Below are 123,826 nucleotides of genomic sequence, written 5' to 3' on the forward strand. Positions count from 1 at the left end.
TTTGAGTCACTAGAGAAAAGCGCTATATAAATATAATTCACTTCACTTCAGTCGGCCTTTAAATCACCAAAATGATTTCCGAGCGCGGCCACCGTTGCTGCTCACTGCTCCCCTCACCTCCCAGGGGGTGGAACACAGGGGATGGGTCAAACCAGAAGGTAATAGCATGTGTGAGACTATCAGTGGTACTTAACTTGAACTTGACTAATCTGGCCAGGCTGCATGTTGATGATAATCCTAATGTCGGAGGGTATGGAAGGCGGGCCTTGGACGAAGGAAGACGCCACGCAAACAAGTCATCCTCTACACAAGTTATCACACACACACTTCGCGGCCATTTCCAAGGCGGACTTAAGTCACCTAATATCGGCTGTAAAGCAGGACTTGGGTGTGATTAGCCGCAGGACCGTTAGTTTACCTTGTTGAAGGCGAAAAGCTCCTGTTTGATTTTCTCCCTCTGCGGGTCGGCGCCCTGTCGACGAAAGCGGAACTTCATCATCCTGGAGCCGGACTGAGGAGGCAGAAGAGGCGGGTTAGTGGCGGCTATCTGCAAGCTAGACTAGCTCACCGGCTAGCCCATGCAGGCGAGGACGCGACTGGCTGCTTTGTGTATCCCTGATGACTCGGCTGGACTCGGCTTCAGTCGGCTGGAGTCGGGGATGCATCGGGGCTGCGGCCCGCCTTCCGCTCGGTGCACGCCCACCCCCATTGTTGTCAGCCAATGGCAGCAAGGAAGTCTGTGAGCAATTTCTCAGACACGCCCACACGGCCGACGACTCTGCGGAGGGGTGTTGGGTTTGTTGCACGGCGCGCGCCGGAGGGAAGTCTCGTCCGCACCCACGTCTGCAGGGGCGGGAAAACGGCAAATCCTGGAAAATTAAAGACGTTTATTGGAGGCCAGGGCGAGGGAGGGAAACATTTCAAAATAGACCACATATACATATATATCAATTTTAATATCCCGCGACCCCGAAAGGGAATAAGCGGTAGCAATGGATGGATGGATATATATATATATATATATATATATATATATACACACATATATATGAATATACATATTTATGTATCTATATTTATATATTTATTTATATATATATAAATAAATAGAGATATATAAATATATAGGGCTTCACGGTGGCAGAGGGGTTAGTGCGTCTGCCTCACAATACGAAGGTCCTGCAGTCCTGGGTTCAAATCCAGGCTCGGGATCTTTCTGTGTGGAGTTTGCATGTTCTCCCCGTGACAGCGTGGGTTGCCTGCGGGTACTCCGGCTTCCTCCCACCTCCAAAGACATGCACCTGGGGATAGGCCCCTCCCACCTCCAAAGACATGCACCTGGGGATAGGCCCCTCCCACCTCCAAAGACATGCACCTGGGGATAGGCCCCTCCCACCTCCAAAGACATGCACCTGGGGATAGCCCCTCCCACTTCCAAAGACATGCACCTGGGGATAGGCCCCTCCCACCTCCAAAGACATGCACCTGGGGATAGGCCCCTCCCACCTCCAAAGACATGCACCTGGGGATAGCCCCTCCCACTTCCAAAGACATGCACCAGGGGATAGGCCCCTCCCACCTCCAAAGACAGGCACCAGGGGATAGGCCCCTCCCACCTCCAAAGACATGCACCTGGGGATAGGCCCCTCCCACCTCCAAAGACATGCACCTGGGGATAGGCCCCTCCCACCTCCAAAGACATGCACCTGGGGATAGGCCCCTCCCACCTCCAAAGACATGCACCAGGGGATAGGCCCCTCCCACCTCCAAAGACATGCACCTGGGGATAGGCCCCTCCCACTTCCAAAGACATGCACCTGGGGATAGGCCCCTCCCACCTCCAAAGACATGCACCTGGGGATAGGCCCCTCCCACCTCCAAAGACATGCACCTGGGGATAGGCCCCTCCCACCTCCAAAGACATGCACCAGGGGATAGGCCCCTCCCACCTCCAAAGGCATGCACCTGGGGATAGGCCCCTCCCACCTCCAAAGACATGCACCTGAGGATAGGTTGATTGGCAACATTAAAATTGGCCCTAGTCTGTGAATGTGAGTGTGAATGTGGTCTGTCTGTCTGTGCTGGCCCTGTGATGAGGTGTCAACTTGTCCAGGGTGTACGCTGCCTTCCCTGCGATCCCGAAGGAAAATGGATGAAGCCTAACTTTTTTATGCAGTTGTATAATGAATAAATTCCTTACTACGCTTGCTAAAATCTAGCGCTGTTGCCATTTCTAATACAAAGTTGTGTAGTTCTGACTTATATCTGTAAGGAAGATTCAATATAGAAGCCCTAAAACCTGCAACATGTGTGGGTGGACACGCCATCTAAGGACGGAGAGTGTTTTAAATTAAAAAAAACAATCATATGTGATTTTAAATGCATTAAAAGAACCTGAGGAGTATAAGACAAAATAAAATAGTTGATCAATGTATGACAAAACATGACTTGATTTCAGTGAAGATGTTCACATTTTAAGACTATGAGACTCAACTTTAGATAAGCTGATAAACAGCCTGCTTAAATTAAGTGAAATTAATTACGTTCAAATGCAGTTTTCAATCAGTTTGGACAATGTTGGTCTTTCAAACATGCTTGTTATTGTTGCATTTTAATCTTCTACTTAAAATCTGCAAGAAATGTTAATACCGGTCATTTTCCCCTGGTTTTGAGAGTCTATTTACCTGATTTGTGTCCATCAGTGAAGATGCACTGAAACTGGTGCTGAAATGATGCTACAAATTGTAATCAATTCACAATTATTTAATACAAACAACAGCAATTAGTCACATTTTGGACATACATAGTCAATTCTACTCAGTGCAAAATAGTCAAATATTGACAAAATATGAATCCTGATAAGTCTTCAATTCATGGCAGGGGGTAAAAAAAAAATATCCACTCAGTGTCTTTTTACAATCTTAACTTGAACAGCAAAGCAACTGAAAGTAAATGTTTTATACCAAACATATAAAAAAAAAAAAGCCAAAGTTAATCTATAATATACTTGTAATTAGAGATGTCCGATAATATCGGACTTGCAGATATTATCTGCCGATAAATGCTTTAAAATGTGATATTGGAAATGACAAGTATCGGATTCAAAAAGTAAAATCGATGACGCTGTACGGAGTGGTGCACGGCTGTAGGGAGAAGTACAGAGCGCCAATAAACCTTAAAGTGAAGTGAATTATATTTATATAGCGCTTTTCTCTAGTGACTCAAAGCGCTTTACATAGTGAAACCCAATATCTAAGTTACATTTAAAGCAGTGTGGGTGGCACTGGGAGCAGGTGGGTAAGTGTCTTGCCCAAGGACACAACGGCAGTGACTAGGATGGCGGAAGCGGGAATCGAACCTGCAACCCTCAAGTTGCTGGCACGGCCGCTCTACTAACCGAGCTATGCCGCCCCACTGCCTTTGCGTGCTGGCCCGATCACATAATATCTGCGGCTTTTCACACACACACAAGTGAATGCAAGGCATACTTGTTCAACAACCATACAGGTCACACTGAGGGTGGCCGTATAAAGAACTTTAACACTGTTGCAAATATGCTCCACACCAAACAAGAATGACAAACACATTTCGGGAGAATATCTGCACCGTAACACAACAGAACAAATACCCAGAAACCCTTGCAGCACTAACTCTTCCGGGACGCTACAATATACACCCCCCACAACCCCCTACCCGAGAACCTCGCCGCCCCAACCCCGCCCACCTCAACTTCCTCATGCTCTCTCAGGGAGAGCGTGTCCAAAATTCCAAGCTGCTGTTTTGAGGCATGTTAAAAAAAAATAATGCACTTTGTGACTTCAATAATAAATATGGCAGTGCCATGTTGGCATTTTTTTTCCTTAACTTGAGTTGATTTATTTTGGAAAACCTTGTTACATTGTTTAATGCAGGGGTGCCCATTACGTCGATCGCGAGCTACCAGTCGACCGCGGGGGGTGTGTCAGACGATCTCCAGCCAGGCTTTTAAAAAAAATAGACCTAAAAATGAGTGATCATCAATCTTCACCAAGACGTCACTTAAATGACATTCACGGTACCGGAGGGTCTTGTGAGATGACGCTGGCTGCTGCAAGATCATTATTATGAAAATATGACCGAGAGGAAGGCGAGAAACACTTTTTATTTCAACAGACTCTCGCGCCGTACCTTCCGTCAAAACTCTAAAGGCCGACTGCACATTTCCTATCTTCACAATAAAAGCCCTGCTTCATGCTGCCTGCGCTAACTAAATACAGAGTCTGGGAAAACTGGCGTGCACAAGCGATCCCTCAGAAAGCTGGCGTGCACATCACTTGTGCACGCCAGCTTTCCGAGACTCTTATTTTGTTAGCGCAGGCAGCATGAAGCAGGGCTTTTATTGTGAAGATAGGAAATGTGCAGTCGGCCTTTAGAGTTTTGACGGAAGGGACGGCGCGAAAGTCTGTTGAAATAAAAAGTGTTTCTCGCCTTCCTCTCTGTCATTTTTTCATAATAATGAACTGGCAGCAGCCAGCGTCATCTCACAAGACCCTCGGGTGCCGTGAATGTCAATCAAGCAAGCTACGGAATTTGCCGCCAATGTTTTTCTTGTAAAGTGTATGGAAGCTGGATGAATTAGATGCCAAAAAACAACCACTTTCATGTGGTATTGTACAGAAAGGACAACTTTTTTTCTCCTCCATTTGAAAATGTGGGCGTTATCATCATTACTGTCTGATTCCAATCAATGCAAGTCATCAGAATCAGGTAATACACCAACTTATATTCTTGTCTTTGTGAAAGAAAGACATCTATATGTGTTACACATGCTTGTATTATCATTAAACACATTTAACTTGTTTACAAAAATGTCACTTTCATAAATAAATAAATATAAATGATATATATAAATGAGGTAGATCCCCTCGAGTTGGTCAATTGAAAAGTAGCTCGCCTGCAGAAAAAGTGTGGGCACCCCTGGTTCAATGCATCCAGCAGGGCATCACAACAAAATTAGGCATAATAATGTGTTCATTCCACCACTGTATATATCGGTTGATATCGGAATCGGTAATTAAGAGTTGGACAATATCGGAATATCTGTAAAAAAGCCATTATCGGACATCTCTACTTGTAATGCATTCTATACATTTCCTGCTCCTTTGCAAGGACAAACCGCAGGAACAGATGTTGGCCGTTCAGATGTAAGATCAGAGCTGCCTCAGTTTGAAGTTAGTCAGTAAAAACAGCAAGTAAAACCTTTGTATTCTGAAGACAAAGAAGCCCTACTCATCCTCATCAATGGAAGAACAGGAAGTGGCTGAAAGAATGTGTTACAATTTGTGACAAGAACATTCATTCACAACCTGACAAAGTTTCACTTCCACTTCTGACTCAACACATTGGACTCACTGGTGTGTGACCTTTAGACGCGGAACAGACTCCTTTCTTCTACAGCAGGGGTCACCAACACGGTGCCCGCGGGCACCAGGAAGCCCATAAGGACCAGATGAGTCGCCCGCTGGCCTGTTCTAAAAATAGCTCAAATAGCAGCACTTACCAGTGAGCTGCCTCTGTTTTTTAAATTTGGGTTCAAATCCAGGCTCGGGATCTTTCTGTGTGGAGTTTGCATGTTCTCCCCGTGAATGCGTGGGTTCCCTCCGGGTACTCCGGCTTCCTCCCACTTCCAAAGACATGCACCTGGGGATAGGCCCCTCCCACTTCCAAAGACATGCACCTGGGGATAGGTTGATTGGCAACACTAAATTGGCCCTAGTGTGTGAATGTTGTCTGTCTATCTGTGTTGGCCCTGCGATGAGGTGGCAACTTGTCCAGGGTGTACCACGCCTTCCGCCCGATTGTAGCTGAGATAGGCGCCAGCGCACCCCGCGACCCCAAAAGGGAATAAGCGGTAGAAAATGGATGAATGGATGGATGGTATTTATTTACTAGCAAGCTGGTCTCGCTTTGCTCGACATTTTTAATTCTAAGAGAGACAAAACTCAAATAGAATTTGAAAATCCAAGAAAATATTTTAAAGACTTGGTCTTCACTTGTTTAAATAAATTATTTTATTTTTTTTACTTTGCTTCTTATAACTTTCAGAAAGACAATTTTAGAGAAAAAATACAACCTTAAAAATGATTATAGTTTTTTTAAACACATATACCTTTTTACCTTTTAAATTCCTTCCTGACAATTTAAATCAATGTTCAAGTATTTTTTTTTGTAAAAAATAATAAATACATTTTAATTTAATTCTTCATTTCAGCTTCTGTTTTTTCGATGAAGAATATTTGTGAAATATTTCTTCAAACTTATTATGATTAAAATTCAAAAAAATTATTCTGGCAAATCTAGAAAATCTGTAAATCAAATTAAAATCTTATTTCAAAATCTTTTGAATTTCATTCAAAATTTTTGTTCTGGAAAATCCAGAAGAAATAATGATTTGTCTTTGTTAGAAATATAGCTTGGTCCAATTTGTTATATATTCTAACAAAGTGCAGATTGGATTTTAACCTATTTAAAACATGTCATCAAAATTCTAAAATTAATCTTAATCAGGAAAAAATACTAATGATGTTCCATAAATTATGTTTTTAATTTTTTCAAAAAGATTCGAATTAGCTATTTTTTCTCTTCTTTTTTTTCGGTTGAATTTTGAATTTTAAAGAGTGGAAATTGAAGATAAACTATGTTTGAAAATTTAATTTTCATTTTTTTCATGTTTTCGCCTCTTTTAAACCGTTCAATTAAGTGTTTTTTTCATCATTTATTCTCTACAAAAAAACTTCCGTAAAAGGAAAAAAAATGTACGACAGAATGACAGACAGAAATACCCATTTTTTTAATAAATATACGTAGATTTATTTATTGAAGGTAAATTGAGCAATTTGGCTATTTCTGGCAATTTATGTAAGTGTGTATCAAACTGGTAGCCCTTAATCAGTACCCAAGAAGTAGCTCTTGCTTTCAAAAAGGTTGGTGACCCCTGTTCTACAGTCTGTCTTCTTGAGGGACAGTACTACACAAGTGAAACGTGGACACACTTTAGAGTAGTCAGTGTGCAGCTTGTGCAGCTTGTACAGCGTGAGATTGACGAGCCAGTTAAAATGACGAGTATACTCACTTGTGTTGCCAGATATGAGTGTAAAAATATATTAAAGCTGCAAGCAGCGTTGGTCGGGTCCGCCTTTGGCCGCTGCCGCCGCTACTTAAGCCCTGGTCTAAGTCAGACCAACATAGAGGTTTGTATTTCATGTCTCTACGACATTTCTAACAGAAGTTACATGCAGTTTTGTCTGGGTTTTTTCCTAGGGGGCGCTAGAGCGCAATTTTGATTTTTAGGATTTGGTTTTTTATCAGATGGCAATTTTTGCCAGTCCTGGTGTGTGTGTAAAATTTGGTGAGTTTTAAAGGGGGTAAGGGGGTCAAATTACAGATCGGCGTTTCTGGATGTTGTTGATAAATGGCTTTCGCTTTGTATAGTAGAGCTTTAACTTGCACTTTGAAGCATTTTAAAGGGGTCAAATTACAGCTCAAAGAGGCAAAAATGACATTTTTTAGGTAATTTTGCACAGGGGTTCTTTGAAGGCGCGTAAAATCAAAACCGGAGCACTAATCAAAACTCTGTTCTATACTTTTAATCAGAAGGGTTCAATCTCTCTTCTGTGTGAGTTTGAAGCCGAAACGACAAACGAGCTCAGAGGAGATAATGTTTGAAAAAAGGTGACGGGTGTTTGCAAAACTTTTATTTTGAAGGGGTAACTTTGAACTTCCTGTTGATTTTTGCTGAAGGATGTCAATTTTAAAATGTAGGTCTAAGTGAGACCTACATAGAAGTTTTTGTTTCGTGTCTTTCCGGCATTCCTACCGGAAGTTACAAGCAGTTTTGTCTGTGTTTTCTTCCTAGAAGCAGTTTTTTCTGTGTTTTATTCAAAAATTGCGCTGGAGCGCAATTTTGAGTTTTTTTTTTTTTTTTTTTTCATTAGATCGCAATTTCTGCCAGTCCTGATGTGTGTGCCAAGTTTGGTGAGTTTTGAAGCATTTTAAGGGGGTCAAATTTCAGCTCAAAGAGGCAAAAATAGCATTTTTTGCAAAAATTTTGCTATGAACGAGTTTTTGCAAAATTTCTGTTGATTTTTGCTATAGAAGGTTCTAAGTGGAAATGTAGGTCTAAGTCAGACCTACATAGAGGTTTTTGTTTCATGTTTCTACAACATTCCTAATGGAAGTTACAAGCAGTCTGTTTTTGTTTTTTTCCTAGGGGGCGCTAGCGCACAATTTTCATTTTTGGTGTTTGGTTGCTTAATATGTTGGGAAGGTTTGCCATACCGATGTGTGTGTCAAATTTGGTGAAATTCGAAGCATGTTAAGGGGGTCAAATTACAGCGCGTAGGTGCGGAATAAAGAAAGAAAGAAAGAAAGAATAATAAAACGCACCAGATTCAATAGGGTCCTTGTCCCATTGCAAAAGGACTCCTGCGGAGTCCTTTTGCAATGGGCCTGCGGACCCTTACAAGCAGTGTATGTGTGTGTAGGTTCCAATCACGTCTGCTATAGTAGAGTTATTTCACTGGGTGGCAACGTGAGTCTCTTCTCTCGGGCCGACAGCATGTTCTCCATGTGCATGGCAACCGCTCGACACAGCTCCAGACCCTGAAGACACACAACAACATCGGTGAGGACACAAGCTGCAGTTGTAGGTGCTGCTACACACACCTGCTCCAGTTGAAGCTGTGTGACGCGCTGGCTGAGCAGGTCTCCGATGGTGATCTCCACATATGGGTAACTGGAGCCTGAAGTGGGTCTCTGGGTGCGAGTTGACTGGACTTCTTTTAAAGGGAAACGCATCATGGCCTCCTGATCAGAGACAAAAACGATGTGCTTTAAAAACAGACATAATAGTAATAGACTGCCTGAACTAATACTTGTGCTGTCAATACTATGATCCATCCATCCATCTTCCACCGCTTATTCGAGGTCGGGTCGCGGGGGCAGCAGCCTAAGCAGGGAAGCCCAGACTTTCCTCTCCCCAGCCACTTCGTCTAGCTCTTCCCGGGGGATCCCGAGGCGTTCCCAGGCCAGCCAGGAGAGACATAGTCTTCCCAACGTGTCCTGGGTCTTCCCCGTGGCCTCCTACCGGTCGGACGTGCCCTAAACACGTTCGGGTGGCATCCTGACCAGATGCCCGAACCACCTCATCTGGCTCCTCTCCATGTGGAGGAGCAGCGGCTTTTCTTTGAGTTCCTCCCGGATGGCAGAGCTTCTCACCCTATCTCTAAGGGAGAGACCCAAACTCATTTGGGCCGCTTGTACCCGTGATCTTGTCCTTTCCGTCATGACCCAAAGCTCAGGACCACAGGTGAGGATGGGAACGTAGATCGAGCGGTAAATTGTACGTGGGAAACAGGGTGTGTCGCAGACCACCTCCTCTGTTCAGGGATGTTTTTTCAAACTTAAAAAAGATGTCTCCCCTCACTCCTCTTTTGGACCTCTGAGCACAAACCTGCACAAATGTATGGGAGAAGTTTGAAGAGATATGGACAGTTTCTGATGCCACTGATCAGAAAATGCTTAAAGGCGAACTGAAATGAGATGTTCTTATTTAAACGGGGACAGCAGGTCCATTCTATGTGTCATACTTGATCATTTCGTGATATTGCCATATTTTTGCTGAAAGGATTTAGTAGAGAACATCCACGATAATGTTTGCAACTTTTGGTCGCTAATAAAAAAGCCTTGCCTGTACCGGAAGTAGCAGACGATGTGCACGTGATGTCACGGGTTGTGGAGCTCCTCACATCTGAACATTGTTTACAATCATGACCACCAGCAGCGAGAGCGAGTTGGACCGAGAAAGTGACGATTTTCCCATTAGAAAGATTCGTGGATGAGGAAAGTGAGAGTGAAGGACTAGAAAAAAAAAAAGACGAGTACAGTGGGAGCGATTCAGATGTTATTAGACACATTTACTAGGATAATTCTGTAAAATCCCTTATCTGCTTATTGTGTTGCTAGTGTTTTAGTGAGATTATATGGTACCTGAAAGTCGGAGGGGTGTGGCCACGGGTGTGGTGACCGCCAGTGTCTGTGAGGTAAGCCACGTTTCTCGACGAGGCGAAGCGAAGGCAGCCGTTCGGGCCAGTCTGAGCTTTTTCCCCCCCTCCTTCACGGTGGAAGCATCCCACGTTCGGGGGAGGCCGGTCGGAGGAGGCAAGAGAGTCCACAGCTGCCTCTTTGACAGGTGCACGAGGAACGACGCAAGCTATCCGCTGATGTCTACGGTAAGAGCCGACTTATTACAACAATTTTCTCACTGAAACCTGCTGTTTGACATGTGGTAGGGAACCATGTTCGCTTGACCGCTCTGTTCCATAGTAAAACTTCATGGTCATCTTTAGGGAATGTAAACAAAGAAACACCAGCTGTGTTTGTGTTGCTAAAGGCGGCCGCAATACACCGCTTCCCACCTACAGCTTTCTTCTTTGACGTCTCCATTATTCATTGAACAAATTGCAAAAGATTCAGCAACACAGATGTCCAGAATACTTCGTAATTATGTGATTAAAGCGGATGACTTATAGCCGTGATCGATGCGGGGAGAAAATGTCCGCTACAATCCGTGACGTAATGCGCACGCGTCATCATACCGCGTCGTTTTAACAAGATACTTTGCGCGAAATTTAAAATTGTAATTTAGTAAACTAAAAAGGCCGTTTTGGCATGTGTTGCAAAGTTAATATTTCATCATTGATATATAAACTATCAGACTGTGTGGTCGCTAGTAGTGGCTTTCAGTAGGCCTTTAAACGAACAAATATAAGACCTCCTGGAGGAAAGTTCTGTGGTCAGATGAAACAAAAATTAAACTGTTTGGCCACAATACCCTATGCTCTGGGCCTGTTTTGCTTTCAATGGAACTGGTGCTTTACGGAGAATAAATGGGACAATGAAAAGAAAAATTCTACAGGAAAAGCTAAAACGATCAGTCCGGAGGTTGGGTCTTAAGGGCAGTTGGGTGTTCCAATCAATCAATCAATCAATGTTTATTTATATAGCCCTAAATCACAAATGTCTCAAAGGACTGCACAAATCATTACGACAACAACATCCTCGGAAGAACCCACAAAAGGGCAAGGAAAACTCACACCCAGTGGGCAGGGAGAATTCACATCCAGTGGGACGCCAGTGACAATGCTGACTATGAGAAATCTTGGAGAGGACCTCAGATGTGGGCAACCCCCCCCCTCTAGGGGACCGAGAGCAATGGATGTCGAGCGGGTCTAACATGATACTGTGAAAGTTCAATCCATAATGGATCCAACACAGCCGCGAGAGTTCAGTTCAAGCGGATCCAAGACAGCAGCGAGAGTCCCGTCCACAGGAAACCATCTCAAGCGGAGGCGGATCAGCAGCGTAGAGATGTCCCCAACCGATACACAGGCGAGCGGTCCATCCTGGGTCCCGACGAGCGGTCCATCCTGGGTCTCGACTCTGGACAGCCAGTACTTCATCCATGGTCATCGGACCGGACCCCCTCCACAAGGGAGGGGGTGACAGAGGAGAAAAAGAAAAGAAGCGGCAGATCAACTGGTCTAAAAAGGAGGTCTATTTAAAGGCTAGAGTATACAGATGAGTTTTAAGGTGAGACTTAAATGCTTCTACTGAGGTCCAACTGGACAATGACCCCAAACACACGTCAAAAGTGGTAAAGGAATGGCTAAATCAGGCTAGAATGAAGGTTTTAGAATGGCCTTCTCAAAGTCCTGACTTAAATGTGTGGACAATGCTGAAGAAACAAGTCCATGTCAGAAAAAGAACTCATTTAGCTGAACTGCACCAATTCCCTCAAGAAGAGTGGTCAAAAATCCAAGCAAAAGCTTGTGGATGGCTACCAAAAGCGCCTTATTGCAGTCAAACCAAATATTAACATTGCTTTATGTATACTTTTGACCTATAGAAGAGCCTTAATAAATTCATTAAAAAAAAACAAAAAAAACATCATGAATGTTTTTTGTGACCAACAAGTATATTTTCCAATCACTCTATCACAAAAAAATAAGAGTGGAAGAACTGGTTGTAAACTGAAGACAGCCATGACATTATGTCCTTCACAAGTGTATGTAAACTTTTGACCACGACTGTAAGATCACCAAAAGAAACTGCAAAATCCAGCAGCATTTTTTTACACCACTAAAATTAACTGGAAGAATCCTAAAGTCCATCCATCCATCCATCCATTTTCTACCGCTTATTCCCTTTCGGGGTCGCGGGGGGCGCTGGCGCCTATCTCAGCTACAATCGGGCGGAAGGCGGGGTACACCCTGGACAAGTCGCCACCTCATCGCAGGGCCAACACAGATAGACAGACAACATTCACACTCACATTCACACACTAGGGCCAATTTAGTGTTGCCAATCAACCTATCCCCAGGTGCATGTCTTTGGAAGTGGGAGGAAGCCGGAGTACCCGGAGGGAACCCACGCATTCACGGGGAGAACATGCAAACTCCACACAGAAAGATCCCGAGCCTGGATTTGAACCCAGGACAGCAAGACCTTCGTATTGTGAGGCAGACGCACTAACCCCTCTGCCACCGTGAAGCCAATGTCGTCTAATTATAAACAAATGTGCCTTATTGGGGATGAGAAAATCTGGCTATTGGCGTACACGGAATACACCAAGCAGCCACAACACTATGACTATTTGTGAAGTGAAGTGAATTATATTTATATAGCGCTTTTCTCTTGTGACTCAAAGCGCTTTACATAGTGAATCCCAATATCTAAGTTACATTTAAACCAGTGTGGGTGGCACTGGGAGCAGGTGGGTAAAGTGTCTTGCCCAAGGACACAACGGCAGTAACTTGGATGGCACAAGCGGGTATCGAACCTGCAACCCTCAAGTTGCTGGCACGGCCACTCTACCAACCGGGCTACGCCACCCCATTTGTACAATTGAAATATCTCCTAGGATAACAACTCTCAGTTTGTATTGATGTGTCTGAGCTGTGTCTAATATGGCTACATTATCTACGTACCTAAATGAAGTACCGTATTCGAGGAACGAGGGAGGCAGTCGAAATCCAGGGCAACGGAAGGAAACACTGGGTTCACTATATGAGAAGTAAGTTCCCGCGAGGATCCCTTGGTCCAATGATCTTTTAAGCAGCTCGCCCTCATCAATTCCAGGTGTGTAGAAAGGCAATCGTCTGCAGGCTTATAGCTGCATGGGCGTGCTGCTCTCAGCGCGAGCAGGGGCGTGTCCGAGCGTGCTGTCAGCTGAGATAGCGCATGTGGGCGTGGCCCGCGGTGCGCTCGTCATGAGGCACAGATGAGGACGCATTGGCCCTTGCCGTGACAGTTTATTGTTAAAAAAAAAAAAAAAAAAAAAGCAGAAAAAAACCTTTAAAGTTCTGCTTGTTGAAAGTTTACTGTGCAAGGTGACATGTGGGCCAATAGTTGACCATGCTGGCAGCTTACACCTTCATCTCAGGTACAGAAAGGAAGATACACATACACCGTCTTTTTACCATGAATTGATTAACGTAGACCCCGACTCAAACAAGTTAAAACACTTATTCGGGTGTTACCATTTAGTGGTCAATTGTACGGAATATGTACTGTATATGGGGCGGTATAGCTCGGTTGGTAGAGCAGCCGTGCCAGCAACTTGAGGGTTGTAGGTTCGATCCCCGCTTCCGCCATCCTAGTCACTGCCGTCGTGTCCTTGGGCAAGACACTTGACCCACCTGCTCCCAGTGCCACCCACACTAGTTTGAATGTAAAAATTAGATATTGGGTTTCACTATGTAAAGCGCTTTGAGTCACTAGAGAAAAAGCGCTATATAAATATAATTCACTTCACTTCACTTCACTGTACTGTGCAATCTACTAATAAAAGTATCAATCAATCAATCAAAGCCCTCTTTTCAACAGCATATATTATTTCACCTTCTACTACCACTAAGTTTCATTTCACCAAGCGTCGCCAGCTTGTCTTCGGAGCAAGCAGGGGAATTCTTAAGCAAACTGCTGGTCGACAAGGTTGGACCAACGAGCGTGAGGGCAGAAGCGATGGTGTGATGGTGTGATTGGCAGGGCAGCGGCGAACGTGACCTGTCCGAGCCATCAAACGTGGCGCTAGGATCTGGCAAAAGATGTCAGATCGGTTGGTTCTCTGACAAAGCTCCCTGTTGGAGATGTGGTCAAACTACCGAACACCGTTTGTGGTTCTGAGGGTTACAGGACTTACAGCCATGCATGGACCCTGAAGTTGTGGTCTTGCAGAGAGGCCAGGTATCAACACCTTGTGGGACCACTGACAGGACGGCAATATTATCGCGGCGTCTCAGGTGTAAACAAACTGAGAAACAAACTGATCTCAGAGAAGAAGACAGTCTCATGAATTTGTATTGCACCATATGTCCCGGCAAGAAATCTGCGTTCAAAGGACTCCGGCTTATTAGTGATCCCCAAAGCCCAAAAAAAGTCTGCGGGCTGTAGAGCTTTTTCATTTCGGGCTCCAGTACTCTGGAATGCCCTCCCGGTAACAGTTCGAGATGCTACCTCAGTAGAAGCATTTAAGTCTCACCTTAAAACTCATTTGTATACTCTAGCCTTTAAATAGACTCCCTTTTTAGACCAGTTGATCCGCCGTTTCTTTTCTTTTTCTTCTATGTCCCACTCTCCCTTGTGGAGGGGGTCCGGTCCGATCCGGTGGCCATGTACTGCTCGCCTGTGTATCGGCTGGGGACATCTCTGCACTGCTGATCAGCCTCCGCTTGGGATGGTTTCCTGCTGGCTCCGCTGTGAACGGGACTCTCGCTGCTGTGTTGGATCCGCTTTGGACTAGACTCTCGCGACTGTGTTGGATCCATTATGGATTGATCTTTCACAGTATCATGTTCTCATATGTTCTCATAGTCATCAGTATCATCAGTATCACAGTATCACGTTCTCATAGTCATTATTGTCACCGATGTCCCACTGGGTGTGAGTTTTCCTTGCCCGAGGATGTCGTAGTGGTTTGTGCAGCCCTTTGAGACACTAGTGATTTAGGGCTATATAAGTAAACATTGATTGATTGATTGATGGATTTGGGCTTCAGACTAGTTGACATGCAGTCAACACACAAAGGAGCCCCTCCAGTTCACACACGCAGGTTGATGTTGTTGGCGTAGTCCAGGTCGGTTACAGGGTCTCAGCATCTTGTGGGACCACTGACAGGACGGCAATATCGCAGCATCTCAGCTGTAAACAAACTGAACGATCTCAGAGAAGATGACCGTTTCATGAATTTTGTCTTCAGACCAGTTGACATGTAGGGGACACACAAAGGACCCCCAGAACGGGTTGATGTTGTTGGCATAGTGCAGCTCGGTTACAGCAGGTTGTGGTTACCGATCTTGAATCCAGGAAAGCAGGGGCACACTCTGTCATCAGATATTCGACAATACCGTAAACAGGTCTGGCACCCCCATTGTCTAGCCAGCCTGTAGCAGGGAAGTCTCCCTTTGTCACGACCCCCATAAAGACTTTGTAAGCAAAAAATATTGAATATTTACACCTTAATCTTTATGACTGAGGAGATACAAAAGTGCTCTGAAAAGTACAGACCTTTTTAAGACAGTTTGAACCCGCAGCACGATGCTCCTGTGGCCTGCGTATCAATTGTCCGTGGTGTAAGTCTGGTCCTGAGACTGTTGTTTTAGGATTCTGTCCAAAGAAATTATGTTATTGTTGCAAGAAACCATTTTGCCAACGTTTTGGTTTCAAGTTTGGGTCAGTCTTGTTGACTGGATGAATAGTGCCTCTCAACAGGGAAATAAAATCCAGCACCTTCTCCTGTGCTTCCCCTCTGTTGAAGCGGACTCTTTTTGTCCAAGTTCTGAAGTGGGTGCATCTGCGCCACTGCTGCTCTCTTCACTTGATAGGATTTGTTCAGTGATGTCTCCACTTTGTATGATCTGGGAAGCAACAGTCTTCCCATCCATGTTCTGTATGTCCTGCAGCTTGTCGTAGAGACCAATGCATGTTTGTACAGCATGGAGCTTCTCTCCCGTCTCTGGTTCCTCCATGGAAAGAATGCTACAGGCGTGATTTACTAGATGTTCTTTCATTTTATGCATCTTCAAAAAGAGCTTGTTCTTCTGAGCCTGGAGGTCCTGAATGACCCTGTACGCGTTCTCTGCGCTCTCTTTCTCCTTTATTTGACTCTCATGCAGTTGGAGTCTGAGGTCGTTGATTATTTTCCAACTGGCAAGCAGATTACTATCACTGAGTCGCTCCTTCTCTTCAGACGCCTTCAGTTGTTCACGAAGAGGAATAATCTCCGTCCACATCTGAGTCAAGTTTATGTCATGCTTTCTTTTTCCTTGGAGGTATTCTAGGACCGCGACTTGGACGTTGATTTGGTTTTTTAGTCTTTCTCTTTCCTTTGGCTCACACAGCAGGAGACGTGTCTTGTTGCAGTCAAGGTCTTTGGTGATATTGCACAGGAAGCTGTCAATGTAGGTCGACCAATGAGTATCGATGTTACTCATGTTGCTACTTCTCAGGTGGTGTGCGGTGCAAGCCTCAATGCATGTCCGTGACTGGAAAAAGCTGCATTGGTCTGTCACTAAAGCATCACAAAGTCAGTCATGACATCATCAAAGGCGTCAGTTGGTGATGTTATTCAAATTGAAAAGCAGGCAGGGGTGTGGGTGGAGCTCAATATTTGCCCCCTGCCATAGTAATCTGTCATATTTAGTGGTCTGCATGTTGATCAAAAGTTGACAAGTTGTAAAGAACATATTGTCATGGCTGTCTTGTGTTTCCAATCATTTCTACAACTCTTTTATTTTTTTGTAATGGAGTGACCAGTCCGTAAAGCTGCTCAAGTTTGCAGACGACACAACCTTATCGGGCTCATCTTGGAAGGCGACGAGTCCCCCTACAGGAGAGAGGTGGGCCGACTGCCGTCCTGGTGCAGCCTGAACAACCTGGAGCTGAACGCCCAGAAAACAGTGGAGATGATCATGGACTTCAGGGAAGTCACAGCCCCACCATCCCCCCTCACCCTGATTGACTCTCCCACCACCGTTTCCATCGTGGACTCCTTCCGTTTCTTGGGCACCACCATCACCCAGGACCTCAAGTGGGAGCCGACCATCAGCTCCCTCATCAAGAAGGCCCAGCAGAGGATGTACTTCCTGCGGCAGCTGAGGAAACTTAAAGTGCTGACCGAGATGCCGGTGCAGTTCTACTCGGCCATCATGGAGTCCATCCTCACCTCCTCCATCATTGTGTGGTTCCTCGGCGCCACAGTCCGGGACAAGCATCGACTACAGCGCATGGTACGTGCTGCTGAGAAGGTGATTGGCTGCAAGCTCCCATCCCTCCAGGACCTGTTCTCCTCCAGGACCAGGAGGCGTGTGGGTCGGATCACAAATGACTCTTCTCACCCTGGACACAAACTATTCTCCCCTCTCCCCTCAGACAGGAGACTTTGGTCCATCCAGACCCACACCTTCCGCCACCTGATCAGTTTTTTCCCCTCAAACATCAGGCACATGAACAATAACAAGCTCATTTCAATACGGCACCTCAGTGACTATATGGCACGTATTGGCATACTTGCCAACCCTCCCGGATTTTCCGTGAAACACCCGAAATTCAGCGCCTCTCCTGAAAACCTCCCGGGACAAATTTTCTCCCAAAATTCAGGCGGAGCTAGAGGCCACGCCCCCTCCAGCTCCATGCAGACCTGAGTGAGGACAGCCTGTTTTCACATCCACTTTCCCACAATATAAACAGCAGTCACGTTTTCGTCTACCGTGAAGCAGTTCGTCTGCCGTAAACAGCAAAGTTGTGACACTCTTAAACAGGACAATACTGCCATCTACTGTACATGCATATGTGACAATAACATATACGGCTGTTAGAGAACGCAGTGCACAACTGCGCACACAAGGAGAGGAAGCAAAAAACGAAGAATGAGTGTTATGTGTGTGTATATGTGTAAATAAATGAACACTGAAATTCAAGTATTTCTGATATATATATATATATATATATATATATATATATATATATATATATATATATATATATAAAAGAGGGGAGGAGTATATTTACAGCTAGAATTCACCAAGTCAAGTATTTCATATATATATATATATATATATATATATATATATGAAATACTTGACTTGGTGAATTCTAGCTGTAAATATACTCCTCTGGACTTTTTTGGTACTTGGAAAAAAGGTAGGTGGAATGGTCAAAGAATGTGGGGGATTGTGGAAGTTTGAAAAATGGCCAATTTATTTTGAATGGGGAAAATGCAAAAATAAAGAGAAATTATGGGAAATCCGGGATTTTTTTTTTTTAGAATTGTTGAAGTAGAACACACAATTTCTGAACAGGCTGAATATTTTGAAGTTGGAAGGGTTTGAATCAGATGAAAAATGTGGAAATTGTGGAACTTTGAATAATGTACCATTGATTTCAATAGGAATTAAAAAAAAATATATATATATATATATATATATATGAAATACTTGACTTGTTGAATTCTAGCTGTAAATATACTCCTCCCCTCTCAACCACGCCCACAACCACGCCCCCCGCCCCACCCCCCCAACACACACACACTCCCCACCTCCTGAAATCGGAGGTCTCAAGGTTGGCAAGTATGCCTATTGGTGTTTTGTAACGGTCACCCGCTATCTAGTGACGCTCTCATGACCTGTCACATCAGATCGTACCTTGTATTGACTTTTTCCTACGTGTTTTAGTTTAGGTTTAGCGCTCTTTTTTTGGTCGTTCTTCCTGTTTTGTTTGTGTTCCTGCAAGCTGCTTTACTCCCATCCTTAAACATCTCGCAGCTGTTTTCATTTTGTAATCACGGCTATTTAAGTTGAACCTTTGCTGCGAGTCTTTGTCGGGACTTTCTTACGTATGTTGCTACATCATTGGACGCGCCAAGGGTCTCACCCGTGAATTTTGCTGTTTTCCAGCATTCCATTTTGTTTATACCCTGATCAGTTTAGTTACGTTTTGCATAGCCTTCCTTTGTTTATTTGAGCAATGAAATACCTTTTTACCTGCACGTTGTCTCTTTGGCTTTCTGCACGCTGAATTATGAACGTCACAGGCGCATTTTAAACAACATAGCGGCTGTATCCGTCACATGTTTGTTAGAAGTGAAACAGAATCACTTCTTGTGCTTCATAGAGCAGCGACGCTTTAGTATTGTTTGGCCCATCACTACTTAACACAATAATATAACTGTTAACATCTAAAATCACATATTTAAATATCACTTATCAGACTGTACAACTTCTCTCTGGGAGGAAGGGGGGTTAGTAGGATGACAGGGGATGCAAAATAAATGATTATTATTTATTTATGCCATTATTTACTTTTTAAATTCGATCTCAATTCTGTATCTCAATTTTTGAGGTAGGTAGGTAGGTTCGTTTGTTCGTTCGTTCGTTCTATCTTTCTATCTATCTATTTATCTATAGGATTTCTGACTAATATTTTCCATAAGAATCCAATGACCAGGCAAGAAAATAGCTGCACTCTTTTCAGTGGATTCTTCACACTGGCTGGACTTTTTGCTTGCTTTTGTGTAACTGTGTGTTTGTGTAATTGTGGCGTACGTGAGTGTCTTTGTTGAGAAAGTGGAGTCCGTTAAGATTCACCGCCAGGATGCACGGGGCCTTGATGGAGGCTGAGCTGGAGCTCTGGATGTAGAAGAAGGAGGATCCAAACATGGGAAAAGCACTGACCAGACCTTGGAGAAACATAGATAATGGATCACTACACAGATTGAAGCTCCATGTGACAAATCAATATTAAGACAGCAGGTCTTACCGAGGAACTGTGCTCGAGACTGGTGTGGGTTAAGCGGCTGCACCTGTTGCATGTGTTGAGTTGCCATATTGAGCCACTGCTGAGGATTCTGTTTGCTGTAAAACTGTGGAGGGACACACTCCTGCAACTCACGTCTAAACACACACAGACACACACACACACACACACACACACACACACACACACACACACACACACACACACACACACACACACACACACACACACACATACACACATACACACACAAGCTATATTATAGAAGCAGCCCCACTCATTGGTTGCAACATACAAGAGCCAGGACAAGGACATTGTCACATTTATGTTTTGTTGTCATTGTGTGAATGCTCCAAAGTATTCATTCACACATATGCTTTTCTACACCAAAATTAATTAATTTATTCTTCTTTTTATTAGTATTATTCTTTTTCTCCAGATTTTGGCGTGCTCTACCTTCCACATTTTTCACCAGCTTCAAACCATTCCAACTTCAAACCTTTCAATCTATTCAGGAATCGTGGGCTTTCCCTTGACAAATTCCAAAAATTCCCAAATTCCCCATAATTCCAGTTTTTCTGGGCCATTTTTCCCATTCAAATTGAATTGGCTTGTTTTCAAACTTTGACCATTTCCACATTTTTCAACCTATTCAAACCATTCCACCTTCAACCTATTCCACCACTCTGGAAATTAAAACTTCCCTTTTTCCAAGTTAAAAAAAAATTCCAGGATTTTCCAGAATTTCTTGTTTTCCAAAGCCCTATTTCCACCCTTTTATTAGAGACTACTCCTTCCACATTTTTAAACGCATTTCAACAGTTCCATCGTCAAAACATTCCTCATAATCAGCAAAAATAAAGTTGTATTTGAACTGGAAAAATTTCCGCTTTTACCGAAATTCCAGGAATTTCGTAATACTATTTCTCAATACAACATGTTACTATTTCAACATTTCTCGACCGATTTGTAAAAATTTCAACACCAACCATTTCAACTTATTCTGACTATTCAAGTTTTTTACCATTTTCAAGAAAATTCCCTCTTTTCCATTAATTTTTTTTAAATTGCTATAGAAATCAATGGGACATTCTTCAAAGTTCCACAATTTCCAAATTGTTCATCTGATTTAAGCCCTTCCAACTTCAAAATATTCAGCCTGTTCAGGAATCGCCGGCTTTCCCTTGACAAATTCCAAAAATTCCCCAGAATTCCAGCTTTCCCGGGACATTTTTCCCAATAAAATTGAATTGGCCATTTTTCAAACTTCCACCATTCCCACATTTTTCAACCTATTCAAACCATTCCACCTTCAACACATTCCACCACTCTGGAAATTCAAACTTCCCTTTTTTGTAAGTTCCAAAAAATTCCACGATTTTCCAGACTATCTTGTTTTCCAAAGCCCTATTTCCACCCTTTTTCTGGCGACTACTCCTTACACCTTTTTCAACGCATTTCAACCATTCCATCGTCAAAACATTCATCTTAATCAGGACAAAAAACTAAGTTGTTTTGTTAAGTGGAAAAATTCCCGGTTTTACCGAAATTCCAGGAATTTCATAATACCATTTCTCAATTCAACATGTTACTACTGCAACATTTCTCAACCGATTTGAAAAATTTCTACACCAACCATTTCAACTCATTCTGATCATTCAAGTTTTTAACCATTTTCAATAAAATTTCCACTTTCCCATTTTTTTTTAATTCCCATTGAAATCAAATGGTACATTCCTCAAAGTTCCGCAATTTCCGCATTTTTCATCTGATTCAAACCCTTCCAACTTCAAAATATTCAGCCTGCTCAGAAATTGTGTGTTCTACTTCAACAATTCTAAAAAAAAAAAAAATCCCGGATTTCCCATAGTTCCTTTTTATTTTAGCATTTTCCCCATTCAAAATAAATTGGCCATTTTTCAAACTTCCACAATCTCCACATTCTTTGACCCATTCAAACCATTCCACTTTCAACACAATGCACCATTCTGGAAATTCAAACTACCTTTTTTCCAAGTTCCAAAAAATTCCAGATTTTCCAGAAATTCCCTTATACCATTTACTCCTCAACATTTCTTGACCGATTAAAGCAATTCTAACACCGACCAATTCAGCTCATTCAGGACATTCATGCTCCTAGTCCATCCATCCATCCATCTTCTTCCGCTTATCCGAGGTCGGGTCGCGGGGGCAGCAGCCTAAGCAGGGAAGCCCAGACTTCCCTCTCCCCAGCCACTTCGTCTAGCTCTTCCCGGGGGATCCCGAGGCGTTCCCAGGCCAGCCGGGAGACATAGTCTTCCCAACGTGTCCTGGGTCTTCCCCGTGGCCTCCTACCGGTTGGACGTGCCCTAAACACCTCCCTAGGGAGGCGTACGGGTGGCATCCTGACCAGATGCCCGAACCACCTCATCTGGCTCCTCTCCATGTGGAGGAGCAGCGGCTTTACTTTGAGTTCCTCCCGGATGGCAGAGCTTCTCACCCTATCTCTAAGGGAGAGACCCGCCACCCAGTGGAGGAAATTCATTTTGGCGGCTTGTACCCGTGATCTTATCCTTTCGGTCATGACCCAAAGCTCATGACCAAAGGTGAGGATGGGAACGTAGATCGACCGGTAAATTGAGAGCTTTGCCTTCCGGCTCAGCTCCTTAAATCCTGATTTTCCCAAAATTCCCCGAATTCCAGGTAGTTCCCAATTAAATGAATGGGACATTTTTCCAAGTTTCACAATTCCCACATTTTCCAACCTATTCAAACCATTCCAACATTAACACATTCCACCCCTCTTTGGACATTCCAACTACACTTTCCAAAGTTCCAAACCAAATTCCGATTTTCCTGGAATTTCAAACCATTCCAACATTCAAACTATTCTTACATGCATACTACAACCCCCGTTACCATATTAGTTGGGAAATTGTGTTAAATGTAAATGGAATACAATGATTTGCAAATCATTTTCAACCCATATTCAGTTGAATATGCTACAAAGACAACATATTTAATGTTAAAACTGATACAAAAAAATAAAAAATTCATTAACTTTTTAATTTGATGCCAGCAACAAGTGACAAAGAAGTTGGGAAAGGTGGCAATAAATACTGATAAAGTTGAAGAATGCTCATCAAACACTTATTTGGAACATCCCACAGGTGTGCAGGCTAATTGGGAACAGGTGGGTGCCATGATTGGGTATTAAAGCAACTTCCATGAAATGCTAAGTAATTCACAAACAAGGATGGGGTGAGGGTCACCAATTTGAAAGCAAATTGTCGAACAGTTTTAGAACAACATTTCTCAACAAGCTATTGCAAGGAATTTAGGGATTTTACCATCTACGGTCCGTAAAATCATCAAAAGGTTCAGAGAATCTGGAGAAATCACTGCACGTAAGCGATGATATTAGACTTTTGATCCCTCAGGCGGTACTGCACCAAAAACCAACATCAGTGTGTATGTAAAGGATATCACCACATGTGCTTAAGAACACTTCATAAAACCACTGTCAGTAACTACAGTTGGTCGCTACATCGGTAAGTGCAAGTTAAAACTCTACTATGCAAAGCCAAACCCATTTATCAACAATATCCTGAAATGCCGCCGGCTTGGCTGGGCCCGAGCTCACCTAAGATGGACTGAGGGAAAGTGGAAAGGTGTTCAGTGGTCTGACGAGTCCACATTTTACATTATATTTGGAAACAGAGGACGTGGTGTCCTCCAGAACAAAGAGGAAAATAACCATTCGGATTGTTATAGGTGCAAAGTTAAAAAGCCAGCATGTGTGATGGTATGAGGGTGCATTAGTGCCCAAGGCATGGGTAACTTACACATCTGTGAAGGCACCATTAATGCTGAAAGGTCCATACAGGTTTTGGAGCAACATATGTTGTCATCCAGGCAACGTTATCAAGGACGCCCCTGCTTATTTCAGCAAGACAAATGTTACAACAGCGTGGCTTCGTAAAAAAAGAGTGCGGGTACTTTCCTGGCCCGCCTGCCGTCCAGACCTGTCTCCCATCGAAAATGTGCGGCGCATTATGAAGCATAAAATACGACAGCGGAAACCCCGGCCTGTTGAACGACTGAAGTTTTACATAAAACAAGAATGGGAAAGAATTCCACTTTCAAAGCTTCAACAATTAGTTTCCTCAGTTCCCAAACGTTTATTGAGTGTTGTTAAAAGAAAAGGTGATGTAACACAGTGGTGAACATGCCCTTTCCCAACTACTTTGGCAAGTGTTGCAGCCATGAAATTCTAAGTTAATTATTATTTACAAAAAAAATAAAGTTTATGAGTTTGAACATCAAATATGTTGTCTTTGTAGTGCATTGAACTGAATATGGGTTGAAAAGGATTAGCAAATCATTGTATTCTGTTTATATTTACATCTAACACAATTTTGCAACTCATATGGAAACGGGGTTTGTACATTCTGTCAGCATTTAACTTCAACTTCAGCATTGGAGCATTCACACGCAATTCCTTCAGGAATTGTCTCTTTTGGTTATATTGTATTTGTTCTACACACAGTAGCTCTTATATCAGCCTTGTTGTTGTCCTGCCAAACAAGGTGTGTATAAGATGTTGCTACTGAGCACAACATGCATTGTCGAGTGTCTGCATGTATTTACGTGGTGGGCAGATAGGTGGTGTCTTTGGCACGGTGCTGTAGGGCAGCCAGTCTGGCAATCTGCTGCAGATGTTGTCCACTGGCCTTTGCCTGAGGAACCACACTCAGCAAGGCCTTCAGGTAATCTGGCAACACCTGACACATATGAACACTAGAATTTATCACCTGCTGTGGGAGCAGAACAAATCTATATATTGAGTTATAGCCTGCAAATTGATGCCTCACCTGAACCAAAAATGTACAGTTTATTTACCTATATTCCTGCAAATTGTCTTGTAATCAGACAATATTTTCGGTATATTTAGATGGAATCTTTACCTGACATGTTTCGACTGCCATCTGCAGTCTTCTTCAGAACGGTCACCTGACCACTGTGACGTGTGGCCTATCAGCTATTCTTATAGGCGTGGCCATCCAGGCAGTGTCAAGTCTACCTGGTTGGCTTCCCGCCACCCCTCCGTTTGATGGTTAATAGAGGAGGTAGTCCCAGGTATTCCAGGGCATGAATGCTCCTTCATCCCGATTGATGGTTTCCTTGGGCCGCTTCCTTAGTTCGATCGCCTCCTTAATTCATCGTTTGAATTTTTTTACTTTCTCTGCCGATGATTTTGCCGTTGTCCCGGTCCATGATGTGGTATATTATTTTGCAATGATCTGATATGGCTGATTTGAAGATTTCCTGTTCGGATTTTTGTTTTAGGCTTCTTGTAAACCTTCCAGTTGTCTCTTTTTCGCATTCTTCCTGATGTTCCTTCTTCCTTGTGTTGAATGTCCTCCCTGTTTCTTTCATGTATGATTTCTTTGCGTGATTTACACATTTCTTGTCTTCTTCTATTTTGTCTTTTGGATGTAGAAGTAACTGTCTTGTTTTTGTGTGAGGTTTAACTGTGCTGTTTATTTTGTGTTTTTTCCTGACCCGCTGTATTGGTTCAGTTGCTCTCCTGATGTACGGTAAGATTATGACCTCTTTGTTCTTTATTTCAGGTTTTTCTTCGAGTTTCTTCTTTGTTCTGTTTTCCTTATGTTTTACCTATTGTTCCCCCTTTTTTTGATTAAAAAAAAATGTTTTACTTGTTTTTTCCGGCCGTCTACCTGGTTGGCCACGCCTATAAGAACATCTGACAGGCGACACGTCACAGTGGTCAGGTGACCCTTCTGAAGAAGACTGCAGATGACAGTCAAAACCTGTCAGGTAAAGATTCCATCTAAATATACCGAAAATATTGTCTGATTACCGTATTTTTCGGACTATAAGTCGCAGTTTTTTTCATAGTTTGGCCAGGGCTGCGACTTACACTCAGGAGCGACTTATGTGTGAAATTATTAACACAATACCGAAAAATATCAAATAATATTATTTAGCTCATTCACGTAAGAGACTAGACGTATAAGATTTCATCTAATTTATCGATTAGGAGTGACAGATTGTTTGGTAAACGTATAGCATGTTCTATATGTTATAGTTATTTGAATGACTCTTACCAAAATACTGTATGTTACGTTAACATACCAATTATTATCCGATGCCCGGACCATTCCATATTCTTGTTTAGTTCCATTTTGTATCACACTCTGTTGTTTTTACATCCTTAGTTCCTGTTTGTTCTGTCACCATGGTAGCTTATTAGTTTCACCTGCCCCTTGCTTTCTACACACACCTGTTTCTCTTGATTACTGCCGTGTTTAAGCCTGCCTCTTTTGTTCTTTCTTTCTCGGATCCTAATTTGCTTTCACGCAACAAGTGACGACTGCTGTTCTATGTTTATACTCGCTAGCTTTGGCGCTTTTTACGCCTTGTTTTTCTCTAGCTCTCATGCTAGGTGTTTTTGTTTTGCCTTTTGTGCCAAGTGTAAGTGTTTTTGTTTGTTTCCCTAGCTCCCATGCTAGCGCTTTAGGTTTGCCTTTTCTTAGCCTGTTTTTAGTTAAATACATTTTTATTTCTTACCGTACGCTGTGTTCTTGCCTGACGGAAGAACTAAACCGGCATCACTATGCCCAGCAAACGTTACACACCTTCTCAGTTGGTTATTTATGCGTCATATAACGTACACTTATTCAGCCTGTTGTTCAGTATTCTTTATTTATTTTCAATTGCCTTTCAAATGTCTATTCTCTGTGTTGGATTTTATCAAATAAATGTCCCCAAAAAATGCAACTTATACTCCAGTACGACTTATATATGTTTTGTTCCTTCATTATTATGCATTTTCGGCAGGTGCAACTTATACTCCGGAGCGACTTATACTCCGAAAAATACGGTACAAGAAAATTTGAAAGAGTATATGAATAAGAAGACATAATTAACCTTTTTGAGCAGTATATTTACCTGGTTGTAATGCATGGTAACATAGAGTTCATTATCCAGTTTCAAAGCCAAACTCCATATGACTCTTCTGAACCAAAGACTGTAGTTGGCATCCACTGGTTCTGCTTCCGTAGTAACATCCAGAATGTACTCTCTCTTGTTTAGGGGACGAACATTCCGACCTAAAAAAAACCCACACAGTTTAGCATTTAAAGAACAAACGATGTGCTGCACTGAATGTCTTCTACTGCAATGGTCCCCAACCTTTTTTGCACCATGCACCGGTTTAATGTTGGCATTATTTTCAGGAACTTGCTTTCCACTTGTGCCAGATAAATACAGCAAAATGAAGTGCATGAAAAATACAACTAACTATAATGCTGAATTAGTGTTTCTTTGCACTGAGATGCAGTTGGAAATCAGCCTTTGGCTATACAGTCTGTCACGTTTATATTTGATATGTTCATAAATGTGCATTGTATCATGTCACAAAGTTATAACAAATGCTGAATTCCTAGGAGGAATTTTATAAGAAACGGCAACTTCCTATGAAGAGTTTTATTGCGCATCTATAAACAAGCTCATTAGTGTGTCTAGTGCACAGGTGTCAAACTCAAGGCCCGCGGACCAAATCTGGCCCTCCATGTCATTTTATATGGCCCACCAAAGCCTGAAAATAATGTCTCAACAAAATACCTTATATTTTCTTTCTTTATTTTCTTATTTTCTTACTAAAAGAATTACGTTTTTTTTTCTACTTTGACAGGGGAAAAAATTGTGTCCAATATTGCAAAAAAATACTATATTATTTGACTTTGTTGGTCAAAATCCAAATAATTACTTAAATATCTGCTTAACTTATGGTTTTGAAGAACATTATAAATCCAATTGTCCACTATAAAAATGACTGTAAAATTTAGAGTTTTTTTACAGCATATTACTGTAAGTTTGAAAAAAAAAAACAAAAAAAACGACCAATGTTTGATTTTTTACAGTAAAATTCTGTCGACTGAGCGGTCAGTTTTTTTTTTTTAAATCCACGGTTAATGATTTCATGGTTGCACATTTTATTATTGTAAACAACTGGCAGCTGAGTTGCCAAAATAAAATTAAACATAGCTACTGTATTCCTAGTAATATGTTGTAAAAATAATAATAATTTAAAAAAACACCATTTATATTTTCCTGTATAAGTCCGGCAACTTTTTTTCTGTAAAAACAGTGGTAACATCTGCAGATTTTTTTTTTACTCTTTATGTAAGAAATAAAAAAAATATATATTTATTTCATAGGCAAATTCATTACTTATTTACTGTTACAAGCGGTGTTCTAGTTAAGTCAAATCAAATCTATTTTATTTATATAGCACATTTACAACAACTTTTAAATTGAACCAAAGTGCTTTACAGGTTAAAAAAAAGCATAGAGCAACAGTAACAGAAAACAAAAAAAGAACATAAACAATGAATGAGCTGAACAAAATAGTGCAAAAAGAAATGGGCTCGAATAAAAAGTAAAACATTTGCTAAATGAAAATCATAGTAATAAAAAGTGCGACAAATAGAAAAAATAGAACTAGAGCAAAGGGGTGGGGGGGTAGGACTAGAAATGGTGGCCTAGTGGGCAGACTCAGCTCAGGTCAAATGCCAGCAAGGAGAGGTAGGTCTTATGAAGGGTTTTGAAAACCCCCAGGCTCTGGGCTGACCTAATGTGGAGCGGAAGGCTGTTCAGAGCTTTGGGGCGGCAACGGAAAAGGCTCTGTCCCCTCTGGTCTTTGGCCTGGATCTAGGGACCGCCAACAGCAGTTGGTCAGCTGACTTTAGGGCTCTAGACGAGGTATGGTGATACAGAAGCTCGGTCAAGTATTGTGGGGCCAGACCATTTAAGGATTTAAAAAGCAATTTAAAATGGTCATGCCTATGTGATCATGTTTTGTTTTAGTCATGTTCTGTTTGTTTTTTGGCCACTCAGTTCCTGTTTTTGCACTTCCTGGTTTGTTTTGTCATCATGACTACCCATTAGAGTTCACCTGTCCTCATGTCTCACACCTGTTTTCACTAATCACCACAGTATTATTTAAGCCTGTCTGTTTCTGTTGTTCATTCTGGCAATATCAGCCTCCATCACCTGCTACGCACCTTGTAATTCATGCCAATGATCCATGTCCCGTTCTCGTTCCGTTCCAAGTAAGTTTTCTCGTTATTTATGCCACAGTGCAAGTTTTTGTTTTATGTTCATAGTTTTGCCTTAGTGCAAGTTTTGTTTTCACAGCCAAGTTTTTGTGCCGCCATTGTGCGCGCTTTTTGTTTGCCTTTTTTTGTGCAGTTACAGTGTTAAAATAAAAGATGTGTTTACCTTCATGCCATCTACGGAAAAAGTTCACTTGCATCTCGGGAAGACAACCACCTCATAGTCCAAGTACTGACAAAAATCAATGCGGTAACGGACGGAGCCAGTGGAGTGAGGCCAGGACTGGGGTGATGTGCTCGCGTTTTTTTGGTGCTGGTGAGGAGACAGGCAGCCGCGTTTTGCACAAGCTGCAAACGGCGGAGTGATGCCTGATCAATGCCAGCATACAGTGAATTGTTGTAGTCTAGCCGGTGCGTGATGAAGGCGTGGGTAACAGTCTCCAGGTCGCTCTGGGAGAGATAGGCCTTGGTCTTTGCTAGATGACAGCCATGACTGCGGTGTGGCCCTCAATGAAAACAAGTTTGACACCCCTGGTCTAGTGGGACAGTTAAGTGCGAGAAAATGCAGTCCTTTATTAATTATTTCATGTTTTTCTGCGGCCCGGTAGCAAATGCGTCACGGACCGGTGGTTGGGGACCACTGTTCTACTTGACCTGGCCCCTGTGCCATGGAACATAACTTAAAGTCCTACTGAAAGCCACTACTAACAACCACGCAGTCTGATACTTTATATATCAATGATGAAATATTAACATTGCAACACATGCCAATACGGCCGCTTTAGTTTACTAAATTGCAATTTTAAATTTCGCGCCAAAATATCCTGCTGAAACGTCTCGGTATGATGATGTGTACGCGTGATGTCACGCATTGTAGAGGACATTTTGTTCCAGCACCGTTCCCAGCTATAAGTTGTCTGTTTTCATCGCATTATTCCACAGTATTATGGACACCTGTGTTGCTGAATCTTTTGCAATTTGTTCAATGAAAAATGGAGACATCAAAGAAGAAAGCTGTAGGTGGGAAGCGGTGTATTGCGGTCGCCTTTAGCAACACAAACACAGCCGGTGTTTCATTGTTTACATTCCCGAAAGATGACAGTCAAGCTTTACTATGGAACAGAGATGTCAAGCGAACACACAAAGTACAGTGTATTATGCAGCGATCATTTCGAAAGATCGTGTTTCGAAGAGGGTTCCTTGCAAAGGGCAGAGATGGGCATCGCCACCACCCGTCGACTGGTGCTGAAGAAAGGTGCGGGGCCGACCTTCAGGTTGTACAGGTACGACCATATAATCTCACTAAAACACTAGTAACACAATAAGCAGATAAGGGATTTTCCAGAATTATCCTAGTAAATGCGTCTGATAACATCTGAATCGCTCCCACTGCCCTCTAGTCTTTTTTTTCTAGTCCTTCATTCTCACTTTCCTCATCCACGAATCTTTCATCCTCGCTCAAATTAATGGGGAAATCGTCGCTTTCTCGGTCCGAATCGCTCTCGCTGCTGGTGGCCATGATTGTAAACAATGTTCAGATGTGAGGAGCTCCACAACCCGTGACGTCATGCACACATCGTCTGCTACTTCCGGTACAGGCAAGGCTTTTTTATTAGCGACCAAAAGTTGCAAACTTTATCGTGGATGTTCTCTACTAAATCCTTTCGGCAAAAATATGGCAATATCGCGAAATGATGAAGTATGACACATAGAATGGACCTGCTATCCCCGTTTGAATAAGAACATCTCATTTCAGTCTACCAACCGGCATAGCTCGGTTGGTAGAGTGGCCGTGCCAGCAACTTGAGGGTTGCAGGTTCGATTCCCGCTTGTGCCATCCTAGTTACTGTCGTTGTGTCTTTGGGCAAGACACTATACCCACCTGCTCCCAGTGCCACCCACACTGGTTTAAATGTAACTTAGATATTGGGTGTCATTATGTAAAGCACTTTGAGTCACTTGAGAAAAGCGCTATATAAATATAATTCACTTCACTTCACCTCAGTAGGCTTTTAAGAGTAAAACCTGATTACCTTTGTGTGTGACCAAAAATATGGCATATTCATCCAAGGCTTCCACTCTGTGTAGGTCCATTTCATAGCAGAGCTCCTCAATAGCATCCAAAGCGACCTAAAGTGCAGAAATAAATATGGTCTGCATGGATGTTTTCATCCATGTGGACCTAAAACTGTCCAAGACGGTTCATTTGCATTTCATTTTCTGAATGAGCTTACAGAGCATGTCTTGATTTTCAAGTGCCTTTCAATGCCGCCCGGCAACAGGAAGAGCTGTCTTTTAGAGCTCCGCCCAGCCTGTGCATACACAAACAATCAGAAAGCTCCCGCATGTAGTTTGGAGTGTACAACAATAGTAGAGAATAACCGCAAAGGAGACTGACCATCATGGCTTTCAGTTCCATGGTGTTGGGATACCGTACACGTCCTCCATATTGAAATGTTTTCCTCAGATTCTGCTCACATGCCTTGGCGATGCCTGTCAGTGGAGAAGACTGACAATCACTGGATGGATGCATGAAATGTTAGGTGATTGTGGTTGGATACATCCATTGATGGATGAAGAATAGGTGTGTGGTCACTTTTGGATTGATGGTGAATGACTGGAAGGATGCTTAGATATGGCATAAGGATGGGTGAATAAACACGGTTCATCTGGAAAGTATTCACAGCGCTTCACATTTCCCACATCCTGTTATGTTACAGCCTTACCCCAAAATAGAATTAATTTATTTTTGTCCTTAATATTCTACAGACAATGCGCCATAATGACAATGTGAAAAGTTGTTTTTCTAGTAGTGAAAATCTATTACAAATAGAACAACAAAAAACATGTACATAAGTATTCACTGCCGTTGCACAATCAATCAATCAATCAATGTTTACTTATATAGCCCTAAATCACTAGTGTCTCAAAGGGCTGCACAAACCACCACGACATCCTCGGTAGGCCCACATAAGGGCAAGGAAAACTCACACCCAGTGGGACGTCGGTGACAATGATGACTATGAGAACCTTAGAGAGGAGGAAAGCAATGGATGTCGAGCGGGTCTAACATGATACTGTGAAAGTTCAATCCACAATGGATCCAACACAGTCGCGAGAGTCCAGTCCAAAGCGGATCCAACACAGCAGCAAGAGTCCCGTTCACAGCGGAGCCAATATTTGCTTTGATGCACCTTTGGCAGTACTAAAATGACAGAGGATGCAAAACAATAACATATTATTTATTTATTTATTTACTTTTTAAATCATACCTCAATTCTTTACTCTGCTGCTGGAATTAAAATTTTCCTGAGGGAACTCTCCTGAAGGAATCAATAAAGTACTATCTATCTATCTATCTATCTATGCATCCATCCATCCATCCATCAAGTATTGAGCAAATGCAGTGAATACTTGTGTGCATGTGATTTTCTATTTTTCTTTTTTTTTTAATAACTTTGCAACCTTGGTTATGTTTTGTTTAGTTTGATATTAGTTGGAATGGGTGTTGATTATTGTCACCTGCCTCTGATTAGTGGTCAGGACGCTCACCTGCTCCTGGTCACTAATCAGAGAGCTATTTATTCCTGCTCTGTACCTTCCCGCACATACTCAGTGGCCGAGTGGTTAGAGTTTCTGCCCTGAGATCAGTAGGTTGTGAGTTTAAACCCCAGCCGAGTCATACCAAAGACAGGGAAAAAAAAAGTGGATGGGTCAATTGCAGACGACAAATTTCACCACACCTGGCGTGTGTGAGAGTCATTGGTACTTTAACTTTTAACTTTTTAACCATACTCTGGCTGGCAGTCTTGTTCGCAACACGCAACATTTGTGAGGGTATTTATCTTCTTAAGAGTTTAGAATTACTAGTTTTTTGCTCCGCTGTTGGCTAGACTTTAGCTAAGCTCAACTGAAGTTTCCCGTGCCATCCGCACATGTTCCTTTTCTCGTATAGAATGCATCATCCTTCTTACCTACACGCTGCTTTCGGACGTCCTTCTGCATCTTGAAGAAACGACCATCGCAAAATCATGCGACCCCGGCGTGACATACGGTATTGTGTGTGTAGAATTTAAGGACAAGAATGAATTGCGTGTCATACCTTGGTACTGCAGGCCAATGCCAACACAGGCATCATGTAGAAAGCTGAAGAGGAATGGCTTCATCACGTGTGAACAGCGATGGAAAGCAGTCAAGATGTACATGAGCCTCCATCCTCTCTGGCAGCTTTCTCTACACAACACAAGCAGGCAATAAGACAACTTTGCACATTCATGACGATACACTTGCTATCAATAGATGTGTCATGATTACGTTTTGCTGCTGTTGTTGGCGGTGACTTGCTTCATCACTTGGCAGTAAGTTTCATCCTTCATCAGGCCGTGGTCAGCACTCAACTGCAGGGACGACACGTGAGACACCAAATTAGACAAGGTGACAGGAAAATGTCCACTGGTGTCGCTGGGATAGGCTGCGGCCCCCTCGCAACCCCCAAGATCAACAAGCGATAGACGATGGAGATGGACAGAAAGAAGTATTATTGTGTTTGTCTGTACGTACTTTCAGGATGACAGTGATAAGGTCCTGCTCAGTCTGACCTTTCAACGGCAGGTCTCCCATGAACTTCATGATGGCTGACAGGAAAAAAAAGTCATTATTGAATACAAGATATTAGTTCCTTTTTGTGTTGATTCAGGATATCTGACATTTTTGGACAATTTTAAGCAAGTTCCATATGTATGCATGGTTGAAGAAACATGATCTACTAAATGTTTGTGTGTATTAAAACACGTGCAAACACAACTGATCTACTAAGCTCATGCACAGAGGATTGTGACTCTTAAATGAGTCAAATAGAGAGTGCAAGGATTGTGTCCCTTCAATGATATATATGTATATATATATAAATATATATATATATATTTTTTTTTTTAATATATAAGACATGTTAATAATATACCGTTTTTCTGCCATCGCCATTTCAGCCCATTGCCCATGACTCATATATATATATACATATATGGAGGAGGAGTTTCAGAACCTGGTGAGGGACTTTGTTGTCTGGTGCCACACGAACCTCTTGCAGCTCAATCCGTCAAAGACCAAGGAGCTGGTCATTGACTTTGGTCGAGTCCACGGTCACAACCTACTGTGATCGAGGGAGTTGAGGTACAGACCGTGGACTCATTCAAGTACCTCGGGGTTTGGGTGGACAATAAGCTGGACTGGACTGTTAACACGGACCACCAGTACAAGAAAGGACAGAGCAGGCTGTACTTCCTCAGGAGACTGCACTCCTTCAACATTTGTAGAAAACTCCTGTGGATGTACTACCAGTCTGTGGTTGCCAGTGTTCTGTTCTACATGGTAGTGTGCTGGGGGGGGCGGTACATCTAAGAAGGACAGCTCCAGACTTGAGAAACTGATCAGGCGGGCCGGTTCTACAATGGGAATGAAACTGGACTCACTGGTGACAGTGGCAGAGAAGAGGACTGTTGACAAACTAGTGAGCATCCTGGATGATGCCAGTCACCCTCTGCATAGCCAGAGGAGCCTGTTCAGTGCTAGACTGCTTCATCCCAAGTGCAGGACTAATAGACTCAAAAACTCCTTTGTCCCACACGCCATTAGACTGTACAACTCCTCTCTGGGACGGGGGGTACGAGCATGACAGGGGATGCAAAACAATAACAGTGCAATACGTTTTCATAACATGGTCACTACTACCTACTTTGTCTCGTTGTATTCTTATTTTACTGTTATAATTTTATTCCCATTGTTGTTTTTTATTTTTTATTGTTATTGTAATACTTCTCTTTTGTTTCCATTTCAACCCCCGTTATTTACTTTTTACTTTTTTTTTTAAATTTTTTTAAATTGATCTCAACTCTGTACACTGCTGCTGGAATTTTAATTTTCCTGAAGGAACTCTCCTGAAGGAATCAATAAAGTACTATCTATCTATATATATATATATATATATATATATATATCCATCCATCCATTTTCTACCGCTTATTCCCTTTTATGGGGTCGCGGGGGGCGCTGGCGCCTATCTCAGCTACAATCGGGCGGAAGGCGGGGTACACCCTGGACAAGTAGCCACCTCATTGCAGGGCTATATATATATATATATATATATATATATATATATATATATATATATATATATGTATATATATGTATATGTATATATATATATATATATATATATATATATATATATACATATACATACACATATATATATATATATATATATATATATATGTATATATATATATATATATATACATATATATATATATATACATATATATACATATATATATATATACATATATATATATATACATATATATATATATACATATATATATATATACATACATACATACATACATACATACATACATACATACATACATACATACATACATATATATATATATATATATATATATATATATATATATATATATATATATATATATATATATATATATATATATATATATATATACATATACACACACACACACACACACACACACACACATACATACATATATAAAAATCTCCTTTTCAGCCCGGTGGGGTGGTATCTGTGTCATCCTCAAGCTGGGGTCCTCTACCAGAGGCCTGGGAGTTTGAGGGTTCTGCGCAATATCTTGGCTGTTCTTAAGACTGCGCTCTTCTGGACTGAGGCGTCAGATGTTGTTCCTGGCATCTGTTGGAGCCACTCTCACGGTTTGGGGGTTACTGTTCCGAGCGCCCCCACTACCACGGGGACCACGCTAGCCTTGACCTTCCACATCGGTTCCAGCTGCTCTTTCAACCCTTGGTACTTCTAAAGTTTCTCGTGTTCCTTCTTCTTAATGTTGGCGTCAGCTGGGATTGCCACATCTATCACCACCACCCTTTTTTGCTCTTTGTCCACCACTATGTCTGGTTGGTTAGCCAGAAGCTGTTTGTCAGTCTGGAAGCTGAAGTCCCACAGAACCTTGGCCCTGTTGTTCTCAGCCACCATCTGTGGTATATACGTATAGAAGCTAACATGTCTTCTATATCTTTCTTGCAATACGCATTTTCTTGCATCTGGAACATTCCTGCGCACGCTTGAGGTTATAGTGCCAGCGCTTCAAAGAGCGCAGAATAGTGGGTTCTGTTGAAGATGGAACTGCAGTACAGCTTCTACAATGCCCAGAAAAAGTTGTACATTTATAGTTGTATGCTGCATGTTTGCATACTAAGCAAAATGCCGCAAGTATGAGCATGAATGCTGAAAGCTGCGTATAACACGCAAAATCCTTCATTAAAGCGGTCTGCACCACTTGTCAATTGTAAACACAGTCTTGGAAGATCACCTGCAACATGCTCACTAATAGTTCTCCCAATGTTATAGTTTGCACACTCTATTTACCACTTCTATACGCCAAGTAGGTAACTAGTTGATAGTCTCACCTGATGAGATGTCAGCAGCCACTCTATTCATTCCACTGTCTGAGAACTCGATCAGAGACTCCTGCAGTGGAGACTGGGGAGACAGGAAGAAGGGCAATTCCTTTTAAATTGCACATACAGTCGTGGTCAAAAGTTTACATACACTTCTAAAGAACATCATGTCATGGCTGTCTTGAGTTTCCAATACTTTCTACAACTCTTGTTTTTTTGTGATGGAGTGACTGGCGCACATACTAGTTGGTCACAAAAAAACATTCATGAAGTTTGCTTCTTTTATGAATTTATTATGGCTCTACTGAAAATGTGAGGGTCAAAAGTATACATACAGCAATGTTTATATTTGCTTACATGTTCTTTGGCAAGCTTCACTGCAATTTTTGACCACTCCTCTTGACAAAGTTGGTGCAGTTCAGCTAAATTTGTTGGTTTCCTGACATGGACTTCTTTCTGCAGCATTGTCCACACTTTTAAGACCACAGAACTTTCCTCCAGAAAGTCTTATCTTTGTCCATGTGATGTCAGATGAAACAAAAATGGAGCTGTTTGGCCACAATACGTAGCAATATGTGTGGAGGAGAAAAGGTGAGGCCTTTAATCCCAGGAACACCATTCCTAGCATTAAGCATGGTGGTGGTAGTATTATGCTCTGGGCCTGTTTTGCTGCCAATGAAACTGGTGCTCTACAAAGAGTAAATGGAACATTGAAAAAGGAGGATTACCTCCAAATTCTTCAGGACAAGCTAAAACCTTCAGCCCGGAGGTTGGGTCTTGGGCGCAGTTGGGTGTTCCAACAGGACAATGACCCCAAACACACATCAAAAGTGGTAAAGGAATGGCTAAATCAGGCTAGAATGAAGGTTTTAGAATTGCCTTCCCAAAGTCCTGACTTAAACGTGTGGACAATGCTGAAGAAACAAGTCCATGTCAGAAAACCAACACATTTAGATAAACTGCAACAATTTTGTGGTCAAAAATTCAAGCAGAAGCTTGTGGATGGCTAACAAAAGTGCCTTAATGCAGTGAAACTTGCCAAGGAACATGTAAGCAAATATTAACATTGCTGTATGTATACTTTTGACCCAGTCACATTTTCAGCAGAGCCATAATAAATTCATAAAAGAACCAGACTTCATGAATGTTTTTTTGTGACCAACAAGTAAGCATCACAAAAAAATACGAGTTGTAGAAATGATTGAAAACTCTAGACAGCCATGACATTATGTTCTTTATAAGTATATGTAAACTTTTTTTCACGACTATTTACCCTTGGTGGTATTAATTGAATGATATCAGTGAGCAGACTATTTATCCAAACTACAGTCCTACCTTGGAGAATTGGATCATATCAGCAGGCTCCCTACAGTCTCTCCCATTCCTGGTTTCAGGATGAAATACAAGCAGGGGTGAACTCGTGAAAGTGCAAGTATATGCTTTGGTTTGTACGTGACTTGTAATTACTTCCTCTTCCTCTGTGCCTCTCTGAAGTATCTCTTGGCAAACTCAATGATGTGATACTGGCTGCCATACTGAGACAGATCCTCCAGTTCTTCACCCGGACTGTCCACGCACAAGTCCTTCACTACCTGCAAACATCCATCAAATATTCTGAGATACAGGTTCTATGCAGGTGTGCCTGACAATAAGGTCAGGAGGTGTAATTCTACAGTAGAAAAATAAAAGGACTATGTCATATTATACTGATTTCCAGTCTCTACCTCTGTGGAGCGGTCAAGCTCCTGGGCGGCGACCGACGAGCCCATCGCTACGGCAACAGCGGCCGAGGCTGCGACTCGTCCCTGCCTGTCACGAGGCTCCGCCCTCTCGGTTGGCAAACGTAGGAAGTCAGGAGCGGCCACGGGTCGGACATTTTCACTGGTAAACACCCCAGACGTACCGTACACAGCCCCGAACCGCCAGCCTGTACAAACAAGCACGCACGCACGCACGCACGCACGCACGCACGCACGCACGCACGCACGCACGCACGCACGCACGCACACACACACACACACACACACACACACACACACACACACACACACACACACACACACACACACACACACACACACACACACACACACACACACACACACACACACACACACACACACACACACACACACACACACACACACACACACACACACACACACACACACACACACACACACACAAATGCATTTACATCACGTCTTCAAAAACCCACCAATTAAGTGCCACCCTTTTTAAGTCACTTTTTCCTAATTCAAATTGTATCTGTTATTATTTTAACCTTTGCTGTAAAATATGCTTATGATTATTTTTTTCATCCACGCAATTTTTTAAAAATTGCTTCTCCAATACAATATCGTCGTAAAAAAGCAAAAGTCATAATACCGTGCCATGTATGTTTATTGTTATTAGTACTTTTATTAATGATTATTATTATTACATGCAGAGTAAAATATGAAGTGCTGGGTAAAATGGAAAGATGAACCCAAATCGGACAAAAGTAGAAGTTTATCATTATTCTAAAAAAAACATACTAGTTACAGAAAAAACTTTTTAATTTACAGTATTGTCTATTTTCAACCCCTATTTTGGAGGAGATTTTTTTTCTTTCTACAATTTCCTGAGAAAAGAATATTTATTTCATGTTTACATTTTTGACCATGGTGTAAAAATAGATAGATAGATAGATAGATGGATAGATAGTTCTTTATTGATTCCTTCAGGAGAGTTCCCTCAGGAAAATTAAAAGTCCAACAACAGTGTACAGAATTGAGATCAAATTCAAAAAATAATAAATGGTAAATAATTGGGGTACAAATGGATATAAAATTGAAAATATAACAATAAGAATAAAGATAACAAGCAGCAATAAGAATACGAATATAAAAATAAGAATATAACAAGAGAAACTAAGCAGTAGTGATGTTATGAAAATGTATTGCACTGTTTTTTGTTGTAGTTTATTTCAGTAGTTATCATTTTGCATCCCCTGTCATCCTAAAGTGCACTATTATCATTATTGAATAACAATATGATATATTAAGCCCAGTGATGATGTGGCGACTTGTCCAGGGTGTACACCACCCTCCGCCCGATTGTAGCTGAGATAGGCACCAGCGCCCCCCACCACCCCAAAGGGAATAAGCGGTAGAAATGGGTGGATGGATGATCAATTATTATTATCAAACATGACTTAAAATTAATTTTGTATCATATTTTAATAGGAATATTTGTTGTTATTAAACATGAAAAATAATACTTAATAAAAAAATGTATAACTTTAATTTTTACATTCTTTGTTTCTTAAATGTCCCAAAATATGATATACTGCACAGATATTAATATACATCATATATCATAAATAGTAGGAGTTGTGGTAGCAGAGTAGAGTAGTGTCAAAAACATATTGGTTGTACATGTGCACAATAATTGAATGCATTATTCTTATGATGTAAGTCAAGGTAACAAAACATGAAACCGTTTTCGAGTCCTGTTAACCCACCAAAGTCAGGTGTGTCTCTCTTAAGTTCTTCCAGGAGCATGACTTTTTTCTTCACGATGCAGCCGTAACTTTTGCCTGCAACCAACATGTTGACAGACATGAATACTTACTGTACTCAGAAGAGAGGACGTGGAAGTGAGCATCTCACCTGCCTCCAGGCCATCCATACGCTGCAGTCTGATGATGTCACCTTTGTGGAAGCTGAGGAGCGTCCTGTCCTCGTTGATGTCGTTCCTCACCGCCACCACGTATTCAGAGTCCTGCAGCGACACAACACGATGTTGCTGTGTGACACAATCTAAGTGTTTTAGCAACAACTGCCAACACACTATATTGACAAAAGTATTTGGCCACCTGCCTTGACTCACATTTGAACTTGAAGTATTATTCCATTCCTAAACCATAGGGTTCAATATGATGTGGGTCCACCTTTTGCAGCTATTACAGCTTCAACTCTTCTGGGAAGGCTGTCCACAAGGTTGCGGAATGCATTTATAGGAATTTTCCACCGTTCTTCCAAAAGCGCATTGGTGAGGTCACACACTGATATTGGTGGAGAAGGCCTGGTTCTCAGTTTCTGTTCTAATTCATCCCAAAGGGTACAGGTCAGGACTATGTGCAGGCCAGTCAAGTTCATCCACACCAGACTCTGTAATCCACATCTTTATAGACCTTACTTTGTGCACAGTCATGATGGAAGAGGAAGGGGCCCGCTCCAAACTGTCCCCACTGTCACGACCCGCGACTCGGATCGTTTATGGTTTTGCCTTTTGATATGTTCTTCTTCATGTTTGTTTCTGGACTCTGCCGATCCTTGTTTGAGCACTTCCGTGTTTGTTTTAGTCACCATGGCAACGTATTGTGCTCCTCCTCACGGGCTCCTGTCACACACCTGTTTCCGATTATTATTTGTGTATTTAAGCCCACCTGATTCCTTAGTTCGTCCTCGGTCCATTGTTTGCTTTATGCAACACGTCACGTTAAGTATTCTGTTCTATGTCTTTCCATGTGCTAAGTTCCGCCTTAGCTTCGCGTGCGGTCGGCACGTTACATTTTTGTACTTTTTGTCTCCAGCTAAGTTTAGCATTAGCTTCCCGTGCGTAGGCACGCGCTTTATTTTTCCATTTTTGTATCAGTGTTCTTTTCTGTTAATATATTAAAAACAATTCTTATCTGCACTCCTGCCTGACTGGTCGTTGTGCATCCACGAAGTGGCAACTCCGCGCAGCAAGAGCGCCGCAACGCGTGACACCCACAAGGTTGGGAGCATTTAATTGTCCAAAATGTTTTGGTATCCTGGAGCATTGAAAGCTCCTTTCACTGGAACTAAGGGGCCCAGCCCAACTCCTGAAGAACAACCCCACACCATAATTCCTCCTCCACCAAATTTCACACTCGGTACAATGCAGCCCGAAATGTAGCGTTCTCCTGGCAAGCTCCAAATCCAGACTGGTCCATCAGATTGACAGATGTAAACACCACTTTACTTGGCTTGGTGATGACTTGGTGATGTATGGCTTAGATGCAGCTGGTCGGCCATGGAAACCCATTCCATGAAACTCTCTGTGTGCTGTACGTGGGCTAATTGGAAGGTCACATGAAGTTTGGAGCTCTATAGATAGATAGATACATAGATAGTACTTTATTGATTCCTTCAGGAGAGTTCCTTCAGGAAAATTAAAATTCCAGCAGCAGTGTACAGAGTTGAGATCAATTTAAAAATTTAAAATAAAATATAAAAAAAAAAGTAAATAATGGGGGTTTAAAAGGAAACAAAATAGAGAAATATTACAAAAAGAATAAAAACAATGGGAATAACAATATAACAGTAAAATAAGAATATAACAAGAGAAACTAGGCAGTAGTGACCATGTTATGAAAAAGTATTGCACTCTATGCGCTTCAGCATCCGCTGACCACCTCTCTATCAGTTCACGTGGCCTACCATTTGGTGGCTGAGTTGCTGTTGTTCCCAAATCCTTCTATTTTCTTATAATAAAGTTGACTTTGGAATATTTAGGAGCGAGGAAATTTCACGACTGGATTTGTTAGACACGTGGCATCCTATGACAGTTCCACGCTGGAAATCACTGAGAGCGGCCCATTCTTTTACAAATGCTTGTAGAAACAGTCTCCATGCCTAAGTGCTTGATTTGATACAAGTGATTAGGACACCTGATTCTTATCATTTAGATGGCTGGCCAAATACTTTTGGCAGTATAGTGTATTCAGAGTCCTGTGTGACACAATCTAAGAGTTCAAGTGTACAAACAACACACTGACCTTCTTTATCTCGGTCAGGAAGTGGTCAATCATGCTTTTGACCTGCGGGGCCTTGGCAGAAAACAGTATAAGCTTCTCATTGACCAGGTTGAACTCCAGCATGTGCTTGGACGGAATGGAGACGAACAGGATATCCGGGTAGCTGGACAGGAAGTGAGACTGCATGGAATGCTTTAATCATTTAGTAACCTCTAATCTAGTGAACCGAGACCTACCTGTAAGGTCTGAGCACTCGGAAGTAATCTGGAGCATTGGAGCTGCTCCTCACCAGCTTGAGCAGCTTGATGCCTTGGTGGGACACGGCCAGCACCTGCACACCTGTGCCCACACTGCCCTGCGACATGACAACATTCATCACTTCATTCCCCACAACTGCATCCACTCACTGCCGAGAGCTCACTGAGGCTGGGAAAAGACGAGAAAAGTAGATCTCCCACGTGTCTCTCGCCATGGCGACCACCTTCTTCTTCACATTTTCATCCCGAGTTCCTGAGGTCTGATCCACCTGGTTTTCCACTGCAGGAGAACCACAGTACATTTATTCCAGTGACAGACTGGAGATCAAAGATAGCACTGATGGCCGTGAGAGCCTAAAATCTGTGGGACTTGACATACCTAGGAGAGTTTTCATCTTCTGTCGCTCCTCCTGGGTGATACGGATGCAGGCCTCAGAGAAGGTGTCATGTACGACCTGCAGGACCCATACAAATATTGCATTTACACAAATAGGAGGTTTTGTAAAATAAATATTTTTAAGACATAACCAAATATCAGGATTTCACATTTCTCTACATCAGGGGTCTCAAACTCAATTGACCTGGGGGTCACTGGATGCAGAGTGGTAAGAAAAGATGTCTTAAAAAAATATTTTTAAACATCTTTATTTTTATTTTCAACACAAAATAAAATCAAAATATAAATGAAACAAAATGAGAATTAAGTAACGTGAAGCAAATACTAAAGTCCGTGAACATTGCTCCAAAGTCAGGATTTTTTTGCATACAAAAGTAAACATTGACAGGTTCCAAGGCAGCAATATATGATAAAACAAGACAGCAGCTAAAGAAGGACTTCCCTATTCATCCCCGATAAAACCCGCCAGGTGAAAAGCTGATTTTACCATAGGATGAACAAATACACTATGGTACTAAAACTATAGCGGCCATTAACAGTTAGCTTCTACAGCTGGGTTGCCCAAAGTGCATAGCATCAAAATACATATTCAATACTATACTTAGACGAGCTTCTAAATACTTATTTAATACTATACTTATACTAGCTTCTAAATTCTTATTTCATACTATACGTATACTAACTTGCAAATACTTATTTAATAATATACTTAAACCAGCTTCTAGATACTTATTTAATACAATACTTGTACTAGCTTCTAAATACTTATTTAATTAAATACAAATACTAGCTTCTGAATACTTATTCAATACTATGCTTATACTAGCTTCTAAATACTTATTTAATTATATACGTATACTACTTTCTAAATACTTATTTACTACAATACTTATACTAGCTTCTAAATACTTATTTAATACTATATTTATACTAGCTTCTAAATACTTATTTAATTATATACGTATACTAGCTTCTAAATACTTACTTAATACTATACTTATACTAGCTTCTAAATACTTATTTAATACTATAGTCATACTAGCTTGTAAATTGTTTTTAATACTATACTTATACTAGCTTTTAAATACTTACTTAATTATATACATACACTAGATTCTAAATACTTATTTAATACTATACTTATACTAGCTTGTAAGTACTTATTCAATACTATACTTATATTGGCTTCTAAATACTTATATACATATACTAGCATTTAAAATACTTATTTAATACAATAGTCATACTAGATTGTAACTACTTATTTAATACTATATATATAATAGCTTGTAAGTACTAATTTAATACGATACTTATATTAGCTTCTAAATACTTATTTAATACTACACTTATACTAGCTTCTAAATAGTTATTCAATGCAATACTTATACTAGCTTCTAAATACTTATTTAATCATATACTAATACTAGCTTTTAAATACTTATTTAATTATATACGTATACTAGCATCTAAATACTTATTTAGTACTATACTTATACTAGCTTGTAAGTACTTATTTTATACTATACTAGCTTGTAAGTACTTATTTAATACTATACTTACACTAACTTGTAAGTACTTATTTAATACTATACTTACACTAACTTGTAAGTACTTATTTAATACTATACTTATACTAGCATCTGAATACCTATTTAATACTATAATTATACTAGCTTCTAAATACTTCAAAAATTATCTCAGCTCATTCAATCGCTTGCAACTGGACTGTTTATATTATCCTAGAAGACACTTCACTTTGCCTCTCAGGCTTCATCAGTTCAAACTTTTTTGGTCTATTTCTTTTGTCAGAGAACACATTTCAGGCAAAAAGACAGATGTCCACTGCAGAGGACACTGGCTCTCAGCAGGTTAAGGTTGAATACTGTACTTAGTATGTGAATCAACCTGTTTGAAGGTCAGGTCCAGCATCAGTGGATGATTGAGGGTCTCTTTGGGATAAAACACCTGGAAGAAGAGCAAAGAGTGAGAATAAAAAGAAGTGAAGGTGCAGTGTACAGTCATAGAGGGGAACACACCTCCTTCCTCAGGTACAGTTTCCAGGGGACATTGGTGTAGGTGTAATATTCATCACTGCTTCTGTTGTGGAGTTTAGTCTGGATGACCTCATCTTCTACTGGTAGCTCTCTGCAGACTGGACACACATGTATGCATGTATTCTTTCAAAACTTCATGAAACAAGATTGTGATGGTACAAACCCCGTTTCCATATGTAAATATAAACGGAATACAATGATTTGCAAATCCTTTTCAACCCATATTCAGTTAAATATGCTACAAATACAACATATTTGATGTTCGAACTCATAAACTTTATTTTTTTTTGCAAATGATAATTAACTTAGAATTTCATGGCTGCAACATGTGCCAAAGTAGTTAGGAAAGGGCATGTTCACCACTGTGTTACATCACCTTTTCTTTTAACAACACTCAATAAACGTTTGGGAACTGAGGAAACTAATTGTTGAAGCTTTGAAAGTGGAATTCTTTACCATTCTTGTTTTATGTAGAGCTTCAGTCCTTCAACAGTCCGGGGTCTCCGCTGTCCTATTTTACGCTTCATAATGCACCACACATTTTCCATGGGAGACAGGTCTGGACTGCAGACCTGTCTCCCATCGAAAATGTTTTACTACGAAACCACGCTGTTGTAACACGTGGCTTGGCATTGTTTCGCTGAAATAAGCAGGGGCGTCCATGATAACGTTGCATGGATGACAACATATTTTGCTCCAAAACCCGTATGGACCTTTCAGCATTAATGGTGCCTTCACAGATGTGTAAGTTACCCATGCCTTGGGCACTAATACACCCCCATACCATCACACATGCTGGCTTTTGAATTTTGCGCCTTTAACAATCCGGGTGGACACCACATCCTCTGTTTCCAAATAATATTTGAAATGTGGACTCATCAGACCACAGAACACTTTTCCACTTTGCATCAGTCCATCTTAGATGAGCTTGGGCCCAGCGAAGCCAGCGGCATTCCTGGGTGTTGTTGATAAATGGGTTTTGTTTTGCATAACAGTTTTAACTTGCACTTACAGATGTAGCAACCAACTGTAGTTAATGACAGTGGTTTTATGAAGTGTTCCTGAGCCCACGTGGTGATATCCTTTACACACTGATGTTGTTTTTTGATGCAGTACCGCCTGAGGGATCAAAGGTCCGTAATATCATTGCTTACGTGCAGTGATTTCTCCAGATTCTCTGAACCTTTTGATGATTTTACGGACCATATAGGGTAAAATCCCTAAATTCCTTGCAATAGCTCGTTGAGAAATGTTGTTCTAAAACTGTTCGACAATTTGCTTACAAAGTGGTGACCCTCGCCCCATCCTTGTTTGTGAATTACTTAGCATTTCATGGAAGCTGCTTTTATACCCAATCATGGCACCCACCTGTTCCCAATTAGCTTGCACACCTGTGGGATGTTTCAAATAAGTGTTTAATGAGCGTTCCTCAACTTAATCCGTATTTATTGCCACCTTTCCCAACTTATTTGTCACGTGTTGCTGGCATCAAATTCTAAAGTTAATGATTATTTGCATAAAAAAAATATATATATATTTATGAGTTTGAACATCAAATATGTTGTCTTTGTAGCATATTCAACTGAATATGGCTTGAAAAGGATTTGCAAATCATTGTATTCCGTTTATATTTACATCTAACACAATTTCCCAACTCATATGGAAACAGGGTTTTTGTATTTTAAATTGCCTTTCAAATGTCTATTATGGTGTTGGATTTTATCAAATAAATTTTCCCCAAAAATGCGACTTATACTCCAGTGCGAACGTATATATGTATTTTTCCTTCTTTTTATGCATTTTCGGCCGGTGCGACTTATACTCCAGGGCGACTTATAATCTGAAAAATACGGTAGTTAAATAGAGAAGTGCTAAATTGTTGTATATAATAATTGTTCTGAAGGAAACACATACACATTTCCTTTGGCATAGTAAGTTAAAGTGCTGCTATGACTGCACACAGTCTTATTACACAAGCAGTTAGCAATAATGGATGTACTACATCCTGTGCACTGTTCCTAAAACACACAGTCATAAAACATTTTTTTATGTGCCAAACTATCTCAATGGAGAACATACGAGACAATTCCTCTTGATGAATTCAAACATGTGAACATTTCACCTGCAGGATGGGCGGGGCCTGTGTCGGAGCCTGTCGGTGCAACAGAATTGGTTTGTTTCAGAATTGGTCCTCTTGCCTCTTTTTGATGGAAACACTGAGACTTCTTCTGAGTCTGAAACAAAAAGAAAGTGCATTCAGGTGTGAGTGTATGTTGTGTTGTAGTGTGTGTGTGTGTGTGTGTGTGTGTGTGTGTGTGTGTGTGTGGTGTGGGCTTGTACTGGTTGAGGTGGGTTGGTCATTTGGTCTTTAAGGATCTCCAGGGCTTCATCATGGGGGTCCGGCTTCTTTACAAATGTTCCATCATCTTTCCTAGACACGTGTAAGCAGATAATCATTTAAAGCATTGGTGCCAACACTTTTTTCTGCAGGCGAGTTACTTTTCAAATGACCAAGTGGTGGGGATCATTCATATATATCATTTATATTGATTTATTTATGAAAGTTAACAAGTGAAAGGTGTTTAATGATAATACAAGCATGTTTAACACACATTTCTTTCATGGAGACAAGAATATAAGTTGGTGTGATTGTGATGACTTGCATTGATTGGAATCAGACAGTAGTGATGATAACCTCCACATTTCCAAATGGAGGAGAGAAAAAAAGTCCTCCTTCCAGTCCAATACCACATGAAAGTGCTTGCTTTTTGCCATTTTATTTGTCCAGCTTCCATACTCCCCTTTATACACTTTACAAGAAATACATTGGCGGCAAACTCCCCAGCTTGCTAGCTTGTTTGCGCTAGCTTTCTGAGACTCTTATTTTGTTAGGGCAGGCAGGATGAAGCAGAACTTTTATTGTGAAGACAGGAACTGTGCGGTCGGTCTTTACAGTTTTGACTGCAGGTACGTTTGAAATAAAAAGTGTTTCTCGCTTTCCTGTCGGTCATTTTTTCTTAATAATGATCCGGCAGCAGCCAGCGTCATCTCACAAGATCCTTGAGTGTCGTGAATGTCAATCAAGTGACCAAAGTCACGTCTTGGTGAAGATTGATGATCGCAAATTTTTAGTTCTATTTTTTTAATGCCTGGCTGGCGAGGTACTGACACACCCTCCACCATGGACTGACACACCCTCCACCATGGACTGACACACCCTCCACTATCGTCTTACACCCTCCACCATGGACGGACACACCTTACGCCATCGACTGACAAAACCTCCGCCATTGACTGACACACCATCTGCCATAGGCTGACACAGCTTACGGCATTCACCGACACGCCCTCCGCCATCCACCGACACACCCTGCGCCATCGACCGACACACCCTCCACCATCCACCGACACACCCACTGCCATCCACAGACGCACCCTGCGCCATCGACCGACACACCCTCCACCATCCACCGACACACCCACTGCCATCCACAGACACACCCTGCGCCATCGACCGACACACCCTCCACCATCCACCGACACACCCACCGCCATCGACCGACACACCCTCCGCCATCCGCCGACACACCCTCCGCCATCGACCGACACACCCTCTGCCATCGACCGACACACCCTCTGCCATCGACCGACACACTCCGTCATCGACCGACACACCCTTTTATCGACAGACACACCCTCCGCCATCTACCAACACACCCTCCGCCATTGACCGACACACCCTCTGCTATCGACTGACACACCCTGCGCCATCGACCGACACATCCTCCGCCATCAACCGACACATCCTCCGCCATCGACCGACACACCCTGCGACATCGACCGACACACCCTCAGCCATCGACCGACACACCCTCCGCCATTGACTGACACACCCTCCACCACGGACTGACACACCCTTCACCAACGACCGACACACCCTTCGCCATCGACCGACACACCCTCTGCTATCGACTGACACACCCTTCGCCATCGACCGACACACCTTCTGCTATCGACTGACACACCCTGCGCCATCGACCGACACATCCTCCGCCATCAACCGACACATCCTCCGCCATCGACCGACACACCCTGCGACATCGACCGACACACCCTCAGCCATCGACCGACACACCCTCCGCCATTGACTGACACACCCTCCACCACGGACTGACACACCCTTCACCAACGACCGACACACCCTTCGCCATCGACCGACACACCCTCTGCTATCGACTGACACACCCTTCGCCATCGACCGACACACCTTCTGCTATCGACTGACACACCCTGCGCCATCGATTGACACACCCTCCACCACGGACTGACACACCCTTCACCAACGACCGACACACCCTCCACCATCGACTGACACACCCTCCACCATCGCCCGCTAGCTCGCCATCGCCGTAACGGGCCCCCCTGACTTACAGTAGGTGTTACCATTGACTGACACACCCTCCACCACGGACTGACACACCCTCCACCGTCGCCCGCTAGCTCGCCATCGCCGTAACGGGCCCCCCTGACTTACAGTAGGTGTTACCTACCGTTTGATGGAAGATCCAGGTGGGGACACGGTGGCTGGCTGGTGCTGTTTGATGATGTCCTTGATATCGTGGCTGGGTTCCATTCGCTCAGTGTTACTCACACTGGCCCTGACCAGGTCCTCTGGAGGCGGACCACGTGTCGGACCTGGATATTAAAATGACATTTACGTTGCAAACATGGATACTATGGCTAAGCGTGACAGTGGCACAAACTCATTTTGATGGATCTTGTGGGGGAGTCCTCTCTTTCTTTCATCTGCACAGATTGACTGGATAGTTAGTCTGCACGTACAACCTCAGCACCGTACTTTGTGCTTGCCGCTTACAGGACTTGGAGTGCGGGAGTTTAGCGGCGAGTGCATGTAATACTGCAGCGGTGGCGATGGCGAGGAAGGGAACGAGGCCATCATCTGCTGCTGGATTGCAAGGGCCTGCATGGTCATCTGCTGGGCCTGCACGTCCCAAACAAGAGTATGTGTGACACAATCTGGCAAAGTTATGATGGCACACATAAGACGCATGCAAACTCATCTAGAGGTATTGTCTGTGTTATTATCAGTTATGAAATGATCATGTGTGCCACAGTATATTCAGTCTCAGTGGGTTTGCAGACTTAAGAAATAGATGAATATTTATTTTTGTGCACGCTGGTTAACTGGTCGTATTAGGATCTTAGTAAATTAGGCCCTTAGTCTTTCTTTTGTTGAATTTTCAATGCAACTCATGTAAACATTTGAATATTGGCTAATAAGAAGAATTACTGTAATCCCCTGATTAACCAGCAGCTGCGATGTACAATACAGTTGTTCACCCATCCATCCATCTATCCATCCATCCATTCATCCACCAGGCCTCATACTTTAAACCCTTGATCTATATTCTACATGAAATCTACCAGAATGATGGCTTGTTGGTTGATGATGGCTTGCTGCTGTTGGGTCAGTAGAGCCTGCTCCGTTCCTGCAAGAAAAGCAGACAAATAAGTTGTTGGTACAAGTAAACTGAACCATCCACTGCAGACTTAAGTAGGATATGAACATAGTGTAAGGCAGTATACTTAGAAGTGGACAGGAACATAGTGTAAACAGTATACTTTGACAGAAGTGGACAGGAACATAGTGTAAACAGTATACTTTGACAGAAGTGGACAGGAACATAGTGTAAACGGTATACTTTGACAGAAGTGGACAGGAACATAGTGTAAACAGTATACTTTGACAGAAGTGGACAGGAACATAGTGTAAACGGTATACTTTGACAGAAGTGGACAGGAACATAGTGTAAACAGTATACTTTGACAGAAGTGGACAGGAACATAGTGTAAACAGTATACTTTGACAGAAGTGGAATGATTGAGGTCTTTAGCACTGCCATGCCCTGAGGCCACACATGCGGAGGACATCCACGGTTGTAGCAGACGCACCTGTCAACACAGGCATGGGAGGAAGGGAGGGCACAGCCCCAAAAGCTGGGATAGTGGTGTCTTGTGACGCTACATCAGGAACATGGTCAGAGAGGGCCACAGTGGGGGCCACAATGGGGGCCACAGTGGGGGCCTCAGATGGGGTTAGAGGAGTGGGGGTTTCATTTGTGCTAGTGAATGAGGTGTGTTGATGGTAGGGGGCCTGGGGTCGGTTGTATTGGTGGTACTGTTGGTGTTGATGGTGGTGGTGGTGAGAGGGCATGGCAGGGATGGGTGGCATCATCCCTCCTGCAACTGGCAGCACTGGCACAGCTTGAGGAGCAGCAATTGTGAAAAGTTAGGGTGGGATTTAATTGGCATTGTCCTTCTGGCTGTACTGAAAAGTTACGGTCAAAATACGATTAAACAAAAACAATACATTATTTTGCAAGAGTGAAGTTTTTACTTTTACCTTCTATTACAAAACCCAAAATCAGTGAAGTGGTCACGTTGTGTAAATGGTAAATAAAAACAGAATACAGAGATTTGCAAATCCTTTTCAACTTATATTCAATTGAATAGACTGCAAAGACAAGATACTTAACGTTGGAACTGGAAAAGTTTGTTATTTTTTGCAAATATTAGCTCATTTGGAATTTGATGCCTGCGACATGTTTCAAAAAAGATGGCACAAGTGGTAAAAAAGAGAGTGAGGAAGTTGAGGAATGTTCATCAAAGACTTATTTGGAACATCCCACAGGTGAACAGGCTAACTGAGAACAGGTGGGTGCCATGATTGGGTATAAAAGCAGCTTCCATGAAGGACGGGGCGAGGGTCAACACTTTGTCAACAAATGCCTGAGCAAATTGTTTAAGGACAACATTTCTCAGGCAGCTATAGCAAGGAATTTAGGGATTTCACCATCTATGCTCCCTAATATCATCAAAAGGTTCAGAGCATCTGGAGAAATCACTGCACGTAAACCATGATATTACGCACCTTGGATCCCTCAGGTGGTACTGAATGAAAAAGCGACATCAGTGTGTAAAGGATATCACCACATGGGCTCAAGAACACTTCGGAAAACCACTGTCAGTAACTACAGCTGGTCGCTACATCTGTAAGTGCAAGTTAAAACTCTACTATGTAAAGCCATAGCCATTTTTCAACAACACCCAGAAACGCTTCGCTTGGCCCGAGCTCATTTAGGATTGACTGATGCAAAATGGAAAAGTGTTCTGTGATCTGACGAGTCCATGTTTCAAACTTTTTGGGGAAACTGTAGACCAAAGAGGAAAAGAACCATCCAGACTGTTCGAGGCGCAAAGTTGAAAAGCCAGCATCTTTGATGGTATGGGGGTGTATTAGTGCCCAAGACATGGGTAACTTACACATCTGTGAAGGCACCATTAATGCTGAAATGTACAAACCCAGTTTCCATATGAGTTTGGAGATTGTGTTAGATGTAAATATAAACAGAATACAATGATTTGCAAATCCTTTTCAACCCATATTCAGTTGAATATGCTACAAAGACAACATATTTGAACTGAAAAAAAATATTTTTTTTGCAGTCAATCATTAACTTTAAAATTTGATACCATCAACACGTGACAAAGTTGGGAAAGATGGCAATTAATACTGATAAAGTTGAGGAATGCTCATCAAACACTTATTTGGAACATCCCACAGGTGTGCATAAATAAATATAAACATATAAAAACAGCTTCCCAAAAAATGCTCAGTCTTTCACAAGAAAGGATGGGGCGAGGTACACCCCTTTGTCCACAACTGCGTGAGCAAATAGTCAAACAGTTTAAGAACAACGTTTCTCAAAATGCAATTGGAAGAAATTTAGGGATTTCAACATCTACGCTCCATAATATCATCAAAAGGTTCAGAGAATCAGGAGAAATCACTCCACGTAAGCGGCATGGCTGGAAACCAACATTGAATGACCGTGACCTTCCATCCCTCAGACGGCACTGTATCAAAAAACGACATCAATCTCTAAAGGATATCACCACATGGGCTCAGGAACACTTCAGAAAACCACTGTCACTAAATCTGTAAGTGCAAGTTAAAGCTCTACCATGCAAAGCGAAAGCCATTTATCAACAACATCCAGAAACGCCGCGGGCTTCTCTGGGCTAGAGATCATCTAAGATGGACTGATGCAAAGTGGAAAAGTGTTCTGTGGTCTGACGAGTCCACATTTCTAATTGTTTTTGGAAATATTCGACATTGTTTCATCCAGTCCAAAGGGGAAGCGAACCATCCAGACTGTTATTGACGCAAAGTTGAAAAGCCAGCATCTGTGATGGTATGGGGGTGCATTAGTGCCCAAGGCATGGGTAACTTACACATCTGTGAAGGCACCATTAATGCTGAAAGGTACATACAGGTTTTGGAACAACATATGCTGCCATTTAAGCGCCGTCTTTTTCATGGACGCCCCTGCTTATATCAGCAAGACAATGCCAAGCCACATTCAGCATGTGTTACAACAGCGTGGCTTTGTACAAAAAAGAGTGTGGGCACTTTCCTGGCCTGCCTGCAGTCCAGATCAGTCCCCCATCAAAAATGTGTGGCGCATTATGAAGCGTAAAATACGACAGCGGAGACCCCAGACTGTTGAACGACTGAAGCTCTACATAAAACAAGAATGGGAAAGAATTCCACTTTCAAAGCTTCAACAATTAGTTTCCTCAGTTCCCAAACGTTTATTGAGTGTTGTTAAAAGAAAAGGTGATGTAACACAGTGGTGAACATGCCCTTTCCCAACTACTTTGGCACGTGCTGCAGCCATGAAATTCTAAGTTAATTATTATTTGCAAAAAAAAATAAAGTTTATGAGTTTGAACATCAAATATCTTGTCTTTGTAGTGCATTCAATTGAATATGGGTTGAAAAGGATTTGCAAATCATTGTATTATGTTTATATTTACATCTAACACAATATCCCAACTCATATGGAATCGGGGTTTGTACATACAGCTTTTGGAGCAACATATGTTGCCATCCAAGCAACTTTATCATGGACGCCCCTTCTTATTTCAGCAAGACAATGCCAAACCACATTCTACACATGTTACAACAGCGTGGCTTCATAGTAAAAGAGTGTGGGTACTACTAGTGAGAATAATGATCTTATCCGACTGAAAATAAGCAAATATCACCCTTATTTCAGATATTTAATCTTACTTAGATTTCAGTTTTTGCAGTGTATTGACCTTCTTTTGACACACTTTAGCCTTAGCTGTGGAGGGAATGAGAGCGGAGTAGATCAAATGAGTCATGTGTAGTTACCCTGAATGCTGGCCTATGCATTAACCATGAGGAGGAATGGCGCTCATTACAGCCTCCAAGCTTAATGGCGCGTCACATTCACTGTCACACTTTTAACGTTTGCCTTTAACAATGTGGGAATAAATTCACACAGTGCATCATATTTGCTTTTCTCTTTAAGATGTATTCAACTTAAAACATGATCTGCAGTGTGGCTGGTATTTATTGACTGTATAGTCATCCAGTTAACAGTTTACCATGCATTGCACACAACTGAATAATTGATGTAAAACAGAAAAGAGTGTGAGGGTAGATTACAAGACAAGAAAAGAAAGTCAAACATAAATAGTTACTCATATAACAACATTAATGCACAAATGACCCCCAAAAAACATGGTGTTTACCTCCAGGGTGTATTCCAGGTGGATAGGACCTACTTGGGACCAAATGACTCTCCCCCTCTCCTCCTTCTCCTGGGATGCCAACACCTCCGCCTCCCTTCATCCTTGCTGCCATGCTTGCAGTCTTTTCCATGTCCTGGAGAAGGAAAGTGCTGGTTAGAAGTTGGGAGACATTTAAAAAGTACAGTAAAAGGTTGAACAGAGAGAGTAGATGGAATAGAGCAAGAGAGGAAATGAATATGCCCCGAGCAGTACCGTAAATATTGGAAGAGAGATGCAACAAAATACAGCTTCAACTTAAATGAATCCAGATGATCCTAAAATACTACAACATAAAAACACCTGCATAGATTTCATGTAATGACATCTAAAAGATAAGGTGACCAAAATAATAATTGTTAGTATGGTACAGTGCACTTTAAATTGCAATTACTGTACTAATATATTGTTCAATTCATTTTTTTGGTAACACTTTAGTATGGGGAATATATTCACCATTAATTAGTTGCTTATCAACATGCACATCAGTAACATATTGGCTCTTAATTGGTCATTAAGTATTTATTAATGCCTTATTCTGCATGGCCTTATTATACAACAGCCCTAACCCTCTATCCCTAACCAAATAACTTTAAATTAAGTCTTTGTTATTTACAATATGTACCCCTAGTGTCCAAATAACTCTCAATTAAGTCTTTGTTACATAGAATATACAAATAACTCTTAAATTAGTATTTGTTACTTACAATATGTTCCCCTAGTGTCCAAATAACTCTTAATTAAGTCTTTGTTACTTACAATATGTTCCCCTAGTGTCCAAGTAACTCTAAACTAGATCTTTGTTACTTACAATATGTTCCCTCAGTGTCCAAATAACTCTCAATTAAGTCTTTGTTACATAGAATATACAAATAACTCTTAAATTAGTATTTGTTACTTACAATATGTTCCCCTAGTGTCCAAATAACTCTAAATCAAGTTTTTGTTACTTACAATATGTTCCCATAGTGTCCAAATAACTCTAAATTAAGTCTTTGTTACTTACAATATGTTCCCTTAGTGTCCAAATAACTCTTAATTAGGTATTTGTTACTTACAATATGTTCCATTAGTGTCTAAATAACTCTTAATTAGGTCTTTGTTTTTAGAATATGTTCCCTTAGTGTCTAAATAACTCTCAATTAAGTCTTTGTTTTTAGAATATGTTCCCCATACTAAAGTGCCTCCATATTTTCAACACAATCCCAATTGATGTGCTTCACTAACTACTTGTATGTCATGGAAGGGAGCTTCACGTGACAAATGTGCCTAATAAAGCAGCCAGTAAACATTTCAAAAGTCCTGAAGATATCTTGAAGAAAAATGTACTTGCACAGTGTCGCTGTCAATTACGGTATGGGGTTCCGTAACCTTATCTGGTCTCTTTCATACAACAACCACTCACTTCAATCATCTGTCAACACTCTAAACCAGGGGTCTCAAACTTGCGGCCCACGGGACGATATTTTGTGGCCCCCACCTGAGAAAGTATGTTGGAATGGCACTGGACAGTGTTGTGTGCAGAGCTGAATGAAGCTACCAATCACAGTGGGTATGTGGGACCAGGCTTGATGCAAGCAGAGAATCATTTCTCAACTAGATGAGGCAATTCTTGAAGGAATTGCGTGTGAATGCTCCAATGCTGAAGTTGAAGTGAAATGCTGACAGAATGTACCGTATTTTTCGGACTATAAGTCGCAGTTTTTTCATAGTTTGGCCGGGGGTGCGACATATACTCCGGAGCGACTTATGTGTGAAATTATTAACACATTGCCGTAAAATATCAAATAATAATATTTATCTTAATTCACAGAAGAGACGGAAAAAATGTCAGCAATCGTCACATACACGTCAACCAATAAGAATTCGGCGGGGGAATTCATGGCAGAAGTACATTTTAGGTCAGGGGTCGGGAACCTTTTTGGCTGAGAGATCCAAAAAACCAAATATTTTAAAATGTATTTGCCTAAGAGCCATATAATATTTTTTTTAACACTGAACACAACTAAACGCGTGCATTTTTAAGTAAGACCAACATTTCCAGAGTATAATAAGTCTCTTATTCTTTGTAATAACATTGTTATTCTGAAGCTAACTGTGGAGGGGGCGTGGCCTGCAGGCCTGCAGCAAAGCCGTATGTTGCCAGGACCGGCCTCGAAATCAGCGACAGGTGCGTTGACGGCCCACCTGGGCCTTTTTATCTAATCACCTGTCGCTCTGTTATAAGCAGCAGCCAGGAGGAGAGACAGGGTTGGGGCTGGAGCCAGAGCGCGAGTGAGGACGAAAGAGAAAAAGACAATTGCTGTAAAGCAACTGAGAGAAAAATAAAATAAAACAATATTGTAACCCTAAAACAGGCTGTTGGTGGTCTGAAGAACCCCCAGGAGGGCAAGCCCCACACTAACCAATAATAAATAAATTACTTCTTACCATTATTGCAACGTCTTCAACATAAAACTGCATGAGAATGTTTTATATTTTGAACGTCATTTTTAACACTGTGATTACAAGTGGAATTATTCATTACTTATTGTGTTAAGCAATATAAGCTCAGATTTATCTGAGAGCCAGATGCAGTCATCAAAAGAGCCACATCTGGCTCTAGAGCCATAGGTTCCTTACCCCTGTTGTAGGTCATGGAATGCTAACTGCTAACTGCTATATGCTACTGCCGTAGCTATTAAAATGGATCATTTCAACGTTGGTGGTAACTTATAAAAACTGAAAAGGGCTGAACAAAAATTGCACTGAAAAAGAAATCATGTACTGCAGATTACAAGCTGGATGTAGTGAAATATGCAGCAGAAACGACAAGAGGAAGCGGTGCATACTTTTGGAGTTGGCAGAGTTGTTTAGGAGCGACATCGAGGAAGAAGATTTAATGGGATTTATCGATTAGGAGTGACAGATTGTTTGGTAAACATATAGCATGTTCTTTAGCAGGGTTCAACAACCTAAAATGTTGAAAGAGCCATATTGGACCAAAAATACAAAAACAAGTATGTCTGGAGCCACAAAAAAATAAAAGCCATATTACATACAGATAGTGTCATGAGATATAAATTGAATTATGAGGACTTAAAGGAAACTAAATGAGCTCAAACATAGCTACAAATGAGGCATAATGATGCAATATGTACATACAGCTAGCCTAAATAGCATGTTAGCATCGATTAGCTTGCAGTATACAGGGACCAAATATGTCTGATTAGCCTTCCACACAAGTCAATAACGTCAACAAAACTCACCTTCGTGCATTCAAGCCCAACGTTAGAAGTTTGGTGGACAAAATGAGACGGAAAAAGAAGTGGCATAAAACACGTCTTAGCAAGTCGGAGAAAGTTGTACATGTAAACAAACTACGGTGAGTTCAAGGACCGCCAAAATTAGTAGGACAAAACGGCGCTCGCCAAACACTCGAATCAGTGGAGCATGTTTAATATAAACAGTGTGCTTTATAACAATTACGGAGGTTTGTGTCATGTTTGTCCTCCGACATAAACTATATTAAAACAAAAAATATATTTTTTCTATTTTTTCCCCCTCATCTTTTTCCATTTTTCATACATTTTTGAAAAAGCTCCAGAGAGCCAATAGGGCGGCGCTAAAGAACCGCATGCGGCTCTAGAGCCGCTGGTTGCCGACCCCCGTTCTATATGTTGTAGTTATTTGAATGACTCTTACCATAATATGTTACGTTAACATACCAGGCACCTTCTCAGTTGGTTATTTATGCGTCACATAACAAACATCTAAACATCATTGAAGCTACAGACACACAAAACTGTGTTTTTTCCTAGTAGGCTTTACTAATAGGACTTTAGAACTGTCTAAGTTGTACAATCTGAGACATATTTAATTTAATTGTTGAAAAATAGCACATACCGTATTTCTTGAATTGCAGCCAGGGCGCTAATTAATTTAAAACCTCTTCCCACTCCTGCGCTTACCAAAGGCATGCGGTAAAAGTAAGCATGCACTAATTATTTTAAAACCTCTTCTCACTCCGGCACTTACCAGAGGTATGCAGTAAAAATTTGAGTGTGATGTAAGCTTGGACCTTAAATCTTACTGAATAGCTCTTAATCTTCTTCCCTTTATGCGATTTCAAATTACTGGTATTGAAATCAGCCTCCCCCATTTTGAAAAAGATGACAGGGTAAGTGTTACTTGTGACGTCACAAGTTTGACCAGGCGTTAATACTAAGCATGCGCTAATTAAGCGAGTTTGACCCGGCAGTAATTCAAGGCAGGCGCATATTTTTTTTTGTATCATGATATGTGTTGTATTTGTAGACGAGTGTCAGTATACTCACTGTGGTGCCATCTGATAGCACGGGATCAAACAAGCTGTCCAGGTAGCGGTCCATTCCTCTCTGTGTCTGACCATCACTGAAGGCGTCTGACTCCACTGCACAAAAGGTAGAAACGTGCACACCTTCATTAGATTGCAGTGTGACACACTGCCATGTGGGTCGACTGAGTCCAAACCCACCTCTTCCGTGCTGCACTTGTCCCACAAAGTCTGCATGCCTGAGAGCCCACTGTTGTTGATATGATTCATTTTTGTTTGACTGCTTTTGGATTGTGTGTCCTCTCAATTGCTCTGTTTATTGCTATTTTGAATGTTCCTGGGTCGGGTTTGGTTTTGGAATTGGAATTGCTTTATTATAGTAATGCTGTGTATTGTTTTGTTGGATTGATTAATTAAAAAAAAAAAAAAAGGGTAAGGTAAATGCTATTAGAAAAGGTAAGTCTCAAATCATTCAAACTTTCTGAAAAATCGTCCCAAAAAAATTAAGGTATTTTAGGCCAAAACAATCACATATAAAAGCCTGCGAAAACTTGGAGGGACGGCTCGTGTCCACGGGGGATTAATCACACCGGGACTTCCAGGAGATAAAACACAGCCGCAATACAGTAAAGACGTGTGTGTGTGTGTGTGTGTATGTATGTGTACCATGGCTGTGGTAACCATCAGAGTCAGAGATGCTGTAGGCAGGTCTGCAGCTCCCACTCGGCGGAACACAAGTTGGAAGTTCGTCATCGGAGTCAAAGCCACTGCCAAACAAAGTTCTAGAAGAGATCAAAAAAGACAGAAACGGTTGTATTCCTGTCTGCAATACTAGTATTCCTATTATACTGACAGGCTGGCGTTGGCTCGGACTCTGGCGGGGTTGTCAGTGCTGATGATGAAGTAACTCTTCTGCTTTGGGAAGTCACTTGGAAGCTCCAGGTCTGCAATCAGGTCCATCACGTAGTCGTGACCCGCCAGCTCCACCCACTGGCCGTGTTCCTTCATGAGGACAGAACTCCCCCTCCACCAGTCCGACACGCCCCTGCAACACATTTTCAATTTGGCATGAAGGGAACATGTATAACTTTTGGGATGAGGCTAAGGCCATGTCTACACTAAGTCGTTTAACCCCTTAAACAAATAATTATTTAGCTGAAGCCCCATTTCAGCCACACTAAACCATCCTTTAAGAGCCCCTCCTCGGACAAATTTTGTGTATTTCTTGAATCTCCAGCTCTTAGCTTTGTATGGACTCATTGATCGTTTACAAACTGAGTTCAGAGAGGAAGTGACGCCAGAAAGACCGTGCCCCACACAGGAAGTGACATCAGAAAAAATGCACCACAGCCAGCTTCATGATTAAGCGGTTTATGTTTCATATTCACAGCTAACCACTGGAAATAGGAAGGCGAGTCATCCAGACATGCCCTTGTTTTTTCTTCTTCTTCATGTACAGACGCTTGTGGAAATCACACATTGATACCTTAAGAGAGAGCGATTGCAGCTATTTGGGATACAACACTTCTCAGACGGCAAGAGAACTTTCCCATGTCCAGGTCAGCTGTGATCTTTTAAGGTTTTACCACTTATGTATAAAATACTACACGGTCTCGCTCCATCCTATCTTGCCGATTGTATTGTACCATAAGTCCGGCTTATTAGTGATTCCCCGAACCCAAAAAAAGTCTGGGGGCTATAGAGCGTTTTCCGTTCGGGCTCCAGTACTCTGGAATGTTCTACAGGTAACAGTTAGAAATGCTACCTCAGTAGAAGCATTTAAGTCCCATCTTAAAATTCATTTGTATACCCTAGCCTTTAAATAGACCCCCCTCTTTAGACCAGTTGATCTGCCGTTTCTTTTCTGATCTGCTCCCCTCTCCTTCGTGGAGTGGTGGGCACAGGTTCGGTGGCCACGGATGAAGCGCTGGCTGTCCAAAGTCGGGACCCAGGGTGGACCACTCGTCTGTGCATCGGTCGGTGATGTTTCTGTGCTGCTGACCTGTCTCCACTCGGGATGGTCTCCTGCTCGCCCCACTATGGACTGGACTCTTAAACTATTATGTTAGATCCACTATGGACTGGACTCTTAAACTATTATGTTAGATCCACTATGGACTGGACTCTCACACTATTATGTTAGATCCACTATGGACTGGACTCTCACACTATTATGTTAGATCCACTATGGACTAACATAACAGTCCCCTCCAAGGTTTCTCATTGTCATCCCATTAGTTGAGGTTTTTCTTGCCCTGATGTGGGATCTGAGCCCAGGATGTCATTGTGGCTTGTGCAGCCCTTTGAGACACTCATGATTTAGGGCTATATAAGTAAACATTGATTGACTGATTGATTGATTGATTGATTTTACTTCGCGAAAAACTTTGTCCATTTGTCGAAGGAGAGACAACGAGAATGCGAGCTCCCGTGGATGTGATAAAAAAAGTAGCGTGTGCTTTGCATTACCTGGCTGTCGAGGGAAGACTACAGAAAATGGCGAATGCATTTTGACTGGCAAAGCAGACAAAGTGTTATTGTCCGCCATATATGTCGCCGACTGTACGTCTAGGTCCAGAGTATATCAAGTCACCAAAAAGGAACGGACAATGAAGGTGAAGGTGTTGTGGCACAAGCGCAGTCTGCGTCTCCCTCAGCTGCGGGACCACCCAGAGGACCCGCTGACAACGCACCCGGACGCGCCCCCGCTCACGCTGAGCGCAGCACGCCCACGCAGCTACAAGCCTGCACACCATCAGTCAATCTGCACACCTGTGACTGATGAGGGCGAGCTGAATAAAAGGACCCGCAGACCCAAGGATCGGCTTGGGAACTTAGTTTTTCCATGATGTACCGTAAGCGACTGCTTGATGCGCTATTCTTGTTTCCTCTCCGTGGCTTGACTTGTCCCTTGTCTTCTCCCGTGTCCCAGCAGTACCCTCCGTCGCCTGCAAAGTGAGCTGTGCGTCTCACTTTTCCCCGGATCTCCGTCTTTCTCTGACTGCTTCCTTCGTTCCTCGACACCTCGCTCGCCCCCGGACAACGACGACTCGCTCCCTCCTATCGACCCCACTTCCGCCCCTGAACAATCCTGCCTGCCTCGCCCTTGTTTAACAGCACCGTGTCTCCAACACTTATGGTAAAACGCTCCAATTAAATACTTCACATAGTCTTACACCATACACACTCTTGGGTTTTTGACACACACCATTCTATAGTTTATACTATATTGTTTGATTATTATATATATATATTATATTTAGAGTGCATATATATAATAAAACATTGAACACCTCTGGTGTCAGTCTGCCGTCACATCCCTTTGTTAAACCATAACAGAAGGCAAAAGAGTGAGGAGTGTCCTGACCAGATATCTAGATCCCTAGTTTGATTGTTGATAAATGTTCTTTATCACATTGTTTACGTGTCTAATAAAGATGTGATGAAATTATGATGTGTCAGGTGTGATTGATTACAATAGGCCCCCACAGCACACGGGATTCCAGTTCATTGAAATACCACAACACTGGATATTGTTCAGATAAGTTACATTTAAGAACTTTCACACAAAACAACACTGGGTGTGACTATGACATGTGAATTTTCCACGCATGCGTACTGGGTCTGCGCTGGCGGACGGAGGGGGCGGGGGAGGGGTTATTAAACAGTGGCATTGTTGTGTGTGGACACGGATAAGGTTAGGTGGGATTTACCCCGGATAACAGTGTAAACGAGGCCTAATAGAACACGTCGTTTAAGCACCTGTGGCGTAAGATGTCTCCTGCTAAATCCTCGCCGCTGGTCCAGGAATGCACAGGACACAGGAAAGACAATCCTGCGGGGACAGTAATCATTTCAGTTAAATCACCATTAAACCAAACACTGAAGTACCTAATGGCCACACATTGTTTGCTTACCGTCAAAACAATGCAGATGCAACACAATGTTAGCTTTTTTCCTGTTGGCCGTCCACTCCAGCAAGGACGGCGGGTAGGTGCGCGCTGACCCCCAGCTAAGCTGCATCTTCTCACTGGCTTGGATGAGTCTGTGCTGCAGCAATGCTTGGCACTCAAAGGGGGCGTGGTCAGAAACAAACCTATGGAAGGAAATAAACGTGTGTTGATCTGTCACTTCATGTCTGTTTGTTTCCTTGTTTCTTATTCACTTCCTGTCAGTGCTTTTGTTTTGTTTCCATTTCCTGTGTTTCCTGTGTTTTCCCTCACCTGCTGTTGATTTGTAGCTGGTCCACACCTGCGGCCAATCAGCATGTTCCTATTTATGCCAGCCTCGCGCACGCCGCAATGTTCGAGAATTGCTTTATGTTTGGACCTGTTATGCATGACTAGAGCTGGGCGATATGGCCTTTTATTAATATCCCAATATTTTTAGGCCACATCATAATTCTGGATATTTTGCCTTAGCTTTGAATGAACACTCGATGCATATAATCACAGCAGTATGATGATTCTATGTGTCTACATTAAAACATTCTTCTTCATACTGCTTTAATGTATGCAGAGAGGGAAATCACAACCAAGTCAATTTACAAAAAGTGTACTTATTAAACAGTTAAGCAGTGGCACAAACATTCATGTCATTTCCAAAACAGAAAGTGCAAGACTGTCAGAGACATTTTAAAACAAGCTATTAGTGCACTTTTGTGCATGATGTCACTAAGATGACATATTAAACAACACTAAAGTGCACTTTTTGTACAGAATGCCACTACAATAGTTTAAAACAAATAAAGTGCACTTTTGTGCATGACGTCACACAAGATATTTCAATAAGTGTCAAATAAAAATGAGCTGCATAATAGGAAAACAAATAGTGTATGTCCTTCACTATGTGGTAGGTTCTTGCGGACGTTATCTCTTTCTGTTGTTGACTATTTTTTTCATACGGTGTTGATCTGGAAATGGAAGACGCCGGGCTGAATTGGGTCAGTACTGGTTGCTTTGGCAGTTTGTTGGATGTGGCACCCCAAGTGGTAAAAAAATGGATGGATGGATGGGGACCGGCCGGAAAATTTGACATGCGGAGTTTCAAGCACTTCTTATTCCAGGGTATCTGCAGGTTTCAGCAAGTCAAATTTAAGACTTTCTAAGAGCTTTTTAATGCCACCTTGACTGAAATTTAAGACCGAAAAAAATAATAAAACATCTATAAATATAAGCGACGGTTGGGGATCCCACTGTACTACAACCTCAATGACAATCAGTCAAGTTTACTTTTTGTATGTTTATTAATAAACAAACTGATAAGCAGCACTCTGCCAAACAGCTTATCAAAAATCTTGAGGGATCCAAAAACTTTGACATCCAAAACAAATAAACCAACACCAATGCCAGTAAAAACAAAACCGAGGTGAGGGTAAAAATAAATTACATTTGGTCAATAATAGTGCAATAAAAGTGCAAAACAGTAGTATAACATCAACAACAAAACACTGAACACACACTCAAATGAGTCTCAGTTGAGCTTCAGCTGGCTGTTCTCATTCACCAGTTCTGCCTCTATTTTTTCAGCTCACTCGTTTTTTCTTTGTATCTCTTGAAGAGATACAAAGAAAAAATGACTGAGTTGAAATCACTCACTTTTACTCAAAGACGTGCCCTGAAAAAAAACAAAAAACTGGCCCGACAATTTAAGACCAGTGAGTACTGAATTTAAGACCATTTTAGGAATTTCTAATAAATGTAATACTTTTTAAGGCCTTAATTTTAGATACATGAATTTAAGACTTTTTAAGGATCCGCGGATACCCTCTATTCTCTCGCGGGTGACTTTTCCAATGATGCTACAAATGAGTAGTGCTGCTACTTTTTGCATCGACGCCTTTGCCACATACTTGACGTACTACGGTTGTCTGTTCAACATCTTCCCACTTGAACCCAAACCACCGCCAGACAATGGACCCTGTGCTGTTTTTTGGGGAATTAGTTCTTCTTCCTTCGTTACCAAATTTGCACTTTCTTTCTCTCGTATTACCACTCGCACCAATCCGTTTGCACCACAACTAACTTTACCCACGCCGCTACATCTCTGCTCGGCGAGGGTGTGTGACGTATGTAAGAAGTTGCGCTTGTTTTATCTCTCCGTGAGAAGCACAGAGAAGCACAGAGTTATAGAAGCCTGTGGTGTAATGCCTGCAGCTAAAAGCAACTGCCTGAGAACATATACTCACGATATAGTCATTTTCTACATCGCACAGAGACAAACCCGCGATATACCGAGTATATTCGATACATCACCAAGCCCTTTTTGTTTTGATTAAATCAAAACTAATCGTTCTCCTGGTTCCTGCATCTTGGTGCCACAAATATTGCAGCCATGCAAGTTTACCGACAAAATGTCTTGTTTTCTGGACAGGTGTGACAAAGTTGTATCCGCGTTCTTACTTGAGCAGATATGGATCCATCAGCGGTGACGGCGCAAAGCAGCAGACGCATGCAAGCAGCAGCAGCCAGCCTCTCTCCGCGTTGTCGCCATTGACGTTCCTCCACACCTGGTTGACGACCTGAGCCAAGATCTCGTCCCTCAACCCTGGAGAGGACAGACCTCTCTGGATGATGTAATCGCCAAACATGTTCTCCTGCGCGCCGTTCAGGTGAGGGTCCCCCATGAAGCGCAGTATCTGCAGTGGTTATTGGGGTCAAGTCACACTACCTTTTGGGCTGGTGTTATAATTGGGGTCAACCTACCATGTTGAAAATCTGCAGCGCTTCTCCCTTGAGGTCCTCTTCTATGCAAGTAAGGGGTGTCTCCAAGGGGGCCATCAACATACCAAACTTGGGCTCCTGCCGCAAGGAATTACATTATGAGTGCCAAGATAAACAACAATAGAGCATTTCCTTATCATGCATAAAACCACTTTATTGTCTAAAAATGATGGTTCGCAGAGGTATCAACTAATAACCTCAAATATTAGACCTGAAATATTAAAATAACTTTTATCCATTCACATTGTTCAGCATCTAAGTCCCATCTTAAAACTCATATGTATACTCCGGCATCTAAATAGACCCCCCTTTTAGACCAGTTGATCTGCCGTCACTTTTCTGCTCCTTTGTGGAGAAGGAAGGCACAGATTAGGTGACCACAGATGACGCGCTAGCTGTTCAAATTCAGGACCCGGGGTGGACCACTCATCTGTGCATCAGTTGCGGACGTTTCTGTGCTGCTGACCTGTCTCCACTCAATATGATCTCCTGCTGGCTCCACTATGGACTGGACTCTCACAATTATCTTAGATCCACTATGGACTGGACTCTGACACTATTATGTTAGATCCACTATGGACTGGACTCTCACTATTATGTTAGATCCACTATGGACTGGACTCTCACACTATTATGTTAGATCCACTATGGACTGGACTCTCACAATTATCTTAGATCCACTATGGACTGGACTCTGACACTATTATGTTAGATCCACTATGGACTGGACTCTCACAATTTTCTTAGATCCACTATGGACTGGACTCTCACACTATTATGTTAGATCCACTATGGACTGGACTCTCACTATTATGTTAGATCCACTATGGACTGGACTCTCACTATTATGTTACATCCACTATGGACTGGACTCCCACACTGTTATGTTAGATCCACAATGGACTGGACTCTCACATTATTATGTTAGATCCACTATGGACTGGACTCTCACTATTATGTTAGATCCACTATGGACTGGACTCTCACACTATTATGTTAGATCCACTATGGACTGGACTCTCACACTATTATGTTAGATCCACTATGGACTGGACTCTCACACTATTATGTTAGATCCACTATGGACTGGACTCTCACACTATTATGTTAGATCCACTATGGACTGGACTCTCACACTATTAACTAGATCCACTCCACGTCCATTGTACCGGTCGCCCACGGTGTTGGGTCCCCACATCTTCGGTCCCCTCCAAGGTTTCTCATTGTAGCCCATTGGGTTGAGTTTTTCCTTGCCCCGATGTGGGATCTGAGCCGAGGATGTCGTTGTGGCTTGTGCAGCCCTTTGAGACACTCGTGATTTAAGTCTATATAAATAAACTTTGATTGATTGATTTATATTTAAATTTGAAGCTGCCATTTTCATCGTAGCTTTGACTCTGGGTGACATTTAAAATAGAAGAGCTTTATTGTCATAAACCCTGAGATGAGTTATCAGTACAACCGTCCAAAAGCAGACATACAATGTACAGTTATGGAGGTGTATAGAACAGAGAGAAAAAAATCAGCTCTCAAATTAAGCTCTCATGGGGGCAGCATATATGAACACAAAAACTCCAGACTTGCAAAGGGTCCGAGACTTGCCATTTGGGCCCTTTTCCAAAAGCCAAGCGACGGAGACATGGGGCGAGAGTGGTGGAAAAATAACATACTTTGTTATTTTTGTAACATTTTCTACAACTCCAAGTGGTAATATGTAAAATCCAAAATCCACCTGTTCGGTGGCCGCCCTGAGATCGGTATGTTGCGAGTTCAAACCCTGGCCGAGTCATACCACAGACTATAAAAATGGGACCCATTGCCTCCCTACTTGGCACTCATCATCAAGGGTTGGATTTGGGCGTTAAATCACCAAAATGATTCCTGAGCGCGGCCACCACTGCTGCTCACCGCTCCCCTCACCTCCCAGGCGGTGGAACAAGGGTATGGGTCAAACGCAGAGAGTAATTTCAACACACCTAGTGTATGTGACTATCAGTGGTACTTTAACTTTTAGCACAGCAGGAAGTTGTTATGCAAATGGATCAGACAGCTCAGCAAGGCAGGCAGTGATGGTCACAAATGATGCGTTCAGGAACACCAAGAATTATAATCAAACATTACAACTCAAGTAAGGCGTTTTTTTGCATGTACCGGTACTGTTATTGCTAGAATAATTATGATAATTTGTTGCAGATTTGATTTCCTATTTTGAACATATTACTTAGTTATTGATTTAATTTATAAATTGAAATGTGACTTTTCTTTCAAATATATATATATATTTTTTATTTTATTTTACAAAAATGTGCATGCTTTTCATTTTTTTAAGTACCGTTTTGGGCACAGTTTAAGCCATTTTTTAAAGTAGAGATTTTGCACGGGTATTGGTTAAAATGTAAATGATACCCATCTCTAATTATTACAATAAAATAAAAAGCAACAAAAAATGTATCCGCGGCAAGAAAATATATTAAATTGTATATTATTCTATGTTTTACTATATAATCAAAACAGTAGGGGCGTTATAAAACAACTAAGTTAAAATGAAATAAAAGTTACAGAACATTTCTACTTGTTACAATGCATATTATCAAATATTATCAAAATGTGTTTGAAGCAAACAAACTTTACTACTTCATTAACTTCTACTTTACTTTGAGAGTAATATTTTAACAACTCGGGAGAATTTGCTTATATTTAGATTTCATTTGTCTATGTCAATTGTTTATCAGTGACCAGGGTTTTGCAAAAAGGACCTAGTTCCCACATAACTTTAAAGAGGACATTCTGGCTTGGGTGTTGTTGGTCTGGACCCCAGGTTGCAGAGAAGGCAGATTTAGCGTAAAGGTAGAGGTAAAAATGTATTTAACAATAAAAACAAAGAAATAGTGCAGTACAGAGAAAGCTATGCATATGTTAGTGATAAAACAACATGGACTGACACACCCTCCGCCATGGACTGACACACCCTCTGCCATGGACTGACACACCCTCCGCCATGGACTGACACACACTCCGCCATGGACTGACACACCCTCCGCCATGGACTGACACACCCTCCGCCATTGACGGACACACCCTCTGCCATGTACTGACACACCGTCCGCCAAGGACTGACACACCCTCCGCCATTGACTGACACACCTTCCGCCAAGGACTGACACACCCTCCGCCATTGACTGACACACCTTCCGCCAAGGACACACACACCCTCCGCCATGGACTGACACACCCTCCACCTTGGACTGACACACCCTCCGCCAAGGACTGACACACCGTCCGCCAAGGACTGACACACCCTCCGCCATTGACTGACACACCTTCCGCCAAGGACACACACACCCTCCGCCATGGACTGACACAGCCTCCACCTTGGACTGACACACCCTCCGCCAAGGACAGACACACCCTCCGCCATGGACTGACACACCCTCCGCCATGGACTGACACACCCTCCGCCATGGACTGACACACCCTTCACCATGGACTGACACACCCTCCACCTTGGACTGACACACCCTCCGCCATGGACTGACACACCCTCCGCCAAGGACAGACACACCCTCCGCCATGGACTGACACACCCTCCGCCATGGACTGACACACCCTCCGCCATGGACTGACACACCCTCCGCCAAGGACAGACACACCCTCCGCCAAGGACAGACACACCCTCCGCCATGGACTGACACACCCTCCGCCATGGACTGACACACCCTCCGCCATGGACTGACACACCCTCCGCCATGGACTGACACACCCTCCGCCATGGACTGACACACCCTCCGCCATGGACTGACACACCCTCCGCCATGGAATGACACACCCTCCGCCAAGGACAGACACACCCTCCGCCATGGACTAACACACCCTCCGCCAAGGACAGACACACCCTCCGCCATGGAATGACACACCCTCCGCCAAGGACTGACACACCCTCCGCCATTGACTGACACACCTTCCGCCAAGGACTGACACACCCTCCGCCATTGACTGACACACCTTCCGCCAAGGACACACACACCCTCCGCCATGGACTGACACACCCTCCACCTTGGACTGACACACCCTCCGCCAAGGACTGACACACCGTCCGCCAAGGACTGACACACCCTCCGCCATTGACTGACACACCTTCCGCCAAGGACACACACACCCTCCGCCATGGACTGACACAGCCTCCACCTTGGACTGACACACCCTCCGCCAAGGACAGACACACCCTCCGCCATGGACAGACACACCCTCCGCCATGGACTGACACACCCTCCGCCATGGACTGACACACCCTTCACCATGGATTGACACACCCTCCACCTTGGACTGACACACCCTCCGCCATGGACTGACACACCCTCCGCCAAGGACAGACACACCCTCCGCCATGGACTGACACACCCTCCGCCATGGACTGACACACCCTCCGCCATGGACTGACACACCCTCCGCCAAGGACAGACACACCCTCCGCCAAGGACAGACACACCCTCCGCCATGGACAGACACACCCTCCGCCATGGACTGACACACCCTCCGCCATGGACTGACACACCCTCCGCCATGGACTGACACACCCTCCGCCATGGACTGACACACCCTCCGCCATGGACTGACACACCCTCCGCCATGGACTGACACACCCTCCGCCATGGACTGACACACCCTCCGCCATGGAATGACACACCCTCCGCCAAGGACAGACACACCCTCCGCCATGGACTAACACACCCTCCGCCAAGGACAGACACACCCTCCGCCATGGAATGACACACCCTCCACCATGGACTGACACACCCTCCGCCATGGACTGACACACCCTCCGCCATGGACTGACACACCCTCCGCCATGGACTGACACACCCTCCGCCATGGACTGACACACCCTCCGCCATGGACTGACACACCCTCCGCCATGGACTGACACACCCTCCGCCATGGACTGACACACCCTCCGCCATGGAATGACACACCCTCCGCCAAGGACAGACACACCCTCCGCCATGGACAAACACACCCTCCGCCAAGGACAGACACACCCTCCGCCATGGAATGACACACCCTCCGCCAAGGACAGACACACCCTCCGCCATGGACTAACACACCCTCCACCACCGTCTGACACAACCTCCGTCATCGACTTAATGGGCCCCCCTGATCTAGAAGATTGTAAAATATGAAGAGTGTATTGGAACATACTCGGAAGTATCTCAGCACGTAGTGATCAAAGGGGTAGTTGTTGATGTCCAGAGGCAGAGTGAGTTGACTGGAGGACGACTCCTGGATATGAGGAGCCTGCAGCAAAGCCAAGCAGTCGTAGTGCAACTCTCTCCTGACTGGGAGACAAGAGAAGATACCAGAGTACATACTCCACTCGAGTACATAAGAAGATACACTATATTGCCAAAACTATTTGCCACCTGCCTCGACTCACATATGAACTTGAAGTGCCATCCCATTCCTAACCCATAGGGTTCAATATGATGTGGCTCCACATTTTGCAGCTATTACAACTTCAACTATTCTGGGAAGGCTGTCCACAAGGTTGAGGAGTGTGTTTATAGGAATGTTCCACCGTTCTTCCAAAAGTACATTGGTGAGGTCACACACTGATGTTGGTGGAGAAGGCCTGGCTTTCATTCTCCGTTCTAAATCATCCTAAAAGTGTTCTATATGGTTCAGGTCAGGACTCTGTGCAGGCCAGTCAAGTTCATCCACACCAGACTCTGTCATCCATGGCTTTATGGACCTTGCTTTGTGCACTGGTGCATAGTCATGTTGGAAGAGGAAGGGGCCCGCTCCAAACTGTTCCCAAAAGGTTGGGAGCATGGAATTCTACAAAATGTTTTGGTATCTTGGAGCATTCAAAGTTCATTTCACTGGAACTAAGGGACCAAGCCCAACTCCTGAAAAAGAACCCCACACCATAATTCCTCCTGTACCAAATTTCACATTGGGCACAATGCAGTCCGAAATGTAGCGTTCTACTGGCAACCTCCAAACCCAGACTGGTCTATCAGATTGCCAGATGGAAAAGCGTGATTCATCACTCCAGGGAAGGCGTCTCCACTGCCCTAGAGTCCTTTAGACCACTGCATCCCACACTTTGCATTGGATTTGGTGATGTATGGCTTAGATGCAGCTGCATGGCCATGGAAACCCATTCCATGAAGCTCTCTGCGTACTGTACGTGGGCTAATTGGAAGGTCACATCAAGTTTGGAGCTCCGTAGCAACTGACTGTGCAGAAAGTCGGCCACCTCTTTGCACTATGCGCTTCAGCATTCACGTGGCCTACCACTTGGTGGCTGAGTTGCTGTTGTTCCCAAACTCTTACATGTTCTAATAATAAAGCCAACAGTTGACTTTGGAATATTTAGGAGCAAGGAAGTTTCACGACTGAATTTGCTGTCATCATATGACAGTTCCACGCTGGAAATCACTGAGAGCGGCCCATTCTTTCACAAATATTTGTAGAACCAGTCTCCATGCCTAAGTGCTTGATTTGATATAAGTGATTAGGACACCTGGTTCTCATCATTGGGATGGGTGACCAAATACTTTTGGCAATATAGTGTACTAGAGTACATGCATACAGACCTGCTGCTGCTTGCAGTAAAGCACCAAGCTGTGCTGGGATCAGCAAGTGTGTGACGTTCACCACCTCCCTCTTCATCACATCCTGTCATGTTAGTGCAAGATGACCTTCAACTATCATTGAAGTGCAGTAGTGTGAGAAGAACTTGAAGTGTATACCATCTCTCTCTTCTTCATCTCCTCCTCAGCTTTCCTGTGGGCGACCACCTTCATCTGCAGATCAAGATCACAACGATCATTCCATTTGTTAAAAAAAAAACAGGAGCATGTTAAGGTTCTATCACAGGAGTCGGCAACCCAAAATGTTGAAAGAGCCATATTGGACCAAAAATACCAAAATAAATCTGTCTGGAGCCACAAAACTAATTTAAAAGCCATACTACATACAGATAGTGTCATGAGATATAAATTGAATTAAGAAGACTTAAAGGAAACTAAATGAGCTCAAATTTAGCCACAAATGAGGCATAATGATGCGATGTGTACATATAGCTAGCCTAAATAGCATGTTAGCATCAATTAGGATGCAGTCATGCAGGGACCAAATATGCTCGATTAGCACTCCACACAAGTCAATAACATCAACAAAACTCACCTTTGTGCATTCATGCACAACGTTTATCATTTGATGGACAAAATGAGACAGAAAAAGAAGTGGCATAAAACACGTCCTAGAAAGTCGGAGAAAGTTATACATGTAAACAAACCACGGTGAGTTCAAAGACCTCCAAAATTAATAGGACAAAACGGTGCTTGCCAAATACTTGAATCAGTGAAGCATGTTTAATATAAACAGTGTGCTTTATAACAATCAGAGAATGGTTGTGTCATGTTTGTCATCCTACAGAAACCAAATTAAAACAAAGAATATATTTTTTCCCTATATCTTTTTCCATTTTTCATAATTTTTTTTAAAAAGCTCCAGAGAGCCACTAAGGCGGCGCTATGCGGCTCTAAAGCTGCGGGTTGCCGACCCCCGTTCTATCACATACCTTGATGTGTCGTTTACGGCTGACGTACAAGTGGACCAGGGATCGGAAGCGAACCAGGTTGTTCCTCATTTTCACACAGTGTCTCCTAAAGGACGAAACCCACTATTCATGTCAAGATCACACCTTTTGTCAATTGTGACATATTTTGCAACTATAGTCATTCGATGAATGTACTTTGGAAATATTGATGTGATTGCACTACAGATACTAATATTGTAATATTTACTCTCGTCTAAATGAATCATTGGAGTAAAAAATCCCCATCAAATTTCATTACAGTGCTATTGCTACTCGGGCTGTCAAATTATAGCGTTAATTGCGATGAACTAATTACGGTCATACACTATATTGCCAAAAGTGCTGATCTACTAAACGTGTGCAAGGTGGATTGCGTCTGTCAAGTGAGCAGAATAAGGTGTGCAATCCATTTTGTGTCTCTGTTTTCATTAAGTATTTGGCAACCTGCCTTGACTCACATATGAACTTGAAGTGCCATCCCATTCCTAACCCATAGATTTCAATATGATGTGGGTCCACCTTTTGCAACTATTACAGCTTCAACTCTCCTGGGAAGGCTGTCCACAAGGTTGCAGAGTGTGTTTAGAGGAACTTTTCACCATTCTTCCAAAAGGGCATTGGTGAGGTCACACACTGAGAAGGTCTGGCTCTCAGTCTCCGTTCTAATTCATCCCAAAGGTGTTCTATTTGGTTCATGTCAGGACTCTGTGCAGGCCAGTCAAGTTCATCCACACCCGACTTTGTCATCCGCGTCTTTATGGACCTTGATTTGTGAACTAGTGCACAGTCATGTTGGGGCCCGCTCCAAACTGTTCCCGCAAGGTTGGGAGCATGGAATTGTCCAAAATGTTTTGGTATCCTAGAGCATTCAACGTTCCTTTCACTGGAACTAAGGGGCCAAGCCCAACTCCTGAAAAACAACCCCACACCATAATCCCTCCTCCACCAAATTTCACACTCGGCACAATGCAGTCCGAAATGTAGCCTTCTCCTGGCAACCCCCAAACCCAGACTCGTCCATCCGATTGTCAGATGGAAAAGCGAGATTCATCAGTCCAGAGAACGCGTCTCCACTGCTCTAGAGTCCAGTGGCGACGTGCTTTACACAACTGCATCCCACGCTTTGCATTGGACTTGGACTAGATGCAGCTGCTCGGCAATGGAAACCCATTCCATGAAGCTCTCTGCGTGCTGTACGTGGGCTAATTAGAAGGCCACATGAAGTTTGGAGCTCTGTAGCAACTGACTGTGCAGAAAGTCTTTGCACTATGCGCTTCAGCATCCGCTGACCACCTCTCTGTCAGTTTACGTGGCCTACCCCCCACCCCGTCAGAATAGTTGAAGCTGTAATAGCTGCAAATGTGGAGCCACATCATATTGAACCCTACGGGTTAGGAATGGGATGGCACTTCAAGTTCATATGTGAGTCAAGACAGGAGGCCAAATACTTTTGGCAATATAGTCAATCTTTTAAATCAACTGGTTTTCATCGCTTCAGGACCATGTTCCTTGCCTGTGCATTACAGAACACATCTAACAAGATGTGGATTCAATACAGTTAACAAGATCCAATGCCCCACCTTGTGAGAAAACCTCTGCAATGCGCCTGCAGCCCAATGATCATGTTGCGCAGGTCCACATAGCGTTTCCTGACCAAGTACATGCGAGCGTAGCGCTGCAAGGTGAGCGCAGCAAGCTGGCGACAGCACTCCCGCTTGCACTCCAACAACTGGTAGATGGCTTCCTTCACAAACAACTGCAGTAAAGTCAAATGTTAAGGAGGGTGATGTGAGAATACTGCATCACAACAGGAGGAGCTGACCTTTGTGACCCCGACATGGTAGTCTCCTGCTGTGAGAGGACACAGTTTACTGAGGAGCGTCACACAGTTGTCTCCAGTCGCTGCTGGAAGCTGGAGGATTCCCACCAGGGACTTATATCTGATGACACACACAAATAATAAGATGCATTAAAGTCCTACTGAAAGCCACTGCTACCCACCATGCAGTCTGATAGTTTATATATCAATGATGAAATCTCAAATTTGCAACACATGCCAATACGATCGGGTTAGTTTACTAAATTGCAATTTTAAATTTCGCGCCGAAGTATCCTGCTGAAACGACTCGGTAAGATGACGCGTGCATGTGACGTCACGCATTGTAGAGGACATTTTGTTCCAGCATCGTTCACAGCTATAAGTCGTCTGTTTTCATCGCATAATTCCACAGTATTCTGGACATGTGTTGCTGAATCTTTTCCAATTTGTTCAATGAATAATGGAGACATCAAAGAAGAAAGCTGTAGGTGGGAAGCGGTGTATTGCGGCCGCCTTTTAGCAACACAAACACAGCCGGTGTTTCATTGTTTACATTCCCGAAAGATGACGGTGAAGCTTTACTATGGAACAGAGCGGTCAAGCGAACACGGTTGGATTGGACCACACACACAAAGTACAGTGTATTATGCAGCGATCATTTCAAAAGATCGTGTTTCGAAGAGGGTCCCTTGCGAAGGGCAGAGATGGGCATCGCCACCACCCATCGACTAGTGCTGAAGAAAGGTGCGGGGCCGACCTTTAGGTTGTACAGGTACGACCATATAATCTCACTAAAACACTAGAAACACAATAAGCAGATATGGGATTTTCCAGAATTATCCTAGTAAATGTGTCAAATAACATCTGAATCGCTCGCACTGTATCGTCTTTTTTTTTTTCCTAGTCCTTAACTCTCACTTTCCTCATCCACGAATCTTTCATCATCGCTCAAATTAATGGTGAAATAGTCGCTTTCTCCGCCCGAATCACTCTCGCTGCTGGTGGCCATGATTGTAAACAATGTTCAGATGTGAGGAGCTCCACAACCCGTGACATCACGCACATATCGTCTGCTACTTCTGGTACAAGCAAAGCTTTTTTATCAGCACCAAAAGTTTCGAACTTTATCGTCGATGTTCTCTACTGAATCCTTTCAGCAAAAATATGGCAATATTGCGAGATGATCAAGTATGACACATAGAATGGACCTGCTATCCCTGTTTGAATAAGAAAATCTCATTCCAGTAGGCCTTTAAATCATATTCTCATGAAGCATTGGCTTAAATTGATTTAAGACCTAACCAGCCTTTAAGGTACGTTGGTAGGTATGTATTTATTGTGGGGGGAGATGTAGCCAGCGCTGCCTGCTGGAGCAAAAGTCACCGCCGCTGTCCATGGTGCTGAGGCGAGCACCGTCGGGCAAGGGTGGGGCAAGTGCTGACGGCGAGACACAGCTGGCAGGTGATTAGATTTCACAGGTGGTACGTGTTAATCAAATCATCTGTTGTCTTTAAAAGTGAGCGGCCGGGTGCAGGAAGGGTAGGAAGTTTGGAGAGGGACTGGAAAGTCTTGAAAGAAAGCGTGTCCGTTGAAAAAACATTAAATCTATTGTCAAATTCTGTACGCTTGGATACTTTGACGTGCATATCCTTGGAGCCGCAAGACAGCGACACACAAATACAACAAAACATTGTTTTCAGCACAGACCCTTTCAAGATTAGACCAACAGTGTACAGGGTTACAGAACAGGAACGCTGATGGGTCGCCACAAGGCGCCCTGCAAAAGATGGGAAAAAGTTAACGCGGTGAACGATAAGAACAATTTTAAAAAAGCAATTTCCATATAAGTTGAAATAAAATGGTCAAGGGAGCGCACACCTAAAGGCCACGGTAATTAATTAAGTTCAAATAATGATGCGGACATGTTTGTTACTGGATGATTTCTAATAAGCTTCTGCCTTAGCGATTTTGTATGAGTAATTAACAGGGGTGTAACAGTACACAAAAATTTTGGTTCGGTACGTACCTCGGTTTAGAGGTCACGGTTTGATTCATTTTCGGTACAGAAAGAAAACAACAAAATATAAATTTTTTGGTTATATATTTACCAAATGTGTAAACAATGGCATAACATACATATACACACAGGGTCCATTGCCAGGGTTAATGTGGTCAACATATATAAAATAAAAACTAAATAAGATAAATTGTTTCTTAACAAAACCTTTCTACATATAAAGTGCTTTTTTTGATTGATTGATTGATTGATTGATTGAGATTTTTATTAGTAGATTGCACAGTACAGTACATATTCCGTACAATTGACCACTAAATGGTAACACCCCAATAAGTTTTTCAACTTGTTTAAGTCGGGGTCCACGTTAATCAACATTAAACTGCCTCAAGTTGTTGCTCGGATTAAATAAAATTACAAAACGTTTCTTCTACATATAAAAAGTGCAACATTAAACAGTTTCAAGTCAACTCAGCCTCAGATTAACTTTTCTTTTCCCCCCAGCCTGGCTAATTTGGCAGTAAGAGAATATATGGGCTCATTGTTCTTCCACCATAGAAGTAGGTCAAAATCTAGTTTTTAATGCAATTTGGACTTAAATCTGCTGCTATAAAACATTTGTTATTGCTTTAACCCTGCCTGACTCGCCGAGGAGAGGCTGCTTGAATGCGGTGGTGAACTTCAAATGGGTTAGCATGTGTTATGAGAGTAGTGTGTGTGGCCCTTTAATATGTGACAGCATGTGAGGTGAGTGTGTGGGCGAGCGAGGTGAGGGAGCGGTAGCATGAGTGCGGGAAGTGGCTGGTGTTTTGTTGGATTGGCTGTGTGCAAGACCTCAATGAAGCCACGATTTGCAACTAATCGCCGGATTCTTCATTTACCCTGTAGTCCGGAGCCGTGGAGACCCACTGCCGGGTAGAGTGAAGGACGTTGCCCCCGGGAATACATCAGCCCTGGAGGAGTGTCTCCCCTGCGCTCCTCGACTACGGTCTGGGAGCCGGAAGCAGGAAAAGTGCAACACATGCTTGACGTGTTGTCAGAGGCAGCTGCTGAATAATGTCGGCAAACTTCCGTCCTCCATTGTTGTATCGCGCAGCCAAAGTGTTCCCAAATGCGAGATCTTAACGAGGCAGTAGGGTCTTCCAGCTCCGGCTTTTACATGTTGTCCTAGCCCGGTCGCTGCTAGCATGTGTACTTATTCAGTAAACGTATCGTTACAACCCTAGTAATTAATATGCAACTATAATGTAAGAACTGGCTTGCACGCTATTTTGTGATTAGCTGTTGTGTAGCTGTTAGCTTCTAGTCTACGTGACTGTTTGTATCAGAGCGCTTAAATTTGAGATTTTACATGCCAGCCGATTAAATCCTATATTGTGATATTGGACCAATATCAATTGGGGACACCTTTGAAGACATTTGGGGTGTTTTTAAAAAAGGTGTGTTACCTGAACAGGAAGACAGAGAAGGGCATTCTGACAGGATAGCCTTCTTTGCGGATCCTGATGGTCTCCATGACACCCGAGTGTCTCAGCTGAGCTTTGACCAGGTGGTCGTCAAAGGCACCTGGATGCTGAACACACACCTTGTGGTTAAGGTTCACTCAGTCACCAGCAGACTTGTTTCAGTTCTACCTTTGTGTTATTTGGCTTAATGCAGCGGACGAAAAAGGGGTTGCATCTGAAATGGAGGGATGAAAGTGAGACAAATAAGCATCACTGAGCTCATGTTTTACGAGGTCACCTCTCCATCTTGTCCACCAGCTGGAGGAGAGACTGCTGGAACTTGCTGCTGACTGTGGACGCTTGATATTTCCTGCTGATCGTGCTGCTTTTCCCTTTCTGCTGACCTATGACCTCCGCGTGAGCCAGGAAGAGGTTTGACACCATCTCAACAAGCCAAAAAAGGAGGAGTGAGTTCCCACCTGTGTAAAATTCTTAGAAAAAACAATTCTCACCTTGTTCCTGCTCTGAATGAACAAGTCCAGGACATCTTGACGGACCTGATCGTAGTTTTTATCCAGGAACTTGTAGACCTGCATGATTAGAAAGGAGGTCTCTGGTCACATGTTTGGACTGATTTTGTTCATCATAAATTGCATCAATATCATGAAGTACTTGATGTAACACAATAATGCTCATTTGACTGACTTTTGCCATGTTGTGGAACATGCAGCGCACAACTTAAAGTCTCACACTGGCTCGAACTGCCATGCTGCACTGAAATAATACAGCCATTGTTTTTTCTTATAGGGAATATTTGGATTCATTTTGGTGTCTGCTTGCTCCAAATCAGCCCGTGAATGGGAACTGCAAAATTTTGGGGAATATTGCCTATCGTTCACACTCATTATGAGACAAAAACACATGGCTTTTTTTTTTATTCGGGTTTTAAAGATGATAAAAATGCTTGAAAGATGCAGCTAATGGGAGTCACCATTGTAGCCTTCAAAGTCTCTAAAACAACATTAAAAACCCCAAATGATCATGAACTTAGAATTTAATGTCAGCAACACATCATCAACGGCACAGCAGTGGAGATGGTGAGCAGCACCAAGTTCCTGGGGGTGCAGATAACTGACAATAAGATCCTGGTCCTACACACCGAAGCTCTCGTAAAAAGCTCAGCGGCGCATGCGACGGACGAAAAGAGCACAGCTACATTGCAAGTGCTAAATGATTATACAGTCATGGTCAAAAGTGTACATAGACTTGTAAAGAACATCATGTCATGGCTGTCTTGAGTTTCCAATCATTTCTACAACTCTTATTGTTTTGTGATAGAGTGATTGGAGCACATACTTTTTGCTCACAATAACCATTCATGAAGTTTGCTTCTTTTATGAATTTATTATGGCTGTACTGAAAATGTGCTGGGTCAAAAGTATTCATACAGCAATGTTAATATTTGCTTACATGTCCCTTGGCAAGTTTCACTGCCATAAGGCATTTTTTGGTAGCCATTCACAAGCTTCTGCTTGAATTTTTGACCACTCCTCTTGACAAAATTGGTGCAGTTCAGCTAAATGTGTTGTTTTTCTGACATGGACTTGTTTCTTCAGCATTGTCCACATGTTTAAGTCAGGATTTTGGGAAGGCCATTCTGAAACTTTAATTCTAGCCCGATTTAGCCATTCCTTTACCACTTTTGGGGTCAACTTGTCCTGTTGAAACACCCTAGTGCGCCCAAGACCCAGGAGAAAAGTTGAGGCCTTTACCCTAGGAACACCACACCTACCGTCAAGCATGGTGGTGGTACTATTATGCTCTGGGTCTGTTTTGCTGCAAATGGAACTGGTGCTTTACAGAGAGTAAATGGGTCAATGAAAAAGGAGGAATACCTCCAAATTCTTCAGGATAAGCTAAAATCATCAGCCCGGAGGTTGGGTCTTGGGCGCAGTTGGGTGTTCCAACAGGACAATGACCCCAAACTACACACAAGAGCTCTTGTAAAAAGAGCTCAGCAGCGCATGCACTTTTTGCATCGGATGAAAAGAGCACAGCTCCCTCCCCCCATTCTCACCACATTCTACAGAGGCACTATTGAGAGCCTGCTGACCAACAACATCTCTGTCTGGACTGGAGCCTGCAATGCCTCAGATTGGAAGTCTCTCCAGAGAGTGGTGAGGACAAGGAAAAGATCATCAGGACTCCTCTTCCTCCTATCCAGGAGATCGCAAAAAGTTGCTGCCTGACCAGGGCTCAGAAAATCTGCAAAGACTCCTCCCACCCCCACCAAGGACTGTTTTCACTGCTGGACTCTAGGAAGAGGTTCTGCAGCCTCCGAAGCAGAACGTCCAAGTTCTGTAACAGCTTCTTCCCTCAGGCCGTAAGACTATTGAATGCATCATGATTAAATTATCCCCTCAACTCCCCCCAAAATGGATTAACTCGCTGGAATAAAAAAGACAATATAACATACATCCATAAATGTGGACGCATGTGAAAAAGTGCAATATATTTATCTGTACAGTAATCTATTTATTTATCCATATATATTTATATATATTTATTTATTTTATATACATATATTTATTTAATTATATATGCACCTTATAGCTTTTTTTTTAATCCTGCACTACCATGAGCTTATGTAACGAAATATCATTCTTATCTGTGCTCTAAAGTTCAAATTTGAATGACAATAAAAAGGAAGTCTAAGTCTAAGTGTAAGTCTAAATATTAACATTGCTGTATGTATACTTTTGACCCAGTCACATTTGCTCACGTTTTCAGTAGAGCCATAATAAATTCAGAAAAGAAGCAAACTTCATGAATGTTTTTTGTGAGCAACAAGTATGTGCTCCAATCACTAGATCACAAAAAAATAAGAGTTGTAGAAATGATTGGAAACTCAAGACAACCATAACATTATGTTCTTTACAAGTGTATGTACACTTTTGACCACGACTGTATGTGCATCCCCTCCTCCCAGTATTGTGGGCGTTCTAATAATTAGAATGTGGAAATTCATGATGACCTAAAAATATTACAGTACAAAAATGAAAAAAAGTCCAAGATCCAAAAGAACTTTCAATATTTTCAGTAATACTTCACAGCAATGATGAAGGATTACTAGCTTTGCACATGTTTTGATACCTTCATTGGATTGAATTCTATTGTGCGAGTGTACCAAAAGAAGATCAACATACCTGATAGCTGACACGCCCGGCAAAATGCTTGATGGTGAACTCGGGGAGGGGCATCTTTGGCTTCACATACAGTGGGCTGTTGCCATGGTGATAGTGACACTTTTGGAGAAAGGTATGATCCGTCGCCTGTGCAACAACCAGGCTGATTACGATTGGAAATGTACACACTTGCACGTGTGATCACCTGCCTGTGGGAAACAGCTCTGGTCGTCCAGTATTCTCAGTATCCCATGAGGCTTTGCGGCGATGAGGTCAATGCAGGGCTGGTTGTCATCAAACGGAATGTCCTGCCAGGGAATCTGCTCCCTGCTGTACTCCTCCTGCATCATAAAAGTATGTTGGATGAAGGCTTTCTGATCAAACATGCAAGTGGCTTACCTGTTCCTCCCTGAAAATGATCTTGTTAAAGAAGAACTGCAGATACTCGTTGGCATAATTAATGCACAGCTGCTCAAAGCTGTTGTATACTAGATCCTGTGAACACACACGCAAACGCGCACACACACACACACACACACACACACACACACACACACACACGGCCTGATTTACTAAGATCCAAATTCCACGCATCAATCAGTGCGGCTGGATCAAAAGAGACGTCGGAGACGCTTTGCTGAAACACAAGTTGCTTTATTACAAGCGAGCATCATTATACAGGACCGCAGTTCCCTGGAGGAGGTCAGGTCAAGAACGTGAGGCACTCCTACACTATATTGCCCAAAAAGTATTTGGCCACACATCCAAATGATGAGATCCAGGTGTATCAAATCAAGCACTTAGGCATGGAGACTGTTTCTACAAACGTTTGTGAAAGAGTGGGCCGCTCTTAGCGATTTCCAGCGTGGAACTGTCATAGGATGCAGCCTGTGCAACAAATCTAGTCAAGAAATTTCCTTGCTCCTAAATATTCCATTATAAGAAAAGTGAAGAGTTTGGGAACAACAGCAACTCAGCCACCAAGTGGTAGGCCACATAAACCGACAGAGAGGGGTCAGCGGATGCTGAAGCGCATAGTGCAAAGACTTTCTGCACAGTCAGTTGCTACAGAGCACCAGACTTCATGTGACCTTCCAATGAGCCCACGTACAGTACGCAAAGAGCTTCATGGAATGGGTTTCCATGGCCGATCAGCTGCATCTAAGCCGTACATCACCAAGTTCAATGCCAAGCGTGGGATGCAGTGGTGTAAAGCACGTCGCCCCTGGACTCCAGAGCAGTGGAGACGCTTTCTCTAGAGTTATGAATCACACTTTTCCATCTGGCAATCTGATGGACCAGTCTGGGTTTGGAGGTTGCCAGGAGAACGCTACATTTGGTGGAGGAGGAATTATGGTGTGGGTTTTTTTTTTCAGGAGTTGGGCTCAGCCCCTTAGTTCCAGTGAAAGGAACTTTGAATGCTCCATGATACCAAAACATTTTGGACAATTCCATGCTCCCAACCTTGTGGGAACAGTTCCAACATGACTGTGCACCAGTGCACAAAGCAAGGTCCATAAAGACATGGATGACAGAGTCTGGTGTGGATGAACTTGACTGGCCTGCACAGAGTCCTGATCTGAACCCGATACAACACCTTTGGGATGAATTAGAATGGAGACTGAGAGCCAGGCCTTCTCCACCAACATCAGTGTGTGACCTCACCAATGGTTTGGAAGAATGGTGGAAAATTCTTATAAACACACTACACAACCTTGTGGACAGCCTTCCCAGAATAGTTGAAGCTGTAATAGCTGCAAAAGGTGGACCCACATCATATTGAACCCTATGGGTTAGGAATGGGATGGCACTTCAAGTTCATATGTGAGTCAAGGCAGGTGGCCAAATACTTAATGAAAACAGAGACACAAAATGGATTGCACACCTTATTCTGCTCACTTGACAGACGCAATCCACTTTGCACACGTTTAGTAGATCAGCTTTGCACGTGCTGATAAGTTTGCACATGATTTAATACACGCAAACCTTTATTGAATTAAGTGTTTTCATGACAAAGAGTAGAGTAGAGACACAGTACGGTACCTCAAATCCGTAAATGTCCAGGATGGAGATGGAGAGAGTGTGTTGGCGAGGATACACCTGAGTGTTGATCCTCTCTGTCAGCCAGTGGAAGAGCAGGGAGTACAAGATCTTGGCAACAGCATCTCTGCAGAACAAGGTGGTTCAAAGTCATTCAAGACCACCTATCTGATAGAGGTCTAAGTGTCACGACCCGAGCAAATGCCAATGCGCACTCTTTAATGAGCCCCGGGACACGCCCCCACGCCGGCTCATCTCCTGCATGCGTGCGTGCGTCACTCCGGCGGCAGCAAGCAGCTGTTTTCCATCAGCACTCAACGCACCTGGCGCTAATGAGAGGTCCTGCCTTCATAAGCCTGCTCAACCTGCTATCCGGCGCCAGAACGTAATCATCTGTTGGAGTACCGTAAGCGATCTTCGTGCTCTATGCAATCTTGCTCTCAGTGTTTTCTTCCTCGTGTTTGATTAGTGTCGTGTGTACCATGTCGTCCTGCCTGCAGTCTTCCTTCGTTCCACAGGACGAGCTGTGCGTCTCGTCTTATTTGTTGTTCCCATCTGGATTCCGGACTGCCTCCCTCGATCCTCGACCTCCCGCTTGGACACGGACCTGTTGACGCCTCGCTATACGCCTATGACAACCTGCCTGTCTCATGGACATTCGAGCATGCTTTTCCCCTCCAGGACTTCCGCCTAACACGCGACAATTAATTCCCACACTTAGTCTCACATCATACACACTCTTGGACTTTTGTCACACTACATTCTCTAGTTTATATTATTATTGTTTGTTATTAGATATATATATACAAAATAAATATTATATTGAATAAATAGCCTACGTCCTTTGTTGCCTGTGCCGTCTTCTTCCCCCGTCACAACACAACACTGAGCCTAGTTTTAGTTTATGAATGTCTTGTAAACAAAGTTTTCAAGTGATGTAAGAAAAACAAAAAGTGCTGATATCACCTGGCATCGACAGCGCTGTCCACAGTCAGCGGCGTGTAAATCTTGTCCCTCATTGTCTCCTGTGCAGAAGACAAAAGGCTTGGATGACAGCAACGTCACTTATGCAAACAATTGTCAAAAAAAGTAGTGAGTAAATTCAACAATATTAGTATTCAAGTTTGTTTTCCCTCAAAAATGGGAGGATTTTTGCGCAACATATCAAAAGGGAGATATTGGGACCTATAATCCAAATCAACAGGAAATTAAGATAAGAAAAAATATGTATTAAATCATTTTAGTGACATTTGATCAGCACATTTCCCAAAACTTCAACAAAATATGTTAAATATGGAAAAATAAAAGAATAATTTAAAACATACAGACATTTCTTATTCAGTATGTGTCTTGCTTGATAAAAAATAGCAATGGATTTGGATATGTTTACCTTTATATATTCAATATGCGGTTTCCAACATAATTTATGATCAATTATTATTCTCAATAATTTAGTTACATATACTTTATCAATTTCCACTTGATTTAATTTTCATTTTGCTTCACAATTTGTCCTTGCACCACTTAATACCACACATTTAATTTTCTTATCATTTAATGATAACTTACTAATATCAAACCATTTTTTTTTAGCTGAAGCAACTCAACCTTCAATTCAGTGGGTTTTCTATTAATTTATATAGAAGCATGCAAACTAACAACCACAATTACAAAAACAAAATTCAGCAGGTAAACAGTTTGTCCGACTAACTGGATCAAAGCAGCATTACAGTAAATAATTCCCAGTGTACACGCATTTACTGTCATGTGACTGTGTGTGCGTGTAAGCGATAGGTCCGCCTCATCAATGGTGATTTGTAGTTACATAACCAGTAGTTAACATGTTGTGCTTTAGTTACAAGCCACTGGCCAAGGAGGTCAGGGAAATGATGCATGAATGAATAAGGTAAGAGTGAGAGGTCAGGGGTCAAATCATTGACATGAGCAAGTAGAGGAGCTAAACAAAGCAAAATAGAGGCGGATGTGCAGGTGCAAGGATGAAGATGATGAAAATATTACTCTTCATGTGTTTAAAGAATGCAAATTCGAGTACTGACCGTGACTTTGTAGGTGATGGCTTTCTGAAGGCCTTCTGGAGAGATCTGCAGCAGCTCTGCGACCACTCGGATCTCCTGAGCACTCACCACTGTCGCCACCTCCTGGCCGTCATTCTGTAGTGCGCAGTCAAATCATTAGGGAGACCTGCACAATCTCCAAAAGCCCTGACCTGAGGTGGCAGCTCTCAACTTTTTAATATTACTTACATTTGATTTTATAAGTTGAAGTTTTTGAAAACCTGCCCTAGTGGATTTAGTCATAAATGAGATTGCAAGATCACTAAATGTGCATTTTACATGTATCGTACACAGGGCCGGCCCCTGGCATAAACATTCTATACGGTTGTTCAGGGTCACAACCACAAGGGGGAGCGACAAAATTATGACGACCAGTCAATTCCGGAACTGCTAATCAACATGCTCTGCTGTGATGAATTGCCTCATCAATACAGTCATACTTTGATAAAATTCTATTCAATAGTTTTAATTTTAGTTCGGTGTAGCAGCATGGTGGATATATGTCCATTCAAAAGCTCACTGATTCAATTGCTGATTGAGCATTGCTTTGAACGCCATCATCGAGACAGATTTACTGGCGTACCTCTAAAAGGACTGCACTATTTAAGTTTATATTAGAGCTAAATATATACTCCAAGTATATATATATATACATATATATATACATACACTCACACATAAATATATATACATACATACACACACACACACACATATATATATATACACATACATACAGTACATACATATCTATATACATACATACGTACGTACATACATATACATAATATATATATATATATATATATATATATATATATATATATATATATGGTAGAAAATGGTTGGATGGATATATATATTATGTATGTATGTATGTATATATATATACACATACATACATACATAATATATATATATACATGGACCCACACACACACACACACACACACACACACACACACACACACACACACACACACACACACACACACACACACACACACACACACACACACACACACACACACACACACACACACACACACACACACATATACTGAAAATACTAGCCGGGGCCTAGACTTAAATCCGATTGGACATCTCTAGAGAGATCTGAAACAAGCTTCTGCTTACTTTTTCAAATAATATCAATTTGCTTCCAATCCAACCTGATGGAGCTTGAGAGGTGCTGGAAAGAAGAATGGGCGAAACTGCCGAAAGATAGGTGTGCCAAGCCATTCAGCAAGACTTGATGCTGTACTTGCCTCCTAGTTTTGCGCAAAGGCTATGAATACTTACGTACACATTTTTTTTTCAATCAATCAATCAATGTTTATTTATATAGCCCCAAATCACAAATGTCTCAAAGGACTGCACAACTCATTACGACTACGACATCCTCGGAAGAACCCACAAAAGGGCAAGGAAAACTCACACCCAGTGGGACGCCAGTGACAATGCTGACTATGAGAAACCTTGGAGAGGACCTCAGATGTGGGCTACCCCCCCCCCTCTAAGGGACCGAAAGCAATGGATGTCGAGCGGGTCTAACATGATACTGTGAAAGTTCAAACCATAGTGGCTCCAACACAGCCACTTTTAATACATTTCAAAAAGCTAAACAAAGAAAATGTTTTTACATTGTCCTTATAGGGTATTGTGTGTAGAATTGTGAGGACAAAAATTAATTTATTCAATTTCAAATACGGCTGTAACATACAAATGTGGAAAAAGTAAAGTGCTGTTGCACAGTAGCATGTCTATCACATGAGTAATAGTCCACCAAATAATTCAGGACAGAAAAAGCCTGGCCTAGTCACATGATTATTATGTCCATAGAAGCCCTACCTGATACTTCTGGAAGTAGACATTGCCCAAGTGCAATATGGAAGACAGCACTCTTAAGATGGCCGACTGGTCGTCCGGGCTGAAGTGAAGGATCTCCATGGCGGCAAGCAAACGCTGGAAGTCCTCAGCATCATCCTTTCCCGTGATCCTACAATCCCCTCCCTACGGCGTCAGCAAGGAAAGAGAAAGCAGGTAATGATTGACATCATCTGAGGAAGGGCTCTGGATGTCGCCGTCCACCTGGTTGAGGTAATAGTAAGTCTCAGCCTCCTGGAGATAGAAAGTCTGTTTCTGCTGTGATGGCAGACCTGCTAGCATCTCGTAGAATATATGATAGTTCCTCTCATCTTTGGCCTGAAAAGAAAAATAATTTTTTTTCAACAGGGTGTAAAAGGACGTTGTCGTGATTGCGTCACCTGAAAGACAATGCGAGACTTTTCCAGAAGATACTGAGAAGTTATGGCACCATGGATCCCACCACTAGGCAGAGGAGAAGACGTGAGCTCCAAGTTGCTACAAGACTTTTGCAGTAAGTGTCATACTCACTCCTCCACAAAGATTTCCATGTATTTCCCGAAGCGGCTGGAATTATCGTTACGTACAGTTTTGGCATTTCCAAAAGATTCCAGCAGAGGAGCGGCCTCAAGTATCTAGTGGCCATTAAACACACAACACATCTAGCCATTGGTGACAAAGACAAGGAAAATGCAGCATCTGAACTACCGGATTTCCTTGAATTGCCGCCAGGGCGCTAACTAATTTAAAACCTCTTCTCACTCCTGCACTTACCAAAGGCATGCGGTAAAAATTTGAGTGTGATGTAAGCATACCATCATAAAAACATTTAATTAAAAAAAAACTTTATTATGGTCTTACCTTTACTTATAAATGAAGTCCATGCGCAGCTCCTTCTGATCAAAAGCATCGATAACTTGTTTATAGAAGTCTTCCTTATCTTTTTTTCAGTTTTATGTGTCTCTCTGTCTCCATGGAGATTGTCCTTTATTACCTCCTGCTTCGATTGAAAGTCCAGTTTAGAAAACTGCTATCAGAAGGTCCGTCATATCCGTCCCTGCACATATCACGTCACTCATTCTCACTTCTTCTGCAGCCGAGTAGTCGCAAGAAGGATCACTAGCGCCCTCTACCACCAGGAGGTGGGAGTCATTTAATGATTCATATTTGACAGACACAGCTACGGTATTGTGACGGTCTCAAGCCGTCGTCTTGCGGGTTCCCAGGACCACCAAGGAAGGACATGGCTTGAGCAGTTTGACTTTTTTTATTTTTCAATAAAACCTCAGTCCAGGTCGCTCTTCCGCTCCTCCTTTCCTCTCCGCTCCCTCGCCGTCTCCTCGCTGCCATCTTGGGCCGGGCTCCAGCGTGCCCTGCCTGTCTGTCGGACCGTTGGCTTCACAGGTATATTAATAAAACATAGCTGCTTACTGCTCTTTTTAGCATACCGGTATTCAATAGCTTGGACCTTAAATACTACTGAATAGCTCTTAATCTTCTTCCCTTTATGCGATTTCAAATTACTGGTATTGAAATCATCCTCCTCCATTTTGAAAATTATGACAGGGGAAGTATCACTCGTGACGTCACCAGTTTGACCGGGCGGTAATACTAAGCATGCGCTAATTATTTTGCGAAGCGAGTTTGACCCGGCAGTAATTCACGGCAGGCGCGTACTATACGCCCGGCGGCAATTCAAGGAAATGCGGTAAGCCACTTCTTCAGAGAGGACCCTTTTCATTGTTCTTGACTTATAAATGTTGTGTTACACTACTATACTAAACTACTATGACACACTATTAAACTACTATAATCCAACAGTGTGCAATTTTAAAAGATAAATGATGGTACTTTTGGAGAGGGTGGGGCATGGTTTCAATTTCCAGAATGGAAGATCTTACATCAAAACGAGAAAAAGGGTTATAAAAGTGAATGTCGAGCATAATTTACAGCAGGGGTCTCAAACTCAAATGACTGGATGCAGAAACTGGGTGAGGCTGGGCCGCAAGAAATATTTCTTAAAAAATCTAACATGCACTTCCTAATGAATTGACCTTCTTTGAATGGCTTTCCAGCCCTGGCAAAATACTTGCCAACCCTCCCGATTTTTCCAGGAGACTCCTGAATTTCGGTGCACCAAATTTGTCCATATTTTCACCCGGCCGACATTAGAAACGCCCTTAACGTCCTCTATAACATATCATTGCATCCGCCTTTTCTCATATTAAAGGCCTACTGAAATGAGATGTTCTTATTTAAACGGGAATAGCAGGTCCATTCTATGTGTCATACTTGATCATTTCACGATATTGCCATATTTTTGCTGAAAGGATTTCGTAGGGAAAATCTACGATAAAGTTCGCCACTTTTGCTACTTCCTGAAAAAGCCTCGCCTTTAGCGGAAGTCGCAGACGATGACGTCGCAAGTGTGGGGGCTCCTCACATATTCACATTGATTTTAATGGGAGCCATCCATCCATCCATCCATCTTCTTCCGCTTATCCGAGGTTGGGTCGCGGGGGCAGCAGCCTAAGCAGGGAAACCCAGACTTCCCTCTCCCCAGCCACTTCGTCTAGCTCTTCCCGGGGGATCCTGAGGCGTTCCCGGGCCAGCCGGGAGACATAGTCTTCCCAACGTGTCCTGGGTCTTCCCCGTGGCCTCCTACCGGTTGGACGTGCCCTAAACACCTCCCTAGGGAGGCGTTCGGGTGGCATCCTGACCAGATGCCCGAACCACCTCATCTGGCTCCTCTCCATGTGGAGGAGTAGCGGCTTTACTTTGAGTTCCTCCCGGATGGCAGAGCTTCTCACCCTATCTCTAAGGGAGAGACCCGCCACACGGCGGAAGAAACTCATTTCGGCCGCTTGTACCCGTGATTTTATCCTTTCGGTCATGACCCAAAGTTCATGACCATAGGTGAGGATGGGAACGTAGATCGACCGGTAAATTGAGAGCTTTGCCTTCCGGCTCAGCTCCTTCTTCACCACAACGGATCGGTACAACGTCCGCATTACTGAAGACGCCGCACCGATCCGCCTGTCGATCTCACCATCCACTCTTCCCCCACTCGTGAACAAGACTCCTAGGTACTTGAACTCCTCCACTTGGGGCAGGGTCTCCTCCCCAACCCGGAGATGGCATTCCACCCTTTTCCGGGCGAGAATCATGGACTCGGACTTGGAGGTGCTGATTCTCATTCCGGTCGCTTCACACTCGGCTGCGAACCGATCCAGTGAGAGCTGAAGATCCCGGTCAGATGAAGCCATCAGGACCACATTATCTGCAAAAAGCAGAGACCTAATCCTGCGGTCACCAAATGGGAGCCTCCAACAAAAACAGTTATTCGGACCGAGAAAACGACAATATCCCCATTAATTTGAGCGAAGATGAAAGATTCGTGTTTAAGGATATTGATAGCGATGGACTAGAAAAAAAAAAAAAAAACGAGTTAAAAAAACAAAAACGCGATAGCATTGGGACGTATTTTGATGTTTTTAAACGCATTTACTAGGTTAATTCTGGGAAATCCCTTATCTTTCTATTGTGTTGTTAGTGTTTCAGTGAGTTTAATATTACCTGATAGTCGGAGGGGTTTGTCCACGGGTGTGTTGACGCCATGTCTCACAGGTGTCGACGGCAGCTGTACGGACGACACAAGCTCAGCTGATATCCGGTAAGTGCCGACTTTTTAACCACAATTTTCTCACCGAAACCTGCTGGTTGATATTCGGTTGGGATCCATGTCTGCTTGACCGCGCTCCGATCCATAGTAAAGTTTTAGCTCCGGGAATTTTAAACAAGGAATCACCGTGTGTTTGTGTGGCTAAAGGCTAAAGCTTCCCAGCTCCATCTTTCTATTGTGACTTATCCAATATTAACTGAACAAATTGCAAATGATTCAGCAACACAGATCTCCAAAATACTGTGTAATTATGCTGTTAAAGCAGACGACTTTTACCTGTGTGTGTGCGTAGTGCTCATACTTCCTAAAAACGCGTGACGTCCTGCGTACACGTCATCATTACACAACGTTTCCAAGACGAAACTCCCGGGAAATTTAAAATTGTAATTTAGTAAACTAAAAAAGCCGTATTGGCATGTGTTGCAATGTTAATATTTCATCATTGATATATAAACTATCAGACTGCGTGGTGGGTAGTAGTGGCTTTCAGTAGGCCTTTAACAGCGTGCCGGTCCAGTCACATGTTGTATGAGGCTTATGCAGACACATGTTAGAGACTGCAAGACATACTTGGTCAACAGCCATACAGGTCACACTGAGGGTGGCCGTATAAACAACTTTAACACTGTTACAAATGGGGGTGTTAATGGGTGGGGCAGGGTTTGATGGACAGACTCCCGGAAGAGTTAGGGATGCATGGGATTCTTGGTATTTGGTCTGTTGTGTTTATGTTGTGTTACGGCGCGGACGTTCTCCCAAAATGTGTTTGTCATTCATGTTTGGTGTGGGTTCACAGTGTGGCGCATATTTGTAACAGTGTTAAAGTTGTTTACACGGCCACCCTCAGTGTGACCTGTCTGGCTGTTGACTAAGTAAGTCTTGCAGTCTCTCACGTGTGTTTAAATAGATACACACATCATATGACTGAGCTGGCACACTAGTTGTACAGGTGGTAGACGTTAAAGGAAGTGCCATAGCGGCCGCCCCTGAACATTGTTTGTTTGGGTGAAGATCGACAGAATCTGAAATTCGGTAGTCTACCGGAATAATCGGGAGGGTTTGCAAATATGACGCTGTCAAGCGCCATTCATATAAAACTTGTGGGCCGGACTAACAATAAATTTTCATATCAAGGTGCGGGCCGCAAAATAACGTCTCACGGGCTGCAATTGGCCCACGAGCGGCGTGTCTGAGACCCCTGATTTACACTAAAACATATCCAATATAAATTATCTAGACCACAAGGAAGAGTTTTAAATGTTGACCAGAAGATGCAATTCCTAAAGGAATTGCGTGTGAATGCTCCAATACTGAAGTTAAAGTGAAATGCTGACATAATGTAGAATGAATATAAGAATAGTTTGAATGTTGAAGAGTAAGAATTTCCAGGAAAAACAGAATTTGGTTTGGAACTTGGGAAAGTGTTCGTTTGAATGTCCAGGATGAGTGGGATGTGCTAATGTTGGAATGGTTTGAATAGGTTGAACATTGTGGGAATTGTGCAACGTGGAAAAATGTCCCATTCATTTCAATGGGAACTTCCTGGAAATTTAGGATTTTTGGGAAAAGCGGGATTTTTTTGAATATGATAAGGAGCATGAACGTCTTAAATGAGCTGAAAGGGTTGGTGTTAGAATTGCTTAAATTGGGCAATATGTGTTGAAGTAGTAAATGGTATAAGGGAATTTCGGGAAAATCTGGAATTTTTTTTAGCTTGGAAAAAGGGTACTTTGAATTTCCAGAATGGTGGAATTTGTTAAAAGTGGAAAGTTTGAATTTTTTTAAGAATGAGGGAATTGTGGAAGTTTGAAGAATGACCAATTGATTTCTTTGGGAATTTCCCCAAAATTTGGGAATTTCTGGAAAAGCGGTAATTGTTTTGAAAATGGTGAAAAACTTGAATGGTCTGAATGAGTTGAAATGGTTGGTGTTGAAATGTTTCAAATCGGTAGGGAAATGTTGAAGTAGTAACATGTTGAAATGAGAAATGGTATTATGGAATTCCTGGAATTGCAGGAAAACCGGGAATTTTTCCAGTTCAAAAAACACCTTTGTTTTTGGTCCTGATTAAGACGAATGTTTTGAGGGTGGAACGGTTAAAATGCATTGAAAAATGTGGAAGAAGTAGTCGACAGAACAATAGGGCTTTGGAAAAGCAGGAATTCTGGAAAATCCTCTTTAAGTCGGAAAAAGAGGAAGTTTAAATTTCCAGGATGGTGAAATGTGTTTAAGGTGGAATATTTTTTTGAATGGTTTGAATAGGTTGAAAAATGTGGAAATGGTGGAAGTTTGAAAAATGGCCAATTCATTTTCAATGGGAAAAATGTTTTGGAAAAACTGGAATTCTGGGAAATCTGGAAAATTTGGGAATTTGTCAAGGGAAAACCCGCGTTTCCCGAATAGGCTGAACAGCTTGAAGTTGGAACACTTTGAATCGGGTGAAAAATGTGGAAGGTCGAGCGGACCTGATTAAGAAAAATGTTTTGAGGGTGGAACGGTTGAAATGTGTTGAAAAATGTGGAAGGAGTAGTCGACAGAAAAAAGGGTGACAATAAGGCTTTGGAAAACCAGGAATTCTGGAAAATTCTGAAACTTTTTTGAACTTGGAAAAAGGGGACGTTTCAATTTCCAGGATGATGAAATGTGTTGAATAGGTTGAAAAATGTGTAAGGAGTAGTTGCCAGAAAAAAGGGTGGAAATAGGGCTTTGAAAAAACAGGAATTCTGGAAAATCCTGGAATTTTTTGAAGTTGGAAGGGTAGAGCAGTCCTGATTAAGAAGAATGTTTTGAGGGTGGAACGGTTGGAATGCGTTGAAAAATGTGGAAGGAGTAGTCGACAGAACAAAGGGTAGAAATAGGGCTTTGGAAAAGCAGGAATTCTGGAAAATCCTCTTTAAGTTAGAAAAAGAGGAAGTTTAAATTTCCAGGATGCTGAAATGTGTTTAAGGTGGAATATTTTTTTGAATGGTTTGAATAGGTTAAAAAATGTGGAAGGAGTAGTTGACAGAAAAAAATGTGGCAATAGGGCTTTGGAAAACCAGGAATTCTGGAAAATCCTGAAGCTTTTTTGAACTTGGAAAAAGGGGATGTTTCAATTTCCAGGATGATGAAATGTGTTGAATAGGTTGAAAAATGTGGAAGGAGTAGTTGCCAGAAAAAAGGGTGGAAATAGGGCTTTGAAAAAACAGGAATTCTGGAAAATCCTGGAATTTTTTGAAGTTGGAAAAAAGGAGTAGTTTGAATTTCCAGGATGTTGAAATGTGTTGAAGGTTGAATGGTTTGAATAAGTTGAAAAATGTGGAAATGGTGGAAGTTTGAAAAATGGCCAATTAATTTTCAATGGGAACAATGTCCCGGAAAACCTGGAATTCTGTGAAATCTGGGAATTTGTTAAGGGAAAGCCCGAAATTCCCGAATAGGCTGAACAGTTTGAAGTTGGAAGGGTAGAGCAGTCCTGATTAAGAAGAATGTTTTGAGGGTGGAACGGTTGGAATGCGTTGAAAAATGTGGAAGGAGTAGTCGACAGAACAAAGGGTAGAAATAGGGCTTTGGAAAAGCAGGAATTCTGGAAAATCCTCTTTAAGTTGGAAAAAGAGGAAGTTTAAATTTCCAGGATGGTGAAATGTGTTTAAGGTGGAATGTTTTTTTGAATGGTTTGAATAGGTTTAAAATGTGGAAATGGTGGAAGTTTGAAAAATGGCCAATTCATTTTCAATGGGAAAAAGGTCCCGGAAAAACTGGAATTCTGGCAAATCTGGAAAATTTGGGAATTTGTCAAAGGAAAACCCGTGATTCACAAATAGGCTGAACAGCTTGAAGTTGGAACGCTTTGAATCGGGTGAAAAATGTGGAAGGTCGAGCGACCTGATTAAGAAAAATGTTTTGAGGGTGGAACGGTTGAAATGCGTTGAAAAATGTGGAAGGAGTAGTCGACGGAAAAAAAGGGTGGCAATAAGGCTTTCGAAAACCAGGAATTCTGGAAAATCCTGAAGCTTTTTTGAACTTGGAAAAAGGGGATGTTTCAATTTCCAGGATGATGAAATGTGTTGAATAGGTTGAAAAATGTGGAAGGAGTAGTTGCCAGAAAAAAGGGTGGAAATAGGGCTTTGAAAAAACAGGAATTCTGGAAAATCCTGGAATTTTTTGAAGTTGGAAAAAGAGTAGTTTGAATTTCCAGGATGTTGAAATGTGTTGAAGGTTGAATGGTTTGAATAAGTTGAAAAATGTGGAAAAGGTGGAAGTTTGAAAAATGGCCAATTAATTTTCAATGGGAAAAATGTCCCGGAAAACCTGGAATTCGGGGAAATCTGGGAATTTGTCAAGGGAAAGCCCGAAATTCCCGAATAGGCTGAACAGTTTGAAGTGGGAAGGGTAGAGGAGTCCTGATTAAGAAGAATGTTTTGAGGGTGGAACGTTTGGAATGCGTTGAAAAATGTGGAAGAAGTAGTCGCCAGAACAAAGGGTAGAAATAGGGCTTTGGAAAAGCAGGAATTCTGGAAAATCCTCTTTAAGTTGGAAAAAGAGGAAGTTTAAATTTCCAGGATGGTGAAATGTGTTTAAGGTGGAATGTTTTTTTGAATGGTTTGAATAGGTTGAAAAATGTGGAAATGGTGGAAGTTTGAAAAATGGCCAATTCATTTTCAATGGGAAAAAGGTCCCGGAAAAACTGGAATTCTGGGAAATCTGGAACATTTTTGAATTTTTCAAGGGAAAACCTGTGATTCACAAATAGGCTGAACAGCTTGAAGTTGGAACGCTTTGAATCGGGTGAAAAATGTGGAAGGTCGAGCGACCTGATTAAGAAAAATGTTTTGAGGGTGGAACGGTTGAAATGCGTTGAAAAATGTGGAAGGAGTAGTCGACAGAAAAAAGGGTGGCAATAGGGCTTTCCAAAACCAGGAATTCTGGAAAATCCTGAAACTTTTTTGAACTTGGAAAAAGGCGACGTTTCAATTTCCAGGATGGTGAAATGTGTTGAATAGGTTGAAAAATGTGGAAGGAGTAGTTGCCAGAAAAAAGGGTGGAAATAGGGCTTTGAAAAAACAGGAATTCTGGAAAATCCTGGAATTTTTTGAAGTTGGAAAAAGAGTAGTTTGAATTTCCAGGATGTTGAAATGTGTTGAAGGTTGAATTGTTTGAATAAGTTGAAAAATGTGGAAATGGTGGAAATTTTAAAATGGCCAATTAATTTTCAATGGGAAAAATGTCCCGGAAAACCTGGAATTCTGGGAAATCTGGGAATTTGTCAAGGGAAAGCCCGAAATTCCCGAATAGGCTGAACAGTTTGAAGTTGGAAGGGTAGAGCAGTTCTGATTAAGAAGAATGTTTTGAGGGTGGAACGGTTGTAATGAGTTGAAAAATGTGGAAGGAGTAGTCGCCAGAACAAAGGGTAGAAATAGGGCTTTGGAAAAGCAGGAATTCTGGAAAATCCTGAATTTTTTTTTAAGTTGTAAAAGAGGAAGTTTGAATTTCCAGAATGTTAGAATATGTTGAAGGCGGGATGGTTTGAATAGGTTGAAAAATGTGGAAATGGTGGAAGTTTGAAAAATGGCCAATTCATTTTGAATGGGGAAAAAGGTCCAGGAAAAGCTGGAATTCTGGGAAATCTAGGAATTTTTGGAATTTGTCAAGGGAAAGTCTGCAAACCCTGAATAGGCTGCTTTGGAGCATTCACAGGATGATATATGTGTGCGGATGCATGATGCCACACCACAGCAAAACACACCAACTGCTACTGTGAATGTAAAGATGAGTTTGATCATGTAAACAGCAAAGGAAGTGCAATACCTCAATCTGCACCCGTGGGAGGGCAGGAACAAACAAATGGAGTTAGACATGGTGAACTTCAGCATGTGTGTCATAGTGTGTTACTTACCTGTTGGTCATAGTGTGTTGCTTACCTGTTGAGAAAGCTTGCATGTTTGATGTAAAGCTACCAGGTAGCGAAGAACTAGTTTGGTGGCCTCTGTTTTGCCGGAACCGCTCTCCCCACTGAAAAAGAGTAAGCATTATATACATTATAATACACTACTGAGCCTGATATCAGTGTTCAAAACTCATGCATTTTTTTATAGGAATGTATGACAATTACTGTTATTGCAATAGGAAATTAAATACATTGTTTTCACAGCACAGCATTGAGAATAATTGGGGATGATCTCATATTGTTGTGTAGTTTTTGTTTGATACATCTAGATACAGGGTTGTACGGTATACCGGTACTAGTATAGTACCGCAATACTAACGAACCATATTCGGTACTATGCCGCCTCTAAAAAATACCGACGCGTCGTTGTCATGTCGCGACATTGCTGGTTTTAAGATCAGAGGAGCATGTTTGGCGGTGCACACACACAGAGTACTTACAAGCAGACACAGTGTGTGGACAGAAAATGAAGAAAGGACGCATTTTGGTGTAAAAAGTAAAGCTAAAGTTGAACTTATAACACTGAAACACTCTTAGGAAGAGGTGCTTTACGACATGGCTAGCTAGTTAGCAGCTAACGTCCATCCACAGTGGGCAGTGTTTTAGCTACTTCTAAATCACTAATCCTCACCTCCATGGCGACAAAGTAAGTTTATTACAAGTATCCTTAACATTGCAGGACGAGGAATAGCTAAACATGCCTCACTTAACACCGTTGCTCACCGGCTTCACAATGTAAACAAACGCCATTGGTGGATCTACACCTGACATCAACTGTAATGATATCAAGTGCAAGAGCTTATCTGGTCGATACTACTATGATTACATTGATATTTTTTATCACTACAAAATCGTTTTTCCTTATTTTAATATTCATACTATGTTTATAAACTCAGGAAATATGTCCCTGGACACATGAGGACTCTGAAAATTACCAATGCATGATCCTGTAACTACTTGGTATCGGATTGAGACCTCAATTTGTGGTATCATCTAAAACTAATGTAAAGTATCAAAAAAGAGAAGAATAAGTAATTATTACATTTTAACAGAAGTGTAGATAGAACTTGTTAAAACAGAAAAGAGCGTGACACCAACCTTTACATCAGTATTGGTTTATTAGGCATTATATTTGATTGTATGATTCTGTAAATACTTGATATCGAATCGATACCTATATGTGTGGTATCATTCAAAACTAACGTCAAGTATCAAAGAAGAGAAGAATAAGTGATTATTACATTTTAACAGAAGTGTAGATAGAACATGTTAAAATAGAGAATAAGCAGATATTAACAGTAAATGATCAAGTAGATTAATAATCCATTTTTACAGTTTGTCCTTTATAATGTGTACAAAATAATAGGTGTATAAATGACACAATATGTTACTGCATACGTCAGCAGACTAATTAGCAGTCTTTGTTTGTTTACTTACTACTAAAAGACAAGTTGTCTAGTATGTTCACTATTTTATTTAAGGACTAAATTGCAAAAAAAACATGTTTAATGTACCCAATATCTTTTGTTCAAATAAAGACAATAATGCCATTTTTCTCTGGTCACTTTTATTTCGAGAAGTATCAAAATACATTTTTGTACCGGTATTGTTACAACCCTATATAGATATGTATTCATGTAAACATCCTGAATGATTGTACAGAGTTTGTGAACATGTACAGAAAACATGAATTAAACTGCTAATTTAGTAGCTGCTAATTTAGTAGTGTAAGTTAGTATTGAATCATGGATTCTATTTCTACATCTTTTCACAAGTGTTTGGTTAGTATTGTTTGGAGAATTGTGCCTCATAATAGTCTACCATGATTCAAATTTTACAGACTTCTATAAACAAGTTATCGATGCTTTTGATCAGAAGGAGCTGCGCATGGACTTCATTTATAAGTAAAGGTAAGACCATAATAAAGTTTTTTTATTTTTTTTATTAAATGTGCTTTTCATGATGGTATCCTTACATCACACTCAAATTTATAAGCGCTGGCCTAAATTTACCGCATGCCTTTGGTAAGCGCCGGAGTGAAGAGAGGTTTTAAAACAATTAGCGCATGCTTGCCTTTACCGCATGCCTTTGGTAAACGCCGGAGTGAGAAAAGGTTTTAAATTAATTAGCGCCTTGGCGGCAATTCAAGGAAATAAGGTAAGTAAACCTACACAATAATATAAAATGTGAAATCAGAGTAATCTGTGGGAGAAATGCCTTCCCCTGGCCTCTAATGTGAAGTGTGTCAAGTGTGTGTAGATAAGTCAGCCTCCTACCTGATTATTATGACCTGGTAGTGTTTGGCATCCATCATTTTGGAATAAGCAGCGTTTGCAATGGCAAACAAATGTCTGAGTAAACAAAGAGTGAGATTAGATAATCTTAAATAAAGTATAGTTAGAGGTAGATATAATAATGACTTACGGGGGATTCTCGCCCAAGGCGCAGCCCTTGTACTTCAGCACCATGTCCGTCCCATAGATGTTATACATCTTATAAGGGTTTACAGAAACCAGAATACTACCTATGTATGTCTAAATGGTACAGAACAAAGAAATTAAATCACATTTTTTAACATGCAATTTCAGATAAGGATGGCACTTACATAAATAAACTCTCGTTGAAACCTTTTCCTCAGGTTCTGAAGAACAGCCCCTTCGTGCATTTCCCTGACGAAAGCAGACGCAAAACGACATATTTTGTCAGATAACACATTTTTCTCATTTTGTTTTGTGCTCAGAAGGCTAAGTGTAGTCTGCTTTGTCTCTTCATAGGTGGATGTGTGAGTGCCATCATTACTCAAGTTGTGTCATGTCCTCCACTCCGTCTTCCTCACGTTGCTCGCGGTGAGCCACCATGGGCAGACATCTGATGGAGTACATCTGGAATACAAAGCATGCAATAACCTCAACATTGTTTCAGGTTCAAGACCTTTAACATACAGTAAATGATTGAAATATTTCGAGTATATGCGCTGTCATGTAATTCAGGAACATTCACCTTGTCAAACCAGGGACCCCGAGGTTCCCCCTCCCTGCTGACATTACACACTACTGGGTCAGGCACCATCTTTTGCTGATCCATCAAGTCATGGTGGACCGTTAGCTTCTCATCTCTATACATGGACCATTTGTTGAGGTTTTGTACCGTCCCATGAGGTAAGACCTTCTCTGATGCCCACACATCCATATCATGCTGCTGAGCTAAGGTTTCAACTCCAGGGTCACAAGCCCAGTGTTGTTCAGGGTCAGCATCTTGGACTTGGGGTGAAACCACAGCACATGTAGAGGGTAGGCTGTAAGAAGCCCTCTGGAGGAGTGGGTTCTGTAGAGCACCAGAAAGGTTTAAAGACCGGGGCTCTGGGCCACGTGGGGCACCTCGTCTAGGCAGGATGTTGGCATTGGGTAGACGTAAATTTGCCTCACGAATGTTTGGGTTTTTTGACAAAGCACAGGACAGGTTAACTGTTTGAGGTGTCGAGGGGGACTGCTGGTGGGTCATCAAAGCACTAGATGGTAAATGGTAACTGGAACGACTGAAGTTCTGGTTACTAAGAGCATTTGAGAGGTCAACAGATGGAGCCACCTTGGGACCACTCTGCCTTAGCAGTGATTGGTTTGGGAGTCTGTAAGAGGCACCACGGATATTGGTGTTCAACAAGGCACCAGAGAGGATGGGCCCAGAGGACAATGATTCTGCAGCTTGAGGTTGATTCAGTGGAAGTGATGACCCTTCTGGAAGCTGAGATTGTGTTAGGGTTGGACTTTTGAAATTCTGCATCTCTTCCTTTGTTTGAACTTGAATTGAATGGGTTGGTAGTTTATAAGAGGCCTTTTGGACATTATTATTTAGAAGAGCAGAGGATAGCACAGAAGGGGATGTTGTGATTTTCTCAGATGATGGTTGACTTCTCGGAACTGAGGAGCCATCGGGCAGTTTGTAGGTGGCTTTGCTAATTTTGGGATTCAATAATGCAGAAGAAAGCATAGGTGACGCAAGGCTGATAGCAGAAGCGGGTTCTGAACTGCACACTGGAGTTTTGTTAGGTAACTGATATGTGCCTTTCTGCAAATGGGGATTCAGTAAGGCAGAGGACAGCATCGGGGTGGAAAGAGACGGTCCGGAAAAAGATTCAACGGGTTCACTCCTGTTGACAATAGTTCCATCAGGTAGTTGGTAGGAAGCCTGATGTACGGTCGGATTCCGCAGTGCATTTGAGAGCAGAGGGCGGGACTGCTTTGCTCCATCAAAACCATCACCTCCAGCAATAGTGGTAAACTTGGCCTCGGCAGGATTTGGGAGCATTGTAAAGGAGTCATGTCTGAGTTTAGACATAGATTCTTGCACTTGTGCAGTCTGAAACCCTGAGAGTTGTGGAGCATTAACTTTGACAGTCTGATGAGGTGGAGAGGTATGAGACATGGGAGAGCTATGTTGCTGAAGAGGTGAGGTAAAAGATGTGTTGTGTAGTTGGGAATTACGCATAGCGGAGGACAACTGTGGTGAGTGAGGGATGGACGGTTCATGAGATGCTGTCGTATGGTGTGAGAGAACGGATGTATTCAGGCTGGCATTAGGTTGTAAAGGAGAGGCGTATGAAGCACTGCGCATGTCCTGCATAATAGATTTTGATTGACCTAAAAGGACATTTTGACTCTGCGCTACCTCCCCATGAGATACTGTGGTTGGACTTTTCTTTATATATTCATTGACAAGGGGGTTGTCAAGAGAGGCTTGTTGCTGTGTTTGAGGTATTGGAGGCCTCTGTAAAGGAGAACAATATGGAGTAGTATAAGGATGAGGTGGAAGTTGGGAGGGGGGAAATGAGAAACCTTCAAGATTTGGTGAATAATCTGTATGAAATGCAGATGTGCCAGGGTCAGTAATTGTGTAATCCAACTGGTGCATACTCTGCGGGGGTGAGGGGATTGGATAAGGTACTGGACTTTGAAAAGATGTTTCTCCTACATTCTGGGAACTCATAATTTCATGAGGCAGGGGGGGCTGTGGATTAATTCCTTGGTTTTCAGGATAGGCTGAATAAGGGAGTGTGGTAAATGAGTTGCAATTCTGAAATGTTTGTGAATATTGCAGTCCATTGTGGATGCCATGTCCTAAAGGTTGGGGAGAAAAAGAACCACCGTGTTTCATTGAATGCTGCTGAGGCACCAGAGGCCTTGGAGGGGCTGCTCTAAATGAATGTCTGAGTGAAGGGGAGGACTTGTTTCTGGGCATACGAACAAATGGCTGTCCTCTACCGATAGGTCTTTGAAAACTTGAATGTGGGTCTGAATTTCGAGGTTGTGCGCCTTTCCTGGATAACACAGGAACTCCAGCAGCTCCATTCATTTGTTTGGAAGAGGAGCCTGAGTTACTGTGGATAGAGGACCTGAAAGGGGCTACATGTTGAGTAACAGGGGCTCCCCGCCTACTTTGTCTTCTTGAGTAGTGTTTAGCTGGGGATGGTTTCACGGTCCCCATGGGAACATGACTTGGACTTACTGGACCACCTCTAAATTTCTGAGTAGAGGAGCGGGTGGGAGGAGAGTGGCTGGTATTAAATGATTGGGAAAAAGATGGAGGATGATAGATAGAGGCATGGTCAATAGTTTGATGGGGAGATGATGCTCTCTCAAATAGAGAAGGGGTTTCTCTTGGCAAACCTGATAGTGGGGGAGAAGGTGAATTCCTCAACTTGGACTTTCTGTTTCTGAATAACTGTGGTCTGGTAGATGGAGGATGCACTGAATTTTGAGGTAGAGAAAATCTTGGATCAGGAGGGTGGCCTTCCTTCTTCCTCAGAGATCCTCTTGGGGATGCTGCTGAGCTTAAAAGTGGAGATTGGACCTGAGCCCTTTCCAGCCTGATTTCGCCTGCTTTAGTTGTTTCGGATAGTTGGGCTGTAAACGGCACTCCTCTCCTTTGGATTTGTGGAGAAGCAGAAGGGCTTTGTAGTCTTTGTGGAAATGTTAGTCCTGGGCTTACCAATGGGGTCTCGTATTGGAAGTCTACCCCGTGTAAAAGAGGGGAAAAGTGGTCAGGCTGGCTGTGTATTTGGTGCCCCATGTGGTTTGGTGAATGGATCCCTGGCCTGTGTGAGGAAGGTGTAGTTCCATTCATTGGGTTTGATAAAGCAAGTCGTGGATAAGGGGGTGAGTGCACTAATGAAGTACCCTGTGTTTGTGAGAACGGTGATGGCATTTCCCCCATATGAAACAATGATTGGTCATGAGGGGCAGCGATATTAGTCACTTGGGCAGCAAACTGTGGTAATGGAAATGCTGACAACTGAGGAGGGTAACTGGGTAGCGGGGAATGAGCAGTCGCTTGTCGCATGTGCTCATGTTGAATGATATGTGCTGTTGGTGAAGCTGACCGAATGGGAGGTTGTTGTTGGTTAATGACAGTTGGAAAGTAAGGTTGATCAGGATTATACATGTAGGTGGGAGGAGCAGGTGGTGACATGGTTTCTACTTCCAGCCTTTTCTTTCCAAATAGTCTTATCTGAGGCCTGGGGACCCTGAACTGCTCGGGAAATGAATTAGGTGTTTGCTCTTGTCTGTAAAGATGTTCGGTTGCTGTTGAATCTAACCCACCACCAACATAATATTGTTGCTGGTAAGGGTCGTGAATGCCAACATGTGTATATCTCTGCATCTGATCCTGATATAATCCTGGGAGAGCATCATGAGTACTAGTCACTGTGTAAGGATTTGACATCCCATAGTTATTACCCATATTACGATCCATGACCAAAGGGTCATAGAACTCCTCCACGCTTTCGCCATCATAACCAAATGGCTCCTGCACAATGGCATACAGCTTTCCATCATCCCCATAGTAATACGCCACCTCTTCATTACCATTATAATCGGCATACTCTTCACAGGGGTATGTGTTGTAGTCCGCATCACCGCGATAATAAAATTCCTCATCAGGATAAAAGTTTCCATCATCGTCGTAGTACCCACACTCCTCTTCCCACTCACCGTCGTCCTCATCATCAAAGTGTTCGTACTCCTCTTGCTGCCTGTCACTGTAATCTTCATCAGACCCATAATCATCATCGACATAATCAAGGGCCTGATTGTAATAATGTGTCGGTCGAGGCGATGTATCTCGGTTTGCAAATGACAGTCGTTTCCGTCCACGACGCTGTGCCCACGCCCCTTGTCGACCGTGACCCTTAGCACCCGGGAACCCGTCTGTCAACAAGTTGGTTGCTGCAGCTATTCTCGCTAACATCCAGCCTCTTGTCTTGAATATTGATGGTGCTTTCTTTTTTCCAAACATACCTTTAAACTTTGCTCCCAAACCCTTAGCCTCTGTAGCCATGCTCGTCTTCTTACCCAACGTGGATAGGTCTATTGTCTTCCTGGGACTAGGAGGAGAAGGAGGAGGAGGAGAAGAAGGAGGAGGAGTAGTGGGTTTGCTTGGACTGTCATCTTTTTTACCGAATAAGCTTAAACCTGATGGCCCTGGCTTTTGATCCTTAGAGACAGATTTTGGCCCAAGTCCATTCAAAAATGTTGCGTTGCTTAGAAGAGGTTTGCCAGAAACACCAAGTGTCTTCTCCTTTTTCTTAGAGAGAGGTATCATAAGAGTGGATGTGCTTTTCAGGCTCCTCTTTGGTTTGGTGATCTCCGGCTGCTTTGGTTTGATGGAGATACTAAAAGGAGAAGCCTTTCCCTTCAGGCCGGTGAGAACTTTGGAAGCCCCTCGAAAGGGATTCCTGCCGTTAGCAAACTTCTGCTCCTTTCCTGCTGTTACATCTTGCTTTTGTCCATCTGCAGTTAGGCCCATCATGATTTTGGAGACTCCCTTGAGTTGGACATCACTAATTTTTTTCAGATTCATTGCATCTATACCGTTCTGCTTTTGCGGCTTCCCCTTGTCCTCCTCTTCATCCTCATCATCCGATGAAGGTAAATCACTTGTGGGAGACTTGGAGACCTTTAATCTTTCTGTTTCATGAACTGAAGGAGGTGTTGCCGTAGCCCCGACTTCTTCACTGTCATGACTATCTTCTTCCTCAGACTCCTCCGATTCACTGACATGTTTCTTTTCTTTTCCTTTCTTATCACCGCCCTTTCCCTTTCTTTTGGCCGGCTCCTCCACTTTCTTTGCTTCCTTCTTGTCATCTTTTCCTGCCTTTTTACTGTCCTTTGCGCCCTTCTTGGACTCCTCTGACTTGCCTTTCTTGGCAACAGATTTTTGAGCAGTCTTTTTGTGTGGCATGATGTGATCTAGTGGCAACACCCAGCAGCCAAACTTTGATTAAGGTAATCTGTTTAAAGACAACATCCTTTAGTTGTTCACCATTCTCCTGGATATATGTACGGTCCAAAAACACACGCGGCGGCACGCTGACTCCATGTTGAACAATGACACCAAAACAAACTACTGTCCTTCAGCCCTGCATTCAGAAATGAACTTCACATTTCTGTCAGTGCCCACTAAATTATGTCTACAAGCACAACTGCTTTCTCTGATACAAGACATAAAATAAGAAAACTGCTACAATATACTATATAAAACAGTCTTACTTCTTTCTGTTATTGCTTGCATTTGCTTCCCTGGGTCCTTGAAAACGGAGCATGCAGAAAAACAGGTTCTTGTTGGTCTTTTGTCCTTGTTGGTCCGTTATCCTTGTAGTTGTGTAAGTCAATTCCTAGAGTCACACAGGGAATTGTTTGTGTGGCTCTAATGATCACGATAATCTATGAGTCCAGTGGTGAATCCTCATCTTGGCTGCGATGTGATCTTTGCCAGGACGTCCCTTTAGCGAGGAGATGTCAAGTGCTGGAGTGTGCCCTCGGTTGAGTTTTTTTAATCCGAGTGTCAGCATTCACAGGAGTTAGCATCGTCCCACATCTACCTATCAGACCTTTGTGACCTCCTGAAACTTTTTGCATGTCTCTCTGGTTACCTGCTATTTCATCCTTTCACTGCTCTCAACTTCATGCTTCATCATACACTCGTTCTGACAGTATCTCTGCAAGAGTGTGTGTGTGTGTGTGTATCCCCCCTGATGCAAAGGGCACCCTAATGCACCAGCTATACTGTTAAGGGTAACCCTATCTGCGGACTCGCTTGTGCATGAATAATGCACGATGGCTGAGCTGTTGCTAAACTGTGTCTGAGAGGCAAAGCTGCACCGAGTCAAAACACAAACACCTGTCGTCTCCGTGGTGGACATTAAGTAGAAACCCTCTGTTACTCTCTGTCTCTTCTTTACTGGGAGGTTCCACCTTATCAATGATGAACACCTCCATCTCAGCACTCCAGTTAATTAGAATTTTGCAACCAATTTTGACCCAATGAATGTAATCCCACCATTCATCGCTTCATTATTCCATTTTACAAGGTCTGGCATTAGGTCGTTGACTATGTGCTCTCGGCCCCTATTCTAAAACACGTCTGTTGGGTTGTGACAGCGCTCCCTAGAATGGACGTAGGCCAAGGTTAATTTCTTGAAAATAACCTAATGTTAATTCATTGATGATGAGCTGATATTCAAGCAGGTCATCTCAGTGGCAGATATGAATGTTTGATGACTGCTACTGTGTTCTGAAACACGGCACGGATAAAACATTCATCGCAGGTCGCTCTAAATATATCACAAGGCGTCACCTACCGCCCTGGCACGGTCCCCGACCGACATACTATACGTGCGGGCAAGTGTCAGGGGTTAACAGCCAGGATAGCACAGAGTAGATGGAGGGTAGATAACAAATACAAAGAAATAGCTTGTAACTACAATAAATAGGGTAAACAAAAACATTTCCTTAACATGCTGTACATTTAAAACCCACAGATTTGTTATTTCGTATTCTTATGTTTCAAACTGGAATGTTTAAAAAACCTCAACCAATCAGCAATGTTCATACTCTATGACCTTTTTTGAGCAAACTACAATTGCAATAAATGTTCACTCTCCTCTGAAAGTTACTAAACAATTACTATTGTTTGTCAGTATACTATTGAATTATTTAAAAATGGAATGGAAAAAATGGTAGTGAACATATTTTTGGGCTTGACCGTAAAATTAAGGATATTTGTGTAACCAACGGGTCGCATGGTGACGCAGAGGTCGTTCTCCCAAGATGCAGACAGAACACTCCGGACGAAGCGTGCATGTAGGAAATGATTTATTAGTATAAATCATATAGGCAAAGCTGAAGGAGGCCAGCGCTAGCATACAAAAACAGGTATCCAATACAAACCGTCGTTAAAGGCTTACTGAAAGCCACTAGTACCGACCACGCAGTCTGATAGTTTATATATCAATGATGAAATATTAACATTGCAACACATACCAATACGCCCGCTTTAGTTTACTAAGTTACAATTCTAAATTTCCCGCGGAGTTTCCTGTTGAAAACGTCGCGGAATGATGACGCGTGTTTGTGACGTTATTGGTTGGAGGGGACATTTTAGCCTAGCACCACTTACGGCTAAAAGTCGTCTCTTTTCATCGCATAATTACACAGTATTTTGGACATCTGTGTTGCTGAATCTTTTGCAATTTGTTCAATTAATAATGGAGACTATAAAGAAGAATGCTGTTGGTGGATTGCAGCTGCCTTCAGCAACCGAAACACAGCCGGTGTTTCTTTGTTTGTTGTGAAGCTTTAACACAGAGCGGTCAAGCGAACATGATTCACTAACAGATGTCAACCAGCAAGTTTTTGGATGGGAAACTTGTGATATTAAGTCGGCTCTTACCGGAGACTTGAGCAGATTATGCGACCTCCTCCTGCAGCTGTCAAAAAGGCAGCTGTGATCTTGGCTCCTCCATTAGCTTCTCTCAGAGAAACTGGCGGTCACCGCAGCCCTCCGACTTTCAGGTATGACTTTATAATCTCACTAAAACATTATTAAAACAATAAGCAGATAAGGGATTTTCCAGAATTATCCTAGTAAATGTGTCTAATAACATCTGAATCGCTCCGTCTGCCGTCACCTTGAGCCGTCGCCTTTACTTTTTTTTTTTTTTTAACTGCTTCACTCTAAATTTCCTCATCCACGAATCTTTCATCCTCGCTCAAATTAATGGGGAAATTGTCGCTTTCTCGGTCCGAATCGCTCTTGCTGCTGGTAGCTGTGATTGTAAACAATGTGAGGATGTGAGACGCCCTACAACCTGTGACGTCACGCGCACATCGTCTGCTACTTCCGGCACAGGCAAAGCTTTTTTATTAGCGACCAAAAGTTGCAAACTTTATCGTGGATGTTCTCTACTAAATCCTTTCAGCAAAAATATGGCAATATCGCGAAATGATCAAGTATGACACATAGAATGGACCTGCTATCCCCGTTTAAATAAGAACATCTCATTTCAGTAGGCCTTTAAAAAAGACTAGAGTGCTGTCAAAGAGATGATCTTTGACTAGCTTTTTTGCAGAAGGTCCTTAAAAACATCAGAGCGTTCCTAACTGATAAAATAAATTAACTAAATTGTCTGAAATGTACAAAATAATACCCAGGGGAAAAGGTTGTTAGCTTTCTGGAAATGTGGCACTTAAAACAATTGACATGAATGCAATATTTCATTGAAAATGTGTGTATGTTCGTATATTAATAGCACAGAAGCAAAGGTGAGAATAGTTTTATCAATATAGGCATACACCCCAATTTTTTTTTAATGTTAGTATTTAAAGTTCGACCCAAAACAGTAATTATATTAGCTAACGTACAGCATGTAAACAGGGGTTAACAAGTTCTTTAAGCTCTAATAGTCTGGCAAGGACCTGCAGTCAGGTAGAACTCTATGACATAACCCAAGGAGCGCTGACTTGAAAAGAACACACAGATTTAGTAAAGGTTGTTGGTGTATTTTATACAGTATATTGCCAAAAGTAGTTGGCGACCCATCCAAATGATCGAAATCAGGTGTCCTAATCAATTGGCCCGAGGTGTATAAAATCAAGCACTTAGGCATGGAGACTGTTTCCCACCTTGTTGGAACAGTTTGGAACGGGCCCATTCCACTTCCAACATGACTGTGCACCAGTGCACAAAGCAAGGTCCATAAAGACATGGATGACAGAGTCAGTTGTGGATAAACTTGACTGGCCTGCACAGAGTCCTGACCTGAATCCGATAGAACACTTTCGTGATGAATTAGAACGGAGACTGAGAGCCAGGCCTTCTCCACCAACATCAGTGCGTGACCTCACCCATGCGCTTTTTGAAGAATGGTGGAAAATTCCTATGAACACACTCCGCAACCTTGTGGACAGCCTTCCCAGAAGAGTTGAAGCTGTAATAGCTGCAAAAGGTGGAGCCACATCATAGTGAACCCTATGGGTTAGGAATGGGATGGCACTTCAAGTTCACATGTGAGTCAAGGCAGATGGCCGAATACTTCTGGCAATATAGTGTAAGCACTGCGCCGGTTTGACCTTACAACTAACGGCAGACAGAAGTCTAGAAGCTTTCAAAAACATCTGCCAAACACCAAAGCCGGAGCCTGCCATTCAAATGTTGAAGAAAGGAAAATCCAATTGGATCCACAAGAACGAGCTCTGACAATTTAGTTCGAACCTTGCAAATGAGCTGAGTGACAGTGTTTTCAATGCGGGAGTGAAAGAGATCATCTTTTCAGACAAAGAAGGTGAATCGGAGCATGAGGGGACAGGTCTCGGGTTCCTTGTGAGCCTTTAAGCTCCATTATACCTTTGCTGCCGGCTTCTACTGACAATGACTGACACCTTGAAACTGACTTCTTGTATACAGCAGCAGTCACACCCGCTACAATTCTGACACCTTGCCATCTCGCCAATTTGCGCAAAGTCAGCCAATCCCGAGCCCGGCGAGTTCCCCGCACATAAAAACACGCCAGTAAAAAGCACACAATGGCCCCACAGTCACAAGATGCCAGCAGATGGAACATGGAACAGGCGACATGGGTCCTACCTACTAATGGGTTGCGTGTACTTAAAGAAATAGGACCCCCGTGAAAAGGAAAAACAGCATCTCAAAGGGCTGGAATGAATGAATTGAAATGACTAAAACACATGCTAACTTTATAGCACGCCAAGCTGCTCGACTAAGCTAATGAGCAGAGGATTGCATCTCTTAAATGGACAAAGTAGCAAACAAGTTTATCTAGATGGAGCGTATATTCATGCCATACTTGCCAACCTTGAGACCTCCAAACTTCATGTGGCCTTGCAATTAGCCCACGTATAGTACGCAGAGAGCTTCATGGAATGGGTTTCCATGGCCGAGCAGCTGCATCTAAGTCATACATCACCAAGTCCAATGCAAGGCGTGGGATGCAGTGGTGTAAAGCACGTCGCCACTGGGCTCCAGAGCAGTGGAGACGCTTTCTCTAGAGTGATGAATCACACTTTTCCATCCGGCAATCTGATGGACCAGTCTGGGTTTGGAGGTTGCCAGGAAAACGCTACCTTTTGGACTGCATTGTGCAGAGTGTGAAATTTGGTGGAGGAAGAATTATGGTGTGGGGTTGTTTTTCAGGAGTTGGACTTGGCCCCTTAGTTCCAGTGAAATTAACTTTCAATGCTCCAGGGTACCAAAACGTTTTGGACAATTCCATGCTCCCAACCTTGTGGGAACAGTTTGGAGCAGGCCCCTTCTTCTTCCAACATGACTGTGCACCAGTGCACAAAGCAATGGCCATGAAGACAAGGATGACAGAGTCTGGTGTGGATGAACTTGACTGGCCTGCACAGAGTCCTGACCTGAACCCGATAGAACACCTTTGGGATGAAATAGAACGCAGACTGAGAGCCAGTGTGTGACCTCACCAATGCGCTTTTGGAAGAATGGTGGAAGATTCCTATAAACACAATCGGCAACCTTGTGGACAGCCTTCCCAGAAGAGTTGAAGCTGTAATAGCTGCAAAAGGTGGACCCACATCATATTGAACCCTATGGGTTAGGAATGGGATGGCACTTCAAGTTCATATGCAAGTCAAGGCAGGTGGCCAAATACTTTTGGCAATATAGTATAACTGTTTGAACACAGTACTTACTGTAGGCTTGTTTTGTACAGCACTTGACTAAATCTTAGAAGATTAATTTGGTTATAAATGGGTGCACCGTGAACAATTACGTACATTATTAATTACACAATGACTTTTTGTCCTATTTTAAAAAATAAAGAACCAGTCTTTTGTGACAAATCAAGATCCATTTTCAATCTTTTCACTCATCCATCATTTGTACTCTACCGCTCATCCCCCTTTTTTAAGACAATAAACATGAGAAGAAAATGAAATATGAATGTACAAATAGGAATAAAAATAATCTTGACTTACCTTTTTATGTTATGTTGCCTTCAAATCCCTGCTCATGGTTTGTTTGAAACCTCCTGGATCTTCTCTGGCACATCTGCTCACCTTTTATAGCACCATGGTCACACACACACACACACACACACACACACACACACACACACACACACACGCTTTCAGAGATTGCGTGACCACTGATGAGCAAATATCTGCAAAATACATACAATACAGTACATGTTGCCATGGTATAGTCAGTGCAGCAGTTTTTTCTTAGTAAACATGCATTACTTAGGTATACATCGGGTTGTGTGCAGCCTGAGTACACAACTGTACAGACACGTTGTGTGTAAATTGGCGGGAAACAGACACACACACACACACACACACACACACACACTAAGCTATCATTGTTTCCCATTGGTCACCAACGTCACAGCCTGTAGTGAAACCCCTTGATAGAAGGTCTTAAAGTGTGTATACCGTGTGTGTGTGTGTGTGTGCTTATCAGTCCTCCACACATACATATGTCACAAAAAAGCTCACACACACACACACACGCACACAATACTCTTCGTATTTCACCGCGTCAATAGGGTGAAAGGAGCTCATCCCGGCCTTTTTCTATTGTGGACTAGCTAACTCTTCTTCTCCTTATGCGCTGCACACAAAAGAGTCCACATTTGTCAAACGATGCACCCCTCGAATGTTGTTGGAGCTATTACTCTGTTGATAATAACAGCCTTTGTGAGACCTCGATAGATACATTTTTACCTTCGCTATGCCCGCCGTCTCTGCATCCTGGGCTCATGCTCAAAGTTTTGTTCGCTTGAAAACCTGACGTGTATAACATATCACTCATTAATTTTTACTGATTTATTCCAATTCCAACATCAAGCAATATATTCAATTCATTTATTTTTTTATTTTATGAGTAAGTTATTTTATATCTATTATAATCTTATTACATATTTTAGCATAGTTGGGGCACTAAGCAAAATTATTCATTTTGAACCACCATCTTAAAAGATTTTTATTTTTTATTTACGTGAAACTATGTTTACCTTTTTTTTTAATGAATCAACCTTTAAAGGCCTACTAAAGTGAGATGTTCTTATTTAAACGGGGATAGCAGGTCCATTCTATGTGTCATACTTGATCATTTCGAGATATTGCCAAGTTATTGCTGAAAGGATTTAGTAGAGAACATCGACGATAAAGTTCGCAACTTTTGGTCGCTAATAAAAAAGCCTTGCCTGTACCGGAAGTAGCAGACGATGTGCGCGTGACGTCACGGGTTGTGGAGCTCCTCACATCTGAACATTGTTTACAAATATGGCCACCAGCAGCAAGAGCGATTCGGACTGAGAAAGCGACAATTTCCCCATTAATTTGAGCGAGGATGAAAGATTTGTGGATGAGGAAAGTGAGAGTGAAGGACTAGGAAAAAAAAAAAAAGGACAATAGGGCAGTGGGAGCAATTCAGATAGGGAAGATGCTGTGAGAGGTGCCGTGGCAGCCGTGGGGGTGGCAGGACCACTCGACCAGGCCCAACCGCAACATGGGATAGAGCCATACCGCTTTAAACCTGACGCTGACAGTCAGGAGGACGCTGCTGATATTGATGCTGGAGTAGCACACAACATAGATTGCCTTCAGAATACAGAATGGTAAAATGTTATTTATTAATACACATAATACACTGTACTTTGTTTGTGTGGTCCAATCCAACCGTGTTCGCTGGACATCTCTGTTCCATAGTAAAGCTTGACTGTCATCTTTCGGGAATGTAAACAATGAAATACCGGCTGTGTTTGTGTTGCTAAAGGTGGCCGCAATACACCACTTCCCACCTACAACTTTCTTCTTTGATGTCTCAATTGTTCATAGAACAAATTGCAAAAGATTAAACAACACAGATGTCCAGAATACTGTGGAATTTTGCGATGGAAACAGACGACTTAATAGCTGGGAACGATGCTGGCACAAAATGTCCTCTACAATCCGTGACGTCACGCGCAGGCGTCATCATACCGAGACTTTTCAGCAGGATTTTTCGGCGCAAAATTTAAAATTGCACTTTAGTAAGCTAACCCGGCCGTAATGACATGTGTTGCAATGTTAAAGGCCTACTGAAAGCCACTACTACCAACCAGGCAGTCTGATCAATGATGAAATATTAACATTGCAATACATGCCAATACGGCCGGTTTAGGTTACTAAATTACAATTTTAAATTTCCCACGGAGTTTCTTGTTGAAAACGTCGCGGAGTGATGATGCGTACGATGACGCGTGTTTGTGACGCCTCGGGTTGTAGCGGACATTTTAGCCCAGCACCACTTACGGCTAAAATTAGTCTCTTTTCATCGCATAATTACACAGTATTTTGGACATCTGTGTTGCTGAATCTTTTGCAATTTGTTCAATTAATAATGGAGACTATAAAAAAGCTGCGATGAGGTAGCGACTTGTCCAGGGTGTACCCCGCCTTCCGCCCGATTGTAGCTGATATAGGCGCCAGCGCCCCCCGCGACCCTAAAAGGGAATAAGCGGTAGAAAAGGGAATGGACTATAAAAAAAGAATGCTGTTGATGGAAAGCGGTGGATTGCAGCTGCCTTTAGCAACCGAAACAAAGCCAGGGTTTCTTGTGTGAAGCTTTAACACAGAGCGGTCAAGCGAACATGTTTCTCTACGTCAACCAGCAAGTTTTTGGATGGGAAAATTGTGATATTAGGTCGGCTCTTACCGGAGACTTGAGTGGATTATGTAACCTCCTCCTGTAGCTGTCAAAAGGGCAGCTGTGATCTTGGTTCCTCCATTGGCTTCTCTCAGAGACACTGGCGTTCACCGCAGCCGTCCTACTTTCAGGTATGACTTGATAATCTCACTAAAACACTATTAACACAATAAGCAGATAAGGGATTTGCCAGAATTATCCTAGTAAATGCGTCTAATAACATCTGAATCGCTCACACTGCCGTCGCCTTTTCTTTTTTGTTTTTTAGTGCTTCACTCTCAATTTCCTCATCCACGAATCTTTCATCCTCGCTCAAATTAATGGGGAACTCGTCGCTTTCTCGGTCCGAATTGCACTTGCTGCTGGAGGCTATGATTATCAACAATGTTCAGATGTGAGGAGCCCTACAACCCGTGACGTCACGCGCACATGGTCTGCTACTTCCGGTACAGGCAAGGCTTTTTTATTAGCGACCAAAAGTTGCGAACTTTATCGTCAATGTTCTCTACTAAATCCTTTCAGCAAAAATATGGCAATATCGCGAAATGATCAAGTATGACACATAGAATGGACCTGCTATCCCCGTTAAAATAAGAACATCTCATTTCAGTAGGCCTTTAAGATTTCATCATTGATATAAAAACTATCAGACTGCGTGGTCGGTAGTAGTGGGTTTCATAGGCCTTTAAGACAGCCATGACATTATGTTCTTCACAAGTGTACGTACACTTTTGACCACGACTGTACATCAAGTCAACACATAAATAACTGTAGAAGACATGGGGTGAATACACATTTAATAAAGGACTAAATAAGTTCAACTGCTTTTCAAACTATACCATAGCATGTAATATTACAAACTATGTCATTAAATGTATTCACAATCTACTAACCAGCCTCAGGAAGACTACAGTTTGCATGTAAAGATGAGTAAACAGGCCACTAAAAACCAACTATGCATGTTTGTTCAGGGGATGGCAATATGTCTGCTACACAAAGCAGGGTTTTCTAACATTGTAATGAGACACTTTTATCTCTTTGTTTCCTTGTCTGTAACAACAAAGCACTTCTAGAATGCAGTATTATACGCAGGTAACGCATGTCAAATGTCAATTCATGAAATAAAAGGTGCTTCTTCATAAAAATTTTACCGTAAACGTATTCCTAGCCGCTTCCTGCTCCATCCCTAATAAGAATAGGATGGCAAACGTCCCCTAGCAGTCCTCATGGCTCTCACGGTGTTAGTTTTGAGAGGCACTAAGCCTGAAACACAGTTAGAGTTGAGTTTGGAAGGCCAATTCCCAATTTTGATCTCGGATATCTGGTCACTTATTGCATACAAGAGTATTCTCTTACTGTTAATAAAAACCATGAATAAAAAAACATGCTAAAACATCAATTAATCAATGTTTACTTATATAGCCCTAAATCACTAGTGTCTCAAAGGGCTGCACAAACCACAACACAAACCACTACCACAACCTCGGTAGGCCCACATAAGGGCAAGGAAAACTCACACCTAGTGGGACGTCGGTGACAATGATGACTATGAGAACCTTGGAGAGGACGAAAGCAATGGATGTCAAGCGGGTCTAACATGATACTGTGAAAGTTCAATCCATAATGGATCCAACACAGCCGCGAGAGTCCAGTTCAAAGCGGATCCAACACAGCAGTAAGAGTCCCGTTCACAGCGGAGCCAGCAGGAAACCATGTGTCCTTTATCATAGCTACAGGTATGACAAAAAAATGTGTCAAACTCAGTGGTCTTCAGTGAGGTAACATTAGTTTAGTGGGCTGACAGTTCATTGCTCATGTCAAATAGATTGCACTGAGTGGAACGGATCACCACTCCAAGATGGCGGCCCAGCGTCTCGTCGGCCCCAGTAGGCTCGCTTCTGCACACCCTCATAATATGTGTATGACTGCACATTGTAGTTCAAATTTTCTAAAATAATAGAAAAAATATTTGTATAAAAATTAGACAGTTTTATTGATAAGAACATGCTGTTGAGTGAGAGCCAGTATGGATTCCGAACCAATAGATCCACTGCTTCAGCTGTAGTGAATATAATGGAGGATATAACAACAGCAACTGATAATAAGAAATACAGTATTGAGGTGTTTATCGATCTTAAAAAAGCATTTGACACTATAAATCATTCTATATTATTGTCCAAGTTGCATTCACTTGGTGTGAGAGGAGTAGTTTTAGACTGGCTAATAAGTTATTTAGATAATAGACAAGAGTTTGTGGATTTTTTGGGGTAATACATCTGAACAAATGAGGATTGAATGTGGAATCCCACAAGGGTCGGTTTTGGGACCAAAATTGTTTATTTTGTATATTGATGATATATGTGAGGTATCAAAGTTATTGAAATTTGTTTTATTTGCGGACGACACCAACTTTCATAGTTCGGGACATGACTTAAAAGCGTTATCAATCCTTATTGAACAGGAAACGATTAAACTTAAGAGATGGCTTGATGTCAATAAATTGTAAAAAAAAACAATGTTTATGATTTTTGGTAAGAGGAAAAGGGAGGAAACAATCAAACTGTCAATAGATGGAATTGATATTGAAAGGGTTTCTGAACTTAGATTTTTAAGAGTGATACTGGATGACAGTCTGACATGGAAATCTCATATTGCACATGTACGGAAAAAGATGTCTAAGAGTATTTTTATATTAAACAAACTAAAATATATGTTAGATTATAGGGCAATGCGTATATTGTATTGTGCACTTATGTTGCCATATATCAGCTACTGTGTAGAAGTGTGGGGGAACACATATAATAGGAACATAAAGGCATTGTATCAACTACAGAAAAGAGCTATAAGGATTATTCATAAGGTAGATTACTTAGTACACAATAACATATTATTTAATTCTGGTCTATTGAAACTTCAGGAGCTAGTAAAGCTGCAGACAATAAGTGTCATGTTTAAGGCTAAAAGTAAAACATTATCAGCAAATTTACAAAAAATGTTTTTCATCACTTCTGAGAATACAGAGCATAGAAGAAAGGTCATTTCAAATAGCAATATTCAAGGACAACTTTAAAACAAATGTACACATTTACATGTGTACATGTAAAATCATGGAATTCTCTTTACAATGAGATAAAAGACTTAAAAAAATATATTCCAATTAAAAAATATACATAAAGATAGAACAATAAGATCATATGGACAGCCATTAGTGTTTACTTTTTTGCTTTTTATTTATTATTTAACTTGTTTTTTTGTCTGGTTTTGTATTTGCATTGTATTATTCCGTGATGTGTATATTATTATTATTTCCTCTGTTTGGTTTATACTTTGGGCTTCACGGTGGAAGAGGGGTTAGTGCGTCTGCCTCACAATACAAAGGTCCTGAGTAGTCAGGGTTCAATCCCGGGCTCCGGATCTTTCTGTGTGGAGTTTGCATGTTCTTCCCGTGAATGCGTGGGTTCCCTCCGGGTACTCCGGCTTCCTCCCACTTCCAAAGACATGCACCTGGGGATAGGTTGATTGGCAACACTAAATTGGCCCTAGTGTGTGAATGTGAGTGTGAATGTTGTCTGTCTATTTGTGTTGGCCCTGCGATGAGATGGCGACATGTCCAGGGTGTACCCCGCCTTCCGCCCGATTGTAGCTGAGATAGACACCAGCGCACCCCCCGACCCCAAAGGGAATAAGCAGTAGAAAATGGATGGATGGATGGGTTTATACTTCATGAAGTTTTGCACATGTTGTGTTTTTCTTGTGTTTTAAATTGTTTCATTACATTTGTTGGTTCAAATGATATCCATGACGTAAGATTATGTATTATGTCAAAGGGGGGAGGAAACATTAAGATTTTTCTTCATCCTGCTCCTTCTCAGGCATTGTTGTGTGAATTTAAAAAATTGTATAATTGAGGTATAACTGTCTATCAATTAAAGATGCACATCAATGAAGGAGATAAATAAATAAATGACATAAGAGGTAAAAAGGAAAAACTAACAATTTTGATTGTTAGTTTTTCCTTTTTACCTCTTATGTCATTTATTTCACCCTGTATTTGTTCCCACCACCGCACCTTAAGTTGGAGTCTTTAATTTCATTTGATTGATTGATATTGATTGATTGATACTTTTATTAGTAGATTGCACAGTACAGTACATATTCCGTTCAATTGACCACTAAATGGTAACACCCGAATAAGTTTTTCAACTCGTTTAAGTCAGGGTCCACGTTAATCAATTAATGGTTATATGCAAATATAATGACAATAAAGTTCATTCTATTCTTCTATTCATTCTTCTAAATAAAAATGAATGAATGAAAATAAACAAATACATTAGCTGTGTTCTAACTTGAGAAACAGCATCAAAAGTCCCACATTGTGTCACAATCTAATTCAATTGCAGCTACTTACCTGAACTATTATTACATTAAAGCACTTCCGCTGTGAAAGTACGTTCTTTACTTAAAACCGGAAGTATCGTTGCATTTGAACAACTTTATTGTTGATAATAGAGGTAATCTATTGGTTTTGTTCATGATCAATAGCGCTTTTTCTATTGGTATTTGTATTGCTCCAGTTTTAGTGTAAAAATGCTCATTGTCATTACTATATTATGTATTTCACTAACTGCTTATTTGCTATCACTTTTACGACCATATTTGTACATATTATGTATGTGCTGGTGTTGTTCTATTGTTGTTGTTGTTATTGTTGTATTTGTTGTTGTTGTTTTTGTCTCTCTGTCTAATCTCCCTCTTATCCCCAAAATGTCCCCCTCTGTCTTCCTTTTTTTCTCTTTCTATCCCCTCCTGCTCCGGCCCGGCTGCACCAAATTATAATATCCATCCACCCATCTTCTTCCACTTATCCGAGGTCGGGTCGCGGGGGCAACAGCCTAAGCAGGGAAACCCAGACTTCCCTTTCCCCAGCCACTTCGTCTAGCTCTTCCCGGGGGATCCCGAGGCGTTCCCAGGCCAGCCGGGAGACATAGTCTTCCCAACGTGTCCTGGGTCTTCCCCGTGGCCTCCTACCGGTTGGACGTGCCCTAAACACCTCCCTAGGGAGGCGTTCGGGTGGCATCCTGACCAGATGCCCGAACCACCTCATGTGGCTCCTCTCCATGTGGAGGAGCAGCGGCTTTACTTTGAGTTCCTCCCGGATGGCAGAGCTTCTCACCCTATCTCTAAGGGAGAGACCCAAACTCATTTGGGCCGCTTGTACCCGTGATCTTGTCCTTTCGGTCATGACCCAAAGCTCATGACCATAGGTGAGGATGGGAACGTAGATCGACCGGTAAATTGAGAGCTTTGATAATATAAATAATGATAATATAAATACATTTAATAAAGTCACATTCAAATAAGACAACAAGAGAAATGCACCATCAAGCATGGAGTGATGGTTTAATAACTTAAAAACGCATGCTTACCTTAGCTAAAGCTAAATATTACTCAAATCTCATCCACCGTAATAAAAATGATCCTAAATTTTTTTTTAGTACGGTAGCATCGCTAACCCAACAAGGGACTCCCTCCAGTAGCTCCACCCACTCAGCTGATGACTTTATGCCATTCTTTAGTGAGAAAATTGAAGTCATTAGAAAGGAGATTAAAGACAATGTGTCCCAGCTACAACTGGGTTCTATTACCACTGATACGATGATATATACTGCGGATACTGCCCTCCAAAATAGTTTCTCTTGTTATAGCGGTATAGCTCGGTTGGTAGAGCGCCCGTGCCAGCAACTTGAGGGTTGCAGGTTCGATCCCCGCTTCCGCCATCCTAGTCACTGCCGTTGTGTCCATGGGCAAGACACTTTACCCACCTGCACCCAGTGCCACCCACACTGGTTTAAATGTAAAAATTAAATATTGGGTTTCACTATGTAAAGTGCTTTGAGTCATTAGAGAAAAAGCGCTATATAAATATAATTCACTTGAGGAAATAACATTAGAGGAATTGTTACAACGTGTAAATGGAATAAAACAAACAACATGCTTACTTGACCCACTTCCTGGGAAACTGATCAAGGAGCTCTTTGTATTATTAGGTCCATCAGTGCTAAATATTATAAACTTATCACTTTCCTCGGGCACTGTTCCCCTAGCATTCAAAAAAGCGGTTATTCATCCTCTCCTTAAAAGACCTAACCTCGACCCAACTCTCTCCTTTGAGTCACACATTAAAAGCGTTACTAAAACGGCCTTCTTTCATCTCCGTAATATCGCTAAAATTCGCTCCATTCTGTCCACTAAAGGCGCTGAGATCATTATCCATGCGTTTGTTACGTCTCGTCTCGATTACTGTAACGTATTATTTTCGGGTCTCCCATCCGCTTGGGATGTTTTCCTGCTGGCTCCGCTGTGAACGGGACTCTCGCTGCTGTGTTGGATCCGCTTTGGACTGGACTCTCGCGACTGTGTTGGATCCATTATGGATTGAACTTTCACAGTATCATGTTAGACCCGCTCGACATCCATTGCTTTCCTCCTCTCCAAGGTTCTCATAGTCATCATTGTCACCGACGTCCCACTGGGTGTGAGTTTTCCTTGCCCTTATGTGGGCTTACCGAGGATGTCGTAGTGGTTTGTGCAGCCCTTTGAGACACTAGTGATTTAGGGCTATATAAGTAAACATTGATTGATTGATTGAAGTATCTTACACTTCTCTTTTGTAAAGTAAATCTGAACAGCCGATATGGGCATTTACATCAACTATATGATTTGCCTGAGAAGCTGGACAGGACAAAAAAATAAAAAATAAAATAAAAAAAAACGGAAGTAAGGCAACGCTTTTACTGTGAAATTACGTTTTTAGCGTCAAACCGGAAGTAGCTTATTTTCGCGAATTAGCGAAATAGCGCTCGTGACTATTCATTTCTAAAAGTCAGATTTGAAGTGACTATGGCTGTATTTCTAAAGGAAAATTACATTGCTATCACTGTCACCATGCACTCTGTGAACTTAAAACATTAGTAAGGTCAGTAAGTATGTCTGTTACACTCATGCTAACAGCTATAATTAGCTAGCAATGCTAACTTAGCTTCGACCGCTAGCTAACAGTAATATCGCGCCTTTAACTTCACATATTGTATTTTACACACTACCACCTTCTACTATTACTATTTCAAACATGATATTTTTGTTCCAGCAAGTTTTATTTGTACTTACCGTCTGTGTTGAAGTGTCCATCTGGCGTGAAAGCAGCCAAGTGAGTCAACTAGTAGTAAGACACAGCAGTCTCCTGATTGGCTGATTGATGCACAGGGTTTCCCTGGGACAACCTCAGGGGCGAAAATGTTGGCCTACTGAAATGAGATGTTCTTATTTAAACGGGGACAGCAGGTCCATTCTATGTGTCAAATTTGATCATTTCGCGATTTTGCCATGTTTTTGCTGAAAGGATTCAGTAGAGAACATCGACGATAAAGTTCGCAACTTTTGGTCGCTAATAAAAAAGCCTTGCCTGTACCGGAAGTAGCAGACGTTGTGCGTGTGACGTCACGGGTTGTGGAGCTCCTCACATCTGAACATTGTTTACAATCATGGACACCAGCAGCTAGAGCGATTCGGACCAAGAAAGCGACGATTTCCCCATTAATTTGAGCGAGGATGAAAGATTCGTGGATGAGGAAACTCAGAGTGAAGGACTAGAGAAAAAAGGCGAGGACAGTGAGAGTGATTCAGATGTTTTTAGATACATTTACTAGGATAATTCTGGGAAATCCTTTATCTGCTTATTGTGTTGCTAGTGTTTTAGTGAATTAAATAGTACCTTAAAGTCGGAGGGGTGTGGCCAAAGTCTCTGAGAGAAGTCATAGCAGCAGCAGGAGGACGCTGGCTCCGCTGATCTCCGGTAAGAGGCGACTTATTTCCACAATTTTCTCACCGAAAACTGCCGGTTGACATGTAGTCGGGATCCATGTTCGCTTGACCGCTCTGATCCATAGTAAAGCTTCACCTCCGGGAATTTTTAAACAAGGAAACACCGTGTGTTTGTGTGGCTAGAGATTAAAAGCTTCCCAACTCCATCTTTCTACTTTGACTTCTCCATTATTAATTGAACAAATTGCAAAAGATTCAGCAAAACAGATGTCCAGAATACTGTGGAATTATGCGATGAAAAGAGACTCAGTGCTTGGATGCTTACACGGTGGAAGCATCGCAACGGTCGGGGGCGGTCGATGGGAGGAGGCAAGAGAGTCCGCAGCTGCAGGAAGAACGACGCATACTCTCCGCTCAGAACTACGGTAAGAGCCGACTTAATACCACCATTTTCTCACCGAAACCTGCCGGTTGACATGTGGTAGGGGACCATCTTCGCTTGACATCTCTGTTCCATAGTAAAGCTTCACCGTCAGCTTTCGGGAATGTAAACAAGGAAACGCCGGCTGTGTTTGTGTTGCTAAAGGTGGCCGCAATACATCGCTTCCCACCTACATCTTTCTTCTTTGACGTCTCCATTATTCATTGAACAAATTGCAAAAGATTCAGCAAAACAGATGTCCAGAATACTGTGTAATTATGCGATGAAAAGAGACTCAGTGCTTGGATGCTTACACGGTGGAAGCATCGCAACGGTCGGGGGCGGTCGATGGGAGGAGGCAAGAGAGTCCGTAGCTGCAGGAAGAACGACGCATACTCTCCGCTCAGAACTACGGTAAGAGCCGACTTAATACCACCATTTTCTCACCGAAACCTGCTGGTTGACATGTGGTAGGGAACCATGTTCGCTTGACATCTCTGTTCCATAGAAAAGCTTCACCGTCAGCTTTCGGTAATGTAAACAAGGAAACACCGGCTGTGTTTGTGTTGCTAAAGGCGGCCGCAATACACCGCTTCCCACCTACATCTTTCTTCTTTGACGTCTCCATTATTCATTGAACAAATTGCAAAAGATTCAGCAACACAGATGTCCAGAATACTGTGGAATTATGCGATTAAATCAGACGACTTATAGCTGGGATCGGTGCTGGATCAAAATGCCTGCTACAATCTGTGAAATCACGCGCACCCGTCATCATCCATCCATTTTCTACCGCTTATTCCCTTTAGGGTCGCGGGGGGAGCTGGTGCCTATCTCAGCTACAATCGGGCGGAAGGCTGCGTACACCCTGGACAAGTCGCCACCTCATCGCAGGGCCAACACAGATAGACAACATTCACACACTAGGGCCAATTTTAGTGTTGCCAATCAACCTATCCCCAGGTGCATGTCTTTGGCGGTGGGAGGGGCCTATCCCCAGGTGCTTGTCTTTGGAGGTGGGAGGGGCCTATCTCCAGGTGCATGTCTTTGGAGGTGGGAGGGGCCTATCCCCAAGTGCTTGTCTTTGGAGGTGGGAGGGGCCTATCCCCAGGTGCATGTCTTTGGAGGTGGGAGGGGCCTATCCCCAGGTGCTTGTCTTTGGAGGTGGGAGGGGCCTATCCCCAGGAGCATGTCCTTGGAAGTGGGAGGGGCCTATCCCCAGGTGCTTGTCTTTGGAGGTGGGAGGGGCCTATCCCCAGGTGCATGTCTTTGGCGGTGGGAGGGGCCTATCCCCAGGTGCTTGTCTTTGGAGGTGGGAGGGGCCT

General features: G+C 42.4%; 2 protein-coding genes across 3 annotated transcripts in view; both read right to left on the reverse strand.

Moving 5' to 3' along the window:
* Positions 1–660, reverse strand: part of llgl1 (LLGL scribble cell polarity complex component 1) — a 123,381-nt gene extending 122,721 nt beyond the window's left edge. The window contains exon 1 of one of the 2 annotated variants that reach the window (XM_061905203.1): positions 419–660. In XM_061905203.1, coding sequence (XP_061761187.1) covers positions 419–499 — 81 coding nt within the window. In that variant the 5' untranslated portion in view covers positions 500–660. The remainder of the gene's footprint in view (positions 1–418) is intronic. The other variant, XM_061905202.1, reaches the window with a different exon arrangement.
* Positions 661–7,940: 7,280 nt separating this feature from the next.
* On the reverse strand, positions 7,941–111,709 carry myo15aa (myosin XVAa). The gene is made up of 64 exons (XM_061905204.1): positions 111,547–111,709; positions 100,055–100,137; positions 99,861–99,924; positions 99,680–99,789; positions 99,532–99,606; positions 97,230–97,320; positions 88,179–88,282; positions 88,049–88,112; positions 87,873–87,986; positions 87,633–87,794; positions 85,764–85,877; positions 84,673–84,731; positions 83,710–83,833; positions 82,066–82,161; positions 81,876–82,007; positions 81,688–81,813; positions 78,994–79,071; positions 78,780–78,925; positions 78,671–78,716; positions 78,485–78,609; positions 75,026–75,143; positions 74,784–74,959; positions 73,186–73,270; positions 72,353–72,406; positions 72,197–72,278; positions 70,797–70,933; positions 65,583–65,678; positions 65,280–65,515; positions 62,796–62,974; positions 62,641–62,713; positions 59,732–59,923; positions 59,545–59,660; positions 58,901–58,995; positions 54,549–54,681; positions 50,349–50,413; positions 49,780–49,905; positions 49,667–49,709; positions 49,454–49,598; positions 47,244–47,334; positions 47,026–47,137; positions 44,886–45,001; positions 44,755–44,814; positions 42,829–42,904; positions 42,614–42,729; positions 42,429–42,547; positions 42,214–42,355; positions 40,079–40,190; positions 39,931–40,005; positions 38,150–38,352; positions 37,893–38,017; positions 37,761–37,809; positions 36,435–36,507; positions 33,531–33,604; positions 33,285–33,367; positions 33,073–33,203; positions 31,369–31,463; positions 31,205–31,282; positions 31,004–31,100; positions 26,803–26,963; positions 24,478–24,611; positions 19,852–19,985; positions 19,638–19,771; positions 8,704–8,844; positions 7,941–8,640 (listed from the first exon to the last, which is right to left on the reverse strand). The coding sequence occupies exons 2-64, from the start codon at positions 100,135–100,137 to the stop codon at positions 8,539–8,541; spliced, it is 6,897 nt and encodes a 2,298-aa protein (XP_061761188.1). The 5' UTR covers positions 111,547–111,709; the 3' UTR covers positions 7,941–8,538.
* Positions 111,710–123,826: the final 12,117 nt, after the last annotated feature.

This window comes from Nerophis ophidion, linkage group LG07 (genome assembly GCF_033978795.1).
Source record: "Nerophis ophidion isolate RoL-2023_Sa linkage group LG07, RoL_Noph_v1.0, whole genome shotgun sequence".
Taxonomy (NCBI): Eukaryota; Metazoa; Chordata; class Actinopteri; order Syngnathiformes; family Syngnathidae; genus Nerophis; species Nerophis ophidion.

Bases quoted from the DNA above. Each gene is read 5' to 3' on its own strand.
- myo15aa (XM_061905204.1), bottom strand. From the start codon at position 100,137: ATGTACTCCATCAGATGTCTGCCCATGGTGGCTCACCGCGAGCAACGT. The intron at 74,960-75,025 runs GTCAGCTCCTCC...ACTTTACTGCAG, and splicing joins ACCATGTCGGGGTCACAAAG to TTGTTTGTGAAGGAAGCCAT. The intron at 50,414-54,548 runs GTAAACACCATG...CTTTTCTTGCAG, and splicing joins ACCTGGAATACACCCTGGAG to GAACGGAGCAGGCTCTACTG.